Source organism: Notamacropus eugenii, chromosome 6, assembly GCF_028372415.1.
Source record: "Notamacropus eugenii isolate mMacEug1 chromosome 6, mMacEug1.pri_v2, whole genome shotgun sequence".
Classification (NCBI taxonomy): Eukaryota; Metazoa; Chordata; class Mammalia; order Diprotodontia; family Macropodidae; genus Notamacropus; species Notamacropus eugenii.
The window spans coordinates 304,082,431-304,226,609 of NC_092877.1; the positions used below are offsets into that span (position 1 = coordinate 304,082,431).

General features: G+C 38.9%; 1 protein-coding gene across 3 annotated transcripts; it reads right to left on the reverse strand.

Annotated features, from left to right (window-relative positions):
* Positions 1–12,667: 12,667 nt before the first annotated feature.
* On the reverse strand, positions 12,668–116,229 carry KLF7 (KLF transcription factor 7). 3 transcript variants are annotated; one of them, XM_072617394.1, is made up of 4 exons: positions 115,672–116,229; positions 71,862–72,290; positions 27,561–27,684; positions 12,668–19,267 (listed from the first exon to the last, which is right to left on the reverse strand). In XM_072617394.1, the coding sequence occupies exons 1-4, from the start codon at positions 115,771–115,773 to the stop codon at positions 19,230–19,232; spliced, it is 693 nt and encodes a 230-aa protein (XP_072473495.1). In that variant the 5' UTR covers positions 115,774–116,229; the 3' UTR covers positions 12,668–19,229. The 3 variants fall into 3 exon arrangements, with proteins under 3 accessions (XP_072473495.1, XP_072473494.1, XP_072473493.1); XM_072617393.1 differs by having other exon boundaries at positions 71,663–72,290; XM_072617392.1 differs by having other exon boundaries at positions 71,660–72,290.
* Positions 116,230–144,179: the final 27,950 nt, after the last annotated feature.

The following is a 144,179-nucleotide window of genomic DNA, read 5'->3' on the forward strand; positions in this document are numbered from 1 at the left end:
AATTCCAACAACATATTCAGTAAACATTTACCACAAAACAAAGCTTTGTTCTATTGATTGCTGGATATCTGCTTCATCCTCCCCTTTCCAAATTAGCTTAGATTTACAGCACTTCTCTGCATATACCCTGAGCTAACTATATCATCCTTCCAATGCTTCAGGGTCAAAGGAAGGAGAAAAGCAGAAATCTGTATCAGAGTATCTTGGAAGAAAGCTTTCACTATCATTTTGAAAATTTCTCTTTTATGCATTTTTTTTCCTTCTGGTCGGCTTTCCACAGCCCTATTTTTAGAGCTCCTGTCTCAGAATATAGATGTGTCCATATTCTCCTGCTGTCTGACCTTTGTTCTATCTCCTGCTTTGGTTAGAATAAAATCTAAGGCTGAAAGTAGGGTTGACTCAAGGCAAAACAGGCCAGTACCATCATGGTACCTTCCCGCTAACTTGCAGACCTAGGAAACCTTTGCTCACAAGCAGCACTCCAATAGCCAAGCTGTAATAAAGAAAGACAACAGGCAATTTGAAAGGACAAATTTAATTGATGCCCAATAAATGATGTTATCAAGTTCTCGGTATTAGGAAAAAGTACAGGAATGGAAATCAGGAGTCCTAGGTTCAAAACCTGCCTTCCATACTTGCTGGCTGTGTAACTATGGGCAAGTCACTTAACCTTTAGGACCCTCAGTTTCCTTATCTATTATAAAAAAGTGGGAATAATAACTCCCTAAAGTACCTAGGTCACAGTTATTGTGAGAATCACATGAGATAGGATAGGGACTGAACCTATGATTTCATTGTCATAAGAAGCTCCTAGTGAGAAACTTCCTCCACCAGTGTAGGTCAGCCTATACCTTTGCTTCAACACATAGTTTGGAAGAGTTGCCCCTCAAGTGCCGGAGAGGTCAAATCACTTAGCCAGGGTCACACAGCCTTTATGCATCACAGACAAGATGTAACCCGTAAAAAGCCAACTTTCTATCTACCATTCCCTTCCTACTACCTCTTAGATGAGGTAACATAAGCAAGATCTTTTGCAGACCTTATGAGTGTATGTGTAGGTATTGGCACACATGTATACATGCATGTATTTTTGTCACTGTGCTTGATTTGTGCTTTCCTTAGTGCAGTAAATGCTTTCCACCAATACAGATGAGCAACTTTCCTCGGTTTCCTAGGTGTGCAAGTTAGCGGGAAGGTTTCAGCCTTAGATTTTATTCTAACCAAAGCAGGAGATAGAACAAAGGTTGGACAGCAGGAGAATATGGACACATCTATATTCTGAGACAGGAGCTCTAACATATATATGTATATATATATACATATATATATACATTTGTGGGCATGTATGTATGTGAAAAATGTGGAAACAGACAGGAGGAAAAGGACATTGTATAAAAGTTGCATAATGCCCAGTGCTAAATATAATGAGACTGATAGTGATGATTGAAGAAAAACTCTTTAGCTAGCTATGTTGGAGGGATGGATGAGCTGATAAGAGATAGCTGAGTGAAAGCAAAACTACACAACTCTCATTTTCATTCCATTTTCTCTTCCAAAGGGAATGATCTTTGGACTGGGGAGAATATACTAGGTAGGAGAGCACCTAGCTGTTCTTGTTAACTTCAAGTCAACCTACCCATACAGACTCTCTGGTTACTGAAAATACTGGTAGATGTCATTTGTAAACCACTATTCAAGATCTTTAAAAAAAAAAAAAAAACATGGAGAATAGGAAAGGCTGCAAGATCAAAGCAGATGTTTCGATTTTCAAAAAAAGGAAGTAGATAGAATATCACACTATGGATCAGTGCATCGATTACATTCCTACAAAATTCTAGTATAGCAGAGGTTCTTTGTGTGCCCTTCCTCCCTACACTACCATGCTTAGTCATCATGGTGACTACTTGGGAGCTTGCTGGGAAGGCAGAGGGGAAGGCAGGTCCTGACTCATTACTAGGTCAAGCCCTCATGACTGAAATTATCTCTAGGTTGGGTTGTCATAATTTGCTACTGATACAAAACTCTTTGGATTTACTAAAGGGGCAATCCACCCTTTGGCCATTTTTCTTCTTTCTGTCTTAAAATCCCAAGGATGATTCTCTGAGATGTCTGGAGAGTAGAATTGTTAAATGTTCTTCTCCCTTTCCCCCAACCTCCAGCCATAAGCACATGTCCTCCTTAGATAAGCTTGTATCTGAATTGGGGACACCTCCTTTTGTGCCTTCTTTTTTGGGTACAGGGTCTTGTGAAAAATTAAAAAACTGAGATACCTTCAAATATAGTGGCAGCTTCTCTCCCTGGCAAGATGGCAGCAGTGGCATCCCCCTCACAGGTGGTGGTTGTTATTGCCCATCCTTCATTCTCAAAGAGGACCATGACATTAGGAAGATGATGCCATGACTTGCAAGTGGATTGAATTTGAGGAAGGGCTGTGTAAAGTCACCAGCCTCACTCTTTCCTCCAGAGCCATCTGGGTCCAGTGATAGCCCTCAACATCCCCCTGAAGGGGAAGTGACTGACAACCAAGGGGAGTGACTGCCTTTGGTAAGTTGACTACCTGCAGGAGAGAACAGCTAAGGATCAGCTGGAGTGGGTTGTCTCCAAGGGAGGAAGCAGTATTAGAAAGAGGTAAATCAAGTTTGCCTCTTCCATCAGACAATGCCAGTTGAAGAGGTAAAATGTGAAGTGGCTAATGAGTGGACCTGGATGAATTATTCTATGTCTCAAGGAAGCTTGAATGTTGGCCTCCCAGATGACTGTGCTAGTAATAATGAGTACGCTTCTGAATTCTGTTATGATCAGTCTACATGGCACACTATGAGTCTCTTGTGCTTAGCATAGCTTTACTGAAGTGGCAATAAATCACCTCCTCTACACAATTCATATTTGTATACTGAGTACCTGTTACTTTCCCCCTGTTTGGGGAAACCCTAGACTACAGCTAAAAATAGAATTATCCCCAGTGTAGCTAAGGTAAGGGTGACAAGTCAGTGAATATGAGAGTAGGGAGTCCAATCCCACGAGGAGAGGGCAACCTCTCTTAGAATTGAGCCTAGGCAAACCACAAAGGCAGATAAAGGACAGGGAATGGAACATATCACCAGCTCTGAAATCTCAGCTAAGATGTTCCCTCCAGTCACTCTTAGGCTAAAACCCAGTATTCAAAGGGATGGGTTGTGAGAATTATGAAAAGAAAATAGTGATCACTAAGAACCAGCATGGTTTTATCATGAATGGCTTCCTAATCTCATTTTACTTTCTGACAGGATTATTAGATTGGTAGATCAAGGGGATGCTATAAAAGGGATACATGTATTTTACTTAGTGTCTCAGTTATTTAGGAAACTCCAAAGGCTAGAGAAAAGGTGCTGACCTTCATTGGCAGAGGGTTCTCTATATCACCTGGGAGTGCTCTATACCAATGAAATCACATTTCCAATCCCTGTTTCAATACTTAAATTTTAGTGAGACATCTGACCCAATCTTTCCCTATTTGAACAAGTTGGATAAATTGGGTTAGATGACAGTACAGTTAGGTAAATTTAGAACTGAATGAATGGACTGACCCAAACAGTAGGCACTAATGGGTCAATGTCACCTTGGGAAGAAATCTCCAGTGGCATTTCCCAGAGATCTGTCCTTGGCTCTTTGCCCTTTGATATTTCATCAGTGAACTTAATGACATATTTGTCAAATCTACAGATAATACAAAATAGGGGGGTTAATTCTTATATGATGAAATCTGACAGAGATAATGTCAAGTTCTATACTTGGGTTCAAAAAATCAATCTCACAAGTACAAAGAAGAAACACGACTAGACAATATTTCATGAGGATAAAAAAATCTTATGTTTTTAGTCACTTACAAGTCATTTGCAAAAGTGTAAACATAGTAGCCAAAAATATCTCAATAATATTTGGTCAAACCTTATTAAAAGAGGCAATATGACAGAACAACACAGTTGATATTCTCCCTGTACCACATGTGCTCCTCCTCCATATCAACAATACTGTGTTTACTTTGGGGTGCCATACTTTTGGAAGCACATTAACAAATTGCAATATATTCAAATGTGGACTAGAATAGAGAATGGACTGAAGACCATTCTACCTGGGAATCTGTCAAAGGAGCTAAGGATGTTTATCTTGGACTAGAGAAGCTTAAGGGGTCATAATAGCTATATTTAAGTCATGTAGAATAAGGTTAGCTTTTTTTATTATCCCAGAAGGCAGAATTAGGAAAAAAAAATAGAAGTTGCAGAAAGGTGGACTTTGGCTCAGTGTTAAGTAAAAGTTTTCTAGTAGAGAGTTGTTCAAAAGAAGAATGTACTCTCTCAGAAGGCATCAAGAAGTCCCTCCTAATAGGTTTTCAATAACCAGGTGAATGGCCTGTTGTTTGGGATGTTGTAGAGGGAAGTCCTATTCAGATACAAGTCCCTTTTGACTCTACATTTTTGTAAACAACAACAACAAAAAAAGACTTCAGAAAATTTTTCTCTATAACTTTTAAAATATGATTTGCTTTGGGAGAAGGGAAAGAGACAGGACCTATGATCCCATTGTTATATGGAACTCCCGGTAGAATCAACTTATTCTACCAGTGAAGTTTGGTATTTCCCTGCAACTTGAAGTCTTACCGTTTTCCAGACCTTTGAGGTTAAGGGACTTGTCCGAGATCACACGCACATACGTCAAAGGGAGGACTCGAACCCAGCTTCTTCTTGACCTTGAGGTCAGCTCTCAATCCATTAGGCCAGGTTGCTTCTCATGATGTGTTTTAGACATAACATTACGGAAACAGATCTATTTTGCAAAGGAAGGTTAATCTCTAGGTATATAATGAATGAATTGTGTTGAATGAACTATTTAGGGAATTATCTAATTTTTTTCCCTCTCATAACCTTTCCTAGTTTCTAGTATGCAAATAGTTACTCTTTGCAAGAGTGCACAATAGTTGCTTGTTAAACAGCCAAATGTGTGTGTGTGTGTGTGTGAAGAGCTAAGGTGGTTTCATGACACACTGGAGTTTTCAATCCCGCCTCCAAATGATAAGCCTAAGAGTCCCAGGAAACCAACAGAAAGCAACTATTACTCAATATTCCCAATCTTAAATCGATTTGGAAGTAGATAGATCAAAACTGGAATCAAGAGACATACACAGTGACCTCCCAGCTCTGAGGAATGTGTGGAGAGAGGAAAAGTGGGACAGACACACAATAACAGAGACAGATGGTGACAGAGAGAGATGGAGACAGAAGTTGACACAGAAAGATACGGAAGCAGAGAGAGAAAAGGGGGAAATGGAAAGACAAAAAAAATAGGGAGAGATATAGAGACAGACACTCTAAGAGAAAGTGGGTAAATGGATACTAGATTGAGAGCAGGCCAAACTGCTCAAGTTGAATGATAGGAAAGGAAATATAGGGAAATGGTGAAACGAGAAAACATGGAGGAAGGAAAGGCGAAGGTAGTAAAATACATCAGTGACAGAGAAGGTTATGAAATACTTATGGAAAATTTCCAAGGTCAAAATACATAGTATCGATTTCCTCACTGGAGAATCTTGGATGATACTGGGAGTCATTAGCAACAACATGGCATATTGTAAATATAATGGCATAAATAGCAGTTTCTGACATGTAAAACAATTTTGCGACAAAGTTCACAAGCCCATTTGTTTGAGGGTACCTGCAACAAACCTCTTGGCATATTTACAAGAGTCCAACGTAGTTTAAAAGTAACATTAGTTTATCAATGTTAGTTATGATGCCCCCTAAACATAAGGAAGCTATTGTAGGACCCTAGGTGGGTAGGCAGGGTGGAGGGAATCTGTGAATACACACCTTCTAAGTTGAAAAAAAAACATGCCACACGAACATAGTAGCTCCAGAGGAGAATTTACGTGAGTGACCATGTACTGAGAAGGCCTTCAACATGCACTAAGCCTAAAATCAAATGCAGTCTGCCTCCTGGGCTGTCAGACTCCAGGAAAATGACAAACTTCAAAGATGTGGCTCCACTGGGGCATCTATCTTGACATGATTTAATACAATGGAAAAGATGTCACAAACATCCCCCGATGACTCAGACAAGTGAATGTATCTGCCGTCATAAAGAGACAATTTGATCCCTGCTTACTGGCAAGATCAGGGCCCAAGAAATTATTGCTTTACGTGCAGAATTAGACTGAGTCACCGTGGATCTGCCATTGATCCACTGATCTGCCATTGACCTGAGTGTCAGCATCTCACATAACTAGAGGGCATCCATTAAGGCTAGTGACTGTTTTCCCTATGGAAGCCTTGCAGAATCAGGTGATCATCCTTTTGATCATGCAGATGACTTTGCAGTCAACACAAAATGCTGTTTTAAATCATATTCTTCAGGAAATTCATTGAATTGTCTGGTAACTGAGCAGTGGAGCCTGAACCAGTGGAGATCAAAGTTCTTTTCTTATATTCTATGACTCACTGAGTCTAATTGCCCCCACAGGCAGAGTTACAATGTCAGAAAAGACACTAGAGATCTTGCTTTACCCTTGTTTCCATGCCCCAAGGCACAATCATGGAATGAAGAGGTTTGTTACCCCTTCCTCCTGTCTGTGCCATTCCTTCCAAGTATTTTCTTCTCTGAGTTCCTTCTACCTTCCCACTTATACTCAAAAAAGAAGTGATAATCTCATTCATGAGTGGTGGTTTTAGGAGTAGGCCAAAAAGCTGACTTTGGAGTCAGGAAGTAAGGAAAATTAGATCCAGTCTCCACCACACACTGTGTAAATCTTGAGCAAGTCATCTAACCTTCCACTGTAAAATTTTAAGTTGTAAAAGTGGTAAAAGGAAGTTCTTCACTGGGAGTTCCCAGTTCTGAAGAAATCCCTGGCCTATTTTTAAAAGGAAATTGAATTCATGCTAAAGGGTAAGGGACTGATAAGGCACGCCTTTTATAGGAGTATTTACCTTTTAATAGTAAAGGGAAGAGGTCAAAAGAAGTGATTCTTAGTGGTATAGTTCTAGGAAGAAGAAAGCCCTTGGGAGGAAAGGATTGTTGGGTTTGGGGTTTCAGTTTTTGTGTGTTTTTTCCTTTGTTTGTTAGTTTTGGTGACTAAAACCACACCTCAGAGGTAAACACCTACTCTTGAAAATAGTCCTATAAGCCCTTTATGTATGCGAGTGGTATTACTTAGCGATTTTGAGAGAGAGGTTATGAAATGACTGGAATGCCAGACATGGAGTCAGGAAGACGTCATCTTTTTGAGTTCAAATCTGGCCTCAGACGCTTAGTAGCTATGTGATTCTCAGCAAGTCACTTAACCTTGTCTGCCTCAGTTTGCTTATCTGGGAAGCAAGCCACTTCAGTATCTTTGCAAAGGAAACCTTAAAAGAAAAACGACTGAACAACAAGAATCAAAAAACCAATATTAATATCTTCAATACCTAACGTCAATAGTTTTTGCCCAATGCTCCATTTCCCATGGTGCTGGGTAGTCATGACTATCCATGGCTAGTTCACTCCCCTAGGGGTGAATGTGTCTGTTAGAAAGGGTAAAACAGAGATAAAAACTGTATACTTACTCCTATTACATGCAATATTATCTCTCCTTCTGCCAAGAGTATCTGATACCTTGTAACCTTCACAACAATCAAATAAGCATTTATTAAATCTTTACATGAATATGACAAAAAGTACCCAATCTGAAACACAAAATAACCTTTTTTTCTTTTTTCAATTTAAGTCCCAAGGAAAGTCATGTAAACTAAAAATGAACATGAAGATCGACACATAAATGTTACACGCATTGAAAGCCTGATGTCATATAGGTGTTGGAGGGCATACATAAAAGTCTTCTCATAGGATATTTGCTGTGACCAGGAGGGAAAGTGATCAGGAGAGACAAGTGGGGAAACATGATATAGTCCAGGAGATTGTTTATTAAGACATGTTTATATATATGAAAAGTATTTAGTCCAGGGCTTCTTAAACTTTTTTCACTCTCTACCCTTTTTCACTTTTTAGCAGTGCTCCTTGGCATTGTGCAGCCTGAGGGCATGTGCAGTGCAAAGGGCACATACTTTGTGCTCAGAACCAAGGCTGCAGTGAAGTTGTCAGATGCGACACGGGCAAGTGCTGCCAGAAACACCTCAGATTCATTACTCATTTGATTTGTAATTAATTTTGGTCGTTGCATGTTCAGAAACCTTTAATGGTTGCCAAATTTTTCTCGACCCCATATGGGGTCTTGAACCACAGTTCAAGAAGCACTGAGTCGACTCTCAATGATCTAATGTGATTTATCCAACATCTTTAATTTCTTCTGCCTTCTGGGTGCCTTCCTTATGGTTATTTTGTGAGTTATGAGTACCTCTAGCAGGAAAAGTAGTTTATGCTCAAATCATTCTATTTTTTTCTATTTGTTACTAACTCGGGCAAAAGATGGAGTTATAGTACATAACCTCAATCAATCCTTACTATACCTCAGCATCATTTGGACTCTATCCATTTTGACATTCTCCTTGATCATTTCCAAATGAGGACCAACTTTTCCTTTTTTCTTCTCTTCTCTTTTCCCCAATTCTACTCCCAACTCTCACAATTTCATATAAAATTGTAAATTTAAAAATTTCAATTCCTCCCCCATACTTAATGACAAGGCACTTTGCCTCCATCTACACTGAGAAGATAGAGGTCATCCAATCTTCTCTCTCTCAGTTGCCCTCCTCCATTCCTCAAAGCTTCTTAGCATGATCAGCCACTGTTTGTCATAAAAGATGTCCATTTCACTACACATAACTCCTCTACTACAACCCCAATTCATCTCATTTGTCCTGCTGGGAGGATCTTGTTGTAGCAATAAAGTTCCTTTATTTTAGGCACACTATCTCTTCCTGTCTACCAGTACCTTCTTATCTGCCTACTAAGAAATTCAGGCCTTTTTAAGTCTTAAAAAATTTTTTCCTCGACCAGTTCTAGTTACTGCTTCATGTTTCTCCATCTTGCTTTTCCTCATCACTGTTAAATTTGTTCAAAAAGATTATAGAAGCAGTGGATAGAACCCTGGGCCTGGAATCAGAAAGAACTGAGTTCAAATCTAGCTTTAGAAACTTATCGGTTCTGTGACCTTAGATAAATCACTTAACCTCTGCCTGCCTCCATTTTATCAACTTTACAATGGGGGTGATTTAACTTTCACATGTTGGTTGTAAGGATCATCTAAGTGCTTAGGACAATTCCTGACCCAGAGGAAACACTTAATAAATGTTTATTCCGTTCCCTCTTTAGGAAGATCTGAAGGCAACCCTGCCTTAGACATTTACTAGCAGGGTGAGCCCTAGTAAGGCAAATGCCTAACCTCTTTCAACTTCAGAGTCCTCATCTATAAAATGGGTACAATAATAATACCTACTTCAGATGGCTGTTGTAAAGATCAAATAAAATACTATATGTAAAACACACTGAAATCTTAGAATGCTGTATGCGTCTTAGCTATCATACATGATACCCAAACTTCCTATCCCCTCTTTCCACACATCCTTGCAATCTGGCATCCACCCCCCTCTACCTTATCATTCTACTCAAAACGTTTTCTCAAAGGTCACCAGATAATCCCTAATGACCACATTCAATGGCCCTTTTTATTTTTCTTATCCTCTTTGACCTTTCTCCACATTAGTATACTATTGACTCACCTCCTCTCCCCCTATACACACACACACACACACACACACACACACACACACACACACACACACAACCCTTTTATTAGATTTTCTCTCTTATTTTCAGAGACCCTAAACTCTTACCTCCTAATTCCTCTCCCTCTTTCTCCACTTCCGTTACTCCTTTATCTCTTTCTTGTCCTTCTCTTCTTGTGTTCTCCTCAAAACCTTGAAATGTCCCCAAGAGTCTGTCCTTGCCTGTCTTCTTTTCTTTATATAAATATTGTCTCTTTGCTAATCTTACTCACAGTGATGGATGCTAGGATTTAGAGCTAGAAAGAATCTTTGAGATCATCTTGCCCAACTCTTCCATTTAAACATGAGGAAATTGTGGCTGAGGGAGACATGACTTGTCCAAGGTCATACAATTTTTAGATCACACAGAGGTAGAACTGAGATTCAAACTGAAGTACTTTTACCTCCAAACTAATGTTTCTTTCCCCTATACCAGTAGTTTTCCATGTGAAATCTGGGGACCTCTAGAAGTCCCCATGAGGTCAAAACTTTTTTCATCATACTATTAAGATGTTTTAATTTCTAATATGATAAATATCAATAGATATAATTCACATGAACAAAAGGTCTTTGGGGGAGGTATCTTCAATCATTTTTGTATAAAAGGATCTGGAGACTAAAACCTTTGAGTTTTGCCTCCCTTGCTTCATTTCCTTCAGGGAAATGGGAGTCCCCTTCAGAGTGGGGTCAATTAGCTTAGAAGGTGGTGGAAAATTGAACTTACTGACTCAACAAACTTGGTCATCCTTTCACAAATGTGCTTTGTTAAATAGGAAGGGGTGAGAGCTGCTTAGAGTTGATGCACTAAGAAGTTATAGCTGACAGTGAGGAAAATAGTAGAGATCCAAAGCACCTTAGAGTCATTTAGTGCTAGCAAAAACAGCTCCACACCTTTCAATAAGCCCTAAGGTCCTCACTATAAAGCAGTATAGCTTAGCAAGTGATTTTTATACTGATGACCGTGAGTCACACAAAAATTAGTCAATTGTGTTCATATTCTCAGTTCATTAAAACAGTCAAACTTTAGGGAAAATATGCAAAAGTTTTGATCTTTAAAAACCAAAATTCAATTAACCTGAAGCTTTCATTTTCTGATGCCAGAGAAACAAAACATATACCAAGGGTGGGGAACCTGGAGGGCCTCAAGGCTGCAGGTTCCCCACCCTTGAACATAGTCTTTCACCTCCTTCTATCAGTTCAAGTATGGACAAGTATCCCCACGCATAGATCAGTTTATAAAATTAGCTTATACATTAATGCTATGGATTTTAAAAAGAAGCTTATAGTTTATAAGGAAATTCTCATAAAAATAACTCCGTTACTATGCCTTTTCAAAATTTATAGCAAACATCTAGCCTTCCATTTCTACCTCTTCAATATGACAACTTAGCTTTATGAGGTTCATAAAGTAACAGCTGAGGTGGAAGGGATCTCAGAGGTCATGTAGTCCAACCCTCTTATTTTGTAACTGAGATCCATTGAGGTGTCTTACCCAAGATCACATAGTTAGCTACTCAAACTCCAAATCTAGCTTCCTTCCATTCAACTGCACTGTCTCTGAAGGATTGCTTCCTTCTATCCAATTCTAGGCAAGTCTTTCCATTTATTGGAAAAGTTAAATGACTTACCCAACGTCCTACAACTAGTTAGGGGCAACAGAGCACAAAACCCATGCTTCTGCCTCCTAATTAGGGCGAGCTTTCCCATACATAGTTCAGTCATGTCTTTGCCTGTAATGCTTTCATCTCACATTTAGTTATCTTCAGAAGATATTTCAGGTGAAATTAATTTTTTCAGAAACATCTTTTTCCCAGGTTTGGCAAGGACACAGCTTTGGGATCAGAAGATTGTCACTCAAATTCTTCTTTAAAACTATTTCCCTACCAGGCTTCCTTACCTGAGAGGGGGTGTAGCTTCTGACACCACTCTTGTAATTATAGCTTTTCATACAATCCTACTCAACTTTCCTTCTTTCAGGATACTCCCTTGATTATGAATCAAAGTCCAAGGCTTCATTCCCTTTAGTTATCTCCCTCCGATTTAATTCTTCCTCATGTGCTGGGCAGGTGGTTATGTTGCCTCCCTCATGGCAAACAATACATTTCAGATTTAAGGGGAAGTAGGATACTACCTGCCTTGGTGAAGCAAGTATTGTGGGAAAGGTGCAGAGAATTAAACTGTACACTCCATACTTTTTCTTAATTTAACCCTCCCTCGAAACCACTGGACTGACAGGATATTTTAAACTTCGTTCTGTGTTCTAATCCTTGAATTTGTTTCAGGTCTACATCTTTCCCTATAGTTTTCTATTCTCCACACCTACTAGTTTTTTCTCCTCCCCTTATTTCTGAGGTTACTGCCTACCTTTGTATCCCTGTTTTATTGTGATGAGTCTTAAGGGGCTGCTACCTCTGATGGACCTTCTCCTTCCCACTTCGTAAGAAACCATTTTCTATAAACTCCTTTTCCCCACCTAATCAAGCTACCTTTTTTAACCCTCTCACCTCTTCCCTATTATAAAGAGTATTAGTTAATCCCTTCCAAATAGTCTGCCTCCTTTAACCACCTGCAGAGCAAATAGTCTCCTACCTCCCACACCTAAAAGAAACTGCTTCCAACAAGTCTCCCCTAGCCCCTCAAATAACTAACTTTTCATAATCTGATTCAGTCTAAAATATTTCCTTTCAAAAGCTCCACTCATCATTCTTCCTTCCCTCAAAGGCATGAACTTACTCCTACCCTTCTTATCTGAGCTTTGAATAATCTCATTGGAATGGATAAATTGTTTTTTACACTCAAACTCAAAAGACCTGATGTAATCTCTTCTGGTCCTTTTCTGTCCTGGAGAAAAAGTTATAGCACGAAGTATATAATGTCTGACTTGCGCTTCTGTGATTGTTTTTCTTCTAATAAAATGAGAAGGAGGATACACTGAGCCATTCCCAGGCCAAACACATTCTACTGTTTATTACACATTACATTCTTAAATAAAAATGCGTCACATAACATTTTTTGCATAGATATCTTACAATATACCAATTTAAAAAAGAATTATGAAACAGACCAGTAACAAAAATAAATTTTTTTCTTCATTAATAATTTTGTAACATTAACATACCACCATCATATAATACAAATAATATTTTTAAATCTTAAGACTTTTGTACAGCAAAAAAACTTGACAAAGTAATATATTTATATATATATATAAAAAGCTTAAAAAAAATAAAATGTCAAAAAAAGGCAGAACTGAGGGCTATAAGACTAGGTACTTCTGTGATATATCATAAATACCAGAGAAGGCCTGAGAGAATGTGACTGTGGGGTTGAGGGTGGGTCTCTCCAAACACACTTGTTAGACACATCTGGCAAAAGAAATGATATAGTGCAAAAACAAATTCCTTCAAGCAGTATCATTAAGAAAAAAAGGAGGATCAGATGTCATTTAAAAGCAAATAAGTTTGTGCGTGGAGGATTGTGGGAGTGAGAGAGGAACTTTGGGGGTAGTTTTACTGGTGAAGAGGGAAGAACTAGGAAAACCACTAAACATTTATTTTGCCTTAAATGTGGATAGGGGGAGATCTGGGTGATAATAAGTGGCTGCTGTTTTGTTTTGACCCCTTCTTGGTCATGAAATACAAATGCAGAGTTAAAGAGAAGAAAAAAACTCTAGGTTGAAACTATATTCCGATAGCAAATACATGCTAGAAAAAATAAATCCAAGTTGAGGACCAGCCCATAAACCAGAAAGCCTTCCTGGGTCTATGCCATTGCAATCATTCTACCTCGAGCCCAAAGGCATCACAGTTAAAATGTCCCCTCATTGTGTTCTCCTCCCATCGTTGACTAGTTTTGATAGACTGGCAACTGTAAGCATGCGTTCCCTCCAAAGATAATAATAGGCACTAGTGGCTACTCCACTTAGAATATTTGCAGCCCAACTGATTTCCTTCGGTGAAAGTACTACACACACGTGTGTGTGTGTGTGTGTGTGTGTGTGTGTGTATGAATACCACCCTCTGAATTTTGATGTGGGGCTCATTTTATGGCAGTATACAAAAGCTGGAGTGAAATAAATTGAAGATTTTCAAGCTTACAGTTGAAAAACTTGTAAAAACAATCCCAATAAAGAATGCATCCACCTTCTTTCGTAGTCACTGAGAAGCCCTGTTTGAGGAGGGGAATGGGGACCAAAAAAGTCCCAAAACAACAGAGTCTCTGTTTTGGGATTGTTGGGGCTTGAGGACTTTAAGCGATTCCTCTGTTTGTGGACACCTGCTTCATGTGGACTACATCTAGATCTAGCAGTATTAGGATTTGAAGGATGAATATAGTAAATGATAGTTTTTCTGTGATCTTCCAGGAGATCCAGCAAGGAAGATTTGACAGAGAGTGTGTTGAAAAGCAAGAGAAAACCCTGGAGCCTTAGGCTGTCAGCCAAGTGGTATTTACAAGCAGTTTTTTTAATGTTATTGTTGTTTACTCTGACATTTTTTTGCTGCTTCCTCAGCTCCAGGGGTCCTGAAGACCCTTGGAGATGGGCCCAAGAGGTCAGTCTAGTAGTCTCTATCCCCAAGTATTTTAAAGTTCAAAATAAGGTATCCCACTACATCTATCCGAATGAATCACAACTTCCCAGAACTGCTCCACTGTTTCTTATGCATAGCTATCATGCATTGGAAAAGGACCCAAGAGGTCAAACCAGCTTTCATTCACAACATTTTAAGGTTCAAAATAAGGTATCCCACCACATCTACCCAAGTGAATGACAACCTTTCAAAACTTGCTCTCCTACCCTTATACATGACAGCCAGTTACTTCTGGGAAATGCAAGCTGGAAAACTTCAATCGGTATATTTCAATCAGGTTCTTTTTCTGAAATTTTACTTTATTTTGGCAAAGATCTGGGGGCAGGACAGTCAGTCAGAAAAGCTGACTGTCACAAAACACAGATTTTTTTAAAAATTGCATCTGATTTTCCAGGTGGTATAATTAAATACTTTGCATCCCTATACCTTTTTCCTTCCTTCTTCTCCCTCCTCCCAAAGGGCAAATAGTGGGAAATGGAAATGGTGAATATTACCCATATGATGAACTTTAAGGAGTGACTTCCACTGAGGGGAAATTTTTTCAAAAATATATTTGGGGCATTAAAAGTAATTGTCATGTTTAAATGCCATTGAATTAATATCGTTCCTTTAAGCTTAGCTTCTGCAAGGGCATAGCAATATTGATGTCCTTAATAAAGTGAATACATACATCTGAAGGTCCAATTTATTTCCCCCCTTTGGTGCAAAAACTCCACATAGCTATCCTGGAAGTCGAGCCAAAGTGAAATCCTTCTTTTAAAATCTCCTTTGCTTTCTAGGCTTGCAGAGAATTTTAAAAAGAGGAATCAGTGCAATTAAACATGTATATGAGTTTCCTTTTATCTCCTCAGAATCAAGCCATCCAAAAAAAGGGAGGAGAAGATGGCAGAGAGGGAATGAAAGACAGGGGTGGAGGGGCAGTCTCTAGTAGAACCATGATAAAGTGATGAAATGGGGAAGACTTGTTATGATCTTTGTAGGGGAAAACACATGGTGGAGGGAAGAAAAGAATTGATTTATGAGATTCATTCTGAGTCTGGGAATATTTTATAAGATGCTGCTTTGTCATGGAATTCACACATCTATTTTTCTGGACATAATACCCTTCACTAGAGGGCCAATGGGCTGTGCCAACTAGTCGTTCAAGGGGCGAGAGGCTCTGTGGGGTTTGTACACAATGACTGACAGGCTGGTAGCCATAAGCAGCATTACAATCTAGGGTACCTTGTCTTTGACATATTCAAATGGCAGGGGGAAAAGACATAGGTAGAAGAGAAAAAGAATAGTCAGTATTTTCCTTTCTGCAAAGTTAAGTGTGGACCCCAGAGCAAAACATGTTCGAAAGGTCTGTTACATGAAATAACATGCCGGCACTCTCCTTGCGTGGTTGAGATTTCCCAGCATATGAAAAGATACCAATTTAAGAGAAGGGGAAAAAATTGTTGTTCTAATGGGAACAACTCAGAAAATACTGCTCTAAATACCCAGTCTTCTTTAATTTCTGTCCCTCTCTCATTTAAATGTATATATGTGTGTATACATATATGCACTCACATATATACGCATAGGTATGCATATATATATATATGTGAATGTGTACGTATATACATAGATGTATACACTAAGATTAGTTCCTTCAATAGGCCTTTACAAATAAATCATCCTAGTCCCTTCTCACCAGCTGGTAAGAAAGGCATTTTCAGTGGATACTCTGTCTCAATTGTTTCTACGAAACAATCACATCTAGTTCCTATGCCAGTTGGGGCTGGTTGTAATTCACAGATGAGACTTCAGCTTAAAGGAATATAACTTTAACATAACATACATAGCAACTGTCAAGTTCTTCAGCAATTCTAATGTTCCAACAAATGAATCAGGAGCGAGAGAGTGCCACCACCAAGTATCAACGAGCCCAGCTCTGGGAGAGGTCAAGGACAAAGGGTCTCACTGGTACAAGGAAAGAGAGAGGAATTACCAAAACATTCCAGACATTCTGATGAGTACCAAAGGGCCCTTGTTCTGCCACATTTAAATGAGAACCTGACAAGACCACAAATGACAATAGGAAGTAAATAATTAATGATTACTCTTTATAAAAAAAAAAAGGTTATGGATGTTATTTTTTTTAAGAGCCTTGCATTGAATTGTCAGTTTAAAATTTAAGTTGTCTTGTAGACCCTTAATAATAGTAGCATTTCAAGAGGCAAGAGCAGCTACTGCTCAGGAGAGGACTCTTATGGATGTTGGCAGCCCAAGGCCTATTACCGCGAGTGATGTGATGTGTCCATGCACTCATGCTGAAGGCCGCAAACAGAAATGAAATTCTAGGGTGTCTACATTTTCATCTAACGCACTGGCTGGATGCGCTGCAGAGGAACACAGCTGAGGTTCAAGTACGCTCCCACTCCCAGCTAACACCCGGAAAGGATGCTCCACACATTCAAATGCAATCCCATGGAACTCCAGATGGAATGGCCAAAAAAGTATTCAAATGTAGAAGTAGACAACTACAAGATTGTCAGCAAGCAGTGCTCCAGGAATTGTTTCTAACGTGTTAAGTTTTACATCTTTGGAATAAAATTAATTTTTTTTCTTAAAAAATACCCTCCAACTAATGTTTACATCATTGCCTCCAGCAGATGGGTAGAATTTCTGTGTGTGTGTTTTGATTTTTTTCTGTGGTTGAGTTTTTGTTTGTTTTGGTCCACGTCTCAAAAGAAATTCTATGGGCCAGACCTCAAAATCCCTCCCCCCCACCCCCCAAACGTCCAAGTGGCAAGCCCACAGCATTTGGCTAAAGAGGCTCATTTACTCACAGTGGAGGAATTTTAACATTTCACTGAAACCAAAAGTTACAGAAAGCTTAGGAAAATCAAGTGCCAAAGATCTTGATGACTACTCATGTTGTTTATGTTTAATTATCATTATCATTATTATTTTAAAGAGAGTTCAGTTTTGCATCCCAAATATGTCTGGGGTGACATTTTAACAGTCAATGAGTCAAAACAGTCAAAAGGAGGGCAGGAGGGTAGCCAGCTGGTATGAAGGAACCACGACCACTGGTGGACCAAGTGACATTTTTGTTTTCTAGATGTGTCTTGACGGGATGGTCCGAGAATATACAAAATATACAACCTGTCCTAGTGACCACCCCACCTGCTTGCATAGGCCATTTAATGGTCCTAAAGGCAGTCTTTGGAGTTGAGGCCAGTGCCAACTAGCTAGAGATACAGGTATGTAGATATCAATTTTTACGTGTGTGATGTAAAAGTGAGGAATCTAAATCTCCTTTGAGCTCCAAAGGTCAAATTTATCAATGGGCAGCATTTAGCTTGGAGAATAATTTAGGGGCCTCTGCTAATCCTGGATGCTCTAAGTTACAGGTCATGCTAGGCCCACTGCCTGAAATGAGCAATACTTCTCTCCCTTAGACAGAAAAACCTCAACACTTTGCATAAATGTCAGCCCTTCATTCCCACAATGGACTCTTAAAGTGTATTGTTTTCCCTTTTTAACAAGCAGGATAATGTGAGCTCAGTGGAAATGAGAAAGAAGGATTGACTGATGCTGTGTCAAGCCTCTGGACTTGGGAGGCATCCTCATTTTCCCTCCACTCCTGGCTGGAGGGGTATTTTTGGCTTTTTTTTTTGTCAGGTCATAACCCAAAGTTAGGTTAAAGACACAGATGCCCACTGAGGCTAGAGACATCTATGCTGTAACTGGTTAGTAGGGTCGCAATAATAACACACAACACAATTTGTTGATCACCATGGGCTGAGGCCAGCACGCCCCCAAGGAGGATGTAAGAAGTGTAAGAAGTGTGATGTCACATCTGATTGGCCACGCCGAGATTCGGGCATCCAGGTGACGAGATAGTCCTAGAGGTTTTAGTCCATGGAGAAAAGATAAAACATTTAAGCTTCCAAATAAGCTTTTCAAGTTTTCATTAGCAAAATCAGAGAGATTAAAAAGAAAAAATCTAGCTATGGCAATAAGGTGAGGCCAAAGGTATACACTGTGATTTTTTTTCAAGGGTTTTATTCTTTTGGCCACTTTGTAGTCATGCTAGAAGTTTCCAGAATCCCTAGTGCATATGGTGTGCAAAAAGTAAGAAAAGAAAATTCCTCCTTCACGAAGTCTACACGAACGCAGGCCAGAAAGTGTAAGGTGTCATTCCACAGTCTACTGCCGTTAAGGCCATTGGTACAGACTTGAAAAGATCTCAATAGCTCAGTCCTATGAAGAACCAAAACAGATCAAAAGGTCTGTGAGGAAGTCTGACGCTTTGAATATTGGGATTTTTTTCTGACACAAAGGACAAATGAACCAAGAGGTTAATTTTGGCTACCAAACTGGGATTTGGTTTTCTAGGTCATTTTTTCCCCCAACCATTTAAAAAGAAGACAAGTTAGTGCTACAAGTATGCAACTTTAAGATGATGTATTCTCCTATCAAGTTGCATTGAGAAGCAAGTTAAATAAGCCCCTCTTACTGCTGCCGTCCACCTGCAGAGAAGTCACATCCATTTTCTTTGAATTCCATTGCCAACAGCGGGATGCAATTCTGATAGCGCTGAAGTAGGCAGCCTTTCTGCCTTGCTGAGAGTTCACCCGGTTTCTTCATCATCTTCTACCATCTGGCTAGGGCAAGGCATAAAGAACAGATGTAGATATCTTGAGTACAGTTGAGTGCATGACTCTGTGTGTGTGTGTGCGAGTGTGTGTGTCTGTGTGTGTGTGTGCGTGTGTACACAGAGGTTTATATGTGAGAACGAACTTTCTTTCTCTCTCTCTCTTCTGCAAGGCAGCAAAGTTCTGACCAAATTCCAGCCGCCTGTCTAAAGATTCTTCCTTTAGACAACAGCTGGTGCCATGGAGCTACTCTGATCATTAGGTCATTTAGATATGTCTCTTCATATGGAGGGCAAGGTGGTCAGACCTGGAAAAACACCTAAAAAATAAGAAGTAACACAAAATTAGCACACTGTGTGAAAACGGAGGCCTCCTTCTATCCAAAAGACAAGGTTGTCCCTCATCTAATAGGACATAAACTGTGTGAAACCCCAACATTAAAGAACTGCAGTCATAGGATCTCTGGTTTGATCCCATTAAGAATCTTGGAGATCATCAAGAATCAACAGTAGAAATAATTCTGATAATAATAGCTGCCACTGTTCATCTTATTGGATCCTCACAACCTCCTGTGAGGTAGGCATTATTAATACCCTTCACTTGATCGAAGAGGGTGAGAAAGGTAAAATCACTTGCCCAGGGTCGTACAGATAATATAATTTGAGAAGATATTCCAGATTCCAAGGCCAGTACTTTATTTACACTCCAAATGCTTTTATGTTTTTATATCCCAAACGATGGGATCGAGGCCCAGTAAACTGAAATCACTTGCCCAAAGTGGTAAGTACAAGAGCAAGGATATAAACTTAGGTCCTCTTTCCACTATGCCAAGACTCCATTGTTTCATTTTACCTTGAAAATATATTTCAAATACATTAAATCTTTTGCTTTAATTTAATTCAATTTTTAATTTGTGGAATAAAGCCAGCATAGCATCTCAATAACGTAAGATGGAAATGCTGGCTTTATTCTATAAATTAAAAATTAAATAAACAAAAATTTAGGAAAAAAAACTCCAAAAATTCAATTTTTGAAAATACATTTCAAATATGTTAAGTATTTTTTTCAAATAATTTATCCCCCTAACATCACTAGGCTACCACAGGCACTATAAACCCAGAATGAACCATTGGTATCTTTAAAAGTCACAGAACACATTGCTGATTTTTACCACTCTGATCAGAATAAGCTCTTTTTGCCTCTTTTTCTCCAATTCATAATCAGGGGCTGAAGAAAGAGTTTCACTACAGTCAGGCTGTCAGAATGAAAAAACTGTGACAATGCCTGAGGGGAGTAGTTTCCTATTCTCCTATTTGCTCTCCTTTTTCTTAAGCATGATAGCTCTCCTGCCTTTGAGAACACTCCCTAAGTGTTTTTTAAGTTTTAAGCTTTTCTTATCCCAAAGAAGAAGCCAAGAATCCCAAAGTCAGAAGCACTTAAAAATATGCTAACAAGTTGTTTACAAATTTTCTCTTTGGGCTGGGTCTTCTCTCCACTTGTACATGCTTTCACATTCTTTTCATTTTCTCTCCTCTTTCACACAATCACAAAAATACAGAAATTAAGATATAATTATATCATATAGATAGCAGATATAGATTAATAGCTATATGAACTCCCAAACCTACTTGTTACCACAGGTAAGTTTTTAGACAGAGACTTCTTTAATTGAGAAACCATGGGGTTAGTGAGAAAAAAAAATATACCTCCCTCCACGGGACCACAATGAAATGAAAGTGTACATAATCATGGTAGACAACTTTTTAAAGCTAGTCACTGTCACCTGGCAGGGAACTCCATTATCCACTCTAGACCAACATATCTTGGTCCTAAATAGATACAAAGTTGGCAATAACCAGTAAAAATAATGATCATCAGATCTTAGATTTAGAGTTGAAAGGGACCTATTAAAGATCTTATTAAGCCTAATTCTCTCATTTTACAGATGAGGTATCTGAGATCCCAGATATTTATCTAAGGTCACATAGAGGATAAGTGGTAGAACTAGGACCTCTAACCCCAAATCAAGCACTTTTCCCAATGTATCATGCTGTCTCTCCAGATATAGACAAATAATAAAGATAATCATAAATTGACTATAAGAGATCATAAATTGAGTACAGATCAAAATCTGTGAAAAAAGGAGCCTACAAAGTCTCTGTAAAATTAAGATTCACATGTCCCAAGCCAGTATCTGTCACTGCTTGAAATAGCAATAGTTGAATACATTCTCTATTAAGGTCCTATTGTAATGCCTCATTATGTCATAAAAGAGTTACTGGATGACCAAATGACTAAGTCAGCACTAGTAGATTCTACTATGCTGGAAGGACTTGGAGTATAACCCTTGTCTATAGGCTGTGTCAATCAGTTAAAGACCAGTTCTGGTGATGTTTTTGACTTCGGTAAACTCTTGAAGAATGGAGGGGTGGAGATCTGCATTAATAGGTGGAATAACTATATTAATGGAATCATAGATTTAGGAACAGAAGTAACAACTAAACAAAAGAATTTGGATAACCCCCTTAGAGTTATCAATAAGGATACAAGTCAGCAAAATAGTATCTCTTTCCAAGTGAGTATAATGTTGGGCTGCATAAACAACAGTCTAGAATAGCAAGGGTATCAGATATGGGCAGCTAGGTGGCACAATGGATAGATCTCTGGGCCTGGAGTTCAGAAGATCTGAGTTCAAATCCAGTCTCAGACACTTACTAACTGCGATTCTGGGCAAGTCATTTAACCCCTATCTGCCTCAATTCCTTATTTGTAAAATGGGGACACACTGGAAAAGGAAAAGGCAAACCACTCTAGCAGCTTTGCCAAGAAAACCCAAAATGGTATCACCAAGAGTTGGACATGACTAAACAACAATCACCATATATGTGTGTATGCATATGTATATGTATGTATGTGTGTGTGTATATATGCATATGTGTGTGTGTGTGTGTGTGTATCTTAATGGTCCAGGTCATTGCATATATTGCTGCTGACTTGGTCACGAAAGGTCAGTGTTCACTAGATACTGCTTTGTAACCCATACACTTTCTCCTTTTGTTCTATTTTTTATTTCTTTCTCCTACCATCCTTGAAAAAGGGAGACCTATCCTAAAAGGTGTTAAAAATCACATATCACCTTTCAGGCTGAAAGAAGAAGAAAGACAATGGATTTCCAGGGGTGGAGAACCTGCAGCCTCAAGACCACATGTGTCCAAGTTTTACAAAACAAATGCTTTTATTAAGGAGTTTTGCTCTGCAAAGTTTGGATTCAGTCAAAGTATCACACTTGAGGACCTAGAGAGCCACACGTGGCCTCAAAGCTTCAAGGTTCCCTGCCCCTGGAATGGCTAGGTCCCAAGAACAACACTCTGAATAAGGAACATCCTGGAGACCAAAATGAGGAGCAAGGGGCAAGGTGAGAGGTCAAGAAGCACATAAGATGAACTAAAACAGTGTAGCAAAAGAGGATTTTAGTGGATTATTCCCATTAACATTAAAGTCAAAGCCTGTCAGGAAAAGACCATAAAAGGTAGGAAGATGTAGGAAATAAGAGTCCAGTAGTTCCAGCAGTGGGCAAAAAATTTTCTCTTAACTGTGGAATAGAAACCAATCATGAAATAAGATTCAATATACAGAAGTTTGCGATAATGTTCACTTTTCAGAAATGCATCTACTTTTCATCTTTAGCCATTCATTCAACAAGAATATATGGAATGTGCCTAGCACTGTGTATTGAGATACACCTGTACAAAAACTGTGGTTGTGCTAAGGACATGGAAAGCTCCAGTGAAAAAAGAAATCAATGAAAATCAAACTAAAAAAAGTCTAAAGCATTGGTAGTATCTTTAAGGATACTTATCTTATTTGTTGGTCAGAGCTATTTATCACTGCTACTTGTTCAGGGTTAGACTGAGTCCCTACCCACTGAATTTACTATTCAATAGAGCATCAATATGCTTAACCATTGTTAACTAGGATCTACTGAACTATCTCAGTGAAATGGATAATCCCGGGCCCTGACACTATCTCCTTCCTATTTATTGAACACAGATGAAATCACAGGTCCGGATCAAAAATGAACCTGAACACTAATTAGGAATAATATGTGATAGTGGATAAGTCTGGAATCCAGAAACACAAAATCCAATCATTCAAAGAGGGAGAGAAATGTATACAGCTGCCAGAAGATGGAGTCGGGAGACATGTGCTAAAGTCCTGCTTTCAACCTATAAAAGCTGTGTGTGTGAGGGAAAGTCACTGATTTTCTCTGAGTCTCACTTTTGCCATTTGTAAAATAAGTGAAAATTCTTGAATTGTTGCCTACCTCATAGGGACCTGAGAAGGAAAATGCTTTGTAAACTTGAAAAATGGTACATTAAGTGTGAGTTGTTTGTTAATAATGATAATATAGTATAATTATAACATATGTCATATATGTAGTATATAATTATATAATGTATAATTATATGACAGTTATATAATTATAATATAAAAATATAACTTTATACATACATATATGTGTGTGTATATACATATACATATGGATGTATTTTTATATATGCATATAGATATGTGTGTATTTTTATATGTATATATGTGTATATACATGTATATATAGTATACACACACACACACACACACACACACACACACACATATTGATCAAAACTACTTAGGAGCAGAAAGCCAGCCCAATTCTGAAATTGTCACTGATGGGAATCACATAGTTATGAAAGACATATGGCTGCCAAAACAAATAGTCATCTTAGTGAGAACCAAAGAACGCACACCAGCTGGCATTTCCACCTAGCACTAGGTTAGACTGAGAACTCCAAAGGTCCACTTGTTTCCTCCCAATGCCCTGACCACTTCTTGCATTCACTGTACCAGAAGCAGCCTTCCTGGACTCTCGCAAGCCTGCTGAGTCAGTGGTACAGTAACACTGGCTATTAGTGCTAATGGGAACAAAGCACTGTTTCCTATCAGCAGCGTCATGCTATGTGTGAGCATTTCTGTAAACAAAGAAGCCTGGTGCCTCCCTCTAGCTCTTCCCTCTTGCAGCTGGTGAGAGTGGGAAATATCCCCATCAAACAGGGAGGAGGATATCAGTCAGAGACCCAAGAAAACAACATGGCCTTCCTCCGCCAGGCCACGTCAAAGTCAGAGAATGTTAAGAAGTCAATGACACATCAGAGATGATCGAATCCATCCTCACACATGGTGGTTGAGATACCACCACTACATGCACACTTTTTGCCAAAGAAAACCTCAGTCCTGGCTAGTAACTCAATAGGATGGCACTGCTAAACTGAATACCAGATTAAAAGCAAGAGGAGGCTTAGATTCCCATTCATTCACACTCTGGTATGACTGCTGCACTGTGCTGATATGGGGTATTATGACTGTCTTAAAGGTGAGACTCACTGTGGGAGGTCAGGAATGGAAATCATGCAGTCACCCAGGGCTTTTCCCTCCCACATCTTTGTACCATGTCAGCTTTCTCTCTGGTTCCCCATGCCACATCCCAAATAAATGCTATTCTTAGCACATAAATGCTGATTGAAAAGGAAGGTGGCTTGCCAATTCAAACTAACCCTGGTGTTTGAGTGTCCTGAAGCCTCAGGATTCAAGGGTACCTATTGTTTTCCTGTGTCACAGCTACTTTTCCAGTTGGGAATTTGATCTATTTATACTTTTCCAAAACATCAAGAGAAAAATAGTTCATGTCACCCAACCGGTTACCTGCAAATATCCAGGTCCAGGAACTAAAATATGTTGAAATCAAAAACACAAAATACAAGAGACTACTGATACATCCATCTTCCTCCCCCCTTCCACAAACATTATTGAAATGATTTGATCCATCTTTCCTCGATGAAGACATTAGATTCTGACACATTTGTCATGAGAAAGTTGGAAATTCTCTAATATATCGGGTGATGAAAGTTAGAAATATTGCATATAGCAATAATCCAAAAATGTTTCCTTCTCCTCCAAGTACTACATCAACCGATATGGCCATGCCCACACTATCTCTAATTTAGAGTCTACACTTCTCTTCAGAAGTATTCAGTTTTCTAGAGGGACTCGACTACCTCCTAACTAAAAATATCTGAAAGCTCCCAAAGAATTTGTCCTCCCGGGGCACATAAGAAGTTTGTATGACATACATAGAGGGGCCTAAAGATTCCAGTCCCCCTACAAAGTACATGTCAGTTAACCAAGGGGAAAGATTTAGCCAGTCTAGACATGGGAATAAGAGACATTAGACAATAGGATGTGTGTTTGTCCTTCATTGCCAAAGAAGACCATGCCATCAGAGAAATGATGAAATGACTTGCACTTGACTGTTTTGAGTGAGGGCGGGCTGTGCAGATCACCAGCCTCACTTCTCCTCCAGAGCCATCTGAATCCAGTGACCTGATATTCATTAGGATGACTGGAGATGACCCAGGATGAGGCAACTGGGGTTAAGTGACTTGCCCAAGGTCACACAGCTAGTGAGTGTCAAGTGTCTGAGGTGAGGTTTGAACTCAGGTCCTCCTGACTCCTGCACTGGTGCTGTATCCACTGCACCACCTACTTGCTCCAAGACAATAGAATATAATGAGCCCAAAGGACCCTCAGTAGGAAGACAGAGCTTGGCTGATGTCAACTCAGTGAGTTTGGGGACAATGCAAATGGGGGAGAGTATCCACTCCTTGTGTAAGAAGGGCAGACTCTTAGCAACGAGCAACAACAGCTTTAGCTACTATACCTCTTGATGTCCTGTTGTGGGGCATTTAATTCTTTGGCTTTAGGTGGCAAGGTTCTTACTTCATTCTTAAAGAATGATGATAAGATGGGAAATAGCCCTTTTTTGAAGAGGAAGAAAGGTGGGGGAGAGAAGGAGCTGACAGAAACAAAGAAACATGAATTTTCTTTTATAAATAACTAGAGAATGAGGAAAAAGTCTCCCCTTGCAGACACAGAGCTGGCTTATCCTGTGTTTCATTTGAAACAAACAAAAACTGATACAGGGATAACAGGCAGAGAGGAAGCCCTGGTGAAAGGAGACCGGAGTGGGACATTAGGGCTTGGGAAGACAGGATGCGAAACTGATCGCATTTCCTTCCTTATGAAAACTGGGCTTTGGTTTATATCCTGTCCACCCCCTCCTGCCATTCTGCATGCTCTCAGCCAACTCAGAGAGCCCAAAGGCTTTCAGTGAGCCTTTATTGTATTATAAGCATTTTTCTTATCACAACCGAGACCCTTAGTATTGCATTAAAAAGACAGTTAATTTTCTTAAGCTTCTTTTTTAATACAGAAATAGAATTAGAAGGATAACACGCTCAGATGCAAGCACGTTATTTGATTATGTCTAAACCTAATCCTGGCTTCACCTTGGTCTGCACAGTCTCCAGTTTGGGGGTTTTATTGGTTGATAATGTCAGCGCTGTCAGATATTATTACTTGGGCAATGTCTGCTGTTACTCGTCCTTTCCTCCATTCCAAATTCTAAAGACTTGAAATTAAATTTTAGGATAATTCTTTGAAACCTCTCCATCTTGCAACTCTTGGACCTTTCTCTCTTATTTCATAAGATCAATAGATGGAGAGCCTCAGAGGCCAGCTAATACAACCCCTTCGTTCTAAAGATGAGGAAACTGAGACTCCAGACTTGTCTGGTCACTTAGGTATCCGAGGTGGGATTTGAGCCCCGATCTTTGGACTCTAAAGCCTCTGATTCTATGTTCAGAAATAATAGGAATATCCTCAGAAAACACAGACCTGGCTTCACTAGGGGCAGGAAGGCAGAGCAGGAATCTGAAATTCCACTTATTCAGGCTTCAAGGTCCAGGTGAAGTTTCACCTCTTTCAGTGATAGCAGATGTGACAATTTCCACTTTGAGTTTTCATAGTCCCAGGTGTCCCAAAAGTCTTAGAGCCATCCCAAGCCATTCAAGTTTAAAACATCACAAAGACTTTGGGACGTCCTTCACTTTGCATTTCTGTTTTGCGTTTTTGCACTGTACTTTGCATAAGCATTTTTGAATGCTTGGTTACTAAAACTTCTAAATTGCAACCTTGAGACCTGAGACCCTGTCCTAGTCATCAGTTTTAACCTCATAGTTCCTCATACGGCTTTGCAGATAACAGGCATTCAACAAGAACTTATTAAATCAAATTTTGGGTTTGTTTTTTCCGTCTCCCCAGTGCTTGGCATATAGTAGGTGCTTAATAAATACTTAGTGGAATTACTAAGGAGTTGCTTTTAGAGGGAATCATTTTGTATTCATAATTCTTTCTCTAAGAGAAACAATATAAGATTATAAGAACCTCATGACTAAGACAAAGCAGAAAGGGGAGGACTTATTTCCTTCCTTAGCAAAAGACAGAGTGACTAGGGAACTCATAGCTGGCAGAGTAAAATTAAAATCCCAAACCATGCTTTAGTTTTTCTATTTAAAACTTCCTTGGGAGAGCACCTCTGTGGTCCCAATTCTCTTAATGGAAAAGCCAAAGATAAACATGCTTTGGAAAAGACTTGAGTTCAGTCCTCCAGGCTGATCAATCCACACTCTTGTCCCCTCCATTAATTCCCCAAATCATCTCATAAGCCACTTTACCTGTCACAATGGTTGCATTTAAAGGGCTTTGCACCCGTGTGTTTCCTGTAGTGCCTTGTAAGCTCGTCACTTCGTGCAAAACGCCACTCACACCCTTCCCATGAACACTTATAAGGCTTCTCACCTGCAGGAAGAGATGAAATGAGGCCTGTTAGTAAATGGCAGCACACTTCACTACCTCGATGGCCAATATCTTGGAAAGAGCTACTTTTAATGGGTAAAAATCCCTGCCTGCACAGGTGGCAAAAATGGAGAGATTCAAATGGACCTCAATAGTGTTCTTACATGGTCCCTGCATCTGGAAATCCTATTTTGGTTCCCAGAGTTAGGGTATTTCCTTCAACTTATAAAGCAGTCATTTCTTATCCCAGGAGGATGCTCACCCCCACTGCCTGAGCAGGAAGGAAATGTGCTATTTTCATTAGAACCACAAATGCTTCTAATTCTATTTTCCACTAGAACCTACGGTAATTCGCCATTTCTGGCTTCTTGGTCTCCCCCTCCTCCTCTCTTTTTTCCCTATCACCACAAACTGTAGGCTTGTGGCTGATTTATAAGGACAGCAACTCACGACTCTAAGAGTGAATGTTCCTTCCAGTAAATGCAGGTGAATAAATAGGCTAGAGAAAGAACCACAATCTTAAGGAGGAGAAGGCAAACAAAATATGTGAGATGTCTCAGGCATCCGTGTTACCTTCAGCTTAGCAAAGCTGAGAGCTCGATTCTAAGCTGTGACGTAGCCTGCCACCAGAGCTTTCAAGGCAATTTGGGAGGCAGGTTTTAGCCAGAATGGAGCTCTTACATCAGTAAGTCTGAAGTTATAGCATTTAGGATTCCCTGAAGGATCCTTCCAAATAGCGACTAGAGACCAAGAAACACAGTACAGAGAAGAGGATCTTTCTTTAAAGCCTTCTTACCCATCATGTCTATCCCCAAATATGACACACATTTACACTTTTCACCCTATGGAAGGGTAATTTCAGGAAAAATCCCCATAAGATAACAGTTGTAGGCATTGATTTACTAATAATAATAGCTGATGTTTATATACAACACTCTAACGATTTCATAGAGTTTTATACTCCTTGTCACATTTCAACCTAACAATAACCAGATGAGGTGGTTACTATGAGTATTTTCACCATCTTTCTCACCCTTCCCAACTCCCACCATGGGGTAGTGGAGTGCAGTCCAGATCTATTATTTTACCAATATATCAAATTTGTGGTATGGAAAGTTTCTCTAACTGATGCAGAATATCAACTCATTTTACAATTCCCCCATTAGATTGTGAGCTTTTTGCCCCTTTTTGTATCACTAGTGCTTACCTTAGCACAGTAGCTGGCACATTAGATATTTAACAAATGTTTATTGATTGATAGTCTCAGAGAGTAACCTGGAGACACTTGAGTGGTTAAGTGATTTGTCCATGGTCACACAGTTAGTATGAATCAAAAACAACTTGAATCTAGGTCTTTCTGATTCCAAAACTGGTCCTTTATCCGCTATATCATCATACAGCTCAAGAAACTGAGTCAGAGTGCTTCAGTAACATGTCCAGAGTCAATCATGTAACTTGCAAGAATTAGAGGTAGGATTAAAACCTAGATTTTGGGTTTTCTTTTTCACTCCAAAGTCAGCACTCTTAAAATGTTAAATCTTGGGAATTCAGAAGGTATAAGAGGATAAATGCTTATCACTGTTGAGATTCAGTTGGTTGTCCCATTATTTGTACTTTGGCAAACTAAACTTGCCCTTCATTTTGAAACATTAGGAGAAATTCATTGTCCAGGCACATCATTTGATCCACTTTCTTCTCTCCACCTTCTCCCTTCTCTTTAAAATGTGATTATGAAAGAGATAGTCCTTTTTCAGTCTAGCTTACACTAACACGAAATCATAATGAATGTTTTTTTTTCCTTCACATGTCATTGGGAGCAAATATCTCAATATAAATATTTTCTTTTAAACATTCTAAGAACTTGTGAGCGAGGATGAGAGAGAGGTATAGGAGAAACCAGGAATCAGTACAAAAATCAGAAAAAAATATTTCACTGATTATTATCATGAGGCTAAATTTGGAGACTTAAGTCAAAAGTTCACAAAACATAAAATAATGTACAACAAACACTTAACCTATAACTAGACACTCTGCTAGTGGAAAAATAGTATGTAAATAGACCAGGTTATCTGGCCTCATGGAGCTTATAGTCTGGTAGGGAGACAGAACACTAACACAAATAGCTATCTCTTTTGTCCTTTCGTCAACTGCTAAATAAACAAACCCCAGGTAAAAGGGAAGCATCAAGCGTCTCCCTTCCTGCCTCTCTGGTTGTTGTTTAGTCATTACTTTTTTCAGTTGTGAGCCCTTTTGGGGTTTTCTTGGCAAGGAAAACCAGTTCATTTTACAGATGAGGAAACTGAGGCAAACAGGGTTAAGTGAATTGCCCAGCGTTGCACAGCAACTACAGTAATCCCAGGTCAAACGTAAGCATTATGCCTTGCTATCTTACTATCTTACCATCCACCACCTCTATCTGTTCAAATAATATTTACATCCAGGCCCTCAAAGAAAACCTTCACTGTTCTTTGTGATGAGACACCACCAAGTCTGGCTTTGTGCTCACTTAGCTCCCAGGAAATGCAAGGTTTCGGTAAAGTTTCTGCATTTGCTCCTAGTATATTAAACAGGAAGTGGGGGGGCTTGCATTTATGGAACTGAATGCCTGAGGGGAATAAGTAAGAGCTCTCTGTCCAAGAGAGGAGAGGGAAGGGACAAAAGGGCTCTATCTTGGCAGCTCCTGCCTTTTACCAATGTTATTGATCATCAGAGAGATTTCAAAATAGAAAATTGGCTCCAAACACAGAAAGGACACCACTGGAATTCAGAAATTCAAAATGCCCTGTCCTCCCAAAGACCTTTACAAGCCAATGAAAAACTCTCAGAGCTTCCAGAAACAAATCAAATTCAAAATCCAGCAATGCGGTGTAGAGGAAATCCCAAGAAAGACTGCAGGAGTGAAGACAGAAAGCCAGGTCCCAGAAATCAGTCCATCTATCTCGCGGACTGGCCTGTCACAGGCTAATAGTATTCTAAAGGACAAAAGAAGGGGAAGGGGAAACAGGAAAGCTGAGGAAGTTATTCTTTAATTCAAAGCAAACACTCCTACCCCCATGCCCCGTAGCTAGATTTGGTTATTCATTAAATAAGTGTTTTCCTTGATGTACAATGAAACTTGCCAGTGCTCTCATGACCGATAATATGTGCACTGAGTTACTCACTCAGCAGGGATCCCCACCCACTTTCCCAGGTCTCTCTGGGTTGTTCTAACATATACTGTCTCCCAGTACTACTATAGTAACTTCTAGCTACACGGCAACTTCAGGCAGCCTGGTTATTATCTATGAATGTTATCATTTTATAAGCCTTAACTGTTCTCAGTGTGGAAGGTGCTGTCTAGAATATTTAAGCATGGCCCCTTTAGGTCTTGATGGTATCTAGCCCAGTGACATCTTACAGTCTTATAAAGATGTCTTCCCCGTCCCTCTAATTGGTTTGCTCATACCATGTCATGTCTGATGGAAATATCAAAATGAAATTAAAATAGCAGAAAACCAGAAATTCTCATCCAAACAAGAGGGGATTGTACTGTAATCAACCTTGTCCCAAATCATGCTGGCATAGACATTGGGAAGAAATACAGGATTGTCTTTGGTTAAATTGGTAGAAAAGGCCCACAGAGAGTGCTGGGGGAGGGCAGGGAAAGTTTTTTTTTAGACTTCTCTATCCACTTTCCAGCCACCAATAACTACCCAAGAGTGTAAGAAAGGAAAATCTTCTGTCAATGTGTTTAAGGTCATACCTGTGGTTCACCAAATAATTGCATGGTTGACCTGAAAAGAAAAGCTCTCAATGTATTTGTTTTCATCCTGGACTCTTTATTTGTTTGTCATTTCAGTAAAATGCTTATTTTGCAAGAGGTTTTGTCCCCCTCTAGATAGATACACACACACACACACACACACACGCACAAGAAACCAGTCAGTTGGATCACAGCTACAGTGAACTCTATGCATAATTAGAGCAGCCTTGTGGTATTGTGGAATGACTCCTGGACCTAGAGGCACAAAATCTGGGTTCAAGACCTGACTGTGCCATGAGAGCTTTAAATCAGCGGATATTTAACCTAAGCATCTATTTCTTTATTTGTAAAATAAGAAATAATAATCCTTGTGCCACCAGTTCTTTAATTTTCTTCTCTCAGAATTTTTGTCAAGAAAACACTTCAAAAACTATAAATAGACAGGTGTGAGTTCAATCTATTATCAAGGTACGAAGGCAACAATGACCATTTGGAACAATTTCCTTCAGTGCCCTTAACTCCTATTTCCCACAGTTCTGTTTGCTCTCTGCTGAGAGGGCTATCCTTCAAGTCGGTTTCCTTATCTCTAAAATGGTGTCTTTAGACTCAAAGGATCTGGAAAGTCGTATGATTGATTACAGTTCCAAATTACTGTAATGACATAGTCTTCTCCCCACAAGAGACCCTGAAGCTAGAAAAGGTCCACAGAAAAGGGAAACTAAATTCACCAAGAGAGATCTACTTGTATGGGAAAAAAAAAAAAAAGGTGGTAAAGGAGATGAACCGTCAAGAAGCACATTTCCATGGGGAAAGAAAGACCAAAGTTTGTAAAAGTCACAAAAGGTATGAACAGAATGATAATATCACCATGTCTCAGAAGACTAACTCTGCATTACGCTCCCTTGTAACTTCCTGGTAGTAGTCTGAGATAAATTTTAAAAAGTGGATCACTAACCTAGAGAGGGAATCTTAGAAGTCATCTAGTCCCTTGTTGTTTTGTTTTGTTTTGTTTTTACAGATGAGGAAACTGAGGCCAGAAATATTAAGGGACTTGCATGAAGTCACAAACTCAGACTCTATGACTCTTTTGAGTTCATTCAGCATTTCAAATTCAGAAGTCATTTTTCTATCTTATTTGCAGCTTTTACATGGTTGTTGGAAAAGGCTGAACCCCCAGAAAATGGTATAGGTTGATAATACAAATAGATTTATGTTATATTGACCCATAAAAGATGATTAAAGGTAGCTTGTGGTATAAGCCTAATTGGGTGGGTGGGGGAAAGAGAACAGGAAAGTTGAATCATAGACAGAAATGTAACGGTAACTATGAGAGTTTAAAGATCTTCCCCCACCCATTAATGGGCCTGCTCATTAAGGAAAGTTTGATTAGGGGAGGCCCCCACCTTTTGTTAATTTTCTAATGAGGCACTGGTTTTCAACTGTTGTGACGCCCTCTGGCTCTGAAAAATGTGTAAATACTCTGAGGTGAGGTTTTACTTTGGGCTTACACATTGGAAGTGTTTGTTTGGTCAGAGGAGACTCGGAGTAGCCTCTAAGGAACCCCCGGGGCTTTAAAAACCCTGATGATGGACCTTCTCTCTCTGGTAACTATGTATGCATGGTCAGGCACTTGGAAGCCCTGTCTTTTGATTTTGATTTCTCTGCATTTTTTCTGAAGTTCAGGGTGCTGACTTTTCCCCCTGAGCTAAGTGAATGATACACGTGCTTAATTAAAGTTGCTTTCCTTTTAGAAAAACAGATCAAAGAACCTGCGATAGCAGGCCCCCCTGTGTATGGTGGGGAGCTTGCTTTTACAAGAAGTCATTCTTTGACACAAAAAATATTGTTGGTAGAATGACATAGAACACAGAACTAGGCAGACCCCAGATAGAAGCAGGATGAGCAATGATGTATCTCTTAGGCTTTTCTAGATCCAGGTGAATATAGACTATTTCACTAGTTGCTGGAAGAGTAGAAATTACTCTGATTAGCAATGCCACTCTAAACAATTGCTAGGATCTGCCCAGATGACATCTTCTCCTAGTGAAATACAGTTATGCCAAATAAGAAAGGAAAATGCATAGTTTTTACCTGACAGGCCACTTTGCCTTCCCCAAGTTCCTCATGAGATTCCCTTGACAATGGCCCTCCTACATCCTCACTCCCAGAAACTGCAGACTCCTCCATTGCCCCCCAGCCTAGACAATGAACACCCCTACGTTTCCCTTAAGACTCTGATCTTGTGCCTGATACCACAATCCTCTTGGGTGGCACTCCACAGGGACAGTAAGTGCGTCATTTTATGAAACTCATCGGTGCAGCTGCTTTCCACTGATTGGACTTGGAGAACATGTAAGTGCTATTTCAAATATATTGTGTTTTCAATTTTCCCCAACAGAAATTGTCTTCTTCAGTCTAATATGTCACAGATAGTAATATGTAGCAGGGATGTAACTATCATAGTATCTTCCACTCAAGGAACATTACTTTTGCTATTACTTAAATCATCACTAAAGGTACTGATCCCAAATTACAGACAAGAAAGTGTCTATAGCAAGGGCTCAAGTTTTTGGTCTTGTTGGATGAGGAAGTTACTTAGAAAAATATAGAACTTCCCTACCACAGTCTTGAAGAGGCTCTAGATATTGCTATCATGTATGCCCTAGAGTAAGAAAGATCTGAGTTCAAATCCAGACTCAGATGCTTACTAACTGAGTGACCCTGGGCAAATCATTTAACCTTGCTTGCCTCAATTTCCTCACCTGTAAAATAGGGATGATAACAATAGCACCAACAACTTAGGACTGTAAGGATCTAATGAGGAAATATTTGTAAAGTGCTTAATACCATGCCTGACTATAAATATTAGTTATAAATGTTAGTAATTATTATTATAAACATGCCACATTTCCGCTCACCAAAAAATAAAATTTTAAGCAACATTAAGCTTAAAAATAATCGAAAAGTAAAAAGGAACTCAAGGTAGATTAGTTTGTACGAGCTTATACTGAAAATGTATGCATAGATAATAATACTGAAAAAACATTCTCTTTCCTAGAGACATGAATTTGGTAAGTCACACTGGGGACAAGAAGGTGGTACTGGATAGTAGTAATAATGATAGCCTGCATTTGTATATATACAGTTTTACAGTTTGCAAATCACTGTATATCTGTTACCTTATTTTTATCTTCTGTCATAGAGACAGTGGTTTGTGACTCTTTTGCACATAATAAGCTAAAACAGAAAATGGTCAGCATCTTAGAATATCATGCCAAGGTTGTACCTGGTAAGAGTTTAACTTTATCACAAAAGATTATCTTTGTTGTGAGGCAGGAGAAAGAGCAGCATCTGAAGAAAGAGGATTGCTTAATCATTCACTAATTTGTTCAAACATTCATTAAATTTTAGAGGGTGCCCGACACTGAACACCCAAAATTTGCTCAGCGCTGTACAGTTCCTGCCCTTTGAGTTCAGAACATTTACTCAATAATACATATTTGGGGATATTAAAAACAAAACTGCCAAAAGGATAACTGGTTCAGAAAAACTGTTCCCAAACTAGAGCACAGCCCAACATGGATACAGATGTGAAATCATAGACAAATTTCTTACATGTGTGTGAATTATATAATAAGTCACTTCTTATAATTATTGATGTAATACACAATTATAGTCAACACCAAAAGTTCCTAGCCATGGGGAGATAATTGGGGGGAGGGCCACTGTTGAAGATTTACACAATTGTCAGAGCCAAGATTCTGGGGTCTTACCTACTCATATATACTGGCTGTGTGACTCCATATAAGTAATCCCTTCCCCACCCTGCCCCAGTACTGCAGGTAATTTTAAGACCAGAAGTGTTAGGGAAAGTACTGATCACTATAGTAGAGATAACATCCTCATCAAGGACTTACCTAGACCAGTAAAATCATAGCTCCAGTACATATCACTGTCTCCTATAAAACCTTACTTGCAGCTGCTCTGAAGGCTGCCCCAGATCCTAGCAGAAATTGAACCGTAGAAATTGAAAAGGTTTTGTCACACTCAACCAAGGAGTTCCAACCATAATTCTGAGATATAGCAGGGTTTTGCAATTATCTCCAGACATGCCACAAAAATTTTAAAATTCCATTTATTTTCATTTGCCTTCATTTAAAAAAATGAATAGCAGCCAAACATTGCTCAGGTGCCTACATGAGGTGTGGAAAAAACTAGGGTAATGCAATTCTGAAAAAGGGAATTAGTAGAAAATATACAACCCTCAACATTAGCAAACCTCCCTTCTCTTGGTTAGAGTCATTCATAACCAGTTAATACTGCTATGAAACTGGTGAGCATAGGAAAGGTTTTGGGAAAGAATGAGATGGGGAGACTGTTTTGCTGGCCCCGAGATTATTTGATTCTACTTTCTCTCTTATTCTACTTTACTTAAGTTAAATCTGGAGCATATTTAAGGCCCTTCAGTATTTCGATTAAAATAATCTTATTTTTCATTAGCCTTCAAAAATAAAAAAGTATTATGATGAGAGCATGCTATTACACAGGAGCAATCCTGGTTTTCAGGAGTGAGGAGAGATAGTATTTTTTAAAAAGAGTGTGCAATTAACATGTTTTCTTTTCTGTTTTAAGAAAGCAGTCTATGTTATTACAGTTCATTCAACAGTGATTTTCAGAAATTCATTTTAGCCAGTAAGAAGGTATGACCTCGGCCAGTTCTAAGTGCACCATAACAATGTGAGAGAACTTGAAATTTGAGAAATAGGACAACCCGATCTCAAGTCTAACCTTAATTCTCAACACTCAAAACCCACAAGAGTAACATACATCATATCAAGTTTCATGACTATATATTGCATAACAATGCATAGAACATATGTGAGGACATTAGCTATTCAAAATAGACAGTGAACAAAAGGTCATTTTCCTTTTTTAAGTATTTAACAAAAAGAAATAAACGTTGGCAGAATTTCTATTCTATTTCTAAATGATATGTAATCACAATGGTTAATTTGTATTATGACCAAGTAGCTCTGATACACAGCAATCTTATCTTTTACTTAGCCTGATGATTCCTACCCATGTCTGGTGATTCAGATGAGTCACAGTGATGCTGCCAGAAGCAATCTGGAAATTATTTTTAAAGATTATGACATCTTAAGCAAGAAACTGGAGACCTTAGGGACATAGGTGGTACCTTCATGACTGATGCTGAAGAAAAGTGCTTCAGAAAAAAAGGAGAGATTTGAGCTGGTTAGGAAGATGATGTATGAAAGCGGGATTTGTATTTGGAGCTCACAGCTTAAAAACTGAGATAACAGGCTTTTGGCCAGGGATGAAGTATACCTAACAAGTGCTAGGTGGGGAAATGTATCTTCCTGGAGTCCTACAAATCTAATCAAAAGATTACAAAACTGAAAATAAAGGCAGGAGAAAATCATACATGTACATAAACAAATTAGATACCAGAAAGAAAATCATATCTATATAATCAATACATATGTACATATATATGTATGTATATATATATATCTCCACCAAACTAGATACCAGAAAGAATAGCTATAGTGTAGGAAAAAGGAGTGGAGATATCCAGAAATGTGAATTTTTGTCTTCTGAGAAGACAAAATCTAAAAAATTTTTAAAAAACTAACAAGAAACACATACTACTTAGGATCTCCGATGCCTATGTAGAAATGCACAATGTATGAGTAACAAATAATTAAATTTAGACATCTTAACGTAAGGAAGAAAATTTGACCGCATCAATGTCACTGCAATTTGGTGGCATGAGATCCATGCTTAGAATATGACTCTTAGAGAGTAGTGCTATTTGAAGGGCAGGCAAAAAGAAATTTCACTAACACTGCCTACTAAGAAGATAAACTCATGTGATTAATTCCAGGAATCAGGAAGGGTGAGGTTAGTAGAATGAAAAACATTTGGGAGAAAATCGGATGAGCAGAAATGGAAGAAATATCACCAGGGTCTACTACAGACCACCTGGGTAAGGACGTGAAAGTAGATGAAAAATTCACACAAGCCTGGCATTATGACAGAGATAGAAGATTTCAATTTTCCAAACAAATACTGGAGCCTTTTCTTTCTCTGCCAAAAGCAAAGTTGCTAATAAATTTCTTAGCTTGGTTTACTGACAATGTTACCTTCTGGAAGAGGGAAATGTCTGTTCTGGACATGATTGCCACCAAGAAGGTGAAACTAGATGCTGGGGTAGAAATGATAGGAACGTTTTGAGAAATAACTAATCCATCCTAAGATTCATGTTCCTCACTGATGATATTCCATTTCCCATCTCCATGACTTTGTATGTGCCATCTCTCATGCATGGAATGGATGCCCTTCTTACTTCCAATTCATAGAGCTTCTCCTTTAAAATGAAGCTCGGCTCCCATCTTCTGCATAAAGACTTTCCTAATCTCTCCCAAATATTAGTGCCCTTTCTCCTATAGTACCTTAGAATTACCTACTTTGTGTGTATTTATATATTTGTGTATGTGTATTTATTAACAGTACATTTAAACTGTGCATATTTTTATATGTACTTGTCTTCAACATTAGAATATTAGCTCAATATGGGGATGGATAATTTCTTTCTTTCTTCTTATATCCACAGCACCTATATAGTGCAAGCACCAAGAAGGTGCTTAAATAATGCTGGTTGATTGACTGAATAATTAATGATAGAGAAGATAAAGAAAGCTGGACATAGTCTGATCTGTGCTCTACATCTTGAGAGAGTAGATTTCAAAAAGTTCAGAGAAAGGATAGGATTAAATACCACGTATTAAAATTCTACAGGGGGAAGCCTTCCCGATAGGAATAGGAAGCTCTCCAGAATGAAAATTTCAAGACATAATGAAAAACAATTTTGTCAAGGATAAAAGAGGAAGTTGCCTAGAGACACTGATATGGATGCACAGCACACTCACTAACCAGCTTAGATTTTCGAACGATGCATACAGAAGCTTCTCCTTGAATGAAAGGACCATCTTTGAAATAATAATGATGATGATAATAATATTCTAGTGATACTGCATGATTGCAACTCATAGAATAGCACAGTCCCTAAAGAATAAGAGTGAAAGGTCAATAAGAAGCAGTGGGGATGAGTGTGGTGGTGGTGGGTTGGCCATGATGTATTTTGGCCAACAATTTCACATAGGAAGATGGGTAAAGATTGCATGAGAGATATCTCTAAGTAGAGGAAAGGTGGGCTGTTCATGTAGCAAAATCAAAGAAAAACTTAGCGTACCCACATGTTCCACTGGTATCCATGCAATCTCAAGAGAACTAGAGGAAGCCTCCAGCATGATGAGTACGCTCCCTAAGGATTTGTGGGCAGATGGCATCATCATCATCATCATCATCACTAATATTTATACGATGCTATGGGCCAAGCACTACTTACAATACACTTTATATTTACACTTTACAATTATTTCATGTGATCCTCACAACAGTCTTTTAGGTGATATTATTAACTCAATTTTAGGAGTGGGGAATAGGATGAGAAAACTGAGGCAAATAAAAGGTTAAGTGACTTGCCCAGGGTCACACAGTTAGTGTCCTAGGAGAGATTTGAATTCAGGTCTTCCTGACTCCAGACTTGATTCTCTACCTACTGTGTCACCCAGCAGCCCCATGGACAAAATTAGGCAAGATGAAAGGACTTGGATAGGCTGTAATTTACACTGTTAAGGAGGGATCCTCATTGATGAGCTCATAAATTTAACCATGCATAATATATGCTAGAGGCAGATAGGTGGTACAGTGGCTAGAAGGCTGCACTTTGACTTAGGAAGACCTATGTTCCTATCTGGTTTGTTTTTTTTTTTTAAGGAAACATTTACTAGCCACATGACCCTGGGAAAGTCAGTCACTTAACATTTCTGACTTTCAATTTCTTCATCTGCAAAATGGGAATAATACCTTACAGGACTGTGGCTACCAAATCAAACAATTTATGTAAAGCCTTTTGCCGTCCTTAAATTGCTACTTGAATGTCAACGATGTTGATGATAATGTAATTACTGAGACCTGTCTGATGTTTGCAAAATCTTAGATGCAAAAAAACAAGTTTAGACCAGTATCTGATACTACATAGCAGGCTAAGTTCCAAATAGATATTTGATTTAAATATAAAAGGTCATGTCATTCAAGGACAACTGATGGAGGCATCTTTCAGAACTATGGCTAAGGGGAAAATTCTTAATCACACAAGGTACAGAGGAGATCAGAAAATATAGACAATTTTAGTTACCTAAAAAAAAGTTGTGGGTTTTTTTTTGTTTGGTTGGTTTTTGTTTGTTCGAACAAAATCATCGGTGATAGGCTAAGAAGGATTAAGGAAAAAATCTTTATGTCAAAAACCTCTAATCAAGATTTGATATCCACAATGTAGGGAACAGGTAAAAATACAGGACATGAGCTGTTCCCAAATAGACATGAACAAAGTTCTCCAAAGAAGAATTGCAAATATTAAAAAAAAACCCCACAATGATTCCAAATCACTAATGACAAGAGAAATGCAAATTAAAACATCCAGAAAATTGTCAAACATGACAAAAATGGACATAGTTCATGTTGGAGGGACAATAGGAGGTTTCTATTCCCTGACCATATTCCAATTGATGAGAGGGAAGAGAATGTGGTGGAGCAAGAGAAAATTTACCTTGGGTTAAAAATCAACTCCTGATAATTCACAAGAGTGTTAATCTTTGCAAGGCTAGTTGAAAGTTGACTGCACGAAAAAGGCCAAAAATAGCTCGGGATCAGACAACATATGAATTCAACAGACATGATATTCCTGCCCTCTGGAAGCTTTTCTCCAAGCCCCAAGTGATAACAGTCTTCCACCTTCACCCCGCCAAGGGACAATTATTGAACAAGACAAGCACCTCATCACAAACCTTAAAACACAGTAGAATGAAAGTTTACAAACAACCACAATTTGAATATTATCAAATTGCTGTTTAGTAAATAAAATTTCCCCTTAAGCTGAAGGCATATACTTAAGCCATCTGACCCACATTCAACATCTAATGCTTGAGAGACAATGTGATCCAGTGTGGGGATGGAGGGGGAATACTGGTTCAAGAGTAAAATCTTTAGGCAAATCATGCAATCCCCTCGAGGTTCAATTTCTTCTTCTGTAAAAGAGAGACACAGTAATATTTGTACTACCTGCCTCATAGGTCTGTTGTATGGAAAGTATTTTATAAATATAAAAGCACCATAAAAGTACGAAGTAGAGTTAGTGAGAATCTTGTCAGGAAATTTCAATCTCTCATGCCTTACATGGGTAGGTTCTAGGTAACAGAATCCTATGTTTCCTCTTCATCTCATTTTTTTTTTACTTACCTCTCCAATTAAATTGGTCTACTCTCTTGCTCCAACCATAAAATTGTGCTTCCCAGTCCTCTCTGCCAATCTGAAACCCAGCTCAAAACCCATACTTCTCATGAAGACTAGGCTCACATTCCAATCTAAAGTTGGCTGCTTTCTCTGTGCTGCTTGGGAGTAGACACTCTCCTGATTTTTTCTATTTGTCTTTCCCAAGCACAGTACTTGACACATAATGGTAAGCACCTAATTAATGCTTTTTTAAAAAATTCACTCATAGTACATATTGTCTATCTAGCATTTTTTCCATTTTTGTTTATGTTAACAATTTTTATTTAATTTAATAATTATTTTGTTAATATTGTTACTCATTTTGAATAACATGTTAGTTTTTGTTAACATTTTTGAATTAACATTTTGTTAATCATCTTTTTATATGGATAGATCATATTCTTTCTGCCTAGAATATACCGTTCTTGAGGATGGGGGACTGCTTCTTCAATTTCTTTGTATTCCCCTTAGCAGGGTGCCTTACACTAAGAAAGTCCTCAATAAGTATCTGACTGATCAATAGATAACAGGTTAACTAAAGCCCATAAGACTATTCAATCTCCATAATTTTCAGTCATCTGAACCCTAGTGCATTTCAGTTCACTGATAAACAGTAGAACATAACTATCTAGGTACCAAATTAAATTTTTTTAAATGCAACTTTTATTTTATGTACTTATTTCATTTTAAAAGCACTTATTTTCTCTCCCTTTTGCCTCCCCTTAACATAAGTCTTTTAATAAATATGGATAGCCAAACTAAAGGAAGTTCCTGCATTGGTCATGTTCCAAAATGTATGTCTCATTTAGCACCCAGAATCCATTGCCCCTCTTTCAGTAGGGGAGTAGTATGCTTCCCCACCAGTCCCTGGAATCATGGCTGGTCATTGCACTGATCAGTTTTTAAGTCTTTCAAAGGTGTCTTTCCCTACAATGTTACTGTACCTGACACTGTTTAAAAGTTGCTCGATCTGTTGTCTTCACTTAAAACAAAATGGAGCTACTCTACACTAGAAGATTTTGCATTTCCGCTTTCAAACACTTGAGCATGGTGTCAACTCATTCTCCACTCCTCACATCTCCCAGCAAGCTTGGCTGCCCCACGCCAAATTAGAGCAAGACCTTCAATAACACTCTGGTCAAATCATCTCATCTCCACATGCAAAAATGAGGGCATCCACCAGAAAACCAAGAGGTGGACTTTAATATATACATCCTTCTCTTTTCTCCAAATCTTTCTATCATTTTACACTCCCACCGTTTCCCCTATCATTTCCATGCTAGGAATACTAATAATGGGAAACAATACAATATAAGCCACCCGTGGAATAGACATCTAGATTCTATACACACACACACACACACACACACACACACACACACACACCCCAACTCACACAGAAACACACCCCCTTCTCCCTCCCAAGCTAAAGATCTGCCAACAATTTGGCTCAAATCTACTGGCACCCACATATGTAGCTACACCTCCACACAGCCTGTCAGTATATATACTCCTAATCTCAAATACTCAACATATCTGTACCAAGCCAAATAACCCCAAAATGATTTCTTTTAGTTGTTCTAATAAAAAAAATACACATACCTGAATCCCTCCCTCAACAAATACATGCACAATGCAACCATGAAATAAAACAAGTACTCTGCACAAGGAGATCCTAGGAGAAAAACATCAATGCAATATAAGTTTAGATTCTAAAAAGACAAGAGTGTCCTGACATGCACAGTTGTGGTTAACCTACATTAGACATTTGTTGATAAAATCATCAATTACCATTCAACTAATGCAATATTTTCATTAAACGCAAACTTCAAATTCTTTCATTCCACCATTAGTTAAACTTTACCTAATCTGTCCTCTCTCATATTGCGTGACTATCTTCTGGTTTTCTAACCTCAGTCTTCTACAACTGTGGTCTAGGTCCCACTATGCATGTTTTCTATTTTCCCTCAGCCTCTCATACCCTCATCCCTAGCATCCAACTCAACTCTTCCTCAGTCCATTCCATTCTTTTCTGTTCCTACCTCCAATCCTCTTAGACATGCATTCCATTTTCAACAAATACTCTACTTCCATGAATGCTACTTCTCCATCCTTTAATTAACTGTAATAAAGCCCCATAAAAACACTGCATCCTGAGCAACCTTTGCCCTTCCTTTTTCTCATTTAAGAAGTATTTATTAAATTCCTATTACATGCAAGATACTGTGCTTGGTTCAGCAGATGTAAAGAGAAAAATATTAAATGGTACCTAGCCTCATGGAGGTTACAATCTGTTGGGGACACAATATATATACACAGATAAGTTAATTCAAGATGATTTGAGGATGGGGAAGGCACTAGCAATTGAGAAAACAGAAAGGGCTTCATGGAAGAGGTGGAACCTGACTTGAGCCTTGAAAGAGGCTAAGGAATTAAGGAGGCAGAAGTGAGAAGAGAGTCCACTTTAAGCTTTGGGACGAGTGTATGAAAAGGCACCAAGGTGAGAAAACAAATGTCAACTTTGGGGAACAAATTTTATCGGGACATATAGTTTATAAAAGGCAATAATGTGAAAATAACTCTGTAAAAGTATGCTGGTGCCAGATTGTAAAAGGCTTTAAATTTCAAGGTAAGGAAAAGTTTGAGTTTTTGAGTTTGAGAAACAATGAAGGTATTTGAGCAGAAAAGTGGCATAGCCACTCATTTATCAGCCCCTTGCAAAATGTCTTCCACTCCCAATCAACTAAAACCGCTGTCTCAAAAATCAGTAATGAGCTCCTTGTTGCCATTTCCTAATCCTCATACTCCTTTATCAAAGTCTCCATAGTACAGGACATTGTTTACAACTGACTTCTTGAGCTATCTTGATTAGTGAGCTAGTACAAACTCGCCTAGCCCACTCTCTCTAGGCAGTCCCAGACCAGGTTTTGATTTCCATCTAGCCATCTTGCCATCTACCCTGTTGCCTGATCATATATTCCCCTACACCTTACCACCCGCACCTTTTCATCTCTGGCTTTTGGTACCATAATTAAATCAATATCATTTTGGCTAGGGCATGTCAACTGGCTCTTCTATGGATCAGGTCACTAATCCTATCATTTTCCCAAAGCACAGATCTAAACATGTCATCCCCATACTCAATAAATTTCAGTGGCTCCCTATTACCTCCAGGATCAAATACCAAAATCTCTGTATGGTATTCTAAAACCCTTTATAATCTCCACCACCACCCCAACCTTTCCAGTCTTCTTACACTTTACAACCTCCCCATCACAAACAAACTCATTAACACTGACCTTCTTGTGGTTTCAAAAGCAAGTCATTCCATCTCCAGTTATTTTTTCTGTTTGTTCCCTATACCTGGAATGCTCCCTCTCCTCATCTTTACTTTCTAACTGTCCTGGCTTCCTTCATACCCCAAATGAAATCTCACCTTCAACAGGAAGCCTTTTCCAACCACCCCCTTAATTCTAGTATCTTCCCTGTTAATTATTTTCAATTTATCCTGCATATAGCTTATTTGTGTGTATATGTATATATTTGTATGTATTATATACATAATACATGCATATATTTGTATATATATATATATATAATACACACATATGTAATATGTGCTAATAATAAAACACACACACATATCTGTCTCCCTCATTAGATTGTGCACTACTTGAAGGAAGGGTCTGCTTTTGCCTTTGGACTCCCGGATATTTAGCACAGTGTCTGGTGCATCATAGGCATTAACAAATGCTTGTTGACTAACAGACTGACTTGTATATAACTACTTGGATCAATTCTCTTTCCTGACCATCATTCCCCCATGGTACCTTTTCCTATTAGAACATAAGCTCCTTGAGGGTAGTCATATTTTTCCATTTGTAGTTCTTTTTTGATTTGTTCTCCATTATTTCTCCTTCCTCATTTTCTATATTAGTTTCCCTAATTCTCCTTCCTCTGTCTTTTCCTGGTACCTTATCATTAACCCTACTCTTTAAATGTAAGAATTTTTCCAAGGTTTCGATTTTAGTCATCCTCTCTCTATGCTTTCTCCCTTGGATATCTTATTTACTCTCTCAGCTTCAACCACCATGTCTCAATAAATGTATTTCAGATGTATATTTCTAAATCTAACTTTTCCCTCGAGCTGTAGAAACTGTCACTTAGATGACTAGCTGGTACCTTAAATTCAACCTGTCCAGAACTGACCTCATTATCTTTCCTAAAAACCTGTAGTCTTCCTTTTCACTTTGCTCTTATGATCAGCAACACCTTATTCTCCCAGTTGGAACTTTGGAATTATTTTTGAATCCTCCCTCATCCAGTTACCAAGTCCCATTAAGTCTAGTCTATCATTACAATCTTTCCTGTATGTCTTCTCCTTTTTATTCCCAAAGCCACAGTTGCAATCCAGTCTCTTATCACCTTTTACATGGACTACTCCAACACCTCTTAGTTGGTTCCCTAATTTTTAGTCTCTCCCATCTCCAACACATCCTGCAAAGTGATCATCCCAACATGCAGACCTAACCATGACATTCTACAGCTCAAAAATTTTCTGGGTCTCCACACTGTTGAATAAAAGGCAGATTCCTTACCCAGGCATGAAAGACCATTCCCAAACTGGTTCCACACTACTTTTTTCAATTTGTTCTGACATTATCCCCTTTCACATTCTCCATAGGGAATGACCCTAAAGTCTTAGTGCAGTGCTTAAAACTGCACTAATATTTTTTGGATTTTCTATACTCTAGCCAGGTCCTACACTGTCCCCAAAATATATGTCAAGTTTTCTTACTTCTGGTCCTTTGCACATGCCATTCCCTAGGGATTGCCTTTGCCTCCCTGGCATCCTTGGCTCCTTCAAGGAGGTATCCTTTAAAAGTCCAGCTCAAAGGCTATTTGACTAAAAAGGCTTCTGTAAGCAAATCCCCTCAACTCAAAGTGATCTCACTTTCCTCTGAACTGCAAGTTATACTTTATGCATTATAAGATGTATTATGCTTTGTATTATAGTTGTTGCTATAAATGCTTGTTTTTATCCCTTACTAGATTTTAAGTTTATTGAGGGTAAAAATCCATTTCTTATTTAGTTATCAGTTTTCCTCTGCTCTGCTTTCTCAGTGGTAACCAGAACATAGAGCAGGAGCTTAATAAATATTTCTTGAATAATCTAAATCAATTTAGAAATTTTAGGTAGCCCATAGAAATCCAGAGTTTATATATGTCTGTTTTGGTTTTATGAAATTCCTGCAGATCACATTAAAATATAACAAGGTTTGTGCTTACAGACATGACAATTTAGAAATTCGGAACTTTAAAGGTATCATAGTAAAATTTTGCAGCACAGGTTAATATAGAGCCATACTTCAGGCCAAAGGTTTGAAGGGACTTGGCACAAGGAAAAAGGAAAACTTACATGCCACTAATGCTGGGACAAAAACTTGTAATATAAAATCATCTTATACCTTATGGAAAAAAGAATTTTATAGCTATCCAAGATCTTATTACTTATTCAGATCAGCCATAGTAAAGTGACTACGTGTAATTAGTGGAGGAAAGGGTGTGATTAGTTGAAGGTCACACAGTGAATCAATGACAAAACCAGGATTGGAACACAGGTTTCCTGAGTCCCAGGGCAATCAATGCTCTTCCAACTACAGACACTTAAAAACTTTGCTTTATGAGTTGCTACTGTACCTTGAAAGGGTACCTAAAGAAACTATTCACAACAATAATATCATATACAACATTGTTCATACGAACAGGCAGTTAATGACAAATATCTTGTTTCCATCTTGTTTACATCTAGTGAACTTGATTAGTTAGACTATAGAGTTCATATAAGTCAAGATGGCAGGCTGGTTCCCTGTGTCAACTTTGATTTGATTAACACAGAGATTATTCACCTAACCCCAGCTTTCTGGATCACAGAATGTTCCACTAGTTATAAGAAAACAGGTGCAAAATATACTGGAAAGTGTATTGCCCACTGAGCCAGAAGATATCTATTCAAATATTTTACTTGTTTCTTTTGTGATCTTGAACAAATAATTTCACTTTGGGTGGTCTCAGTTTTCTCACCTGGAAAAATGAAAGGGTTGCATTAAATAAGCTCTAAAGTCCTTTCCAGATTTAAGTCCAGAGTCCTTGCCTTTTATGACTTTTAAGGTCTTCTTAAACTCTAAAATCTAGTAACAAAATATTTAGATCACCAGTATTAACTAGAAGAAAAAAAAAACAAGCTACAGATTATTTCTATTTTTAACAGCTAGCTGATGGATATAAAAACCCTGGTTAACTAAATGACGCCTCAGGTTATGTAAGCCTGATATATACTAACAAGTCAACCGTAGGGAAGATGACAAAATTTTTCAAATGAGAAAAGACTTATTGCAAGTTTATCTTTAAAAAGATAATGCTGCAAATTATCCTAAACGGTCAAGATTTATGGACCAATTCCACCTAACCACCCACTTCCACTATACAGAAGTGTTTGAAAGGCCTAAACAGACATTCATTTCAGCAATGAACAATTAAAATACAAGAAATGTTTCTACCCACTTTGGAAATATTTGCTGGTGAAACAAATGTTTCAACTGGAAAGAATGTCTGGGGCATTCAGATGCACCCAAGTATAGAGGTACTTATTGTTAATTTAAAACATACTTGCCTACCTAGACTGTAACTCAAAGCTTACAATTTCTAGTCCAGAGTCTGCTCAACTTTGCCTCAGTAGAATGCAGAGGAGACTCAGCCATACAATATTAGGCTTATTATATTAACGAACTCTATTCATTAAAAGAGATTAGATCTTTCCCACTCATCAATCCTAACAGGATGTCCCAAGTCATCAAGGTACATATTAACCATTGCTCGGCTTTTTCTCTTCCCTTCCCCAAATCAATTCTGTGTTCCTATGTACCATCTTGGGAGCCATCTAAAATAGAGAGACTCCCAAACCATGGACATGATCACTGTGAAGACAACCGGGGGAAAAAAACAAGGCACAAGTTCCTTTGATGCAGATAGCATGTTTTTATGAAAAGGTCATTGGAAAAATGCTGGAAAATTGGCAAAGATGACAAAAGACAAAAAGAGTGTGTGTTGGAGGGGCTATAGAAAGACACTAATACACTGTTGGTGGGAACTGGGAATTAGTTGAAGCATTCTGGAAAGTAATTTGAAACTATGTTCAAAAACTATGTGTGGATAAATAGTAATAATCATAAAAGTAACTGATATTGGAAAAAATATACTTTAAAATTACAAAACACTTCATGTGTATATTTTATTTGAGCCCCATAATAATCCTGTGAAGGACTACTTTGTGTATTATTATCCCCATTTGGCAGATAAGGAACCTGAGACTCTGAGAGATTGAATGACATACTAAATGGATGAATGCTGACCAGTATGGGAAGTAGACATTGAATTTAAATCATTCCTAACTCGGAGCCCAGAACTTTTTTGTATTCCTTTAATTCCTTTAATAATTTTTGGCCAGAGATACACCTACTGAGCTTCTATCTCCAGGAGGCTACACACAAAGAAACATCCCACATATAGCAAAATATTAACAGCAGCACTTTCCATGGTAGCAAAAGTCTAGAGGCAAAATGGATGTTCACTGATGGGACATCCAATATAAAAATGCAATGGCTTATCATTGTACCATAATAACAAATATGAAGGGTTCAGGAAAACCTTGGAAGATTTTTATGAACTGATGCCAAGAAAATTAAGCAGAGGACAGCTGAGTGGTATAGTAGATAAGAGTGACAGGCTCAAAGTCTGAAAGACTCTTCTTCCTGAGTTCACATTTGTCTTCAGACACTTAGTAGTGTATGACCCTGGGCAAGTCATTTAACCTTGTTTGTCTCATTTTCCTCATCTGTAAAATGAGCTGGAAAAGGAAATGGGAAACCACTCTAGTATCTTTGCCAAGAAAACCCAAAATGGGGTCACAAAGAGTTGGACATGACTGAAACAACTTATCAACAACAAAAATTTAGTAGAACTAAGAGAACAAAATCCAGCATCACTAGTATAATGTCATGGCAAACCAAAGTTGAAAGGACATCAGAACTTATATCAATGTAATTCGTGATTCCAGAGAACTGATAAAAAATATACTTCTTTTCTCTTTATAAATAGGTTGTGAACAATTAGTGTGAACTGAGGCATACATTGTGAGACATGGTCAATGTATACAGAGTTTTTGGAAGAGATTAGTGGGAAGTGACCATACAAAAAAGCAATAAAACTTTTTTTTTTTTTTTAGGGTTCTGGATTTAGAGTCACTATAAGTTATCCTTCAAGTATATGAGTGAGATGCTAACTACATTAATGTGGTTAATCAGGGCCACAGTCTTAGAGACAAGTATCATAATGCATAGGGAATTGGCCTTGACAACAGGAAGACCTATGTTCAGGCACCGTCTCTAACACCTATGAGCTATGTGATTCTAAGAAGGTCTGTTAATTCCTCAAGGCTCAAGACCACTTTCTGAGATTATAATTTGCAGAGAAGATGCAAACCTGTTTTGGTAGAGAGATTCTCCTCTTCTGGGAGTTCTCTATATAACTGAAATCACTGTCCCAGTTTCTGTCCCTCTCTGGGTCACCATGTGCAAATACTACGGCATAAAACCCACAAAGAGAACTTGGTCTGTTCTGTGCCCTGAACAAAACAATCACTGCTACTTGTTTGAGGCCATAACCATTAATTTCACAGAGCTCGAGTATTTTATATCATCTTCAAAAGCTAAGTGCTATATGCAACTGTCACTTCACCTCAGTCCATTTAATTTCATTGGAACAGGCTTTTATGGGATGCAGGAAATTAGAATAGAAAAAATGAAAAAGAAGCACATAAAAAAAGACCATTCTTTTTCTGAGGATGTTATAAGGCAGTAGTTGTCCAGAGGCCCAAGGAGAAATAAGCAGGACTAAGAGAAAGGTGCCACCTCACTGTACAGCCTACTTCTATCGCTTAGATCTCTAAATTCTCATTACTACTTAATTTTGACTGGTATGGATAATATATATGACATATTTATCACATTTTCCAATGACAAAATGGTAGAAGGGATGATTGACCTAATGGAGGGCAGAATCAATACCCAAAAAATATCTCAGCAGGGTTAACCTCCTGGGTTGAATCTCAAGACACAGACTGACATGGTAAAAAAGACTTCCAAGACTGAAATCAGAGAATCTGAGTTCAAAACCCAGCTCAGCCACTTTCCTACCCTGGGCAAATCACTGAGCCTCTCTGGGATTCTGCTTCTTCATCTATAAAATTAGGAGATCTAAACAACATGTTCTTTAAGGTCTCTTCCAGCTCTGAAGATATGAGATGAAATTGAATAGGGAATAAATAAATAATTGTAAAGTATTACCCTTGGGTACAAATCACCCTAAGTACAAGGCAGAGGTATAACTAGATGGCAGTTTGTTTGAAAAGGAGCCAGGAGCTTTAGTGAATTGAAAGCTTGATATGAGTTAATATATTGTGATAGGCAGCTTTAAAAAAAAAAGTTAATATGATTTTAGGAGAAGCAGGTAGGCTATGGGGTGGATAGAGGGCTGGGTTGGAATCAGAAAGACTCTTTTCAGGAGTTCAAATCTGGCCTCAGGCACTTATGAGCTCTGTGACCCTGGGCAAGTCACTTAACCCTGTATGCCTCAATTTGCTCATCTGCAAAATGAACTGGAGAAGGAAATGGCAAACCAGTATTTTTACAAAAAAAACACTAACGGGTTGTGAAGAGTCAAACATGACTGAAACAACTCAACAACAAGAGAAGCAACAGTTGTCTCACTGTTCTCTGCCCTGGTCACAAAATATCTGGAGAATTCTGTCCAGGTCAAAGCATACCCTTTTAGGAGGAAAACTGATAAGCTAGAGAATATCCAGAAAAAGAAGTGTAGGAGAGTGAAAGCCTTAAATTCCTGCTTTATGGAATCAATTGAAAGAACTGAGCATTCTTAGCCTACAGGAAAAGACTTAACAGGGAAACAGAATAGCTATATTCAAATATTTAAGGTTGTGAAAGAGATTAGGCTTGTTCTGCTTAGCCCCAAGGGGCAGAACTGGGAACAAGAGGGTAAGTTGTGAAAGTACCAGATTTAGACTCAATGTAAGGAAAAACCTTCCCACAGCTAAAGCTGTAAAGAAGTGAAATGGGTTGCTTTGAGAAGTAGTAAGTGCCTCCTCCTTAAAGATATTCTTTCTTTTGGGCAATCAGGGGTAAGTGACTTGCCCGGGGTCACACACCTAGTAAGAGTCTGAGTTTGGAACTGAACTCAGGTCCTCCTTACTCTACGGTCAATGCTCTACCCACTGTACCATCTGGCTGCTACATTCAAAATTTTTAGACGGGGTGGGGAATACTTGATTCATGTTATAGAGAAGATCCTTGATCAAGAACAGGTTGAACTAGATGGTCTCTGATTCCTTTTGACTTAGAGATTCATTGACTCTGTGACATTTCAAATTCTGAACTCTGCTATAAACTGTATGACCTTGGACAATCGATCAATTCATCAATACCTCCACAGGACAGGTGGCATGCTGCCTAACTTTTCTGGGCTTTATTTTCTCATTTGTAAAATGAGGAAGTTGGATCAGATGTACTTGAAAGTCTCCCCCATTTCTAAGACCCTATAAACTCTCATAACTGTACAAACATAAGGCAGCATTGTTATTAGACTTCATGGTTTTTATCGGTTTCCTTGGCTAAAATTTCATTTTCAAAATATCTCTAGTGTCCATAGAGAATTTCAAAGGGAGAAATATTTTGCAATGATTTTATATTATTCTATACAGTATGCCTAGAAGGACATTCAGCATCTCCATTTTATAGGAATCGACCCTTCCTCCACAGCTACGAAGAAGATAGATAACATCCTATATAGCTCTAGGGCTATATATATCACCCAAGGCCTCTGCCATGGAGCAACAGAAGCCCTGTGAAGGGTTCCTTTTCCTAACTTCATACTAAGAAAAGCTAGCAAGTCTAATAAAGTAGAAGTGACTAAGGAAAAGCTACCATGTATTTGGGGGCCTTTCTCTCAGTGGTAATATGGTGTCTTTACTCTGCTTCAATCACTCTTTCCCAAAGTCCTAATCAGGGATGGGAACATGGATGGTACTTTGTATACCTTTAGAGGACACAGTAATGAAATGCCATATGCAACAATAATTTCATATACAACATTGTCCATACCAACAGTCAGTTAATGACAAATACAGCATCTAGTTTACATCTGATGAACTTGATTAGTTAGAATATAGAGTTCATAGAAGCCAAGATGGCAGGCTGGTTCCCTGTGTCAGCTTTGATCTAATCAGCACAGAGATTATTCGCCTAACCCCAGCTTGCTGGATCACAAAATGTTCCACTAGTTATAAGAAAACAGGTGCAAAATATACTAGAAAGAATACTTCCCACTGAGCCAGAAGATCTGTATTCAGATCTTTTACTTGTTTCTTATGTAATCTTGAACAAATAATTTCACCTTGGGTGGTTTCAGTTTCCTCATTTGGAAAAATGAAAGGGTTGTGTTAGATCAAGGATCCTCATTGTCAAATTTCAAGAAACACTTCAGGATCAAAGCGCTGTGGACCATTCAGGGGAAGAAAAGCTCTCTAGAACATCTAAGCCAATAGCTTTTTGAGAACAGGATAGCAGAATAGGGCAGCGAGGTGGCACAGTGGATAGAGCATTGGGCTTGGGGTCAGGAAGACTTATCTTCAGGAATTCAAATTTGGTCTCAGACACTTAATGTGTGACCCTGGGCAAGTCACTTAATCCAGTTTGCCTCAGTTTCCTCATCTGTAAAATGACCTAGAGAAGGAAATGGCAAGTCACTCCAGTATCTTTGCCAAGAAAGTCATAATGACAGATACAACTGAAACAACTGAACATCAACAGCAATGTAAAATAGCTTGGGAATCAGAACTCAGATGGAAAGAATACCTCTGCCACTGTGACTCTGGACAAGTGGTCTAACCTTACTGACCTTCAGCCTCTTCATTTGTGAAATAAGGGTCACAGATTTTAGAAATGGAAGAGCCTTTGAAGATCTTCTAGTCCTCTCTCCTTATTTTACAAATAAGGAAACTGAGGCCCAGAGATTAAGTGACCTGCCCATGGCTACACAGCTAATAAGCAGGACAGTCAGGATTCCAATTCTTGTCCTCCAATTCCCCATCTAGCGCTCTATCTGCTACACTATAATACCATTCTTCCCATCGGCCTCATGGGGTTTTGTCATGCTGAAAGGAGATGATGGATGTGAAAGCACTATTACAAACAGCCAAAAGCAGCTAACATCTTACCCAGTGCTTTAAGGTATATGGTGCACTTTGCTACAAAATGCAGACTACTGTTGTCTTCCACTCTAGAAGGAATGAATCTGTATAAACATAATATCAAGGTTTGTTTTTTTTTTCAGCATCTTATTAACTTCTAAGTATGAAATATGCATACAAGAGCCATGAACTATGGGAACTTTGTATGTTTAAGGAGTAATCAACAACAGAATAAGTCTGTCCCAAAGCGTCTTTCCTCTGGAAAGCTTCCCCAATATGTTCCTTCCTCAAAACTTCCAGAATACTTAACTAAGCATGAAATTGAGGCAAAAGACACTTCATAAAGTTGTTAGTAACAATGGTGGCAAGTTGATCCAAGACAAGGACACAGGTCAGATGAAAAAGGTCTTTCTCTTTGTGGGTCTTTGCTTCTCTCCTCCCTAAGGAAACACTGGCATTCTTAAATGCCTTCCCCCAGCTCCATCTTAAAAGCACCTGCCCACACACACCTCAGTCAGTGGTGACAGGTGCTAAGGGAAATCAACATTTCTCACCTTTCTAATCTGAAAGCATCACAGATCTTATGAAAAAACTAACCAGTATGCAGCATCCTTAGCTCTTCTGCTTTACAACATGCACTCACACAGACCATTTGCCTAGTTAAATAGGAGGCGTTATCATGAATAATTAAAACTAAACTAAGCTTATCAAAATAAATGAACAAAGCATGTCTCTGATACGGCAGTCACCTTAAAAAAAATTTTTTAATCATTTTCCCCTAGTTACTGCTCTACACGATTGGATAATGTTCAGGGGGCCTCCCTATCAATTTGGGTAAATTAGCTAGATTCTATTTGATATCAAGCTAAGGCAGTAAATCAAATATATGAGTTGGTATAAAATTATATAGTATAGGCCCAGTGTAATAAAAAACACATTTATATTTTATAACGGCTGTTTTCTCAACATTCAAGCAATTTTGTTGCAAGTGCTCCAGAGATTTTTCTGAAGTACTCCCGATTTGCTGCTGTAACTGAGTCTGGCTTTGTGTGCAGATTCCTTCCTTCTCCATCATAAACCGTTATCTGCCAAATGTCAGACAGGGTCTCTTTGTGCTATTAGGAATCCTGCCTGCTTCCAGTACTCCGGGTAGCATTAACGCAGAAGCAAATGAGCAGGTGACCTTTCAAACTGTGTCAAAAGAGATCCTTGACCCAGAGACCTCAAAACTTAACTGGTTTGGCTTCCTAAATCACCCAACTGGAAAGCACCATGTTTGCAGACAGGGATTGTGTTTACATAAAGATTTAACGCCTCAATAGAGCAAAAGCTGCCCTAACTGTTCATTTTAATTATAGCTTTATTCACCCTACAATGGGTGAATAATATTTTAAAAAATGTCTTGGTAATTGAGCCCACAAGCTGCCCATGGTGCAGCTAACTCATTTAATGACAGTAGTGGAAATGACTTTATAAAAGGTTTTTCTCAACTGAAAGGATTATTTCCAGATCCTCCTATGCTCGTTTTTCAAGAAAATCATATAAGACTTCAAGATTGGGCTGGATATGGGGTGGGGGGCGGGGCGGGGGAGTGGGTGGGAAAACACAAGAAAACAACAACAACCTCACACAAGTCTTCTGAATGTTCATTCTCTGTTGTCAAGATTTCTACCAGTACAAAAAAGGCTAAGCTCAAGGTTGAGGAATATAGCCAGACCATTCTTTAATTAGGATTATTTCTTTATAGCTAGAACACACCAAGAATAAAGCTAGGCTTCAAGAGCAGTCATACACACTGAAACAAAGAAAATTCCAGAATCAGACCCTTAAGACTGCCAAGCTGTCATGGGTCGTGTGGTCTACTCCTCCTCATTTACCTGTTAGTAGAGAATGACTCCAGATGACATGTTTTCTAGCATTGCAACCTTCTAAATCTAGAGATCTGTCAAAAACAATGAGAGCTACCACCACTGGGAGACCCATGGAGAGAGTGCCATTTGGCAAGATGGACTCTTGGCTTGCAGAAATGCAGAGTAGACTTCACTGTCCTTATTTCCTTAGCTTTCAAAATAGTCACATGAACTGCACAAGTTTTGTGTTGTGGTCCATTAACAAGTTGATAATAATACCATCTATATTTATAAGGCATTTTTTTCATAAAGACATATAATTCATCCATTAAGATCCTCACAAGGTAGGGAAGGGATAAAGTAGTATAAACTTTGTCTCCATGTTTCATAATAACAGAATTGAAAGTAATAAAAAAAATTGCCATATTCACCTAGTAAAATTAGTGGCAGTTAGCATAGGAATTCACAACATACATCAGTGCCTTTTACCTATAAAAACAATGATTTTTCTAGGGGGAGGGGGATTCTTAAAATATCTTTTCCGAGGATATTTTCAGCTGTATTTTCAGATTTTCTTTTGTCACAGTAAAACCTCCAATAAGGTAATTATTTAAGTTATAACTTCCAACTAAATTTCTCAGAGGATTTCATGCTCCAAATTTCTATACAGATGAAGAAACTGAGTCCCAAAGAGGTTAAGTCACTTGACAAAGGTCACTCAAAATCAAGCCCAAATCCTAACCCTAACTCTGCAGTGCTCCTAATCCACAACACCCATTCCTGAAGAATACTACAAAACACTGGCACATTATTTCAAGAACTAACAACAAAGATCCCAATCCCTTTCAAGGATCATTTTTAAAAAGGAAAAAGTTCCTAGAGTGGAAAACAAGTAAATGGAATTAGCACAGAAAAACTCACATTACTTGACTGCTTTCCTAACAAATAAGTCAATAAGTGAATATAATGCATGTATGACATTGTAAATATTAAGTATTTTTCCCTGAAACCACTTCAAATTTCTGTTAATTTAGGCTCCATGGAGAGGGAGATGGCACTGAACATCAAGAACAGCGTCCTAATGCTTAACACTGTCCCGAGCATATTGAAGGTGCTTAATATTCAATTAAAATGAATACTTGAAGAACCTAAATTACCAAATCAGACTGTAAGAAGTACAAAAGCATGGATGTATTCAGCATGGATGTATTCATACTGAGGGTATACACTGGAATTACTCAGACAATCAGAATGGCTGTGTCATTTTAACTTCTCTTTAGTTCATCTTTTCTAAGAATTCTGTCTAATGGTATAATTCAGCCCTAGGGCAGTGGGATGAAAATGACTACTTACCACACTGTTCCAAAAATTAAGATAATAAAAACAATTGCCAATAGAAACATGCTATCAGCCCTGACCCCATATAGCTACTTCAGTACTATTAGTCCCTGCAAGTTGTAAAAGATAGATGAATCAGAGTGGGATCCATAGACTGTATACATCCTCCCCTGTGGCCATATCCATCCATTCATTTATTCAGCATCCAATCAGCAACTATTTATTAAGTGTCTACTTAAAGGAGAGCACTAGAGATACAAAGATGAAGTAAGAGATACTCTGCTTTCTAGGAGTTTACACTGCAGTGGGGGTGGAGAGGGAGGAACAGGAACACAAATAATTATGATACAATAATAAGTACAAAGAAAAGTGCTATGTGAAATTTAAGGAGGGAGAGGGATCACTTCACATAGGGAAAGAGTTAGGGATGGCTTCATAGAGGATAAAATATTACATCCAACAGATAGGAGCATGGGAGGATATATTAGATATTGGCTCAAAAGAGATGTGGGAAACTGATAACTTGCAGGTGGGGAAAATAGGAGGAAAATAACAAAGGGACAAAAGTCCAAGAAATAACCTGATCAGAATAGAATGAATATATACAAGAAATAACATCAGCAGTGTCATCTCTGAATACTAAAGGCAATGTGACATACACTTATTATTGACCTTGCAATGCATTATTGACCTTTGTGTCCAGAGATACAACTCTTGACTGTGTTGCTTCCTATTCATGTTAATGTAGGAGAAAAGGCCTATACCTAATTAGAAATGACTCTGGGTATGAGGAGAATGTCTGTTATCAAGTTCCTAGTGTGTACATAGGCACTAGAGGTAATACAAAGACAAGATGTTTACCCTTCTGGATTAAAGGTAGAAGTCCCATGACTTTTAGGTTTCTAGTTCTGGTTTTCCTCTTGGATGGCTTTATGGTCACAAGATTATTTATCTAGAGCCAGAAGGGGCCTGAGAGAACATGAAGGCACGGAAAAGCATTCAATCTCAATTTTGCCAGGATATAACTCGCTTTGTTGTATCTTTTATTTGGCTCACACAAATGCCATGAGAAAACTACTGCAGGATGTGTGCAGTACTTTGAGTTCTTAAGGAGGAAAATGCTGAATATAGGAAGGATTTTCAATAAGCTGCAGGGGCTCCCTATTTCTTCTAGAATCAAGCAGAAACTCTTGTCAGCTCACAACCTAGCCCGGACCTACGCTTCTGGCCTTATTGTGAACTCTCTAGCTTCATTTGGTCAATAATTCGGTCAGACTTGGTTTCTTGCAGCATTTCACTTTCCCTCTCTATCTCTTTGCACTGACTGTTCCTCATTCTCTCATCTGGACCTCTTAGAATTCCTCATCTCCTTAAAGACTCAGCTCACATACCATCTTCTGCTTAAGACCTTTCCTTATCTCCTCCTCCACAATTGCTAATTCCTCTCCCTGCAAAACTGCCTTGAATCTTTTTATTTTTACTTATACATATATGTACATGTTATCTCTCTTGAGGCCAGGTATTTTTCAGTTTTTGTCTCTGTACTGCTGGTGCCTATGACAGGGTCTGATGTTTTTTAGCTTCAAGCAAACAAACAACTTATTCCTTGCAGAAGGACACAAGGCCATGGATTTAGTTTCTCTACTTTGAAAGTGCTAGGTGAGACCAGAGGTCAGCATTAAGCAGATAATTAGCACTTCCAAGCTCATCTTTCCCTTCCATCTTCATTTACTCATCTATCTGAGGGTCTCTCTCATTTGAGGACAAATAATCCATTTTGTTTCACTGGTTTTCCAACTCAAAGATCACCAAGAGGGAAAAGATATGTGTTTCTGTTGGTATTGGATGGTATCCATTCAAAGTCCCAAAGAACTCATAAACACACACACACACACACACACACATACACACACACACACACACACTCTCCAGGACTTTATACATCAAAAGTATGAAAAAAAAATAACTACAAACCATCCTCCAATAATAAAAGCATGAATAAAGGAAAGAGGTGTGTACAAGGGTTTATTTATAGCAGAGATTCCCAACCAATGCTACTTCAAGCACCAGGATACCCATCTTCTGTGTCTGTCTAACATAATGCACTGAACATTACTGCTTTTAACTAACAATCTAGTATCTCTGAAAAGACCTTCAGGCATGATCACACAGGTCAGAGAATAGTTTCTACTAGCTGTGAAGACAGAACACTGGGTAACTTTTCTGTCCTATTTCATTAGCATATACACTCTCCCTAGGCCTTAGTTTTCTCATTTGCATAATGAAGAAGGTGAACTAACAAATCTCAAGGGACCCGTTCAGCTTTACCATTCTATGAATCCATGGGCCCTGATAGAGTATATGAAAATCATCGGTAACTCAAAAAAGAAGTTGCCATTTTGACAACTGGACGTGAATTTGGATGACCTGGATCCTATCCCACCTCTGACACTTACTAACTGGGTGACCTTGGCCAAGACATGCAACCTCCTCAGGTTCTTCATCTGTAAAATGATGATATTGAACTAGAGTCTCTCTAGATCCATGTTCCTAATTTGACTGAAGGGAGAAAGAAATGAAACTTGTTAAGATATCCAAGATAAAAAACAAAAGGACCACTGCTCCATTTAACCAATACAGAAACAAAGATATACTCCCTTCTTAGTGTGGTTTTTTTTTAGCTTTAATTTCATCCTCTAAATGACAGGAGCCATTAAATAATTTGCGTTCCTAAATCTTACAGCCAAATTGTTAGATTTGCACCTAAATTTGGTTCTCTGAGTGTTAACCACTAAACACAATCCACACTTCATAGAAAGAGGCGGGGGTAGCTTTCTAGTTTCTTCCTTTTAACAGCACTTGGGAAAAAATAGTTTACAATGATACTGAGCTTGATGGTTAAAAAGTACATTTTTGCTCCAGAGCCTTGTAACAGCCTTATGAATTAGGTTTTGCAAATATTATATTCCTATTTTACATCTGAGGAAAATGAGGTTCTAACGGTCAAGTGACTTGCTTAAGGTGAAACAGCTAGAAAGTAGCAGAGGTGATTCCAAGTCTAATATCCTTTCCATTAAACTATGCTGCTAGAGAGCTGGCCAGATTTTTTTCTTCAGAAAGGTCCCTGGGACAAAGTCCTTGCTGTGAAGGGGATTAGATATGGAAACAGTGCAAGAAAAATGGTTCTCTGCATTTGTGCTCAAGTAAGAAGTCACCTTTCCAGGGACTGACTGCCCTTTTGTACATTCAACACAATAACCTCTGACTACTCGAAAGCAAACAACTTCCCTCTATTCACTCTCTGCAGGAGGCAAGTTACACACAGTTTCTCAGCCTTTTAAAGTGAAACTATTCTAGACCTACTTCATACTTTCTCATGCATTTAGAGACCCTTCCATTGCACCATGCTCTACCCATTTCTTTAAATGACTGGTTACACCTATAGAGAAATGGAAAATCCTATTTGACAAAGATCCTAAGTCTTTTCTTTTCATGGTTTTCTTTCTGAAAGTAAAATCAGTTTCATATTCATTGCATTTCTATTTGGGGCATCTGACAAAATTTTTAAAACCCATACATTTTATTAAATTGTTAACACATGTTATTTGTTATGTTAATTCTTTTAATAACACATGTTACATGGATAGGCAAGTGGATACATTCATCATCATAAAAAGAACATAGAATATGTGTTCAGCCATCAGGGAAGATAATTTGGTCAATAACAAGCTAATTCATTATCAGTGGTTATATGAAACAAGAATTTTCCGTTTTATTCCTCATTTTTGAGTTAGCATCATGTGATACACATGAATAGAATTTACTTGTGGTCTCTTTTATTTGTTTTTTATGGTCCTGCACTGGCAAAAGGAATAGTTTTTGATTTTGATTTTTAAAAAACTAGCTGGGTCCTTTAAAAAAAAAATAAGTGAAGGTCTTAAAGCATTAGAGTAAAGATGTCTCCTTCTAAGGTCATTAGCAATTTTACGTAGATGTACATTCCATTAGCACCTGGGTCAAGGATGAACAAAAGGTACAATCATATATTAACTCCTTCTTAAATAGGTGAGAACTGTAATTTATATGGTAAGTCTTCAAAATTCTTCTTTCTTTTAGAGTACCTTCATAAAGGTAATCAAAGAAGAGACCAACTTCAGGATTCTAACACGCATTCTAAGCTGGAGGGTTTAACAGAGAGAATCGGCCTAGGGGACGCAGGTGCCAGACATCGTGTAGAATTTGCACTTATGCTCCATTAATCGCCTGCATATCTCCCCTTCTTCCCTCTCCTCCCCCCAACTAAATCCCTCAGGAGACAGGAGAACAGCAAAGCAGCAGGCCCAGACTGGTACCCAGCAGCAATACCAGTAGCAGAAGTAGCCAATTAGCCTCTAGAATACAAAGGGGGGAAAAAAAAATGATGCAGTTACCTAGCAACCAGAAAGAGCAGAAACAGCTGTGGTGTAGCAGGCCCAGGCTGGTACCCAGGCAGTAACAGGATAGCCAATTAGCACACTGTATTTAATGCTGATGTGGTTTCCTAGTAACAAGCTGTACAAGTCTGTCTGTTGCATTTTCTCCCTCTCTTCTTCACATTTTCCTCAATCATACACAGCATTACTATTTGCCCTAATTACTGTTTCTCTACTGCTTCAAGCTGCCATTATTTTGTCCCCAGAGAGATTGGAAGAACTAAAAAAAAAAGATAAGAAAGAAAAAGAAAAAGGTCTTCTATAATGACAGTATTTAGTATCAAATTCAGTTTAGTTGTAAGCCTTCAGATATTTTTAAAAAGCTTAACCCCCCCTTCCTCCCCAACCCACACATAGATAACAGTCAATCATGCTCTGTGTAAATGTCTAAATAGCCTGTGGCACCTTCCTTGAATGATTGTATTTATGTCTGGGTCAAGGAAAAAGGTATTTAATAACACATCCTGCCATTTTAAACACATACAATATTTAGATAGAAAGTCCTATTCCCTTGAATTTGTACACAATGATTTTTCTGAAACTTCCACCTGAACCCTAGAACTACAAAATATTCTATTATTTCTATTGCAGAAAGGAGATCTAGTTATCTTTTGGCTCTGTGTGTTTGTAAACATAAGTACAAGATTCAGCATTTCAAAAGGCTCGGATGAGTTGAGAACTCACCGTTTTCTTGGCACAGGTAAAACCTGGAGATGAGTAGACAATAAGTTCCACTGCAAGTTGTAAAGGGGCTGAGACCACCAGGTTAGATCTCCATCACTACAATAATTAATTCCACTGGGGTGACATTATGTTGGAGGATGCAAAGAGAAACTCATAAATGCATGACTTGGCAACAATCGTGACATAAGAGTAAAAAAATTACAGATATTCCAAAGTATTCAGCAATTCTGTGCAATAACTGTGATTTCAGATGTGCACAAGTCACCTTGTGTTGTCTAGGTCACGTTTTTGTAGTGTTTTACCATTTACAAAGTGCTGTCTTCACAACTACCCATTAGGTTAGGTCCCCTCCCTCTTCTTTCCCCCCCATTTTATAGGTTTAAAAAATGAGGCTAAGAGATATTAGGTGATTTGCTCATGGTTAAGGAACTAGGGAGTGTCATATGAGGGATTCAAAGCCAGTTCTTCTGGCTAAACTCAGCATTTCTTCCCCCTATTCCACATAAGGCATATATACAACAACCTGTGTAACTGTTTTCTGGACAAATGCAATTACACATTGTATTTGATAATCCATGCCTTAGCCTCCTGGGGCCTGGGGAACAGCTCTCACTTAACATTAGTTTCTATACAGGAACAATCCAATAAGTCTTTGAGTAAAATATCTTATGTCTGAAAAGCAACATAGGCAAGATGCTTCAGAGGCAAAAGTTAAACAGTAACACACTTAAATGGGCAAAATTCAGCCCTGAAGAAAAATGTCTCTCAGATAGCAATAGGTCATTTTTTTCCTTTTGGCAAACAGACTGGGATTTATTATTTTCTTTTTCTGGTTTAGTAAGTTATTGTGGCTTTTATCATTTAGTTATATTTAAACCCCTAAAACCTATGTTGCTTGTGAGAAAATGATACATAGCATATTCCCCAAATCTTAAATTAGTTTTAAGCTACTAAAACAAATTATTTGGATGAAGACTTTTGGGATACCCTGTACTACCATTATTTTAACACCTTCCATATTTTAAACATGGAATGCAAATTATAAGATTAATCAAGAAGATGCATCCCCATGGCATGTGTTTGTAGAGATTCCATTATCAGAAGTAGAAACGACACAAAAGGCAATGGATACATTTCAGGACATCAAAAAGGGGTGATTACTACATTAAAAGATTATTTAAATTTTGTTAAACTAATGTCACATGTATCAGAAAGAAAAAAGAAGGCTTGGAGTTTTGAGACTGAAGGAAATAAGGGGAAGGGCTGACCTCTGCTTAAAGAGGAAAATGGAAGTGGTTGTAGAGAAAAGGAGGGCCTAGAAAAGTCTGGGAAGGAAGGGATCTGCTAAGAGAATAATGGAGTGGGCATTTATTAAGTGCCTCCTATGTGCCAGCCACAGTGTTAAATGCTTTATGAATATTATCTCATTTGATCCTCGATTGGGTCTTACCAAGGAGAGAAAGACAGAGAGAGAGGCAGACAGAGACAAAGAGACAGAGAGAGAGAGACAAAGACAGAGAAAGCACCTCCACCTGAAACCAAACCTCTCCTGATCTGCTTACTAATTCCAGAAATTCTCCTAACCCTGAACAAATCCTTCTATAATCTAAGATTAAAATGCAAATATCTGGTTAAAATAACGCTGACACCAACATGTACATAATCAGAAAGTAAGTGGGGGAGTGAATTTAACACTTGAAGACCCAAGATAAAATCCTGGCTCTGCCTCAAACTACCTGTCTTACCTGTCAAAGGAGGGGTATACAATCTGACAACCTCTCGCATCTCCTCTAGCTCTAAATCTAAAATCCTATAAAAGAACAATACACTATCCTTTCAATTTTAATAGAGGAAAAAAGAGAGAAGTCAATGAAGAGAGGTTGCTACAGGGGATTAAAAAATGTGTACAGGAGGAAGCTAGAACTAGGAAGATAAATTTTTTAGATTCAACAACTTTGCCAAGCATTTGGCCTATTTAATTTCAGCTATGCACATACCTATAGAAACTGGGGAGGTAGAATCATGAACATTGACTTTTAAGAGTTGGGGGAAAAGTGGAGATCCCTTAGAAGTTATTTAGTCAAGTCTTATTTTACTGATGAAGAAATAAACTCAGTTACTTTGGTTGGTTTTGGTTTGGCACATGAGCATTTGAAATGGAATGCTTAATTTATAAAGATTGTTCAAAGGGGCCAGTTTTGTCCCCAAAGGCTTCATTAATTGAATTACCTAAGTATTTTTCTATAGACTATACTCTGGATTCTTCGAGGTATTTCTGAGTATTTTACAAATATCCTTTCATATCTCCTCTTGTATTTATCAACTTTTAAGATGATGAGTCACATCAAAATTTAAAAGCTATAAAGATTTTCTTTTATCACGCATGACATACTCATTGCATCTTCTCCATCCGAGTGAAATCATTCCTCTTTTTACCCCTATTTCAACTTCGGGAGCTACAGGTGTAATAATGATGTCTACCTGCAGTAATTTAGAACCCATTTCTCTACCCCTTCTCCTTCCAAACTACAACTCATTTTACTTTCTTCCTATCCTCAGAACCACCCACCTCTCGCCCCAAGCAAAATGTATGGGGTAAGCATTATTACCATCATCATTACCACACTGCAGTGGATACAGTTTTTGTATAATGTTTCATTGTTCTCTTGTTAAAGAGTGAGTAAGGCAAAGGGATTGTGCCCAGGCTGCCTTTAGATACCATTCTTTGACACGGGGCTCTTTCACAGCATCTCTCTGCTAATCTTTTGTGCATGAGGAAGCTTTCACCCCTGTCTCCTATCATTTTTCACTGCCCTACAGAAACTCCATGTCATTAAGGTAGATCCTCTTTTGAGATCAGATTTTAACTATAATAGTAGCATTATTAAATACCCTGCTCTTGCCTATTTAATCTGCTTTACATTAAAATGTAAGGTCCTTGAGGACAGGGACGATTCAGTACTAAGCATAATAGATCCTTGATAGATCTTAATTGGTGATTATTAAATACTCATTAACTATATATTTTTTCTTTCTTTTCCGTCTCTTTCATAACATATATTTATTTACTTTGTGACTACCAATTATGCATTATAAAGACATCTGGAGTGGATTTACCATAACACCAACATCTATTAGATGTTACAATGCTAAAATAAATGTTCCTCTTCTATATGTGCACCATTTACACTATTCTGACCAATAATATGTGGTTCAGTTATCCCAACATTCTTGCTAATGAAAAATGAGTCCTCACTTGAAAAATCATGTCATCTAATTTGGTAGGGGCACTTTATTCCATATCGCCTCTCCTCTTGTCTTTAAATAGCATATGGAGACCAAATCGTAGGATCTTGCTATTAAACTTTTATGTGGTTCTTTTTTTTTTTTTGGATTGACTAACTTTATTCAACTTTTTCTTCTGTAATCAGGTTTTAATGAGTTTCTCTTACCACATGGATAAACTTAATTAATGAACCTCATTAACGGCTCAGCCCTGTGTTAGCATATTAAATGTTCTTTAACATCTTAAATTTATCCATTGTATACACCCAATTGTTCCCTTTCTGTAGTCCAGCAGGGGAAGTGGCAGATATTCCCCTGACATATATTGAAGTATTTCATTTTTTTCCCCTGGTGATTGATGTTTCTGGTACTGAAATAAGGCCACAATAACTATAAATAAGGGTATGATCACCCATGGCATCATTTTGAAAGACAAGCATAACATCAGACACTACCCAGCTCTACAGGAGAAATGGAGCATTTCATTACATCTAAGAGTCCTTCTCCTGGCTGAGGTGCATCCTATTACCCTATCAAGTATTTCCTATCACCAGCTCAAACATTTCCATCCATACTATCTCTGACATCCAAGTGCAAAGATTTACAACCATTTACTCTCTCATTTTCACAGACTGCCTCTTCCCTGAATTCCTGCTCCTCTCTCCTTCTTTCATCCTTCCTACTTGGAAAAGACCACACCCCCTAAGTAAATAAGAAATGAGATGGTCTGTAGCTGGGGTGGGGAAGCTGCGGCCTCGAGGCCACGTGGTCCTCTAGGTCCTCAAGTGCAGCTCTTCGACCAAACCCAAATTTCACAGAACATATAGGTCCTCAAGTGCAGCTCTTTGACTGAATCCAAACTTCACAGAACAAATACCCTTAATAAAAGGATTTGTTCGTAAAACTTGAACTCAGCCAAAAGGCAGCACTCGAGGACCTAGAAGGACACATGTAGCTTTGAGGCGAGGTTCCCCACCTTGTCTATAGTCAGGAGACCTGAATTTGACTGACACAGACTTCCCCTACCCTGGATCAAATATTTAACTTCTCTGCACCTCAGTTTTCTCAGTTTTGACTGAAGACAACAGTAGTTACTTATTTGGGGGAACAGGATATAGAAAACTGATGTCATTTGATGAAAAATTGCTTGGGGATTTTACAGGAAATCCCCGATATAAATGCAAGATGATTCTTAGTAGAAACAGCAACAGCTCGAAAGGTAGAGATAGGAAAACAGATGACATTTTCTGTAATCTCCTTGGATCGGTCTATTTGGTAATTGGGGCTTTTTAAGACCTTTCCCAATAGTTCCTTTTGGAATGCAAATAAAGTGGCTACCATTTACTCCACTTGGTTGTAAACTACAAGCTCAATTCCTTTCAACACTTAGCTAAGAAGAAAACAATATCCGTCGTACTTCTCATTTCTCTCTTTCTGGACCAATAGCATCCCTTGAGGGCTCCACGCTGAAGTAGGTAGCAGACAGAAGTACCTTAAGAGTTTGGATTGGTTTCTACATGAGTTCCAGCAAGCCCTAATCTGCATTAGACACTGTGATCTGATTTAGAACAAGCTTCACTCCCCAAATGATCTTCTGGACTCCAAAATGAATTCCAGAATGTGAAATGTCCCATCCTAGATAGACTGTTAGCACTAGAATTGGGCTATTAAAAAACAAATAATTCTCAACTGTGGGGTTGGAATGCAGAACGAAACAGACTATTCTCTTTGTTGCTTTGTTTTGTTTTGTTTTACATCTCATGATTTCTCCCATTCATTAAAATTCTTCCATGCAACTTGACTAATGTGAAAATGTGTTTAATCGGAATTTATATGTACAGACTATATCAGATTGCATGCCGTCTTGTGGAGGGAGGGGGAGAAAACTTAAAACTTATGGAAGTGAATGTTGAAAATGAAAAAAATAAATCAATAAATTGGAAAAAATAATTAAAAATATACATATAAGAAAAATTCTCCAAAGAGGTGAATGGTCATTTCTAAGTCAACTTACTCAGGGCAGAGGTAAAGGGGTAGTGAAAGAATAAAAAAATTTCCCCCGATGTATGTATGTATGTATGTATGTATGTATATATTATACATATATATACTTTCATATATTAAATATATATTTCTTAGCAAAATCGTGTTGACTCAAAGGAAGTTTTGTCTTTAATTTTATAGAGAACTTATGGCCTATGGATTTGTCTTCAAGTGAGAAAAGTTAATTTAGTTTTTTGTTAAGGTATCTTATAAAAAAAGTTTAGTTTAGGAGAAGGTTGAAATGATTCACTGAGATTAGGCTTTGGCATAATAGGTAGATTTCCATTTTCCATGTTACCCTTGTAATCACTGTGGAATGTAGAGAGATGGCTATAAAACATGAAATCCTGGATTCAAAGCCCACCTCTGATGCCTACTACCCATGTAACCTTGGGCAAATCACAACTGCCACATACATTAAATTCCTCATCTTTAAAATGAATGGATTGGCAGTTTTAAATATACAATCCTATGATCTTTTTTGCTCTATGGCTAAAAAATAATGTTGTCCTGTTATTGTTTACAATCCAATTACTGTAGTTTTCATGTTCTAAAATATTTTCCTTCAACACATAAATTCAAACAAGACACACCCATCTGCTGATGACAGTTTAGGTCTTAGAAGTAGATGACAGAATTGAAGGACCTTCCCAGGATCTCTTCAATTCTAATTACTCTATGATATATTGTATATACATGCTCCTAGGTTGAAATGACTTGTCAAATGATATCTAAACTGATAATACATAAACTACCAATTTTAATAAGCTTTTTTTCTCTTTCTTGTTTAAAGGAATATTTGAGAATAAGCAAATTTGCATTTCATCTTCAGTGGAGGGAAAGTAAAATTTTACACATCATTTTGGTGTGGTGGGAAATGGGGAGATTTGGGCACTGAAAATAAAAAATAATTTCAGTGGAACTATAACTAGAAGTAATGCATGTTTCACCTTGAATCAGCCCAGTAGACTATGGTCACAATAGTTTAATTACTAAGAAAGAAAACTTCCCCCCCCATAACAAAAATGCAATGAAAGGGGGACCACAGAGAACAACATGAATGCCAAAAGGGGTGTATTAGGATGTGCAAGTGCTAGAGTTTTAAAGGTAGGAATGTGTGTCTGTGCTCGTGCATGCATGTGCACACTTGTGTGTGTTTTGTATTGAGGGCAAGAAGAAAGGATAAACCATATCTCCATTTGCATGAACTTTATTTTACAGAGATCTTATGATCTTCCCTCTTTTGTTCCATTTCTGACCTATTCCTTTCACCTCTCCCCTTTCCCACCTTCCATGGGCAACTAGTATTAATGCCCTAGTCATTAGCTTGGACATTTTCCTGCCTTTAAATTCATTTAACTTCATTGTCTGACTTTCTCCTTGGCAGAGAATTTGAAGGAATCAACCTAGAAGGAGCCTGCCATATAGAGAGAGACATCCCTGCCAGGGCACTGAACACTGTCTTTATGGAGATTAAAACAAATGGTTCTTAAATCTCCAAGGTAAGCAAATCAGCAATATTAGCGATTTATTGGAACTCTGTTTGTACAGGGGCCAGGGAAAGCCTCACATGTCCTTATTTATTCCAACCTTTTCCTGGATGCCAAGGTCCAAAGCATTGGCCATACTTCTATGTGCTTCTAGAAACCAATCACAGACTTCTTGACAACCCCCACCCCCTACTCTTCAGGGGTGGCCCTCTCTGCCTACACTTCCAAGAGAGGAAGAGGCTGGAATTGTCAATATTGAATTTATGGGAGCCCTGGGTTAGAGTGCCTGGATTAAATCTCCACCCAACCAGAACCCATCTATCCTGCTCAGCTTTTTTAACCTCCTCCAAACATTTGGTCAGCAGCTCTCCCTGCATTTTCTCACTTATATCAGCAATTTTTTTTCTTTCTAGAATCCCCTTTGCCATGTACTTTTGTCCCTCTCCCCCCAAGCTTTACTCTCCTCTTTCCCGGTCTGTGTTTGGATTTAATTTAATTCCATCCTTCACACTTCCTCCATTATTCTTGGTTCATCTACACCACATAAATTATCACCTTTTTTTCAGTTCCCCCTGTGCCCCATTCACACCAAATCCAAATAAATACTTTGCATTCCCATCCATTTAGCCTGAATTAATTCTCTCTCTTTGCTCTCAGACACCTATCCTTCCTTCTAAAGATTTTTCCCCTGAGGAACGTTTCACAGGCAAACTGTTTCTCCAGGACACAAGGTGATAAGTTTCTCTTTTCTTCAGAGGATAAAACCATCAGTATTGCTAAAGACCATTACAACTTCAATGGACCATTAATAGACACCAAAACACATTCTACTGACCAGTGATGACTCATCATTCTTTTCATTAGCCAGTCTAACTTGGGTCACCATCTCCCACTCAGTTTTTACTGCTCAGAGGAAGGGTAGGACACGACTGTGGGAGGTTTGGAGACAGGAAAGGATAAACAACTTCAGTCGAGCAATCAAGGTTTTACCTGGGTGTTGGCAAATTCCCCTAATGCTAACTTACCATCCCATTGTGTGTGTGCTCTAGGTTCCAAGAGGCATATCACCATTCAAGCCTCAGTAATCATTATCAATCCTTGATTTACTCTGAACTGAGTTGCCAATGTGGAAAAAGTTCTCTAGTCCAGCGTCCCACTACAGGATGTGGCTCCTGATCCAAGGGATCAAGATGAATAAGTAAATCCTGAACCTCCAGACTATGTGTTTGTTTAACAACACTGATAGGTAAGGAAAGGATCTTTGCTTTCCAAAGTTTTCTTTCTGACATGATGCCTTCAGGCCTGTCACTCATAGCAACTGGATTTTACTGGGGCTAGGTACATAATCACAAATTCTGCACATATATGGGAAATCACCTATGCCCTTTTCCAACTTAAAACTCCAACTTTTCCTCCTCTCTTCTTCAAGTCACTGACACGGAAGCAAGATGAGATAGCTTAGGAAGCCAAGTTGGCTAACAATTCAACATCTCAATATTTTAATCACTGACTCTAAAGACTTAAAAAAAACTGTAAACCCACTTTTGAGGATAAAGTTGCTATGAGAAAAAGAAACATCTCAGAACAGCAAGAGATAGAGAATCAACAGAGATAGGTTTGGCTTAGACAGATGAAAGTTCAGGCCCTGAGATCTAGTGACTAAAACAACCACTCAGTTGCAAGCATGAAGGTCACTATTCTGATGAGCTTACAGAATTATAAAAGAATGCCTCACCAGAAGACTTACACCAACCGTGAACCATATGGGAAATTAAGATTTTGATTTAGAGGGGCATATGTCCTCATCCTTTGCTGGCAAAGGAACAATATCAGATGTGGCTCATCCCAATTCCTGGCCTCGTATGATAAAGATTTAGAGGTCAAACATTATGGCTTCATCTTGCTATATATTATGCCCTACTTTATAAAATAAGTCATACTCTCCTGCCTAAAAGCTTTGAAAGAGACCAATTTGAAATAAAAGGTCAATGCCATTTGGTTGGGACAGGTTCTGTGAGTCCCAGAACCATTTCTCTGAGATTAGTTCCAAGAACTGCACCAAAAAGTGTTCCCAAGATAAGTGACCAACACTGACTTCTATCTCCTTTGAGTTGTCCATCCAGTTTTTCCACAGATTTCATCCTCTTCCTAACCCATATATGATTTTGTCTCATTTCTGACTATCCCAATCACAAAGATTATCACTGATTTAGGTGATACCTAGGGCATTCATCACTATACCACCACCACCACCACTAGTAGCTCTTACAAGATGCATAAAAATACACTTACTAGGGGATTTCAACATCTTCTTTACAGGAATACATGCACTCTGGTTTGGGGTAGACCACACTATATTAGCTTAACTATGATATTCTTTAGCTTAAAAGACCAATCTGGCTTCTAGTCTGCCTATACCAAGGAGCTCTCCTGAAATATACCGACCCCTCCAAGCCACACACATTGCAATACAGGCACATGTTAGCAATTTTGTAGTAACAAGCTCATTATAAAGTTATCTTACCATCTCCCAGTAAAACAAGAGCAAGAGAACAATGCAAAAGAGGAAATGCCAATTAATTACAGAATAATCACATCTAATGAACTCTGAAACTCCCCTGCTGTTGGTGAGTGATAAAAATCAGAATTGCTGGAGGAACTGGGGCTAGTAAAACCCTAGGTCTCTCTTTTAACAGTGAATTCATGGAAGGATGCCGCCAACCAAAAAATAAATAAATAAAAATAAAACCAAACCAAATACCATAGCCGAAGCTCTATAATCACAAACATATCGACTTGAATTAATAGCAAAAGCCTAAACACATGAAGAGACCACAGAATGACAGCAGCCAGATGGCTGCAGTGATTTATACATAGCTAGACTTTGAAAATGATAGATTCCCTAAATGCAATCATGAAGAGTCAACCCCCCCAATTTAGGAAGGTACTTCACCGCCATAGTGCACAATGACCCCCCAAAGAACCTCAGAGACAAGCTATGCCCAAAAGGAATCCCTTCTATAATCTTGATAAAAAGTCACTCAAAGACCTCTAGTGAAGGGGAATTCAGTATCTTTAGTGGCAGTACAATTGTCCTTTATGATAGCTCTAATTTTAAGAAATGCTTCCTCATATCAAGCCTAATGCCATCTCTAGAACATGGGACATCTTGACATCTGACACCAAAAAGCCAGCCATTCCATTCCGTCACCTCCCACCACAATATCCTCAGAAGCAGCCTATGGAATACAAGTGTCAGAATAAGAGTAGGTCCATTACATTGTGGGGCTAAAGGAGGAAATAAAGGAGAGAAATCACATGTGTCCTACTTGTACCACTACCTGTGTGAGTCCTCTGGTGGGCCTTTAAGTGGGAGCTTTTTGTATAAACCTTCCGGCACCCGTTAAACTGACAACGGTGAACCCTCTTCTTGTTTTCGGGGGATGCGTCAGCCCCTATCCCTCCTTGTTCACTGTCACTCTGTCCACTCTTTATGGTCCCAGCTGATGCCACTGCAGCTGCAGCTGCCACCCCTCCCACCTTTACTGAGCTAAGCGAGGTCTTCTTGGCCACCAGTTTCAATGTCACTGTGCCATCTACAGCTGAGAGAGTCTGTGAGGTTTTGACCAAATGGCGGCTGAGCTCAGGGGAGGAAGGAGGTGTTAATGAGGTCACTGCATTGAGCTGGGCCTGGTTGACTGCTGTGTAGCTATCTAAGGAGGAACTTGGAGGCTGCAGGCTGAGGCAAGTCTCAGATAGCAACTTGTCCCGGGAGAGCAGAATGTCCACTGCAGAGCTTTTCTCACACGTGGATGCTTCCATAGGGAGCAGGAGGGGATCCAGGCGCCGGAAGCTTTCCTCAATGCTCGGGTGAGGAGCAGCATGAAGGAAGCAGTCCAAGTCCTCACCAAAAGTCTCAGAGATCCTCCTGGGCTCTGTCTGCAAGTAGCGTTCCAATTCGAGGCATGTCTGCAAAAGGGAAGGAGGAGGGAAAGAAATAGCCATCAGAAGCAAAGAACACCATAAGCCTACATGCTGGCAGTAGGCACAGGAAGAAATTACAAGAAGATGTACCACAGCTGGGACAAGGGCAGTTTCTTTTTTTATTGACAAGGTCTAACATTCTCAGTCTCCTTGTGGGTTCTCGTGCTAATTTTCAGTGGTTTATAATAGATCCTGTTATATTATAATAGTTTATTATCATATTATTATCACTTATTTATTATAATAGATACAGATACTATTATCCCAACTACCTAGATGGGGAAATGGAGGCTCAGAAGGGGTACCTAACTGTCTCAAGATCACTCAGCATGACAGTATTGGAGATGGCCCTACAAGAGACAATCTCCCTTCTCCTAATCCAGTTCAGAGCCTTCAACCATCATTAAGAGTCACCATATGAGCGCTTTAGAGCTAGAAGAAAGATTACAGATTAGTTCATCTAAGGGCATCATTTCACAGCTAACAATTTTACATTTCTATGGTGCTTCGTAGAATGTTTGGAGCTGAAAGAGACGGGCCCATTTTACGGATGAAATAAGTTGCTCAATTCAAACTGCTTGTTAAAGGTAATTCCCACGTGAACAAAAAGCAGGGAAATCAAATTATAAACCCATCATAGTAAGAGTAAGCCTTTCTATTGTCCAACATTCTCCTTCAAAGTGTCTATTAAGTAGGTACAAAAATAAAAATCAAGTTTCTCTATTTTCTCCCAACTAATGTCATATTTCTACCAATATTCTCCAACTGAAACACTGTTTCTGCTAAAGAGGAACCAAATCATTTTTTTAAAAGTAGCTCTTGCAGATACTATGACAGAGATAGCACTGCTACTTCTGGAGGCATTGTTTCCAAATACAATTGCAAATGCTTCGCAACAGTATTTTATGTAAGTATGAGTCCTGTTAGAATTGTTTAGAGTAGGAGTGTGCAACCTGCAGCCTCGAGACCACATGTGGCCCTCTATGTCCTCAAGCGTGACCAAACCAAATACATTCCAAAGGCCACACTTAAGGACCTAGAGGACCACATGTGATCTCAAGGCCGAAGGTTCCCCACCCGGAGTTTTGAGTCTGACCACATCTGAAATAGCTTCATATACCAGTTAACGATTGATAGAAAAGAAAAATCCCAAACGCTTCATGGTATCTGCAAATCCTAAATCACGATTAAGCGCAAATCTTTAGAAGAGCATGAAGTTGACTTTTAAGGCATGTTGGAATGGCCAAATCTGTGTTGTAAAACCCCTCCTTGGTTGTTGTTGTTTTACAGGGGTGAGGGGAAATCAACAAGAGACTTTGTGCATGCTTCTAAAACACTGAGAGGCCTTGGTGTAGTGAACAGAAACAAGGCTAAGAACTCCTGGTCAGGAAGATCTGGGTCCATATCCTATAACTATGTGACCCACAGGCAAGTATTCTAAGCAACCATCTAAGACTGAAGGTATCAGTTTTCAAATGTGAAAGGAGCTTCTACCCTAGGAACAAAATGTTGCAAATAACAAAAGCCCTGGATTTGGAATCAAGTGGTCCTAAGTTCAAATGTCAGTTTTATAACTGACTACCTGTAAGACTTTGGACAAACTGAAACCTCTCTGGGTCTCATGAGGTTGAGTTACACAATTTCTAAGGTCCCTTCTAGCTCTTTAATGGTGATTAGCAATTTATAGCCTTCATGTCAGTCTACTCACACTTGATCAAATGCAGAACTACCACAATCAGATATTAATAAGGAAAAATGAGGGGCAGGGGGAACAGTAGACTACCACTATATTTCCATATTACTGCTCTCAAACCTACTTTTTAAAGTCAGATGTTTTATCTTCAGGCTTTTATTCTAAATCATTTATCTAATCTGTAATATACCTGGCTACAAGTTAAATATGTCTCTATTTTTGGTGACATTTACAAAGACAAAGCAAAGGGAGAGGGGAAAAAACCAAAAAATTCTGGTAGAATTCTGCATTAGATAGGGAAACCAGATTTGAGCTGTGAGTTGCCTTTGGGCATCATTGTTCCTTTAAAAAAAGATTATACATAAATAAATGATTCCAACATTCATTCAACACAACAGTATGCACAGCATTCTTCTAACACAACTATTAACATTGATATTAATAACATCACCTCCAGGCACTTGGTAGGGAAAAGTTTAGGGAGAAGGGAAAAAAAAAGATCACTCATCCTTGTCCTTGAAGGTCTAGAGATCCAAACTTTACAAATGCATAGCGGACTAGGATAATTAGTGAGAATTAAGCTGAGAGATTTTCCTGGAGACAAAACAGATTTTGATCTGGTTCTAAGTTTGTTTGGAGTTTTTTTGTCTGTTTCTTTGTTGTTATTGTTTTTATCTGATCCTAGAATGTATCTATCTAGCTCAGTGAGTCACCATCAGTGAAAGCTAAACACCCTGTTGGTTGCTCAGAACTGTCATCTTTAACTCATTCTGTCTGGAATCTCACACCAGAAAATTCCAGCTATGCCACACTGCCAAAATGGCCCTCTTTTTTCCAATGGTCACATTCCTAATACAGGTGCCAATCACTCTACTGCTCCATTACAGAAACCTTCTCTTCATTGAGTTGATCAGTTCAATCTAAAACATAAGGGGTAAATCCTCTTGCTTGCTTGCCACCCCATATGCTAGTTGAATCAAATCCCAGCACTCCCTTAATGACCTCAAATGTACAAGCATTTCTAATATCAAACCCACTATTTCTGTAAGTGCAAGGACTCCAATGGGAATTATACAGCTCATCCCTCCCACGTTCCCTCTCCAGCCTCAGTTTAAATCAAAAAGCAAATTTGCTCAGCTTTCCTATTCCAGGAAAGAGGTAACTTCTCTCTTGAACAGGGGAATAAAATGAAATAAAACAAATAAACCAAAAAAACAAAAAAACCTGCCACCCTCTCCCACCATCCAGGTTTGCATAAATAAGGGATTTCAACATTCATGCAACACCAACAGTGCGCATAGCATTCTTCTAATATGATTATTAACACTGGTATTTATAACCTCACCTCCAGGCACTAGGTAGGGAGAAGTTTAGGGAGGAGGAAATAAAAAGATACTCATCATTGTCCTAGCAGGTCTTGGGATCCAGACTTTACATAGGGAACAAGGATAAGTTATGAGAATTAAGGAGAGAGATTTTTCTGGAAACAAAACAGATTTTGATCTGGTCCTAGGTTTGTTTGGGGTTTTTTGTTGTTATTTCATCTGATCCTAGAATGTATCCATTTCACTGTAAATTCCCCATATACCTCTACTGTTATCCCTGAAACTTCCTTTCACTTTCTATGTTCTCCTTTACTCCTTCATTTCTCTTTCCTTTTTCTCATACCAATTTGCCTAAAAATCAGTCCTTTAGTTATCAGTTAATCCTCCTTTCATCTATAATACAAGTTAAAACCATCTTCTTTCAGAAAGTCTTTGAAAGGTCATGGATGCCACAATACAATGCAATGGTATTCCCAAAACACCTTTTTGAAATCAACATTAAACACTTGTGCTGTCCATTCAGTACCCCAAGACTGTAATCTCTTCAAGGGTTGTCAATAGGTTTTGTATTGTTCTATATCATGGGTTGATTCAACAAACATTTATCAAGCACTTGCTATGTACCCAGTACTAAGCTTGATATTGAGGGAGATATCACAATAAAAAAAAATATGGTCCCTGTCTTTGATACATAAGGGAATATGGTAATTGATTAAGGGGCACAAACAAGATGCTGTAGAAGTTCTAAAGAAGGAAAGATCATTTCTGAATTGGGGAAGGGGGTGGAGATTCACAAGATTTCACAGAGGAGGTGGCTCGTGAGCTGGATCTTAAAGGATGAGTACCATTTGAAGATGTAGGGATGGGTGGGAGATGGAGGGGGAGAATGTTCCAAGCATAGGGAATGACAAGTAAAAGGCAGGAAGAGTATAGACCAGCCTAGTTCAAGCAATAACTACCTAAAGGAGAGGTGAAGATACAAAGACAGGTTGAAGGGTCTTGAATGCCTGGCTAAAGAATTTCAAATTTAACTATTAGGAAATAAGGAATTATTGATGGTTTGGCAATCAACAGAATGACATTATTTGATCTATGATTAATCTAGAGGAAGTATGAAGGGGAAAAAGAAACTGATGGGGGGGGCGAGAATCATTTAGGAATGAGAACCTGAAATAAGGTGATGGCAATGGAAATGGAAAGGAGGAAATGCACTTGACACATTTTGATAGTAAACTTGATAGTAATTGACAACTGACTGTATACTGGGGGTGAGTGATATGAAGTTAAAAAAAAGATAGCAACAGGTTTCAAATGAAATAGATTTTGGAATGATTGTGCTAGAATTGAGATGTTAAATTACCAAAAATTATTTTTTTTAATAATCAAAAAGATTATTAAAAAAATCTTTTGCAACTCTAGTCAAACAAAGAACAGATAGATACCTTAGATGAGAATGAGGTGATATTCTAAAAAAGTACTGGAAGCAAGATAAGAATTGATTTAGTAATTGCCTGAGCTGCAAAAAGTGGAGGAGGGGGGAAATGAGAGGATTTAAGACCAGTGTGAGTCCAATAGGATTGTAAAAGGAAAGAAGACCCCTATGCCAAGTAATACCAAAATTTGATATTGCCTAGAAATATGTATTGACATCACAAAGCCAAGACACTTTTTGTAATGAAAGATAATCATATCCCCCTGTTACCTCTAAGTGTGGGAACCAACTTGGAGAGCTGATTGTTAAAATTTTCAATGTGAGCATTTATACTTCACAAATTGGAAAATGCCATGAACTGAGGCTTGATTTAATGTTTTATTGGTTGTTTAGACTTAAGAAAGTGATAGATAAAATGTTAATAATGAAGATTAAATTTAAAAGTATGTCCTGAATACATTTTTTTTCTGGAGAACTGGTTGTTAAAAATTTATAATATATCCCTGCTTCTAACCTTCCTGCACTGACTCTCCACATTTGGTTAGTATGATACTTGAAACAGAAATTTTCGCACTACTCAAGACCCTATGTAGTGTAAAAATAGCCTGCAACCCCACTGTGTCTACACTAAGGGGTATGGTATGTTTACCCTTGTACTTTTCAAAAGAGATACACACAAGTGAATTCAAAGCTATCGTTCCAGTGTTGTACCAGCTTCATTAGACCTACCCATTAAGTCAACAGTCATTCAATCAATAGTTGAACAATTTCTATTCTGTTGAACTAAGGAAGTGCCTCACCTGAAATATACCCAAGTGAGATGCTCATAAATAAAAATCAAAAGAATTGAATCTTACTATTGAATTTCACTGAAGTAATCCAGAGTTAATATAGCAATTGTCCCATCTCACCAGTGCCTACAATTTGTAATCAATCAGCAGTTATCTGGCAGCCCTTTGGTAGGCTTCCCCCACATGATCTTGCTTCCATGTACTCCTAGGAAAAGAAGTGTGGGCTTAAACCCTAGGAGTGGAGAGATAGCATGTAAGACAGTTCTAAGGAAACGGAGGGATATGGGATATAGGATGGCTTATAATATGGCCTCTGATTGTCTCTTGGGTCACTTAGATATTCTAGCCCTCTCCTCAGACAAGGAGCATGACTGACTTAGAGTCACATCCTGCAAAGATGATTAAGGTATGAGCTGTGGTTCCTAGGCTGCATGTTAGCCCAGATAATTGCACTTTGCCTGAGTAAACAGCACCTGAAGGTTTGATCTCCCAAGGGATTTCTTTTTCAGTCCTTTATTACCAACAGTTCTGCCCTGAGTGGTTAACCATGGTGCCACAACCCCAAGTGAGTCTGAAGCTTTCCCATACCCTTCTCTTGGGGTGTGTTATGATGATTAATTTACTTTTTGTGCTTTGAGATCCTCAAGAGCCTTCTAAAATGGAAGGTTGAAATTAACATAGAGAACCAAATGTCAGTTCTCCTGAACTTTGGGGCTGCCACTTACTAAAATCTCAGGCACATTTTTCTTTTGTCTTCTCTAACTCCTATTAGCAAATTTACTTGTCTATTTACTTTAAACCATGAGTTAACATTTTTTGTCATGAATCTTTCCTCAGAATAGTGTTTTTAAATAACTGAAGGAAATGTGAGGTTTTGATTAGAGGTTAATGAAAATAAACATGTAATTATTTTCCCATCCAAGTTTATGGACCCCTTACTTTATATACCCATATACCTCTTACTTTACACAGTTCTATCCATCTGGTTTTTGCCTTTTAGGTCCTCCTTGGATTCCTCATTAGATTCCATCTAATCTGGTGTGGTTGTAGAAACTTACACCCCCTACCCACCTCCCTCCCTTTGTACTCTGGTATTTATAGTTATCAGAATTGGAGTTGAAGTGGGAAGTTGAAGTCTGCTACCATTTTCCCCCAGGGAGGTAAAATCATTAATATATCTAAATGACTCTTACCCAAAGATGTCGCAGTCTTCTATCTTCTGTCACAGGACTATAGAGTAATTTAGATCCTAGACCCTGAATCCCAGATATGTTTGGAACTAGATATTTAGGTGGGGGAAACTGTCATCTAACCTTCTTGTGTCTCAGGTCAAGGATTTTAAAACAGGGTTGGGGACAAGTGGTACTAATACTGGCCTACCCCATCTTGCATGCATGCATGCATTCACATACACACATACACATACATATATAAAGAGAGATTCATATATACATCATATATCCACATGCTATGGATATAAATTAGTTATAATAAGCTGTGCAAAAGTTAGGAATCATTTTCTGGGATGTTTTAAAAACCAACAGCTAAGCAACTTTTCTTTTGACTTTCATTACCAGAAGGTATTTGAGTGGAAGGTCAGACAAAAATGAAATTCCTTTAGGAACCATGGATAAGCAAGTAATATTCTAGTGAGGTGTTCTTCTTACTGCATTTTTTAAGCTATCAGGTGGGAGGAAACACACAAAACCATCTACAGGACACCCCAGAGGTACAATAGCACCACACATTACTGTCAGAATTGCTGAACTCCACAGAATAACCACAGTACTGTAATCAACGTTAAGACTGAATTTCTTCAGATAGCTTCTCACGTCAACCAGTTGCTTGAACTGAAACTGAATTTACATTTTCCCTTTGGTAATTTGCAAAATCTGAGAAACAATGTTGTGAACATTAATTTAGTCCAACGTAAACATGAAAGTGCTGAAATCTTTGTCAAAGTTGCTCCAGCACGTTCTTTTCCCAGAACTGTTTTCAAAATTGTTCCTGTGGGTTTTGTTCCCTTTCTTTGGGGCAGGAGAAGGGGGCAGCAGGGTAAAATGGGAAACACTTCATTGAAAGTGTATGTCTTTTCTGGTACAAAGCAGCTTTCAATAATTGTCCCATTTCTTTCTCCAAGATTTCACAGCATCCCAAAGTCTGGAGTCCAGCTAATTTAATTCTTTTACTTTTAGACATGTGGAACTTGAGTCCTAAGAAGAGGCTACTGACCAAGGTCATATGTCAAACATCCAGCTAGGACTACAACCTGACAATATGTCTTTAGCTGCCACTCCGAAGAGAGACCTGAAGCAAAGAGCCTGCATTAGGTATTAGAGCAAGTTGTAATGGCATAGACTCATCATTTCTCTGATGTCATGGTCTTCTTAGAAAACGAAGGATAAACACAACAACAACAAAAAACAACAACAGCATAGAGTCCTGCCCAAAACAGGAAGCAGCAGTTCCAAAGGTTTGGGTCTACCTCTAGCCCATACTGGGATTTTAGTTTGGCTTATATTTTAACATATGTATTCAGGTAGTTTGAAGGGTTGGTCCATTTCCTCCCCAGCCCCCTCTTTTATAGGATCATAGATTTGGAGCTGGAAGGAACCTTAGAAAGCCATAGGTCAAACCTCCATCCCACCCTCAACTTTACAGATAAGGCAATTGAGGTACAGAGCATTTAATATATGCCCAGCATCACATAGTCAATGAGACTCTGAAATAGTCTTTGTGACTCAAAGCCCTCCCCTTTAACCAGTCACTATTCCATTTTTGCCTCTTGCAATTCACAACATCTCTTTACTGATGTCATGGCCCTCTTCAAGAATGGACAAGAAACAAAAACCTGCTTCCCTGCATTACAGAAATATACATTCAAAGAACTGGCTCATTGGCCAAATGTTCTCTGTGGGATTTAGGGAAAGAAATGAACAAGACTTTCCCTAGGAAGAAAAGTGCATATGTTTTAACTTCACTGGTAAAGTGAATCCTCATGTCAGTAAGACCAAAGATCCACAGAGAGATCAGAGAATCTTAGTACATAGAAATATGAGGAGGGGTGGACCCACACCAATAAATCCACAGAATCTTCACTGTATCAAATAGAAAAAAAATCCACTGGGGAGAAAAGGAGATGACCCACTGTCCTACACAACTGTTTCCTCAGCTGGTTCATTGTTCTTTCAGCTGTGGCTTTTTAGGGATGACCAAGAAAGGGCTCTCAAATTCTTAACCCATGATACACAATTCCTACACATCTATAAATCAGAAAGAACAGCAGTTACTCACTGTTATTTAGGACCAGAAAAAAAAAAAAAAGAAAAAGAAAGAAAGATTCCAGGTGCCAGGTAACTTAACTAATTCTAGAATTCAAACCAAGAAAAACATTCACTGGTGGATGCTTATAGATTATGCTATTTCTGAATTATATAAACAGATAAAGATTGGATAATATCTTAACCCAGAACCAGACCCATTCTGTACTTAGCATGAAATTGAGGACCACTGGAGCAGAGGCCCATCTGTCTCCAGCCAAACAAAGAAGGAGTCTTTGACAATTCTTTCCATCTCGCCTTTTAACTTTCTCCTTTATATTTGATGAGGCAAATACAGTGTAAAGATTTTATTTTAATGTAAGAACCCATCCTACAAAGAAGGGGGAAAAGGTACCAGTGAGAAAATAAACTTAATCTTAGACCTGGGCTAGAGGGAGAGAGAAAAAAGGAAGGGAGAGAAACTCCCAGAGGATGGGTCCATTCAGCCTAGTGACAGAGCCAATTGGTTCCGGCTCCAGAAGGAGAGGACTCTATCTTTCCTCTTGATTCTGGCCTAAAGACTTCTGAAGAGCGGATCCCTTTAAGGAAGGATGACTTCCCAAGAACAACAATGGCCCTGACCAGTTTTTTGTTTTGTTTTTTTTCCCAGCTTCACCATTAATTTTCCATAAAGAGCAGTTTTCTCGATGAGCCCTTGTCAGGCGAGGCCTGATGCTTCAGAAACCTGTAATTATTCTTGGTTCCCCACCCCCCACAGCCTCTGCACCTGTGTCAGTTCAAGGCACCAGCTGGCCACATCTTGCCTCCTGCCTCTTGGAGGTGGGGGTGGGGAAGGCAGCCCTGGTTGAGATTCCAAACCAGCAGGGCCCGCCACCCTCTCCCAAAATGGAAAACTGAATGGGACAACAAAAATAAAGCACATAGGCACACTCCTCACCAACCTCCTCCCTTCCCCCAACATGCATTGCCAAGGGAAATAAACAAACATTAATGGCCTATAAAGTCTTCATTCAAATCAACTCATGTTTAAAAAGAAAAACCGTTAACAACAGGGCAAGCTGACAAGGCGTTATTAATACTCTACTTACTACCCTTACCCCTGCCCCTTTCCCCATTCCTGCCTGCTGCTAACTTTTCAAGGACCTGAGACACTCTCTCCCTCACACAAATACACAGAGAGCTCCCCTCAACCCAACTCCCCACATCCCTTTGCACTCAGCTACTTAGACAAGGGGTAGCATGCCGAACACATGACATCACCTCTCCCTTCCTCTTCCAAATCGCTAGCACGGGCTGACTCAGGCTGTTGGTATTTTTTAAATAAGCCAGTTTCATTCACTCCCTCCCAAGATATTGTTATTCTCTTTTTGGTTGGGTTAATTAAGTACACATTCTCCACCTCCTTCTAACTTTCCTCCCTCCCCCATTCCCACTCCTCCCAAAATTACACATACAATTTCATCCTCACTAAAAACACACTTGGACATACACACAAATATTGGATTTCCCAGGAATAACAGGTTCCAATCCCAAGAGAACTTTCAATATAGAGTCAATTTAATGGGTAGTGATCTTCTCAGTGAGGCTTTCAAAAATATGATCCCTACCAATCTTCTCGGTGGCATGTTCAAGACAGAGGGATAGAATGGGGTATGAAGTAAGGAGATGTGTATAGCATCAACTGAACTCTAGACACCCAAAAGCTGCCAGTTCTCACCATTGAGTGTGGTCCTCTATGGAACAGGCTTGATTTATTTAGCCTAGAATCATTGTCATCACCATCATCATCGTCACAGACAGACAGACAGACACACACACACACACACACACATTTATTGAAGTGTTCACTTACACATATATTCAGCACTGGGCTGCTACCCTCAGCTAAAGTATTAGCTATCTTGCCCCTTTCCTGTCTACAATAGGCAAGACCACCGCAGACTCACATAGCAACAATAAATCTATAAATATTTATTGTGCCTACTACGTACTAGGTGCTGTGCTGAGCACCTGAAATATTTCCAGTAGACCAGGATAGATTTAAATTGTTGACAGAGTCTATTACTAGAAGAAAAAGCACTAGCTTGGGACTTCTGAGTACTAGCTTTGCAACTTTTGGCAAATCTAGCTTCATTTGTCTCTCAGTTTCCACCTTTTTTAAATGAGAGAACTAGACCAGAAGATCTCCATGGTCCCTTCCAGCCCCAGGAGTCTGTAAAGCCTTTTACTTAACAGGAAAGTTCTTCCTGTGAGCTCACAACTTCAGAATTTCACATGGCAATAAGTAACAAAGGATCACTTTTTTTCTCTGTGATTTCATCATCTTAGGGAGCTCCCAGTAATTCCCTTTACCAATTTCCTGGCCAGCTCCTTCTCTGCAATTTAAAGTCTTGAAGAGCTGCTGGGGCATGGAGAAGTTACGTGACTTCTCTGGGGTCACCCAGTCAATATGTGTCAGAGATGGGAAATGAACCTAGAATCTAGGTCCTAGGTCTTCCTGACATCAAGGCCAGTGTTCTATCTGCTGTGTGTGTGCTGCCTATGCAAAGGAACATAGGTGAGATTTCCTTGTCTTTTTAATGAGAAATATTTTTAAATATTTCAGACATCTTTCCATTATTCAAAGATGTGGTAAGTATGACAGAGAGAGGGAAAAAAAAGAAAGGGTGGGGGGAGAGGGAGAGAGAGAAAAAGGAGAGAGGGAGGAGAAAGAGAAGGGGAGAAAGAGAAGGGGAGATGAAAGGAAAGAAAAGGGGAGAGGAAAAAGGGAGAAGGGAGAGGAAAGGAAAGAGGAAAGGGGAGAGCAAAGAGTGAAGGGGAGAGAAAGGAGACGAGAAAGAGTAGAAAAAAAAGAGAGAGAGAAAGGGGGTAGAGAATGAGAAAGCAAGAAAACAAGACCCCCTAGTGTCTAGCACAGTGCCTGATATATTATATGTGATTAATAAATGTATAAAACAGTCAAAGATTGTATAGATGCAGTTAGTTAGGTGGTACAGTGGATAGAGTTCTGGACCTGAAGTCAGGAAGACTCATCTTCCTGAGCTCAAATCTGACTTCAGACACTTCTTATTTGTATGACCCTAGGTAAGTCATTTAACCCTGCTTATCTCAGTTTCCTCATCTGTAAAATGAGCTGGAGAAGGGGAACCATTCCAATATATTTGCCAAGAACTCTACTTCCCCTCAAAAAAAAGTCACTGGGGGTCACAAAAAGTCAGACATGAGTGAAATGACTGAACAACAAATAAAGATAGATAGATAGATAGATAGATAGATAGATAGATAGATAGATAGATAGATAGACAGATAGATAGATAGATAGATGGATGCTGCATTATGGAATCAAGAAAGTTTGCTTTGTAGGCAGTAATGAACAATAAGTCAATCCTATCAATAATCTAACTTGTAGCAATAAGACTGCAGATCAAATGGTTCCCAACATTTGGGGACTTGTTTAATTTGGGTTATATCACCCTTTCTATCCCCAAAGACCTACTGAAAGTAAGGCAAAATCATTTTTTAAGAACCTCATTGTATGCTGGAAAATAACAGTTACACCCGGAGATGCCAATATGTCTTCCCTTCACCAGAATACTGAATGCTCAAGAGCAATGGATCAGAACTGCCCAGAGATAAATGTAGACTAGCTGTCATGGTTTTTCTCACCTAAAACTTCTTACCCAAGAAAAACCGCTTAACTTCATTCACATAGAGCAAATAGAAAACATTTGCTCATCTGTGTTCGTTAGGTGTAACTAAAAATGGAATCTTTTCTCAAAATAAAGTTCAGTGTTCGAAACTGAACTCAAAGGTCTCTTCCAATTGTTTCACTTCAAGTAAGTGCATAGGTCATTTCTTCATAAAAGTCAATATTGCATCATGCGCTCAAGGTGTTCGTGCAGTGATGGAGAAAAACAGGCATCCATGCACAGACACACATACACAGAAGCCCCAAGCCCCTTCTCATCTCCCCTAGACCCCAGGTGCTTATTACCCTATATCCTGAGGGACTCTTGGTTAAAAGCTCAACCTAACTTGTTGCTTTCAGATCTCTACAATGTTAGCCTTAGTTAGCTAGTATTCTGTAGATTAAAAGTGAAATTTCATCCTGTTTTTACATTTTTTATTTATCATGGAGCCAGGGTTAATGAGTCGAATACTCTCCCCATAGACAACAATTCTTTTAGCATGAAAGACTATTCCAAAACAGACATCAGGAAAACTCCAATATCTTCGATATTTTACCAACTCCAACCCTATAAGTTAATTCAGATATGATCCTTTTGGAATACCTGTCTTAGCCCATTCTGATGATTTTTAGACAAAAGAGAATCTCATTCCATGTTTTTGAATTTGACCTAAAGGAGCTTTTCTGCTAAGAGGGGGCTAGTTATTTCAAACCACAATCACTCAGATATAATGTGACCTCAAGCACTGAATCTGGAACGGATCCAAAATCTAATTAAGAGGGTATGGCACTTGAAATAGGTTAGGATAAAAGGTGAAAATACTAAATGTGTGCTTAGGTGAAGCCATATCAATAGGCTGTTTAATTTATTTTTGTCCATCTACTGGCAGTGAAATTTAGAAGCTATTCATTGGTTTTGAGAAGGTTCCCTCTAAATCCATCATCGGATCCTTGAGTCCCCAAGCTATCTCTTTTTTTTGCTCGTTGTAAGGGGCCACAAAAACACAAAAAAAAACCCCAAAACCTTTTTACATGTTGCCTTGGAAGAGGTGTGAGAGAAAGAAAAAAGCTGAGTATTCTATCATGTTAAGGAGAGTAAATCGTGTCTGCCCCATTTCTGAGCTACATTACAATGCTGTGGATTTCAAATTAACAATTCAACTCAACTTGACAAGGGAGTTATCATTCATTGGAGTAAGCAAAAGGAGATTTGGAAGTTCTGATCCCAATAGCTCAGTAACCTTACTTAACCCAGAACAAGTCTGATGATATCGGCTGACACTCACACCAGAAAAAGTGCTACACTCTCAAAGAAAGTGACACTAATTTGAATCATCCCTGCAATTTCTCTTTCCTTTGTTCCTGCCTGAACCAATTTCCATACACTTTCAAAGACCATCACCCCACACTACGGGGAAATCCCAGAAGCATAAGGACAGCATTAGCAGCATGAGGGAGAAAATCAAATTTCCAATATAGATGGGGAATGTCATTTTGACCTCCAAGGAGGATTAATACATATGCATGATAGAATTTAGGTTAAAGTGCATCACCCTGATTTGAAATGGACTGTGAAGACCCATGAAACAGTGACCTTAAGCACAGGAGGACAGTTATGGATGCTCTAAATTTGATCTAGCCTCAATTATTACATCCGCCAGCATATGTTAGGGAACATTTCCATTCAAACATGATACATTTTTCTCTTTGAAGTTTATAGCAAGGGTCGGGACCCTAGGTGAATTCTAAGTTTGAAGTTGCATCTGAATTAGGAATTAATTCAGAAACATCTTTTTTGATAGCTCTACTATAGAGGAATTTATTTCAGTTTTCTACATCAGGGATTTCTTATTGAATGGGACTTGCTATACCAATTCTGACTTTTCCCCAATGTTCTGCTTACTGGAATAGAAACCGTGGCAAAATACCAACCTAACTATATCAGTAATTAACCTGAATCAGATACCGGAACACCTTGGCTAATAGAGATTCCTTGTAAAGAAAATGTGTTTTCTCTCTTGAGAATTTCCCAGCATGGGAGCCCCAGCAGAGACACTGCCTAGAGGAGACTTTCACTCTCCATGCCAGCATCTGCCATCTTCATGAGTTTCTTGGTCATGCCAGGCTCAAACCTCCTCCACAAACAGAGCCTCTGGCATAATGTTAGTAGGACAGAGAAGCCAGCAGTGTTGATTGCATCGCCCAGGCTTTAACTCAGGACCCACTGTGTGGATGAAAGAACACTATAAGTCAAAAGACAAGGAATAACCTCTTATTACGCCCTTTGAAAGATATACTACAATCTCAAACCAAGATTCACCAGGCAAGAGACTTGTTAAAAAAAAAAAAAAAAGGCCTTATCCAGAAAGCATCCAGAAAAAGGAAAGACAAAAACCAAGGAATACATATACTCCATGACTATCAAGTCTTGTTGGTTATCCAGATGTTGAAATCTACATGGAAAGTAACATGGGGGTCATACTTCCTCCAAATGTCCTTTTCCCCAAATCTGAAAATGATCTGTCATACCAGTAACTCATCAGGTAATCACTAGCATTTATGTAGCTGGTGAAACACTTTACATATATTTTATCATTTTGTGCCCAAAACAACTATATGAGGTAGTTATGATTGCTATCCCTATTTTACAGATAATGAAACAGACTGAGAAGGGTGAAATGATTTGCTCAGGGTCACCTAGTTAGTAAGTGACTGATGAAGGATTTAAACTCAGATTTTCTTGTCTCCAATTCTAGCATACTATCCATTGTACCATCTATGCCTCTGAGGTAAGCATTATGATCGCTTCTGTTATACTCAAGCAAAATGTAACCCCTACCACCATACTTCATGGAGCTAAATCATCAGTATAACCTAGAATAGCATCCAAATATTTTAGCTGCCAATAACCCACCTTCACTATATCCAACAATCTCAAACTATTCAATAAATCCAACAAACCATTGACGCTCCAACTCTCCCTACCACCAGGGTCAATTAATCCTCTACTGCTCTTACACAAGCAGATATTCTAAGTCAGGATCAGAGCTGAAAATACAGTGCTGGCCCCCACGCTCCAGCCTATTTCAAAAGACCACATTTCCTTTATGGAAAATCTACCCTACCCCTGGATCTGCCAGCTAGCACTCAGTATATGCCTTTATTTGTTGGGGGAAAAGGGAGAAAAGTACAAGAGGTAAGGTCTCACTTTAAATACTCATTGCTTTGCTTTCCTCTGTTTAGTTCTCAAATTTTCATTGGCCACTTCCTCTTTCTTTCAGAGGGGAAGTGGGTGGGCAAAATAGCAGTCCCCTTCCGCCATCCCCAACCACCTTTCCCTCTTCCTTATAACTGCAGAGAAGGAAGGGAACTAGGCTAGTCCACAGAAAGCTGCTCCAGGAACTTGTATGAAGGGCTGGAATTTCAACACACACACACATACATACACACATACACACACACACACACACACACACACACTTCAAATTTATAGCCTATTAGAGACCCTTTTTGTTTGTGTTTAGCTAAAGCAAAATACACAGAGATAGGGATTTTGATGTATATGTGTGTGCGTTTTCCATAAGGAACATTTTTTAAAAGGCATTTCCTAATTTAAGAAAATACATAAATAAAATTGAACTAAACCAGCTTCCACTAGGTCTATTTCATGTACCCTTGGGACTAGTAGTTCTTGGTTGATTTTGATCATCTCAGTATTTTCTATCTCCCATTCCTCTTCATGGCTCAAAGAAAAGGAATCCAGTCATGCAAGATGTAGCAGCAGAAGAAAAAGAAGTTCAGGAGGAAAAACAGCAGTAGTAGAAAACAGACCAGCAGCAATCTGAACTGGAGTTGTTACATACAAACTTCTCGTTCCTGTGTGCAAATTCTGGCTTCTAGTTGCCTCAGATAGATGACATATACAGAAGGGGACCCACCTCTAAGGGCAGCATATGGACACTTGGCCTAGTTCTATTCCTATATATTGGAGAATCTGAAGGTTAGACTGAAAATGTCTTTGTGTTTGATGACCTGGCAATCATTGGGCCAAAAGGCATGTAGTGGATAGGCCCTTCTTATCACAGGATCATAGGAGGACTCAGAGGCCTAATCTAGCTTCCTCATTTTATAGGTGAGAAAATGAGACCCAGAGATGTGAAGGAAATGACTTTCTCAAGGTAACGCAGACAGCAGGTGACAGACCCAGGATTCAAATCTAGATCTTTTGACTCCAAACCCAGAATTCTTTCCGTGGCTCCATACTGCCTCAGATCGTCTTGGTCGTTATCATAGTCTTGACTCTATGCCTGGTAGAATAACCATTAATTTAATGAAAAGAATGGAAGCTAACAATGTCTTAAACATTAAATGATATTCCATGAATGCTTGTTAACAGTCAAGAAGATAGACCATAATAGTGGCCCCTCTTTGTGAGCTGGCTCTGTGAATGCCAGCAGCTACTGACTAGGGAATCCTCAATGGTATTACCAACAAGCCCTCTCTCTAAGTATAGAAAAGTGAAGCCTGGCTGTTATTCTAGCCCTACAAAACTGAATCCCTAATGCCATACTGCTTTCTTCAACCTTTCATTAGATTTAGGATCTCACTAGTGAATAGTCTCCCTCCAATAATGTAGATAGCAACCCATCAGCACCCACTTGTCCTGTGGGACTCAAATATCCTGACATCATGTGAGTTCCAATTCAACGTGGACTATTATTACTCACTCTGGTGGCTACACAACCAGGTCATCTTTCCTAGTCATATATATCTTTAATGACATCTTTTATGCCATATAACACATGCAGCTCACATAAGATTTGTGAGATTTCGTAAGATCCTGCAGCCCACTCATGTCCATCACACAATTCTCCATTACCCTCTGGATGATCTGAGATTCTGATTCCTTGAAGACTCTGGTATTCCAAGATTTGCAACCACATAGCCTCACCAGAATACATTGTTAAAAAAAAAAAAAGACACATTTTCACTGATAAAGAGTATGTGTGTGCATGTATAAATATGCACACACACATACATACACACAATATATAGGGAATCGATGCGGACTATCTGACTATGAACCAAGGATGAAAGGATATAAACAATTTTCCAAAGAAGAATGGCAAACCAGCTAGCAAAGTATGAAATTATACCCTACATCACTCATAAGAGAAATGCAAATTAAAAACAAAACACTGATGCTTTCTTTCACACCCAGCACCTTGGCAAAGATTAACAAAAAATGAAAATGGTTAATGGACATATCCTGACAGTATGTATGTGCATGTATATGTGTGTATATGCCTATATGTACATATATGTATATATGTATGTATACACACATGTATGTACACATATATAATAAGTATGTGTCTACACACATACATAGATGTGTGTATATACATATAGAATACATAACTGTGTGAATATATACGCATACTGATAGACCAGTTCAATGGCTTGTCCAAATGACTTTATATCAAAGTATAAACACCAGATATTCCTTATCCACTTGGCTTTTCCTTTGTATATAGTTGGGTTGAAGTCTTTAGGGATGACTTCTGACAGCATTCAGTGGATTCTCCAGTTCTAGAGCTTAATTCAACCAGTATAATGTTACCGGCAAATTCGAGAATCTACAGGACCTCCCCATTTATAAGGAACCTCTCTTTCACTAAAACTCTGAGCTAAACATCCTCTGTGGCAGTAACAAGCACTTCTGACAACTCTGTGTCTCCCTTTTTATAGGTTAGATGATATTTACAATCAGAGAGTTACTGACAAAAGATATCCTTTCTGATGCATCTACCAGGGAATCCTATCATTTTAACATATGCATGACACACATTTTGCTAGAAGGGAGCTGCTAAGACTGCATTTTGTTCTCCTGAATCTATTTTTTAATAGTCAAACAAAGAGTAAAAATCACAGAATCCTTTATTCTCTGCACATTTTAGTCAACTGTGCAACTATGGTCTGCTCTAGAACATAATTTGTGAAAAGCTGGTGTTTCTATTCTCCTACCTTCCAGGATGCCCTTGCTGAGTATATCAATGATTCTCAGGGATACTTTGTAGATAGAGAAGTATATGAGGCAGTAGGCACTGATATCGTGGCAGTAATAATGTCCATGATTACATACTAACAAATTACTCTGCCCGTATGGAAGAAACCAATTCAGTTGTTAACAACAGGTGTGTGGTAAAGGAGAAAGAAAATATTAAAAAGGGGCAAGTGCAGGAAGAAGAAACAAGATGATGAACAGGCATTCCACCAGGCCATGCTGCTGAGGGCAATGACCTGATTTTGTTTATATGCCTCCTAACTCTGTGCACACAGTAGGTGCCTAATAAATGTTTGTTGACTTGACCTTCTAAAAGACCCAAGTCTCTCACTAAACTCTATGAATTTGGTTGGTGAGAGGTCTTAAAGCTTGGGTATATTTTTCTCACTCATAACCTCTCTGTTGATGTTTTGCTGGCTTTCTAAGCAAAGAGGAAACCTCACCCATTCCTGTAGGCACGAGTTTATAACCACATTCCACTGGCCAACAACACCCACTAACTAGCTCCTTGAGGCTCTTCTCAAGGGCACTGAGTCAAGCAACTGGATCTGGCTGCTGCCCTGGTAGAAAGTTGGCCAACTCTGTGGGAGCTGGAAGGGCAGATCTAACTCAGGAGGAACAAAATGTGCAGGTACACTTGACCTTCGGAAATCTAGCACTCCTCTAAAAATCCTCTACAAACCAAAATATAAAATAAACCCCACCCAGAGCTCTTTACTAAAAGGAAGCCTGAAAAAGGCACTGAAGAAAGCATACAGCTTGGATGGAGCCCAGCCCCCTCACCCCAGGTCCCCAGTGGTGGAGAGGCTCACAAAAATCAATAGGGATCATTATTAGCTCTGCAATATCATAAAAGAGGGTAGCACTCTCCTGCCTTTGTGGATAGGAGAGTTGGGGGAGGGGAGAAAGATTTGCACTGCAAATGGCTCTGAGGGAAAGTATGCATCATTAAATTGTTAGCTCTGGTGAGACAATTGCTTGGTTAGCTAGAGAGCACTAGCCTTTGATAACCTCCAGTTTGGAAAAACAAAAACAAAAAATTATCTGCCTCTGGTTGCCACAACAGTGATCCCGAGACCAGGCCAGTCAAACCAGTTAAGTTTTGACCAGGGAAAGTTTTTTTGGCCTTTTCCCCACTCAGCCAAAATCCCAGAAACCTCGGAGTAAATAGACCCATCAGGGGAACTAACCTTAGGAGAAGGAAAGGAAAAATTTCCAAAAAAAAATTTTTTTTAAAAAAATCTTAAAACTAACTCTCTAAGGCAATGTGGCCTACAGGCACTATTTTTTTTTCTGGAGAAGAAAGAAGTTTAAAGTTTCTTCCTTTTTTCTTCTTCCATGTGAACAAAATGAAATACCAAGAGATTCTAAAGGCAAGAAAGCAAGCAAGGGACCTTGGACCCTTCCAAGGGTAGAAGGACAAGGACAAGCTACGGAGCAGATAGATAGATCCTCATTGTTCCTTCCCATCTCACCCTGACAGTTGGCATGATAATCTGGGCTTCTAGTGCATTCCAGGCCCATTAGTGCCTAACCATATGTTTTCTAACGAAACAAACAGTATCAGGTCCTGTGACCCTACTAGCCTTTACCACTGGGAGGAGGAACCATAAACCGTAAACCAAATACCACCCATGGGTAGGGCCAATTAGCAGGCTGTGTCAGTTTTCCCAACAAAATATAAAAAGGGCTACTTCCTTTGTTTTTCCTTCTCAATTACCTTTTCACTCACTGGCTCTTGGCAATGACAAGGACTATTCTCAACGTTAGGGCAGCTAGGTGGTACAATGGATAGAGTGCCAGGCTGAAGTCAGAAAGACCAGAGTTCAAATCCAGCCTCAGATGCATCCTAGCTGTGTGACCCTGGTCAAGGCACTTAACCCTGTTAGCCTCAGTTTCCTCTTCTGTAAAATCAGCTGGAGAAGGAAATGTCAAAGTACTCCACTATCTTTGCCAAGAAAATCTCATAAAGAGTCAGACACAACTGAAAAAATGATGAACAACATTCTTAACGTTAGGCATTAGCTAGCATTAAGGATCAATATTAGACACAGGAAAAAGAATAAACCTTAGAGTCACAGGAGCTGACTTTGGATCTAAGATGTAACATACTATCGGTGATTCTGAGCAAATCATCTGAGCCTCAGTTTTCTCATCTGCAAAATGTATCACATGACCGCTAAGGTCTCTTAAGCTCTAGAGTTATGATTCCATGAGTAAGTTTGCAGGCTGCTCTGTATACCATTTCATTCAGTCTTTGCTTATATCAGAATTGTGATTTCATTCATTCATTAACTCTGAAGTCCCTTACAATCTTTAGTTGACGACTTTTATAAAAAGTTCAGGAAGATACTTTGCTATTTACAAGCAACTATTAATTTATTGAGATCATTCAATTAGAATGTATGAATTTAATTTGGGAAACCTTTAATGAGTGGCTGGGGGGAAGGGCTAGGTGGTACAGTAGATAGAGTGTTGAACCTGGAGCGAGGAAGTTCAAATCTGGCTTTGGCTACTTCCTAGCTGTGTGACCCTGGTAAAATCACTTAACCCTGTTTGCTGAGTTTCCTCATCTGTAAAATGAGCTGGAAAAGGAAATGGCAAACCACTCTAGTATCCAGTAACCTCAAAATTGGATCAAGAAGAGTCAAGAAGAGTCAGACACAACTAAACAACAATGACAATAAATGTAGGATTATCCTGAAGCCAGCTCTAACTAGCTTAAGAGAGCTGATTGTTAAATTTTCAATATGAGCATTTACACCTTGGAAATCAGTTAATGCTACAAATCACAGCTGGGTTTATCATTTTATTGATTTTATTGATTGAGAAAATATTAAAAATGCAGATTAAACTTAAAAATATGTCATGTACACTTTGATTTTCCCCCCTGCAGAGCTGGTTGTTAAATATTTACCAGTACACTCCTACTACTATATGCAAGATGAAGTGGAGGGGTCACAATGACAAGACCTAAAAGAGCCCCTCCCCTCATGGAACATGCATTCTATTAGAAGACATGTATAAATACAGCCATTTTAGGAGGGATAGAGCACTCAGAGCTGGGAGAAATCAGGATGGGCCACCTAGCCCAATTTCAACTTGTATTTACTGGTCTTGTTCAAACTTGCCAGTTAGAGACAACTGCTATAATCGGTCCAATAGGCAGACTTTGCATGGATAAGAAATAGGACTTCTAAACATCCTGTGACTAAAAAAAAAGCAACAACTGCAAAATACAACACATGGAAAAGATTGATCACCTCTGACTGGCCATAGCTTTCATGTGCCACTAGCTTTGTGAGGTTATATTGTTTTCTGTTAGAAAGGAAATGCTGCCTTAAGGATGGAACTCAGTCAAAATCAGCATGCTATTGGTTTGCTGGGTGACCTTGGAAAAATCAAGCAGGGGATCTACATCCTCTCCTTAGTATGCCCACTTCACAAATCGGGGTGGATGTTTTTATGATTCTATTAGTAATGCTGTGGTTTTGGTTGTTTTTTTAAAGTATTAACATAAATGATATCTACTGAATACCAACAATGGGCAGATTGTAACCTGGATTACAGCATTTGGCTTTTGCTTTTTTTTTTTTTTTTTTTTTTTTGCACAGCAGGCTTAAGACTCCAGTTGGAGGGATAGAAAGGTAAAGATATAAAGCGAAAGAACCCTGGGTCAGTAATCAAAAGAAAAAGACAGGTGGCCAAAAGCTGAAAATATCCTCAGCATCTAGAAATGTCAAGTCCATTTCAGGCTGCTAAGATGACAAAGAAAAGACTTCGAGGAAGGTTTTCAGGAAGACCTGGGGAGAGCTGTGAAGCAGCTTGTCAGGACTAGGAGGAGACCATTCATATTTTAAGAATGGTTTGGGGAAATGCTGAAAAAGTAGGTACAGGAAATCCAAAGGTCTAACAAGAGAGATGGAGAGAGGTCATATAGGTAAGGCTCCTTACAAGAGCCATTCTCAATATCTTGGTCAAATCAGAATTCATTCAGTACTCATCCTAGTGATCTTATCCTGGGTTTTCGATACTTGCCAGATTGTAGATAGAGAATTCATCGGGGTTGCATACAGCAAGTCAGACTCCCAAGCCTTGAAAACAAGTGAGTAGTCTAATGCAGTGCGAGCAAGCAGAAAGAAGTGAACAGATGCTGCTGCTCTAGCTACACTGAGAAATTAAAGCATTGCCCCTCCCCAGCCAGAAGGTACTAGGAAGGAAGCGATCCTGCCTAATACCTGTACCATTTGGCTAAACTTACTAGTCCGGGTCCTTCACCTCTGCTTACTTTTGCTTGCCTGTAAAGCAGGTTTCACTGAGCACACCTGGGGCCCAGAACTTTAGAAACTCAGTTCTTTTCTTTGCTACTCTCTAGTATACAAAGGGTTCTTAACCTGCTACCCACAGACCCCTAAAGAATATGTAACATAGATTCTACAGTCTATGAACTTGGAACTTTTAATATTTTGGTAACTGTATTTCAATATATTAATTTTTCTTCATTTCAATGCATAAGCTTCACTAGACTGCCAAATGAATCAACACCGAAAAAAAGGTGAAGAAGCCCTTTCCTGTTGTTTCTTGGCTACAAAAGGTGCCTTCATAGTCCTTGTGGAAAACCCTACAGAATTCATGATCTCCCAACTCTTCTTTTCCCTTTACTAAATGAAGTTCTACTTTCACTCAGGTAGTCAGGACAATTCCCTCTCTCCATTTATTATAAAATGATCCATATATCCTTAATCCATACTGAGGTAATATGTGTGTATACAGGGGTAGGGAATCTGTGGCCTCATGACCACATATGGCCTTCTTTCTAGGTCCTCAAGTTTGGCCCTTTGACTGAATCTAAACTTCACAGAACATAGTTTGGATTTGGTTCAAAGGCCACACTTGAGGACCTAGGGAGCCACATGTGACCTGGGGACCACAGGTTCCCCATCCCTGACCTACTATAAAAAGGTTGATAATATCTTAACGTGTCCCCCTTCACAGGGCCTCAACATTTTAACAGAAATTAAAGTTAATATACAGAAAGGAATGGCAAATGGGACATCAGTTGTCTTTGAGGGAAAATTGGGAAGGAGCCGGAGTTGGGCGCTCCACCCCATCCCCCCCACCCCCTGCTGAGGACAAACTACATGAAGGGCCTTTGGGTCTTTGCCCCAATACAACAGGAAGCTCTATGGATAATTACCCCTGAGGTCACTTCACTTTGGGCCTCTCTGTTTCCCTCTTAAATTCCACATCACTCTCTCCACTGTACCTGTCTCTTCCCGTAAGGCAAGAAAAGGAAAGAAGAGGACCTTAAATGGAATAGGTAGAAGATTAGATGGGAAAAACCACAGCAGAGGAATTTAAAAAATAAAAAATAAAAAAAAAAAAAAACCAAGAAAGGGAGAGCAGCTAATTAATGTTGACAAAGCACTTTGAAAAGATGTGTTCTACAATAACATCAGCCGCCCTTGCCCTTACTGCTTCCAAAGGCAGCCGTCTGCAATGGTTTAACTTCAGGCCTGTCTTCAAGTGCTTTTATGGTATGCTTTTTTGTTAGCAATAAAACAGAGTTTTCAAATAAAGCTATTGGCTGCGATAAAGCGCATCACTCAGCCAAAGGCACTTGGAACCCAAGAGCTTGATCAAAGCTATTGCTTCTTTTAAAGTCAGTTCTTAAACAGTTATTTTTTAAATGGTTTGTGTCCTCTTAAAATAAAAATTTGTTTACTTTTTAGAACCAGTTGTGAATCTTTTAGGGCAAGGCCTGGTTAGCTATGTATTTAATGAGGATCTAACTCATGGCAGCAAGAGTCCTATGGTTGGAATCACTCTGTGTGACTGGTTGAGAAAACTAAAACTAAGGCTAGGCAAAGTGTGCAACTGCCTAGGGATGCACAAGGGGGTGTGTTTTATGGTGCCTTTTTATAAACATCATGTACCAGAAAATTCCATTCCTCATGGCATATAAAAAGTTTCAAAGCTCCCCATGGATAGGAACACCAAGATGGCATCATTTTCCAATAATAATGCAATTCCTTGCACAAATATATGCCCCTGGTCCTAACAATTGGGAACCAAGACTTGCCTATATGTCCATGACTTGGCCATATTCTCTGCCCCAGATCCAAATTTCCCATCTGAAGGATAAAATCAGAGGTATAACCTAACAAATCCCAAAGGAACTCTGGCAGAGATGCTGGTGCTAAATTCATTCAATTCTATTCAAGGGTAATTACCATATGGAAGCCAGTAAGCAGAGAGGTAGAGAGACAGAGAAGTGACCCAGGCACTCATCAACTTACAACTTAATAGTATTTCCTCCCAAAAGCTTTGAGAAAGAGGTCAAGGAGGGAGGCAGTAGCAACAATGAACTAACTTTGTAATGGGGCCAGATCATATTCGTGGCTTTCCCTGTATATTACTGCAAACACTGTATTTACCAGGTCACCACAGGACTAAACTAGCGTATTAGCTGGATGTTCAGAAATAGGGGGGCCAACTTAAGAAGGGAGAGGGAGTACTAACCTTTAGCAAACCTGGCTTTAAACATTTCCTATCTTTAGCCTTTTAGGATTTCTGTCTGAAGTCTTAGTTCCTGAGCAGGACCAGGAGAACATTGTACACACTAACAGCAACATTGTACAATGACCACCCTCTTCTGAGTAATATGCTGCAAAAGATTCATGATGGAAAATTCTATCCATCTCCAGAGAAAGAACTATGGAGTCTGAATGCAGATCAAAGTATACTATTTTCTCTTTTTTGTTGTTGGGTTTTTTGTGTGTTTTTTTCTTTCTCGTGGTTTTCCCCTTTTGTTCTGATTCTTTTTTCACAACATGACTAATGTGGAAATAAGTTTAATGTGATTGTACATGTACAACTTCTATCAGACTGCATGCCATCTTCAGGGGTGGGGTGGGATTTAAAACTCTAAATCTTGTAAAAGTAAATGTTGAAACCTAAAACTAAATAAATAAATATTTTAAGTCAGTTCCTAAAGTATGATTTTTAAAAAAATGCTGAGTAAACATCATGGTAGAGTGAAATCAAGTCAGAGCACCCAGGTTCTAATCCTAGTTCTGCCAATACCTATATGATCTTAAGAAAGTCTCCTAAATTCTCTGGACCTCAGTTTCCTCATATGTAAAATAAAATAGTGGGATTAAATGACCTCTAAGTTCACTTTCAACTCTCAGTCTACAATCCTATGATTTGAAGCACTGAAGGTCTGAAATCTGTTCTCTTTAGTTGAAGACAAAGCAGAGACTTCTCCTTATATTCTCCATGTTACCATGTAATTCAGGCACATGCTTCGCTTAACTCCAAATGTTTGTATCTTTTCCTGGATGGAACCTCAGCTGCTAACAGATCTCAAGTAAAGGCCTGAATCTGGGTCCTTGTTACACTGCTCAGTAGCCTCGTGATCATGAGGCAAATCACTTAAACCTCTTTCGGCCTCAGTTTGCCCAAATCTCTCCCAATCTCTCACCCTTTAAATTATTTTCATTAGATTTTGCATTTAAACGTTTTGTGCACACATTGTACTTTCCTAGTAGTAAAGGGCAAGAATTTTTTGTGTTTGTATCCCTAGTGAGTGCCTGGCACATAGTAGGTGCTAAAAAATAATGGTTGAATTGAATTGAAATCAGCAAAATGTGAAGAGTAATTGCACCACCTACTTCACAAAGCTTTGCAATGCGGCGTAAATGAATGAGTCAAAAATTATTATTACTGCTACCTCCTCTGGCATATTGATTTGCTAAAATAATAATAATAATAGTATGCCAAGATTGGGGTACATGTTCTCTTCTATGATGCAGGGTTCCTGTGTGTCTATGTGTATGTGTACGGGCATGTGTGTGTATGGAGGTACGTACTTAGGATCTTCCAAAGAGAAAGGTAATTTAAAACAGAAAATCTGCCATTATGCCTGACCCGACTGTTCTGCTGTGTCTCAGGTTGGCTGACCACTTCTTTAGCACTTATCACTGCCCTGGTTCAACAGAGGTGGTAGACCAACATAAGAGAAGTTAGTCTTCTGGGGCCCCCACTCCAGGTCTGCCCAAATTTGCTCAGCCAGAAACAGCCTATTCCACTTTGCTGGCTTGTAAATATCTAATATTTAGGTTGACAGGACACTATGACCTCTGATATACCAGCCATGGTCCAGAAGAGCTCCTACAATCCAAAAACAAAGAGAGAACCAGGGGAACGAATAGACATGGGAACCAAAATTTCACCTACCTATGTCGGAAATGAGGCTTTTTGTCTAAGTAGTAGGGCTATAAATGTGATTTTTTTATACATAGCCTATGCTTTCTAATAAAACCTTCAGCATCCAGAAATGAATAGCCCAATTCAACAAATACTGTCACCCCTCCAAAAGCTACTAATGGCTGCCTTGAGGCAGAAGCATATGGGAATGAAATGAGCTCTTGCTCACAGATGAACAAGAGATGTCCCAGACCTTGTGGTACGGCCCTGGCCTGAGAAGAAGCAATGGTACAAATTCCATCGGAGAGATGTCAGCAACAAAGAGGGGAATCGCATAATCAGGACCATGAAGGATTCTGAGGCCCAGTCTCACATAGAGGAAAGCAGATTTCCTGGGAAGCACAAAAACATCCCACATTCCAGAGAGAGAAAGGGTGTTTCTAGAAGCAGTAGCATCAGAGGAGTCACTCCAAGAATCCCTGGTTCATGGGACTGGGCTCTGGGACTCCTTATTCCAGGAGAAGAAAGGTTCCCAAACAACACTATATTAAGAAAAGGAGGGCTGTGCACATGGCCCCTGTGGGTGAAGGAGCACTAGGGGACTAAAGTAACTGTACACAGCGGCAAAAGACTAGGTCCTTTGCTATTCGTGTGAATTTTCAGTCGTAGTAAGATCAAAAGTATCAAACTCACAATACAGGGAGCCTGGAAAACTCCAGAGGGAAGCCTGAACCAGATTAAAATGTAACTGGAAGATATTTAATAAAATAAATAAAAATGCAATATAACATAGAAAATGTTAATTTGTGGTTTTCTAAGTCAATATACACCCTGTAAGGGAGCTATTTCAATTTACGTTTGACACCACTGATGGCAGGGAAATTTCCTAATCAATCCCTTATAAATAGGCATTACAAAGATTATTTTTTTTTTTTACCAAAATCCAGTTCCTTTACTGCAGTTTTTTAAATTACAAAAAATAAAACATAATCTAAAGACAGTATAATTAAAGTCCTCCATTTTAAAAAATGGTCTGAAATTTTTTCATTGTTAAACTGAAAGGACAATTTCACTGAAGTGAACCAGAGAGAACTAAATTCACAAATTCTGGGCTAGCTTCCTTAACTGTAAAATTAAGGTAATGGACTACATGATGCCCAAGGTCCTTTTCAATTATACATCTAGGATTCTGTGAATCTAAGGACAAAAATTTGTAAGGAGAAAGAATTCCAAGAGATTAAAAAATTTATGGAAACTAGAATCCATGGAAGTCCTAAAATGGTTTTAAAAGATTTAAATCGGATAAAATTTCCCAACACCTTGGCCTTGGTGTTTCCAAGGTGTCTTCTATCTCCATAAGGGGAGCTAGGTGGTGCAGTGGATAGAGCACCAGTGCAGACGTCAGGAGGACATAAGTTCAAATCTCACCTCAGACACTTGACACTCACTAGCTGTGTGACCTTGGGCAAGTCACTTGAGCCCAATTGCCTCATCCTGGGTCATCTCCAGTCATCCTGATGAATATCTGGTCACTGGATTCAGATGGCTCTGGAGGAGAAGTGAGGCTGGTGACCTGCACAGACCTCCCTCACTCAAAACAAAGTCAAGTGCAGGTCATGTCATCATTTTTCTGATGGCATGGTCTTCTTCAGCAACGAAGGACGAACACACATATCTCCATATCGAAGATGAAACTTAACCTTAATGGGCCTCAGTTTCCTCAACTTCAAAATGACAGGAATGGGCAAGATTATCCCTAAGGTTCTTTCTAGCACTAAATACTGCAATCCTGTATCTTTAGCTTTTGTGAGTAAGGGGAGAGAAACAAAGAAACCAAGGATATAATAGCTGAATAATGGGACAAAGAGACATATTTGTGCATGAAAATAAATGACTGGTGATGTTTTTCCCTTCCTCCTACAAAGATAACTGCTTATTTTACCTTGTGATTTAATATATTATAAAATGATCACTAAAAAAATTCTTATTCTACAATATTTTCACAAGTCAGAGGGCAGAATTATCTAGGACAGCTATTGGTATGAGAAGAGAATGAAAATGTGTTCAGAATTTCCAATATGCTGAGAAGGATCAAATGATGTTACCATTCCAGGAATGGTCCTGGGGGTCTCAAGAGGTACATCAAAAGAAAATAACTATTTTAAGTAATTAATTTCCAAAAAAGGAAAACAAAATGAAAGTAAACCTAAAATGACTGCCTGGTAAGTCTAAATAGTGTCCCACTACCTATTTCTCCCTGTTGAATTCCTACTCATTTTTGAAAGCCCAGCTCCAAGACCTCCTTCTTCATGAAAGATTTCCTTGATCTACTTGATAAGCATCTTCTTTCTCAAACGTCACGTAGCACTTTGTTTTCTAATTCATTGCTTTACTAATGTACTAGTATGTCTAATAAATATTATGGTCATCCTCCATCTCTCCTACTGTAAACACCCGGAGGGCAGAGACTTTATATTATCTAAACATTATCTATTCACCAGTGCCAAGCACTGTATTATATACACAGTATAGGAAGATGCTTAATAAATGTTTGGTGTGCTGTATAAAGGATAATCAATATAGACAAAATACCAAAACACCTAATGAATGGAGAACAGAAATCTTAAAGTATTGAGAACTGAATGCAAATGTATCAGTGATGAAGTTTGAGAAACCATCATGAAAAAGGTCTGAAAACAGGTGTGTTGAATCTTAAAAAAAAAATTATGGGTTCCTAAAGTTTTCCCACATTAAGAAGCTATCCTGTGGACTAAGCCATGTAAAACAACTCCTCAAAAAATGAAACATTTGTCCAGATGGAAAAGAGCTTAGTAAAAATCTGCACAAAGTTCTCTTCTACCCAATGAAGGAATCCCAGAAGAGGTTCTATCCTTTATCTGGGCAAACACTTGACTACGAAGGAAGTTGCTTTTACCCACCCACCTCTACCACATATCCTCAAATAGTGACACAGTCACAGGGTCTAAAATCTGGCAGAAGGAACAGTGACAACTGGCCCTCTCTTTAGTTGCAGAGACATCTAATAGACTAAAGAGAATACTGTTAGGTCTTGTCCCATTTAACACCCACTTATGACCAAGAAGAGGCTGCCTGCTAAGGAAACTCAGGGTCTGATTCCAAATTGGAAAATGTTGCAAATACCAATAAGGAATGAACATTATTAGAGCAACTGCTCAGCCCAGGCAGGGGATGAACCAGATGGTCTTTTCCATCCCAGATTTCTATGATCTACAACAGAGCCTGGATGACTAGGAAAATGTGAGATCCAATTTGGAAATTATTTCATCAAAATGAATCCCAAAGACGTTCAATGAGAAGGAGAAATCGGGAAAGTAAATCATGGATGTTTAGGGGTAACTGGAGAAATCAAACCAGCTTCAAGAGCTTCTGATGGGATAAAAAAAATCAAAAAATAAATAAAATTGTCCTAACTTAGATAAAGAACTTCCAGTTCAGTTAGTCCAATACGCTCATTTTACAGATAGGAAACTGAGGCCTGACAGAAATTAAATAATTTGCCCAAAAATCACAACCCAGACATCATTGATAATTTCCTGTGCTTTCATACCTCCCCACCTTTGGGAATCTCAAATGTCCTTCTCAGTTTCAGAGAGGGAAATATAATAACAAATCTAAAGATGGAAGGAAACTGAAAAGCCAAGTAGTCCAACTCATTTATTTTACAGGTGAGGAAACTGAGAGCTACAGAGGTTAAGTGGCTTTCCTATGGTCATACGCAGAATAAGTATGAGAAGCAGAACTGAACCCAAATCCCCTGACCCCAAAGATAGGTTTTCCATTGCACCACAGTCTAAATTCTATCATTCAGATGGTACCATTTCTTTGAAGACACACCTGACTTCCCACATTCACCCCTACAAGAAATCACCTTTAATCTTTCCCTCCTCTGTGCTCATGTACCATCTTCATACAATACGGCATTCTGCTTAGCATTATGATTGTTTGCATCTATGTCACATACGTATTTCATAAAAATGAATCCCAGACAAAGACATTCTAGAAACTACATTCTCTCATTTTTGCCTTCTTCAATTAGCTAGCAAGCAAAGAGTGTTTTATATAGAAAAGGGGAGTGGTTACCATGTTTTTACGAAATTCAATTAGTGACAGAATCAGAACTAGAACCCAGATCATCTTGACAATCAGAAGTATATGGCCATACTTTCAATTATGTCACACAGAGCGCCAATTAAAAAAAACCAAAACATCAAAATGAAACAACAACACTTTATTCCTGGAGCTATTATACCACCCCCTCATTTAAGGACTGTGATTTCATTCATATGGGGAACTTCCAAGTGAGGAAACACACTCTACCAATGCAGGTTAACATCTTTTCTGAAACATATAGTCTTAAGGATCTGCCTTAAGGGAGAGGCATGTGACTTGCTCAAGATCACACAACCAGTATGTGTCAGAGGCAGAACAGAACCACAGTCTTTCTGGCTTGCAGATCAGCTCTCTATCCCTCTCTACCAAGTTGCTTATTGCCTATCTAATTAAACAGTTTTTTAAAAAGCAAAGTCTCCATTAGTGGAAGAAAGTGAAAGTTGAGCATTCAGTAGAATGGAAGCTGATGGAGGGCAGGGACAATTGTCATTTTGGTCTTTGTGTGGGCTTGCTAAAGGCTTGCAAAATTGAACTGAAACCAAAAGGAGCCAATATGGTGTCAAAGTCTAGACAAATTTATGAGGAAATTGTTAGGCTTCAATTTGACAATAGAAAGTAAAGTCAGAATCTCAAAATTAACAAAATACTGTCAAGTTTTTGAGTTACAGAGAACCTTTCTTGTAGAAACCTAGGCTAACAGAATGAACCCCATTCATTCTCATACCACTGTTGTAAGGCAGGCACCATGTATGACATACTACTGCTATTTTATAGACATCGCTGATGAAGTTCTAAAAATAACACACAGTTTTTGAGGAAAAGGCAGGGGGAAATGTGTGTATGTATATACATGCATGCATGTGTATATATGTATGTATGTGTTAAGAGTCCAGGGTTCCAAACTATAAGGCCTCTTAAGTAACAAGGTAAGAACAAAAGCCTCCTAATATTGTAAGCAGCGGGTAGGAGAAGTGAGATAAACTTGAATTTTTTTTTTAAGGCTAAATTCCAGGGTGGGAGGGTGGGGGGGGAGGGGGGGTGGAATGTTAACCATGAGATGCATTAGCATAAGAAATCTTCCCAGGGAAGGAGTCAGTTAATCCAAGGGAAGCATGAGAGCATGCTCTCTTGGGACGTGTGAAACTAGAGCAGACAAAGAAAGGGAAAGGATATTTCATGGAACCCTCCTGGAGCAACAGGGATTTTCCTTCTCTTATTTTCTCTAAAGCTATGAAAATACAAAACAGAGTGAGCTAAAGTATGAGTACAACTTCAGAGCCGGCATCTCTGAACATAAAATAAAGCTCTCAGTAGGTGGTGTGATCAGCCTTAAATACCTGGAAATCATCTTTTAGTTTTATGGCAGTGTATGTATTTCTTTTCCCCCCCACCTCCATATACTCCCAACATGAAAAACCACATCAAATTATTGCTTTTCAGAGGCCAATTCTAGAACTCCACATTTTATCATGGAAAGAATATTCCTTGTGTATGTGAGTGCTTCCATTATGTCTTATTTGAAGGGGGAAAAATGAAATAAAATTCCTATCCAAGATATTTATAGATCTCATAAAACCTTATTCACTCTCATAAGCCAATATAAGCTCAGTCATCAGGTATGGCAGAAATAGCAGGTGTAGTAACCAGCACTACATTATAGTATCTATGCTTAATTCTGACCCTAAAGGAGAAAAAAAAAAAAGGAAAAAATCATTTTCGTGCTGGAAAAATAGAGTAAGTAATCGCTAACACTCAAAAGAAACATAAGGAGACCTTCTGTAGACCAAGCCTGATGTTAAACCCAGGCTGAGATTCTGGGGACCACAGGCCATTGCAGCTCTCCTCCCAGTCCCAAGAAAAGTATGTTACTTAATCCTATTATGATAAAGAAAAGAATAGTAAAGTCATGCTCTCACCCCAACAACCTGCCTCCTACCCTCCTGGAGGGGTCGCAGAGACCCCTCCAGTCTCATGAAGGCTGATGAGATTTTTCATTGACGGTGCCATCTGCTTGAACAGATATAATTTCATCAATGTGCGTACTCCTTACACACCTTAGCCAACGCTATCATGAACTGCTACGGCCAAAAAGTTCATTGTCAGGCAGTCAACCTTTTGGGGGAGATTTGAAACTTTTCTAGGCTGGCCTCCCATGAAAGGTCATCATGAAGCCTGTGTTTGAAAGTTTTCCGACTTGGGAAGACCTGACCAAAGCTTAGACTCTACTGACATACTGGCATACCAACAAGAGCCCACAATTTTCACCTGGGGATGAAGCATCAGAGTTGGGTGGTGGTAATAATAATAATAATACATGAATATCCAAAATATATAATGTTTTAAAGTTAGCAAAATGTATATATATGATCACATTTGTGATTCAGAACAACCCTGTGAAGTAGGGACTTCAGTCACTCTTCTCATTTTACAAATAAAGAAACCGAGGCCCAGAGAAGCTAAATGGTTAGACCAGATGACACCTGGTGGTTGAACTAGATGTCTAGTCCCTTTCAGCACTAGATATATGATTTTCTGTTCTGGCCATAGAGCTACACAGCTAGTAAGTATCAGAGACAAGATCTGAATTCAGGTCTTTTGATTCCAAGTCTAGTACTGCAGACACTATGTTGCCTTAACTCTCTACCTCTTTATCAGACACAGACACAGACACACACAGACACACACACATACACACACATACACACACACAAGCTGTGCACCTGAACAACAGAACATATACCCTAGATGGAAAGAGAATCAGGCTGAGAGGCTGAATTCTGATATTGGACTCACTCTGCCTGTAATTTGCTATATAACCTTATAAAAACCATTTAATCTCCCTCTATCTCAATCTCTTTACCTGTGAAAGGTTAACACTGGAATTCCTGCCTCCTCCCTAATTACAGGGAAGACGTGTTAATGAACAGGAACTGAGTAAAGCTTTCTGAGCCCTTCAGGAGAAGGGCATGCTAAGAATGTTTAATATTCCCTCATAGCAACAAACAAAAACAAAGCTTTGAGCTACTGGGCTGATCTTGCCCTGCATTCTTAAAGAATTAGATATGTAGAGACAGTCTGATACAGTAGACAGAACACAAGATTTGGAATACGGAGGACCAGAGTTCAATTTCTGGCTTTGACACTTGTTACTGGGCAAGTAACAATCTCCAGATCCCTCAGTTTTTGTATCTTTAAAATGGGAGAAAATTAAAATTGGGTTGTTGTGAGGGAAATGTTTTCTAAGCAGTAGAGTGCTACATAAATAAAAGTCCTTATTATCTTACCAACCTAAGAATGCAAATTCCATAATCATATACTATGATTGTAATTACTCAGATAAACTCCAATTAGGGGCCTATAATACCATGGCCTGTAACTAGGACCAAAGATGATGAACAAAAGGGCAGAGCTTCAAAAGATTAGTGAAAGTCTCTGCTTCTACTCCCTTCATTGCCAGCAGAATTCCCCACCCCTCATACTAGGTGCCAACACCAAGACCACTCTCTATTTAATCCCTGCTAACCAGGGTCAGAAAAGTGAGTGGAAGTTCCCTGCAGTTGGGATAGAGGTCACTGGTGCAGACATATACCCAGTAGGATAATTTAGCCATAGATAATTGCAAACTTTATTGATCTCATGACCTTTCCAGAAAGCATTATTTAATTTCAGCACTTCACTTCCTTCATGATGTTCTCCTTTGCCAACCCCACCGAAAAAAAAATTCTCTAAAAAAAAAAAAAAAAAGGGAAAGAAAAAAAGAGAATGAGAGAAATGGAGAGAAAAAGAGGGAGAGAGGGGAAAAGTGACAGAGAGATAGAGGCAGACACAGCTACATAGAGAGAGGGAGACAAAGAATATACAAGCTGATACTCCAGTGGAAAGAATGTTAGACTTAGAGCTCAGACCTGACTTGGCCACTTATCACCTTTGTGGCTTTGGATAAGTCAGTTAACTTCTCTGGGCCTCAGTTTCCTCAACTGTAAAGTGAAGGAGTTGCATTAGATGATTTCCAATGTCCCTTCCATCTATAAATCTATGATCCTACACATTTGGATAACGAACATCAGTTAAGAAAACAGTTAAGAAAAAAGGAGAGAAGGCAGAAGGACCATTCCAAATTCCAAATACTTTCTTTATTACAACACCTGAACCTACTATATTTGGAAATAGCCCCATTTTACATCCCTCTCAATGGCTTCATATTCTTTATATTAGGACAACTTCTGTAAGCTCAGCCAGTTTCGAATGAGTACAGCTTATAGAAATATAGAGAAGCAGATTAGCCATGATCTGACAAATATCTGTATAGAAGTCCATCACTTTAAAACCTCAAAGTAGTCCTGGGAAAGTGACTGTCTAATGCTGAATGCCCAAAGAATGAATTATTTGAACCAAGTCAGGAGAGAAATGCAATGCTGAACAACACAAGTGTACCAGAAATGGAATGTGATCAGGTTAAGCAAACCCCTGGGCACCCTTATTATGGAATGGGAGACAAAGAGGTCTGCCTTTAACTCTTCCAGGTGAGAACAAAATAAAAATATTTGAATACTATTTGGTAGTCCCCTCTAACCAGTGGGCTAAGCTCTTCATGCTCTGACCCTTCAGAAGGCCCCTTACTCCTAAAGTGCAAGTTATTCACAAGATATGAGGTGGATATCTACAAAAATGTTCATCAAACCCTTCTTTCACTCCTTAACACATCTAGACTAAACCTCACAGTTAGGATTTCTTTGCATCTTCATATTGATCTGAGAGAGTCTGGGGAAAAGGGGGGAGGGATAGGGACCAGAGAATACTCCTTCACCTATACCCAGGAAACCAGCTGCTCTTCTCCCAAGGGCTGAATGACTAGGTGAACCAATACTGCATCATTTCCAGCCCCTAAAGCCATCTTATTAACAAAGAGAACTGAAGCTTTCTCTTTGTTGGTTGTTGCAAAATGGAGTGGAGTGGTGTGTGTGTGTGGGGGGGGGGGGTAGGTTCCCTTCCCCCCCAAGTTAAACATTTAAACAGCAGAGCCTTGCTGTTTCTCCATCCTACTCAAGAGTTTAGAAACACTTCACAAAAGGTTTTCATGAAATGGCACGTGGATTTCCATTAGAGCTGCAAGCTTTGCTGGAAGCAGGTCAAAGACAAAGCATTTTCTGGTTTGAAGCTTTCTATATGAAACGCCAGCTCTATCTTCTATCCAGAACCACCCCCAACCCAAATTCTCCCACACCTACCTCTTCAAGTATTTCTCCCCCATACACAATTCCACACTACTCACATGGTGATGGTTACTTATTGAACTAGACCTTTCAGGTAACAACAATTTTTTTAAATTATATAACTAATCTCCAAGAATTTTGTATATTAAACAGCAAGGAAATCATCTCCTTTTAATGAAAAATAAAAGGAACAAGAAGAATTAAGCGCAATTCTCAATCACACTCCATGTAAGAGTGGACTCCTGATCTGGGAACTGGGAGCACCTGGGTTCTAGAACTCATTCTTCCACTAAGTAGCTACATGACCTTGACCAAGGTACTGCCTCTTCTCGAGGGTCTCAGTTTCTTCCTCTGGCAAATGAGGTGGTTAGATGATATGATCATTAAAGTCCCTTCCAGATTCAAAATTCTATTGAATCTCCTACCTTTGGCTTCCAAACCAGACCTGTATGCACAAAGACTTGACTCTCAATATGTTACACAGGGATCTTTGACAAACCCTGTATATTTAGTGACAGATGGCAGGCAAATAGCCAGCTCTAACCACTTGTGAGAGAGCACTATGTCCTGGTCTAGGGCGGCCAGGAAATAAATACAAATTCATGCTGGATATTCCTAACACCCTTACCAGCTTTAACTATTCTAGGGGACCTTAAAAAGTTGCCTATCAGATGAAAGTGCACCTACAATGCCTCACGGCTAACCTAGTGCAGACTTCATAAACTTTGTAACCATACCCAGACACCAATTATACTGCAGGTAGAAGAGTTTGTATAACCGTTTGTTGTTACACACCAGCCTTAAGGATTCCCTGATTTCAATATAAAGCAAGAATATTTTTAAACAAGTATTAAAGATACCTTTATCACATTAAATAGGCAAGGTTATCACCATGAAAACCACACCTGCATTCGAGTTTGACAAGATGTTGATATTGGATCCAGACGCCAATGTTTATCATTGACTAGTAGCTATAGCATCCGTACAATGTGGTCTGCCATTCAGAGAGCTAAATAAATGAAAATCCTTGACAGGGTAAAGTTCTTAGGATCACACTCACTCACACACACACACACACACACACACAGAGGAAAAAGCAAGAAGGATCTATGATCTATGAAGGCAATCCTGTGAATAAGCAGGCTCTCAAACAGGAAGCAAGGACACTGGATCACACATCCCTTGATGAAAAAGCTTCCATTAGCAGTGAATTTCTCCCCTAAGCGTGACTCTTCAGAAGAGCAATGTTGTAAAGTTCATAAGGAATTCTTCTCAAGTGAGTGTGTGTGTTTGAAGGATGAACATCCACTCTAATGACAATAAGTGTGAAGACAGCAAGACGAAAGAAGATTAGATATAGCAACTGTATTCCCTCCCCAAATCTAACATATTTTTAATAGTTATATCATGTAAGAGGTTCATAGTCTCTTCATCCCTGTATCTTAACTTGGAAGCACTCCTCCTGTTTAAAACAACTCTACCTGCTTAATCCAAGCAAAGGCTCTGGTGAATTCTGAAAGAAATACAGTGTATACAGATGAAATAAATCTCCACCCCCATCCATAGTTACTTAAGATGGGGAGCTGTCCTAACTTTTCAGCAAACCCCAGCCCTACCTATCTACACACACACACACACACACACACACACACACACACACACACACACACACTCTCTCTCTCTCTCTCTCTCTCTCTCTCTCTCTCTCTCTCTCTCTCTCTCTCTCCCTCCCTCTCTCTCTCACTCACTAACTGAAGTCTGGAATAATGAACAAAATTATAACAAAACCACAGAAACAGCATTTGCATCAGAGTAACAGATCCTAAAACAAAAACTTACAGAGAAAGAGAGAGAGAAGATTGTCCTTAATGAGCAAAATTAGAGAGGCAGGGGTCATTTAGCAGCCACTCTTTGCTACAGGGGCAGTTAAAGATGTCAGTATGTACCAATTTGGACTGAACAGAACAGAATGAACTCTTCTCTCTGCAGCAGTAGATATAAGTTGACAGTGGAGGGGGATTGAAGGAGGACTCAGTAATGACCACTTCCCAGGTATACAGAGAGCTTAAAATATAGAGTGACAATTCAATTCTCTGGATAGGAAAGGATCTGGAGATACAGGAGACAGAGATACTACTAAAAGCCCTATCATCACCCTCTCTTAGACGGTTCCAAATCCAAAGGAGAGGTAAAAGTTCCCTTTGGTTCAGAGATATGGTCCAAGCAGGGAATGGATAATGATAACATTAACAATAATAATATTCTCACACTTGAATGCCTACGGCCCCTGACATACACATATAAATCATTTCAGAGAAAGGCTGTCACACTACATCTTCTGCTCTGTCTTTTCAATGGATGGAACCCCAATGTCACCCTCTCCTCTAGGAAGAAAAACAAACCAACAAAATATCAAAAGGATGGGATCTTCTTTCTCTTGACAATAAAGATGGGAACAATGTCTCCATATTACTGAAAATGAGAATTTTCTTCCATATACACTTTTCTTAATAACCTAATAATCCTTCTTAATTCTCCCCCCAAAAGTTTGGCTACCGTAACATTTTTAAAGCAAACAGTTCACCTCATTATAAAACACCAACAGGGAAATCTAGGCTGAACAATAGTAGAGACCCTCTGATACTGCAGATTCCCTCTAATAGAAGAAAATGTTGATACATCCGCTCATTTATAAAAAGACCAGAGATTGAATTCAATCCTATGGCTAAGGGCTTTCACTCCTAACACATACTTATATTTTTAAAAAGAGAAATCTTGATAAGAGAGATATTTCTAATTTTTAAAAAGATATAGCCACCCTGCTTCAAATGAAGAAATACATTTACTGTAGCTAAAGACCACACGAATCACGCACAAAACAAGCACCAGATATTTTATGCTTTCAGTGTGGTTTGAGAGGCTCCTTTGTGTCTACAAATTCACCCAGCCAATGCTGTTGCCAAGAAATTATAATTCATAAAGGTTTTTTTTTTTTTGCAAATTGGGGACCAAGACAAAACTGAGGATGGGGAGATTTGAGTTTGCTTTGTCCTCCTTTTTGTGATAGCGCTTGGCTTTTAGGGCCCAGAGAAGGCAGCTTTCCTTGCTGTGTAGGGCAAGAAGGAGCATGGCTCAAAGGCCAAATCCCATCTCTTTCTCACAGACTGTTCTTGGAAGGCAACCATTTCTGCAGGTTGTCCCCTAGAGACACCTTGTACCAGAGGCCCTTCTAAAAAGTGTTTCAGGGTGGCTGGAACTAAGATGAAACTGCAATATTATTAGGATGCTTTAGTTCTTACAGTGGCCAAGTATGCCATTAGTCTAAAACAATGAGGCATGGGGGAAGGGGAAAGGAATGCTCTGATTTATTTATTTGTTTCCAGTAGCAGTGGAAAATTTTCTCCAAGCAGAAAAGAGGCCTGAAACTGACCCCATCTGCCAATTATGAATCAGCATTAACAACTAACAGAATTTCAAAACGGTTTTCAAATAAACATGCCATGCTTCTGATGGCATGAAGAAAAACTGGTTCCGAATAAGACTTACAGAACGTCACATTATGCCTTCTCCTCTGCTTTTCCTTCCACAATGAAACAACACAGACAGACCAAGGATAAATCATAGTGTTCAGATTTTCAGCATTGAAAAAAATAACAAAAAAAACCTCTGAAAAAAGTGTACCCATTAGCTAAAGCTACAAGTCAGTTTACCAGTCAAGTGGATGCTAGATCCAGAAAAGTCATCATCCCTATTGAGAGGGAAGGGCTAGGATGTTGCTATCTGTCTCCTTTCCAAAAAATGGAACAGTACCCTCAAAACCACACCAGCATTCTTCCTACCTTTGCCTTTCCCCTGATTTTTCAGAGAGTTATCAGAAATTTTCTTGCAAGTTTTCAGAAGTCTACTTGGGGACCTTAAGAGTTGTGTGTCAGTTACATTCCACAAAATAACAGACCACATGAGCACAGTGTAATTTACTGTTACATGATGGGGAGAGATGCTATTACATGAGCCATGGTGTGCAGAGCCTAGGAATGGATAATAGCTAAAGTGGGGGACTTATTTCTATTTTAAATTACAGGAAAAACAATAGATTGGGGTCCCTGAATGAAAGGTAACAGATTCCATTGCCTAAAAAACCAGTATCAAAATTCTCATCCTGGATGCTGTGTCTGTCCACCATTGATGTTAACACCAGACTCACTAAAGATTAAGCAGAAAATTACCCCATCAGCATGAAACAAAGTATGGAGGTAACAAGAATCCAGCTTTAGTCCTCAAATGTATACAAGTCCTGGGCACGAATATCTAACTCACAGTTTCTCTTAAAACTATATCAGATTTTTTTCTATTTTCTTCTTTAGTTCAGGTTCTCTTTAAGGATAGTTATTTTTCTTAGTATCTGAGTGAGAACACCATCTAATAATTACTTCCATTTCTCCTCTAAAGAACAGCCTGCCCCATGTCCCAAGGAAGCTTCCTCTTGCCCAGGGTTTCTTGCAAAAGGTAGCAAACGAGTTTTTCTTATTTTTTTTTTCAGAGAGGAGTGGATGATGCGGGTGGAGAGTAGCGGTGGTGTTGTCAGTGTTTAGCAATACCTTTGAGCTGTCCTGAGCAATCAGTGTTCAAAATTTCAAAACCTGAAGAGTTATCTGGGCCCAGCAGTTACATGCAACTGCCCTTGGTATATTCCATTAAAAAGCAATAAGGCAGAAGACCAGGCGGTACCAAAAGCAAACCAGGTTTGAGGTTGTCTTCCGTGAAAGGCAATATTGCCTGGTGAATAGTGCTGGACCTGGAGTCAAGAGACCTGGACTCAAATCCTGTATCAGTCACCGAAATGACACTTAGTCTCTTACAACTGCAGTTATTTCATTTGTAATAGACATAATAATAGAGGAAATATAAACTCTGTAATCCTTCAAATGCAACATACAAGTAAAATCTATAAAACGGGCACAATAATATAGAGAACAAAAACTTTGCAAACCTTAAAATGGAATTTATATGTAAATTAATACTACAAATACCCCTTAATGGTTATAGTCACAGTTACATGATTTAGCTGAGCCTACAGGACATAAAGCTGAAATCTTACTAGAGGTGATGTTTTGTTTATTATAAGCACTCTCCCACAAGTCAAATCTAACTCTGGCTTCCAACCATGTGATTACAGTGCTTTGACAAAGAGGTAAAAAGTTAGGGGTGCAGGGCTTATACCAAACCTAGAGGAGAGTCTGGTTCCTGTTATCAGAAAACCAATTAAAAGACTTTGGTGGGGAGGGCAAGGAGGAGGAGGAGGAGGAGGGAAGGAGTGTCTATGAGGAACAATGGATCTGATACTTTTCATCACACAGTCAAGTCAAGTATGTTTGGTTTGTTTGTTTTCACACACTCCAAAGCTGCTAGCTACTAAAGGGTGAAGGGAACAGGCTTTACTCAGAAACTGCCTTGGGCTCTAACCTTATTACTTACTTATTACTACGAAAACTTCAAACACAACAAAGTTACATGATTAATCATCATACAATGCTGTAACAAATAAAACTCATTTTCCTTCCATAGGACTATACCAACAAATCATATATAGTGTCAGCCTTTAGACATGCTAGGTAGATCAAGATTGCCTTCCTTTGAACTTGTCTAGACTGTGGTTAATATACAACTGATTCAACACCACTAGCCTGGTGGCAAAAAAAAAAAAAAAAAAAAAAGGTTTCCTTTTTTTTATTGTGAAAATATATTATGTTTTTCAATTTAATTAGCCCACTGGAAAATTAAAGAAAATGGGGAGAGGGATGAACATTTTTAACCCAGGTATTTATTGACAGAGGGAGAAAGTGCATTTAATAAATGTCATATGACAGCCAGTTATAAATGAAACCTTAATAATGTGTGAAAACGTATTCATTACTGTCACAGAGAGGTAAAGTCAAATATATCCGACAGAACAGTCACACTGGCATGCATATGTGCGTGTACACTTATATACACAGAGAGAAGGAGGGCCAGAACCTTGAGGAAAGCTCCCAGTATCTAATCACTGCTCAGCTAGGTAACAATGGTACAATAAAAGAGAACTGGTGTTGCCATCATCCCTCTACACGATCCTTGTGCAAAAAGCTCACTTAGCAGAGAAGTAACTTACACATCAGCTTAATGCTGGCAAATACTGCTCTGTATCCCTGCAAAGAGGAAATCCAGCAGTTCATTAGTCTTAACAAGTGCTGTCATAGGGCATCGAAGTTACCCTGGCAGCCACATGCTGTTCCTCTCACGTCTATTACCAATGGCAAAGTGGGTTCTTAAGAAGGGACTAGAAGTTAATATTGTCAACAGGAAAAAATGTGGATCCTCTCCTTGGATTTACTGACCTCTGCTCACCCACATCTTGGGGAAAATCGCGCAAATTTAGCCAGGGTCACAGCCTTCCCTGAAGGATGCCCCCCTCCCCCACCTCTGAAGGGCTGGAGCCCGGCAGAACCATGATTTTTAGCTACCCACATGTTCTACTGCCAGTTTCTTTATCCACTCTCACAGAAGTAGATTGTGCTGCAACACTGTATGGTCTAAGAATAGAAATCAAACCCACTTCTCCCTCCTCCAGACCACCTGAAGACCTGGATGCGGGGTCTCCTCAAGCATCATATTAGTTTCTCAAGGCTCCTATTTTAAATAAGGTAAAATAAAACACAAAAACACACCACACCCCTTTCTAAGCGGTGTGTGGCTGCCAGCACGAACCAAAAGGGTTCTCAGGAATGAGAACAAACAGTAGCTGAAGGGGACTGGGTTGTTTTTTTTCTTTTCTTTTTTTTCCTCTTCTCTTCTAGAGGCGTTTGACTCCATGGGGGCGGAAGCTGAAAATATAACTCTAAAACAAATGCACTTTCATGCCCCACTCCTAGGTATTGCTTAGTGTCTTTGGTTTCTGGTTCTCGGCTATCTCTTTGCCCACCCTTTCAATTCCCCCGAATGAAGCTTTTTATTGTTTGTTTTATGGACACACTAATTAGCTGAAAATACCCTCTCCGATCCCTTTTCCACCACCTGCCAATTGTCAAAATCAGCTGAAAGCGATCAACCTGACTTGTTACTAAGCAGGGATAAGTAATATCCATAATCCAATACATGCACATATCTCTATAGACATATCGCTATCCAATCAACCATCCCAACCCTAAACCGAGAAGTTAAGCGGATCTCTACAACGGAATGGTCTGCAAGACTGCGAGTGTATGGACGTGTGTTTATGATTGAATACAGACAGCTCTGACCGGACTGCTCAGTTTGGCAAATGGGGGTGGGGGGAAGGGGGAGGGGGAAAGGGGGTAAGGTTAGAGTATGTATGTTTCAGGAAACATTTTAAACAACAAATACAAATACACACATATACATACACACACACACCAAAAAAACCCCAAAAACCACCTTAAAAACCCCAAAGCCCGCACCAACGCAGCCCCAGCGTCTCGCCGCTACAAGATTTACACAAGTAATTTAAATCATTCACCTGCTGCCAGTTCTCCTCCAGGGATGGCAAAGCTGAGAAGTAGCCGGTGTCGTGGACAAGTTGCAGCTCCTGGAATATACTATAACTAGCCAACACGTCCATGCTGCTGCTGCTGCTGGGCAAAGCAGGAGGAGAAACCCTCCCCCTTCCACAGTTTTGTTTGTTTGTTTGTCTATTTGTTTGTTTGTCTCACCCCCCAAAAAAGGCATAAATCCAGGGTCCCTTTTGGTTTGTTTTGTTTCGTTTCAGTCACACTTTAAAAAAAAATCAATGCGGAGGAGAAAGGGAGAGAGGAGATGAGAGAAGAGAGAGTGAAAGAGGATGGAGAGAGGCATCCAACATGTACAGTGGAAACGGCTGCCAGGAAAGGGGTACTTCTCCACTGTAGTAAATGCAATAATTCCCTTCCAGGGCTCTAATCACTCCAGCTCGTGGACCAGGAAGGGGGATGCAAACTCACTGACACGAAGCAGCCATCTATTTCTGCATTGCTGTTCGCTCCTAATGCAATCTTTGCTCTTTATTTTGGGAGGTTGCATTTTTTTTTTCTCGCGATCGCTTCCCCCCCCTTCCCTCCCCACCCCCCACCCCATCCCTGCTAGTTTGTAGTCCTCCCCCCCTCCCTTTCTTTCCCCTCCTCCTTCTCCTGCTGCTGCTCCACTTCCCCCTCCCCAATCTCCCTCCCTCCTCACTCCTCTCCGCGCAGTCGTGGGATCTTGGAAGAAAGCGTCCATTAAGGCAACGTGTGACCATGTAAGGTAAACGGAGGGGGGGGCTCATGAAGTCACTCAGGACCAATCGGGGGCAGAGAGACGGGCCCCGGGGCGGAGCTTGGCAGCCGAGGGGTCTGGGGATTGGAGCGAGCCCGATCTCCCTTCTGCCTTACAAGGCGGTGTAAGGCGAGCTATTTTTAGAGAGCTATATAAGGGGCCAGAGCCGGCCGGCCGAGCGGAGGCCTGGGAGAGGGAGAGAGAGGGATGGGGCGGGAGTGGGACACACGGTGGATCTGGGAAGCAGGGCAGTGCACATATGCACACACACACACATACGCACACATACACAGGCAGGCTGGAGTTCGGGGGGTCTGGAGTGGAATGCAAAACCGGGCCGGCCGTGGGAGCTGGGGGCCCCCAAAATGCCTGCTGGAGAGGCGGCCGCCGCTCTGCCCAAGTATCGCTTTTGCAATCCACCTTCCTCTTCCCGGGGGGAGGGGTGAGAGCGACTAGAGGTCCAAAGAGGAGCCCAGCCCCCAGGGAGCCCCATCCTTCCGCATCCCTGGAATGGGTTGGGAGAGACGGGGATAGGTCTCGTTTCTATTGACCATTTTAAGCATAAAAATGCTGGCGAGTGCCCCAAGAAGCCCGGGTAGTGCAGGTCTAGGCTAGGCTACCTAGCGAGCGAACCCCTCATCGCGACCAGTCCCATGCCCGCCCCCAGGTCTCCCGGGGAAGGAGCTAGGGGGAAGGGGTGTCGGGAAAACAGGCTCTATCCGGTAGGGGAACGAGATGGAACCTAAAAGGAAAAGAATCCCGACTCAGTTTAAAAGAAAAAAGCAAACCAGCAAAATTCCCACAGGCGACCGGTACTGGAGAATAGAAAAGGAGATGCAGCATCACAGGGAGAAAGAACAAAGGAGGCGATGCTTAGACCTGTCCTCTAAGGAAGGCTGTCTTTGGCTGTGTTCCCAGCCTCCCCCAGGATGGAAGCGCTTCCACCTACGCCACCGATCCCCCCCCCCCCCCGCCCTCTTTTTCCTTTTCTGATCCTGAATGGTATAGGCGGAGGGTCTATAGGTTTTATATTTTTAAAAATCCGATGTCCAGACTGATTGAAAGGGAGGGATTTCGCCTGGATGGATTTGTTACAAGCAATAGATGGAAGTTAGGACTGAGCGTGTGAGCCATGTTGCAGTAGGCAGCTTGCCTGAGAGTTTTAAAATGATGTAGAAAGACCATGTGGTTTCCTCGTGGATCCGGAGAGTGCTTTGTGCAGAGCAATGCTTGGTGAAAAGCAAGGTTTGGGAAATATTGGGCATCATACAAGCCGATGCAGATGTACGTCTATATACACTACATAAGTATATGGATGTATTGTATGTGAGTGCTATTTCCATACAAATAATATGATAATGCATAATATTGTGTGTGTATTACCTTACTCTGTGTATGTGTGTGTACACATACATAACAGTCATATAACATGGCAAAGCAGAAATGCGTTTAGGGTCATTAAAATGAATCAAAATATGTGTGATATGTATATACAGGTCTACGTACATGTGCAGCATATTGTATACACATAGATACAAGCATACATTTATATTATATATTTATTTCATTCTGACATATCTATATGCTGGGGGAAGGGGGGAAGGTTAGCATGAAATAAATGTTCTTAGAGTTGGCCAATAAGTTATTAGTTCTTAAATGGTTGAAGTTCCCCAAATTGCATTTTCGCCAGAACAGAAATGCTACTTCCACTTTCGGAATGATTACAGAATTGTGTGCAAATTCAGAGAGAAGACTCTTTCCCCTTTTTACCATTAATAAGAGGAACCTTCCCTTCTTAGCTTTCTCTTCTTTTATTTGCTATGGCTATTTCTGGCTTGATTTCCAACTATTAAAAAGTTAAATTAGTGATTTTCTGGGTGAAGTTAAACGGTAGACAGTGGGATTGGAATTGTGTATGTGCATAAATCTATCTTATCTATGTTGGGGGGAGGCCAGACCTGTAATTGTCTCATGCAGGGAAACTCCCACTGTGAAAACTCTCCATTACCATAAAGTTAGACAACATATAGTCTAAGAGATACAAACAGTGGTACTTGAAAAGGATATTTCCCTGTGTATGTTATAGGGATGGTACACCATTTAAATGAAATTCATGTATTAGGAAGCAATTTTGTTCCATTGAACTCTGTAGAAAAAAAAAACTTTTACCTATAAATAAGACAGTGTCGTAAAAGGATCCATCTGTCATTTGTAATAATAAACCCCTCTGGGTAGTATTCAAGATAGATCTGTCTTATAAGTGAACTGAATTTTGTGCTCATGTCACATAGAGAATCCAGGGTATTATGGATTTATCTCTGGATAATTTGAATCACATTATGGATAGGTGAAAGGTTATAAAGTAAATTTGAACCCTGGGATTCTGAGATTTAAATAAATGAATCATTAGGTTGTGAGCAAAATGGTGAGTATAGGCATAACCTACTAAATAGTATCAAGCACTCAGATGCTAACAACTCATGTTGGAAGACCCCAAGAGAAATCTCTACTGCTAAGTAAAGATTAAAATTTTCATAAGATCATATGACTTGGAGCTAGAAGGGACTTTAAACATCTATCCTAGTAGATGTATAAAATTTTTGGTCTTTATATTCTTCAAAATTGAGGTCAAAGAGCTTCAATTTATGTGAATTATATCTATTGATATTCACTATATCTGAAATTAAAATATTGCAGCATTATTATGAGAATAGCTTTGACCTCACAAACCCATTGAAATGATCTTGGGGATTCCCAGGGATCCTTGACCACACTGAGAAGCATTGTACAGGTAGTAAACTGAGTTGGGACTCAAAATCATATCCTTTGAGTCTAGATCCAATGTTTTGTATTATGTTCATTATGATACAAATATACTTCCTTTTATTTAGTTTAACAATCCATTTAACTATTACTGCACAGAGATATTTGAACAGAGGTAGGTAAGTATCAAGCTAATTACAACACCTCCCCCAAAAAAAGTTTCATATAGGTAAATAATCACTGAGGGGCAACTAGGTGGTGCTGTGGATAGAGCAGCCACCCTGGAATCATGAGGACCTGAGTTCAAATCCAGCTTCAGACCCTTACTAGCTCTGGGACTCTGGACAAGTCATTTAACCCTGATTGCCTCCCCAAAAAAAAAAATCACCCCTGATATAAAATTAGAAGCATTTGGTTAGAGCTAGAGAAAAAAACTTAAGTCATAGAAGTTTATTTAATTAAATTTATGTTTCTCTATCAAGTTCTACTCCAATGCCTCATTGTAGCATAGAGGTAACCTTGACTATGCAAGAGTCTTGCCCTTTGGGGGGAGGTAGAGGAGTGGAGGTCTTACCTTTTAGAAAACCATGCAAAAGGAATGAAAGCTCTGACAATTCCACTGTGTAGGAGATGCTTTAAGTATTGTTCCAGAAACAGATTTCTGAAAATCAATTTAGCTAAACATGTCATCAACGCGTGGTCACTTAGTGATGAATTTTTTTGGCATTGGCTTGAAGCAGAGAAAAACATAAAATGATCCTCATTGCTGTTGGGTCTGACTATTACATCAATGGTTGCAGAAGGGCAGAAAATGGAGTGGAAGATTCTGGGAATCACAAATTTTAGAGTGACATAAACATTATCTTATCTGTTTGTACTGAAATGTGAGATCCTTGTCCAATGACATACTACTGGATAAACCAAACTTTATCAATCTTGACATTCCCTACAAATGAAACAAGTATAAAGGCAGTTGTAGCTCAACTGAAGCATGGCTTGCAGGTTCTCCTTGGAGAGTGAGATAAAGGAGTTGGTGGAGCTGGCTTTATCCTGCATCCAAAGACAAGTTAAGTCATAGAATTTTAGTTTTATTGTTATCAGTCTACCAAGTCTCAGGAAACATTATTTCATGGGACATGGAGTCATCCCATATTGTGAAATTCAGGATTTGTTGTTCAGTCTTTTCAGTCATGTCCAACTCTTTGTAACCTCATTTGGGGTTTTCTGTCAAAGATATTGGAGTGGTTTTGCATTTCTCATTTTACAGATGAGGAACTGAGGCAAAGTTAAGTGACTTACCTAGGGTCACACAGCTAGTAAGTGTCTGAGGCAATATTTGAACTCAGGTCCTTTTGACTCTCAGGCTAGTATTCTACCCACTGTGCCACCTTGCTGCTATATTCAAGATAAGTATTTGCAAAAGGATCCATGAAAATTTTTGCATCCTATGTGTCAGTAACTAGGAAATGTATAACACTTCTAATTTAAAAAAAAGAAAAGAAAAACTTGCTAAGTTTATCCTAATTTTAAAAACCCCTCTATTCTTATATTCAATGACTTCAAAGGAAATGTAGATGGCTCTGAGGGAAAAATGCAAAATATATTTTGGAAAATGTGGTCCAAGAGTAAGGAATGAAGGAGGTCAAGAATTTATAGATTGTAGTGAAGCCTTGCACCTATATATCATGAATGCTTACTCCAAGAAAAGATTTGGAAAGTTTTGGACATGGTGAATACCAAATAACATCATAAAAGATGAAATTGATTATATTTTAATGGACAGGAAATGACTCATTATTCATGTGAAAACCACTCCTGAATAAACTGTTTCTAGAGGGCCAGACCATAGATTTTTTAGAGCAAAACCCCACATTAACATAAAATTCAAAGAATGCAATGAGATAACTATATAGTGTGCAATTTAGAGGAAACAGAATGGACAAAAACAAAGATAGGAAAGGGAGATGAACTAGAACAGGATTCTAGGAAGGAATTATGTCCTGAAGGTGATGTAGTTTGGAGGGCTTTGAGACATCAGTGCTTAAAGTACCTAAAGGTGTGGAAAAATCTTGAATCTTAACATTGTCCCCCAAAAGATGACCAAAAGGACATCAATACCTAGCACAGTGGCTTGGCATGTAGTAATTTTAGCTATTCTCATTCATTTATTTGTTATTTAATGGCATGGAAATACAAAAATTTCATACATGTTGAACATCTTTGATGAAAGAAGAGGGATCTGTTCTAAGAACTTTCCAAGGTTATAATTTCTAGTAAAATAGGAAAGATATCTATAGGACTCTGAAAAGATAGTTGAGGCTGTGAGCTGATGATAATGGAAGAAGTAGGGTTTTGCAAGCAACATTCCACAGCAGACTACTTGTAGAAAATATAAAATCCCCCAGTACATTTTGTTGTATTTGTTGACTAAAAGAAAAGGGCATTCTAAAAAGTCAAAATACTACTTTTGAACTTTTCCGCTAACAAGGCATCACCTTTGCATATGGAAAAATTTTACAAGAATTCTTGAAAAAGAGAAGAGAAAGGGCCTTATTCAATGATACACAGATTATTAAGATAAAGCAATGAATAAAACAGGGAAATACTTGCCAAAACTGATTGACACTGTCATGGAGAACCCCAATGTGGCTGCTAAGTTGAAGAGGGATTCATTATAAATCATGGTCTTCCAAATGTTTCCATTTGTTAGCAGACACAGTGCAGATTTCATTAAACATTAGCCCATCATAAGGCTTCCTAAATGAAATTAATAATGACTTAAAAGAATTTGGCCTTTCTCTCCAAATAGGGGAAATGAAACGGATGAAGAACACCAGTTGTACAGACTATGATATGCAATTGGATGGACAACTTATGGAGATTATATATTGCAAATGGATAATGAGCCAGGCTCAGAATTGAACACAAGAAGGATAATGAGCTAAATTGCCTTTAAGAAAATGCCAACTTCTTTTAAGGACTCCAAACATGTTCCAGAAGCAAAGACCCAGCTTTTTAACATCAGTGTTCTTCTGGCTATGTTACATGGCTAGTAGTAGTCAGGGAATATTTAAGTCTCTGAAGGCTCAAAGTTGTTGACCAGTCAAAGGACAATGAAGAATCAGATGACAAAAACACATGCAAATCAAGAATTATGAAGGAGGAATCATGCAAAGGAGAAGGACATAGACTAGACCTGTGATTTCATTGGGAACTCCTGGAGAAGGAAACTCCTTCTGTCAATGGAGGTCACATCTTCTCAATAATTTATAGTTTCTAGATTTGTCTGGGGCATTTAGAAGTTAAATGAATTCCTTACGGTCACACAGACAATATGTATAAGAGGCAGGACTTAAACCCAAATTCTCTTGACTCCAAGGCCAATTCTCTGTCACTTATCCCATGTTATCATTTTAAAAAATTATCTGGAAGATGAGCTGGCCACATCATGCAAACAAGGGATAATAGTCTCTACACACCATTGGTACTCTTTTGGTATCAATAGAACACAAAGAAGATGCCCAGAACATTGGATAGAACTTACCATGCAAACTTTGGGGAGGACATAGACAAAAATTACACAGGACAGAAAGGCAGAGAACAGTTATGACCTGCATCACAGAGAGCTATATTGATGACATCACACATCCATAGAAGTACCAGAGAAACTGCGTTTTCTTTAGGTATTTCTAACCCAGGCATGGGAAACCTACAGCCTAGAGGCCACATGTGGCAATCTAGGTCCTTGAGCGCAGTCCTTTAACTGAATTCAAACTTCCCAAAACAAATCCCCTTAACAAAAGGATTTATTCTGTAAAACCTGGACTCAGCCAAAGGGCTGCACCCAAGGACCTAGAAGGCCATATGTGGCCTTATGGTCATGGGTTCCCCATCCCTGTCTAACTTTTAGTGGCAACTGAAGAGAAGGGAAAGTAATACAGGACCCAGAAAAGAAGAGAATGAACCAATGATGATGGAATAGAGTGTCTACTGAGCTGTATTCTAGAGGAGAATTAGATATAATAGCTTCTAGAAGATCTAACACAGGCTGTCAAGGTCTATGAGCCGGTACTTTCAAAACTGTTCTGTGACTCAGGATCATTCTAGTGCCTTCTGTCCCTGAAATTGTTTCTATCTATGCTTCAATAGCTTGGTTGTTCCTCCAATCAACTAAGTAGGTTATAATCAATTCCTTTCCTCTAACTGGCCATCTTTTGTTTCTTACCCAAACGTGATCATGCTGAAGTACTTAAACACACTGGGCCATTCTTTGATGCTTTGAACAGATTAGTATAGGACTTATCATTTTTTTGTTTGCTAACGCATATCACTCATTATGTAAAAAGCCTGCAGCTTGGGCCACCTCAGCTAATCCTTGATCCTAAGTGATCCCTGGCATTCCCTTGGTTGATGAATACCCTAATAATATCAGTGTTGCACATAGCTCAGACTTCAGGATTTCCAGGACCTGAAGTGAACTTGTGGCAGATGTTGTACATATATGTTCTTGCTTTGTACCTTTTGCCCATTAAATAGCTTGATTAATCTATTAGTACTGAGTGTGGTAGTAGCTTTATTGGCTCACCCTCGAAACCCAAGGTATTTCATTGTGAGTTCTGTAGAACAAACCAATCCGGCCTTTGAAGGAAACCCATAAGCTCAAGACCTCAAAAGATAAGAACTTTTGTGAAGTTCTATAGTGAAAAAAGACAGTAATAAGTAACAGTCAACCTTAAATGAGTCTCCAGATTCTTTTTCCTTCTCTTCCTTTTTCTGGAATGTGTCCTGGGGACCCAGAAAACAAAACATTCCTCTTACTTCCAGAACTCCTGAAAAATTCAGCCACCTGAATCCTCTAACTTAGAGGGATTCTGCCTCCATTCAAACAAATGAATCCTATGTTTCGTGTAGGGCAGCTAGGTGGTGCAGTGGATAGAGTACCAGTGCAGGAGTCAGGAGGACCTGAGTTCAAATCTCATCTCAGACACTTGACACTCACTAGCTGTGTGACCTTGGGCAAGTCACTTAACTCCAATTGGTTCATCCTAAGTCATCTCCAGTCATCCTGATGAATATCTGGTCACTGGATTCAGATGGCTCTGGAGGAGGAATGAGGCTGGTGACCTGCACAGCCCTCCCTCACTCAAAGTCAAGTGCAAGTCATGTCATTATTTCTCTGATGGCATGGTCTTCTTCAGCAATGAAGGATGAACACACAAGTAATGTTTAGTGTGCACTGGTAAGTAGGGTTTTATAGGAGTACTGAAGCAAATTGATACAAATGAATGAGCTAAGTTATCTAAGTAACTCACACTACACTTTGATTTGGAAATATTTACCAGAATGAGGCGGTTCCCTCCACGTCAGGAAATAATACCACCATAAAATGTAACTAATGTGAAATGAGTTGTAATCTTGGAAATTGTAACACATCATGACATTATGTTGTAATGGCAAGTTTCCAGTAACCAGGAGAGAACTATAAAATTCAGTTGCCCAACAGCCTGGTGAAGTGGTCACTGGCCCTAATATCCAACTGATCAGTTCCAGAATCCATCTCCAGATATAGGCACACTAAAGTCTAGTGTGGGGATGGAGGGAGAGATATGAGAGAGAGAGAGAGAGAGAGAGAGAAAGAGAGAGAGAGAGAGAGAGAGAGATCATTTGGCCTAGATGCTAAAACACCCAATTTACTATAAGAAGTAATATTAACTTTTTCAGTATAACAAATGTAATAAATCTGCATAATTGTTTTACCCTGGCCCCTTTGGTAGTTCTGATAACTTCCTAACATTACATGGGAAGTATACTGGATTTTTTTTAACCCAGAACCTATGTATACATGTATGTACATCCATGTACATGAATGCGTAAGACAGATTCTGGGAATTTTTTGGCAATGTCCCTTTTCCTGTTATTCTCAGATTCAAGATACTCTCCTTGGCTCTGCCCTCACTCACGGGAAGCCTTCATTTCCTCTTAGATCTTATTAACTAATCACTTAGAATTCATATCATAGTAAGGGATAAGAACGATTTACTTTAAATAGCAAGCATTTCAATAATAAGAAAATACTTTATCAACCAGCACTCAACTCTTGTGCCCTTCATCTAAACCATCTTCTCTCTTTCCAACCCTGAAGACCCAAGCCTAGTTCTAGGGTTCAGACCTGAAAGTCAAACTGGAGAAACTGAAAATATTGGAATAATAACTTGCCTGTCATTACAAGAAAACCAAAAGATCAGCATAAGAAAATTACTATTTTTTTGTTAATTACATTTTAAAAAACATTTTCAAGGACGTTTTTTTTCTCCCTCCTAACTCCCCCTTTCCCTTAGGAAAAAAATTCACAATCCTTGTAATATCTAAATATAGTCAAATGAAACCAAGTCCCACACTAACCATGTCTAAAAATGTGTCTCCTTCTATATATTCATTCATTACCTCTCTGTGATGAGGCAGTGATTCTTCATCATCAGTCTTCAGAAATCATGGTTGATCTTTGTGTTGATCTGAGTTCTTAAGTCTTTCAGAATTGTTCATTTTTACAATATTATAGGATAACTTGTTTTGTATGAACTCTGCTTCAGTTTACATACCTATTCATATACCATGATTTTTCAGCCAAATCCCAGTTGATTGCCCCCTTAGTTTCCAATTCTTTTCCCCTACAAAAAGAGCTGCTATGAATATTTTCATATGTAAACCAAAGGATTACTTTATAGAACTAGGAAAAAATTAATAATAAAATTCATCTGAAGAAACTAGAGGTCAAATGTCAAGGGAAATAATGGGGGAGGGGGGAAGTGTGAAGGAAGAGGGCCTAGCTTTATCAGATCTCAAATTATACTGTGAAGCAGTTATTATCAAAAACAATTTGGTATTATTTAAAAAACAGAGAGATGAATCAGTGGAACCAATTAGGTATACAACATGCCAATGAACCTGATAGGCTAATATTTGTGACCCCAGAGATCCTATCTATTGTAGTAAGGGCTCACTACTTGATAAAAATTCTTGGGCAAACTGGACAGAAGTCTGACAGAAGCTAGGTTTAAATCAACACCACACACCAGGTACTAAGATAAGCTCAAAATTGACATGTGACCTAGATATAAAAGATCATATAAACAAATTAGAGGAATGAGGAAGAACTTACCTTTCAGATCTGTGGATATAGGGGAAGTTCATGACCAAACAAGCAATAAAAAGAATCCCAGAATACAAAATAGAAAATTCTGACTGGATAAAATTGAAAAGTTTTTGCACAGACAGATCCAATATAGCTAACCAGGAGGAGAAATCTTTGAAGTTAATGTATCCTGACATAGGAACTTGCTTTCCTCTCTTATGATGTTGGAAGTATGACTCATCCATGGTCTAGAAGAATTTAGGTTAGAACAAAAACCATTAGCCAGGAATCAATGGGACTAATGAGACCTCCCAGCACTGCAGCAGAGCTATTACATCCATATCCAATGTTCAACCTCAGCAGAAGGGAAAGACAAACTGAAGTCTCCAAAAGTTCTGTTCAGTCATAAGGTGCTACTCCCTTTTTATCTCAATTATTTTCTTCCTTCTACTCCTCTTCTAAGATTCATATCAAAACTGCCTCCGAGAAATACCATCAGTTAAGCTGCAATACTTTTCGGGATATGTAATTCTGAGATAATCCTTGCCTACTCAGATGCAAATCTAAGCCAAAATCTTCTGGGGTATTAGGCCTTTACAACATTTATAATCTTTCAGTGTCTTTAATAAGTGTTTTGAATTTTGAAGACAAGCCTGCTCATCATACCTCATTTCATAAGCCTAAATAAAAATCCACAACAAAAATTTGGAACTTAAAATTTGCAACAAAGACAGAAACTATAGCTGGATTACAGAGTGCACTGTTGGAAAGAGTATCCATGTCAATGATATCGCAGAACCCAAGCATTAAAGAAGTGCCCCCAAATAGTAAGAGATTGTCATTGTAACAGATTGATCTACTGGAGAAGGAAAGGGCAGACAACTCCAGGAACTTTGAAGAAAACGGCTCGGACGGTATGGTCCAGGGGGTCATGATAAATGACTAAACAATAGATTGAAGCAAATGTGCTTTTTGTCCATAACCACTTTCTCTTTTCTAATATTTGCCCACCAGTAAAATCACTGAGCTATAATTAGTTTTCCTGAATGTACTTGTCCACCAGTAAAAGAACATTCTGTTCAAATTGCAGTGAATGGGCTCGACCACAAACAACAGATACTAGATGTTACGTATATCTTTCAATATATAAATTAATGAATTCAGGTTTCTAAATCAGTTTCTTATAAAATTTGTTCCATATATATCAATCTTCTAGAGTAGCAGTTCTCAAACTTTTTGATCTCAGGATTCTCTTTACATTTTTAAAAGTTATTATTAAAATAATAATAATATTATAAAATTATAATAATGTAATAATAAAAATTATCTCCCCCAAAGAGCTTTTGTTTATGTGGGTTCTATCTACCAATTTTTACCATATTTGAAATTAGTCTTAGAATTATTATAAATACAGTTTGGATCTTATGGCTTCCCTAAAAGGGCAGAAGGTACCAGACAACAATTTCAAAATTGCTTCCCTAAACATGATTAATGCAGCATCTAAACATAGTTGTAATGGGTTATGATTTTCTTGGACACCTAGGTGGCACAGTGGATAGAGCACTGGGCTTGGAATCAGGAAGATTCATCCTCATGAATTCAAATCTGGCCTCAGAAGTTTGCTAACTATGTGACCCTGGACAAGTCATTTGATCCTGTTTGCCTCAGTTTTGTAAAGGAACTGGAGAAGGAAATGGCAAATCACTCCAGTATCTTTGCCAAGGAAACCTAAAATAGAGTCCCAAAGAGTGAGACATTTAAACAATAAAAATACTTTTATCTTCTTAGTAAGTAGGAAAAGAGAAGGGAGAAATCAGAAAGAATTTGGAAATAAAAATAAAAATAAAAATAGAATAGAATTGTCATCCTAGAGCTTAACCACCCCTGAGTAAGTTGTCAAAATCAAGCTCCCCACCTTGAAAAGCCAAAAATCAGCGTCTAAGCCTTGATAACCTTAACCAAGACCTTCCTACAAGGATCCATCTGAAATAACTTGACAGATGTGTCCATCTGTATTACTATGTCCATTTACAAAACAATAGACACAATGTAAAAATGAATAAATGATTAGGTAAAAAAATACCATGAATGTTCTTTGCCACTGACTCATTTTATTTGGAATTTTTGCCCTTGAACAAAAAGCATATGATTCTTTGAGTTGTTATGATTGGATTGACACCATATAAAGGCATCACTTTGACCTCTAGAGATAGCAAGAGATATCAATAAAATCTAGCTCAATCAATGATCCTTGACTAGAGCTCATTGTTCCTATTCCAATAGTCTGGAAATGGAATCTTAGAGTGGAATCTCCTTCTTGGAATCTTTCACCCCTCCTTTGGGTTATAGGATTATAGCTTTAGAGCTGAAAGACACTTTACAAGTAATCTAGACCCTCTTAATTATAAAGATGATAAAATGGAGGTACAAGAAAGTTATGATTTGCCCAAGGTTTCAAAATGACTAAGTGGCAGATTAGTATTCAGGGCTAGGTCCTAGGACTCAAAGGTAGAGCTTTTTCCATTTCACCATCCAGCCTCCTCCTATTCTAATCAGTTGTATAGTTATTTACATACATGCTTGTTGACCCCAATTAGATTAATCTCCTTGAGGGCAGGGCCTGTATTGTTTTTCTCCAGATTCTTCTCAGAACCTGCCACAGTGACTTTCATAGAGTAGGAAATCAATACCCTTTTGGTTGAATTAGTTGTTATGAGAAAGCAGTTACCTAGGTCACAAAATGTGTGGTTGGGAATAATGAGGAGAGAAGTTAAAAATCCCTTTTAATTGTTATCAATGACTACAGTAATTAAGGCAAAAAATAAAATAAAATTGCATTGTGATCACTTTAAAATCTGCAATTGTGCCTTTATATGTCATTTTGATTCTTATACAGAGCTATCAAAATGCCTCCAAATGAAAATATTTGTTCCTTTATAAGGTAAAAATATATTCATATTTTCATTTGAAGTTATGGGTGGGTTGGCTATTCAAATGTCCTGGCTCTTGTCAAAAGAAACTTTAAAACCCTAAGCTCTGTGGCAAGCCATGTCCAAATCTTGTGAGATTGAAACCAATTAAGTTCTTCTTAATAGCAGATACTTGGGAGAAGAGGGCATCTTATAGAAAAGACAGAGGGAAGGAATCTTATTAGAGCTCAATGATCTCTTAAAAGAGTTCTTCCCAGACAAAATTTTATAGATAATAAGTTGAATATGGATGGATTAATAGATCAGAGTTGGCCAGAAGCCCTGTAGCTCAGGTCTAAGATTTTAACAAAGTGAGACACTCATGGTCCCTCCAAGTGTTAACCATAAACTATGCCCAAAGGGCTATAAAAATGTGCACACTCTTTGACCCTGCAATAAAAGTTCTAGGGCTATATCCCAGGAAAATCCTACAAATGGGAAAAGAACTCATATCTACAAAAATATTTATAGTAGCTCTTTTTGTGGTGGCAAAAAACTGGAAATTGAGAGGATGCCCATCAACTGGGGAATGACTGAACAAATTGTGGTATACGAATGCAATGAAATACCATCATGCTATAAGAAATGATGAGCAGGTAGACTTCAGAAAAACTTGGAAAAACTTACATGAACTGATGCTGAATGAGGAGAGCAGAATTTGGAGAACATTGTACACAGTTACACAAACATTGTGCAATGACTAACTTTGATATATTTGGCTCTTCTTAGCAATACAAGGTTCTGAGACAACTCCAAAAGGCTCTTGATAGAAAATGCTATCCACATCCGCAGAAAGAGTTAGGGAGTCTGAATGCAGATCAAAGCATGCTATTTGCTCTCTCTCTCTCTCTTTTGTTTTGTTTTGTTTCTTTTCTCATGGTTCATTCCATTGGTAAATTCTTCTTTGAAACATTACTAATGTGAAAATATGTTTAATGTGAATGTATATGTAAAGCCTGTATCAGATTGTATACCATCTTGGGGAGGGGGCAGGGGAGGGAGAGGGAGAAAATTTGGAACTTAAAAGCTTATGGAACTGAATGTTGTAAACTAAAAATAAATAAATTTAAATTAAAAAAAGAAAAGAAAATTGGAAAATGCTACCAAAAAAAGAGTTAACCATAGCAAGAGAAAACCACAGCAAGAGAAAGATATTCACAGGCAAGAAAATGATATTTATCAAGGATACAAGCCTAAATCCAGATGAATGTAGGTCTCCTGGGTGGGTGATACTCATGCTACTGATCTGTAGTTAGAAGCCTAAGAAAGGCGCTCCAACTCCTTGTATCCCAACTGTTTTTGGATTCATTTGATCAGGAACTAAATCAACTACCTGTCCATTTATCCTCTGAGTCAATGTAGTTCACTGCATAATCATCACACTGTGGTTTTTTTTTATTTTTTTAGTCCAAAAATTGGTTCATAACTTTTTATCACATAGCCATCACATAGTATAATTCTGTTTGTCATGCTGCTTAAAAAAAACAGAGCAGCCATGTATTCACCGGTGCATCATTGATAGAAATGTTTAACAGCATAGGCCAATGATGGAACCCTGAGACATTCAACTAGTGACCTCCTTCTCAGTTGACATTATTATTAATGACTACCCTTTTCCATTCAACAATCTCTTGTGCATTGAGAACTGCAAGCCTAGAATTCTCGGTGCACATGCGTTGTCAGTATATTTCCAAAAGTTAACTTGTGTGGTTTGTTTAGAGCACTGCTGTACTAAAGATATTGTCACTCAACCCAATGAAGAGCCCTAAGCACAATGGGAGGGGACAGGCAGGTAAAGCTGCCCTGAATAAGTCCTGGGATATGGTAAAACTTGCATCTTCCCAATTTTAACATATTCACAAGTATTCTATGCATCCTAACCTTGCACCAAAGACAATTTATTAACAAATTATTTTTTAAGTAATACTGGCACAATTTTTTTAAAAAAAACCAATTCACATAATGGTCACATGTTACATTTTTGCAAAAAAAAAAAATATTTGGCATAAAATCTATGATGATTATGTGGTGAAATACAGTATATATCCAGGTCAGTTTCAATAACCTTTAAGGAAAAACTAGACTAATTTTCAAGGAGTATGGCCTTAGTATATTGACCCCACCACAATGGGATACATAGACCTAAGAAGATAAAGCCCTCTACCTTCTTATCTGTGTGAGCTTAGGAAAATCACTGATCCTCAATTTCCTCATCCATTAAGGGTTGAACAAGAATGACATCTAAGACTTCTTCTAGCCCTAAATCTGATAATCCTAAGGATCCTGTGAATCTTACTTTTATATAAATGTGAGATATATGGGGAGATATTTATTAAATGAAGTTACCAACTGAAGTACACTCTCTGAAGCAGGTCACGTTTGCTGTTCATGAACCACTCTAAGTAGAGAAAAGTCCTTGAAAGGATTTTCACTAATCAACTGATGAATTCTTTGGAAATGGCAATTCCCTGAAGCAAATAAAAATACAAAAATGTGCCCCAAAGTCCTGTGTAGTCCTCTTCTGCTATTGCAGTGACAGTGACTACAAATGTCTATTCAATACCTACTACATGCAAAGTATTGAGGACATAAAAATTGTCCTCATGCCCTTGAGGAGTTTCAATTTTGCAAGTCACCTATTCCTTTATCTGCATCATTGATAGAAATGTTTAATAGCATAGGCCAATGATGGAACCCCGAGACATTCAACTAGTGACCTCCTTCCCAGTTGACATTATTATTAATGACTACCCTTTTCCATTCAACTAGTTTCAATCCATTGAATTATACTAAAGTCCAGCTCACATTTTCATTTTCCCAGTGGAATAGAATAAGAGACTTTGTCAAATGCTTTGTTAAAGTCCAGGTAAGCTATAGCATATTCTTCATCTGCTATCCTGGTAACTCCCATTGAAAAAGGAAATGAAGCAAGTCTAGCAAAGTCTACTGTTGATAAAGCCACACTAGCTCTTTGTCCTGCCTTCTCTAGATAGTCACTAACTATCACTCTAACAGTACATTCTAGAAATTTACATTTACTCTGTATGTATCATATATGTACATACATAGCTGGTTATATATTGTCTGTCCCATTGGGATGTGAGCTTCTTGAGGGCAGGGAGCATATTCTTTACCTTTCTTTGTATCATCAGTTCTTAACACAGTGTTTGGCATATGGTAAATACTTAATAAATGCTTGTTGCCTAACAGACAATGGAAAAGATCTGTCAGCATCTCTATAACTGTTCTCTCCAACTATCAAGAAGCTGCCATATTTGGATTCTAACTTTTCAATTCCCCATGTGCTGCATAAGAGAAAAAGGAACAGCTCTAAAGAAAACAGAGATAGGAAGAGAATCTAGATCAGACCAAATAAGAGGACAGGACATCAAATGATTGGGGGGAGAGAGGGAGATGGAATTAAGTACAACATTATAATTGGAGAGGTGGTAATTGAGAAGATTTCAATAACTTTGTTGCTGTCCAGTTGTTTTTAGTTGTGTCTCACTCTTTGTGATCCCATCTGGCGTTTTCTTGGCAGAGGTACTAGAATGGTTTGCCATTTCCTTCTCCTGCTGATTTTATAGATGAAGAAACTGGGTTAAGTGACTTGTTCAGGGTCACACAGCTAATAAGTGTTTAAGGCTGAATTTGAACTCATGAGGATGAGTCTTCCTGACTCCAGGGCCAGTGGTCTATCTGCTGTGCCACCAAGCTGCTGGTTTCAGTAACTATAGTCTACCTATGTCTATAAAATCTTTATGAGGATGAGCTACTCTACACATGCGCATGCACACACACACACACACACACACACACACACACACATGTTGGGATCTAATGATCAGTTTCACAAGTACAAGATGAGGAGGTCCTGGATAGACAACATCTCAACCAGCCAGTCAATCAACAAGCACTTATTAGGTGCTTGTTATGTACCAGACAGTATGTAGAGATGCAAAGAAAGGTAAGATTTTGGGAAAGCAGTGGGCTAGAAGTTAAATATGAGATCAGAGTAGGCTATAAAAGCAACCTGAAGAGCTAATACAATCATTGAGCTACTTCAAGAGGAAAAATATCCAGCATTTGGAAGTGATAATTCCATTGTGCTCCACTCTAATCACATTACACCTAGGTTGTTGTGTTTATCTTGAAAGAACATTAATAAGCTGGAGATTAATCTGAGGACCATGATAAAGGGTCGTGAGTTCCTGCTCTGTGAGCCTCTGTTATAAGAGTGTTTAGCTTAGAGAAGGAATGCAAGGAAATGTGATTGTCTTTAAGGAGTTGAAGAGTTATCACTTAGAAGAGAATGGCTTAGTGCTGCTTAATCCTGAGAAAGATCTAAGAGTAAAGGGTGGAAGTAACAAGAAGACAAATTTAGGCTTAATATAAGTCAACTAGAGCTAGTCAACAGGGGAAAGAGCTCTGAAGGAGATCAATCAGTCTATCTCTCACTAGATGGCTTTATTAGAGGTCTCTCTCTAGAGGTCTTCCAACAAAGACTGACTGACCATTCTTGTGGAGATAATTTTTGTTCAAGTACAGTTTAAATGAGAAATATTCTGGGCTTCCTTCAGATCTATGAGATTCTATACAAGGGTTCATTGGATGAAAACAGAAGGGACCAGGCAGGCTTTTGCAAATTATACAATAAACCATATATTTCCAGCAACACAATTGAATGAAAGGTGCTTTAAATGTATGATCTTTCTCTGATCATGTTTGTTGACCATAGAAAAGCATTTGACTCAGTCTAGCAAAGGGCCACTTTATAAACTTTTTTCCAACAAGATGTCTCCCATGTGTGTATTAAAATCATACAAGATTCCATACTAACTATAATAGAGATAACTCTGTTCTGTGATCATTTGCTTACCAAATGTGTTTGCTGCCATAATGGAGGATATGCAATAAAGAGTCCAAATGGAAGAGGAATTTCCTATAATTGATGAGGTCCTCCAGATGCTTCTGTTTGTAAATGAAATTTTGAAGATTGTATCAAGTCCCGGAACCTGACAGAGCCTCCTAAATATGATTCAGAATCATTAAAGAGTTCAGACTAACAAACTATGCAGGAAAGTCAAGTGAATATAAAATGCCTATTGTCTTAAAAATAAAATATAGTTGGATACACAGGATATGTGTCCTGATAGACTGTTAAACTGGCTTAACAGTGCATTTATCTTGGAGAGGCCTTGTATATAGCCATAAATTTGACTCAAAGGAAAAAAAAATGAACTAGATTACATTTGGGAAATTGTGTGATTCAGTAACCTAAATTTTCTTTCTGAAACAAACAGGAATACCCCCTTTTTGTACTAATATTCATCTAATCAATTGACAAACATTTATTAAGTACCTACTAAATTTTGGGAGGCACCGTGGGACACAAATACAAAGAATGAAACAATTTCTACTCCTACAGAGTGTATGTTCTAATGGAAGAGACAACACAGATACATAGACATTGCTGTTCATCCACCAGTGATATCATCACTGTGATATCTTGACTTGCAAGTGAGTTAGATTTAAATGAGGGAGAGCTGCACAAAGTCATCAACCTCACTCTCTTTTCAGTCATTCAACTACAGTAACAGGACAAAAGTACAGATGATTGGTGATGACCCAAGATACAATGGATGACCTTGGCACCTTCAATTCCTGACCAAGCTCTAAGCCAAGGGTGGGGAATTTGCAACCTTGAGGCCACATGTGGCCCTTTGACATTCAGTCACTTGAAGACCTACAGGGCCTTGAGGCAGCAGGTTCCCCACCCCTGCTCTAAACACTCCACATTAGCTGCCTTCATGGATATTAGAATAAATTCTTCTCATTTGCCTATTCCAAAGGGGAAAGTCTTCACATGCTTGGGGTGGACACTCCCCTAATTCACCAAAGGGTTTGAAGCCCATAGATGACTGGGGTGTGACTTCTTGGAGCCACAGGTGAGAATTGGGTGGCAGGTGGACACTGAAGGTGGATGAAGAGCCCTGAAAAAGGCTTCCCAAGCCTTTGCACCAGAGGTGCTAGTTCTCTTGAACATACAGAATAAATATAAGGAGAATAAATACAAAATAGCTAAGCAACAACATTTAGGAAGGTATGAACTAACAGTTAGGGGCATCAGAAAAGACTTCATATGAAGGAAGCGCTCATTTAGCTGCATCTTGAAGGAAAAGAAAGACTCTGTGAGATAGAGGCAAGGAGAGAGTATATTCTAGACATGTGGAGTGGCCAGTGAAAAGACACGGAGACAGAACAGAGAGAAGAACAGAGAGAAGACCAATTTTATTAGATTGTAGAGTATAGAAAGGGAAGTAGTGAATAACGAATCTGGGACCAGATTGTAAAGGACTTTTAAAGCTAGAAGTAAAGTTATTGAGTATGGGAGAAATATACTCAGATCTGTGTTCATCAGATCATTTTGGTGGTAATACGTAGGATGAACTAAAGTAGGGAGAGACTTGACCATGAGCTCATTCGGTTGTAAGCTCTTTGAAAGCAGGTACCATCTTTTACTTTTCTTTGTATCCCCAGTACTTAGCACAATGCCTAGCATATATTAGGTGTTTAATAAATGTTTATCAACTCACTTGAGGTAAAGTAGCCAATTAAGTAGCTTTTTCAATCATCTAACCAAGAAGGAATGAGCTCATAAGTTAAACTGATAGGTATTTGAGTCAAGAGAAAGGGTTAATTAGAAGAGATGCTATGAAAGGAGACATGACAGGTTTTGAGAACTGATTGAATGATTATGTGGGTAAAGGAGAGTAAGGAGTCCAGAATAATGCCAAAGTTAGGAAACTGGGAGAACATAAGTCTAGTTGGTGCCTTTGAAAGAAACTGGGAAGTTTGGAAGAAGGTGGATTGGCAGGGGAGTAGAGCAGTAGGGTAGAAGATGAGTTCCGTTTTAGACATGTTTTGATTGAAATGCCTCTGAGACATCCAGTTTGAAATGTACAATAGGGAATTGATGATGTAGGCCTGCAGCAAAGCAAGACACGAGTTGGATGTAATAGATCTTGGAGTCATCTGCATAATGATGATAATTAAATCCATGGGAGCTGATGAGGTTACTAAGAGAGAAAGAATAGAGAGAGAGAAAAGAAGAGAGCCTAAGGCAGAGCCTTACAGAATGACTACAGTTAAGGGATATGGCTGAGACTGAGAAGGAGGAGTCAGCCTAGTAGAAAAATCAGGAGAGAGTAGTGTCATGAAAACCCAGAGAGGAGAGGATATCCAAGAGGAGAGCATAGTCATGAGCGTCCAATGCAGCCCATAAGTTGAGAAGGATGAAGACTGAAAAAAGACTATCAGATCTGGCAATCGTTGTTTGTCCACTTTCAAAGAGAACTGGTGATGTCACTGCTGATGTCTTGACGTGCCTGTGAATTGAACTGAAGTGAGACAGAGTTGCACAAAGTCATCAGCCTCATTTTCTCTTCCTGAATCATCAAAATCCAGTGGCAGAACAAACAATAAGATGGCTGGTCATGGTCTAGGATGCAGTGGATGACCTTAGGCATATTCAATGCCAAAGTGCTAAGCACTTCACAGTACCTGCTTCAGGGGCCTTCATGGCCATTGCAATGAACTGTTCTCATCTGCCCATTCCACCAGAGAAATTCTTCACATGCTTAAGGTAGACATCCCCCTAATTCACCTACAGGTTTGAAACCTGTTGGTTTTTCTCAACCTATTTTAGCCCATCTGCCAAGAAGGTTTACTAGAGTGTGGCCCTTGTACATGCTAAAGCTTCTTGGGGCCACAGGTGAGAGTTGTGTGGCAGGCAGTCATCAAAGATGGATGAGCATCCCTGAGAAGGGCTCAGCACACCCTCATACCATTGGTGCTAGCCCTCCCTGAATAGGTTCAGTTGAGAAAAGAGCTTAGGAGTCAGATGGCAAAGGATTAAGGAGTGAGCAAGAGGAAAAGGAGAAGTGTAGGTGGAAGGGTAGGTGTAGACAACTTTTTTTTCTTAGGGATTTTGCTAAGACATGATGATAGGTTGAAGGGATGACAGGGTCTAGTGAATAATTTTAAAGTAATTGGGAGACTTATGCATGTTTGAAGGTACAAAGGAAGGAACTAGTAGAAAGAGAACAGTTAACATTTCAAAAGAGAAGAGGGATAGTTGAGACTGCAATTTGCTAGAAAAGACAGGAAGGAACTGGATCAAAGGCAAATGTAAAGGGGCTGGTCTTGGCAAGAAGGACCACTTCATTATCAGAGACAGGAGGAAGGGAGGATAAAATGAGAGATATTGTTCAATAATGTTATTGAATGAGAGATACTGTTCAATAATGTTATAATGACTAAAAATCATGATTTTCCACTCCTTGAAAATTTAAGATTGTGAGAGAAACAAAAGGGCAATGGAGAGATGTATAGCGAGTTTAAAGTGACTGCATCATATTACCAGCAATGATGGATGTGCACAAAATGACATAAAAGGTATCATCCAAAAGATGTAAGACCAGAAAAGGAGGTTGAGTCACTCATGTGTTGAGAGCAGGAAACAGGAACAACTCATATGCTTTATTTGATATGCACATAATTTTCAAAGACCTAGAATAAGGACCCCACAAAGCTGAGTGTATACTCTGTGAATGAATGAAAACATTTATCAGGTGTTTCCTGTGTGCAATGACACAGAGAAGGATTTATGTGAAGACACAAATAAGGGTAACCCAAGATTAGGAACTATGATTGGGTTACATTCAACATCACAGGAAAGAATCCCCTATTGACATATGATCATGAATCCATTGAAGAAACCAATCTAAAATAGAAAAGTTGAGGATTTCAGTCCATTTTATGGTGTTTAAGTGTGTGTATGTGTGTATGTATATATATACACAAACACACACATATAAACACATAATATATATGTATATATGTGTATATATACATTATAAAAAGTATATATTATTATAATGGTATAGCATATATAATATATAGTATATGTATTATATAAGTATATACATATACACCCATATATACATAATGTGTATGTATATATGTGTGTATATACATATATGCATTATGTAAAGTGTATATTATTATAATAGTACACTATACATATAATATACATATATAGCACACATGTATATTATATGTATATATACATATATACATGATGTGTACGTGTATGTATATATACATTATATAAAAGGCACAGTAGAAAGATTATGAACCAATTTGCATGGAAACAACACTTTCCTCTTCTACATTAGTGTTCTTACTAGTTAAGAGTTAAGAAAAAGTAGAATGCTAGAATATTCCATGTGGATTCCTCTTGGATTAATGAAATCAAAGGGGGAATTTAGAGGGAAAGATAACGGAGACTGGATGGCATCAAGTTCCCTTCGTGGAGCTCCCTTCACCAATGAAATAACCAGAAAGATAGTGAGCTCAGTTGGGGATATATATAATGATGACTGGCAGATAGAAAATCCATCCAAGTGATGTATCCTTATAGGCAGCTAGAGAAGCAGGCCTGGAGAATATAAAAAAGGTCAGTGATATAGTTACAGATTTGGAAGCCATCTGCGTAAGCTGGAAACAGGGGTATGAATGAGACTGCCAAGGGAAAGTCATGTAGGGAGGTGGAGTGAATGAAGCATTTGTATAAGCACCTACCATGTGCCCAGCACTGTGCTCAGGACATTACAAATACCATGTCATTCGAGCCTCCCCAAAACGCTTTGAGGTAGGTGCTGTTATTATCTCCATTGTACAGTTGAGGAAACTGAGGCAAACAGAGGGATGAACTGCATGAGGTCACACGGATAGTGAGTACGGGAAGCAATATTTGAGCTCAGGTCTCACTGAGTGGATCCAGTAGGCATGATTTCATGTTTTTTCTCTACCTTTATTCAGTAGCACGTGAGTACCAGTGTAGATGGTGGGACCAATCTAAGTCTGAGGTCAGGGCAAAATTAACAATAGAATAAATGGGCAAGGGATTCAGAAAAAGACAACATAGAGTTTAACTGGTTCACTAGGATGTCAAGATGGGGAACAGAAAAGAGTATAACCATTGTGGGGGAAGGGAGGGGATGGGGATCTTGGTCTAGAAAAGAGTGAGAGGCTCACAGTGAAGATGAAATAGATTTGGTTTTGTATGACAGAGGAAGAGGTGTCATGACATAGATTTTGGTCAGATAAGGACATTTCAGAATTCATCTACATGGAAGTGGTACTTTTTTGAAGGATGGCAAGATCAAGGAAATGACCAGATCTGTTTTTAGTTGAAGTGGGGTGGAGAATAGGCCAGAGCCAATGAGTAAATTGAGAAACTAGGAGGTCGGAGTGCATCAAGGAGGATATGTTGAAGTCCCCTAGTATGAGGACAGGAGGTGGGGGAGAGCAAAAGACTGTAAGGCAGGCACTGAACTCTTGATAAAAGAAGGAGAGTGTCTAGGGGTTCAGTAGATAATAGCAACCAGAATGTTGATTGGGTGGGATTGAATGAACCCCAAAGAAAGAGAGGTTACTTTGTAATGATGGAAGAAGGTGATCCTGGAAGTATCAAGGAGACCATGAAGTATTCTAACTCCCCCAGCATAACCAGTGAATTGAGGAAAGAATGAAAGTAAAACCAGTGCTTTCTAGTGTTATAGACCACTGATTATCCTGGAGATTGTGTCATCAGGAGCTAGCTAGGTCTCAGTGAGAGCCAAAGAGTGAAAAAAGAAAGGAAAAGATTTAAGTGAAAACAAGTTTATTAGCTATGGATAAAACATTCTAGAGAGCACAGTGGATAGGGTTGGTTAACTTTAGAGTGGGATTCTGAGGGAGCTGGGTTGAGAGGAATGAAGATAAGGAAATGGGCACTGGAAGACAGAATAGGGTTTGAATAATGACAGCTGGGGATTGAAAATTGTTGGGATGGCCAGAATATGACCAGGTGGGTTTTTGTTAAAAGGAATGAGTTTAGATAGGTTATCAGTATCGGTGTGGGTTCAGCTGCAGGGTGGAGTCCTCTTAGAGTGATAGTAAGAAATGACAAAATGACACTTCTCTCTCGTCTTTACTATTTAGGCCAGAAGATCAGTGGAGGGAGTGGGATGGAATGGCATTTCTCTCAGTAAAGGCATGTAGCAATAGGCCAGGCCAGAAGAAAGGTAGATGGAGAACAAAAGAAGGCGTGTGTGTGTGTGTGTGTGTGTATGTGTGTTTCTTTCATGTCTTGCAATCAAGAAAGGGCCAGATCAGGAGAATGGCAGGTCAAGGAATCTCATCTCTCTCCCCTCAAGAAAAAAGAATATTAAGTCCTTGCTATATACTAGGCACTATGCCAGATAATGAGGACACAGAGACAAAAACAAGTTAGTCCCTGTCCTCAAGGGGCTTGCATCCACTGGTAAGATACTCTCCACCCCCTCTCTCTCCCCCTCTCCCTCCCTTCCCTTCTCTTCCCCTTCTTTCTACACACACACACACACACACACACACACACACACACACACACACAGAATACATGTACAATACAATGTGATCTGAGGACTCAGAGAATACTAACATTTGAATGGGTATATCAAAAAAGATTTCTTAAAGGAAGTTACATTTGAGCTGAGCCCTGATGGCAGATAAGATAGAGATGGGGAGAGAGGTCATTTGGAGCTTGGATCTCAGCTTGTGAAAATACATGACAAAGGTAAAGAGTATGTCTAGTGCAGGAAGTAGCTGGTAGACTTATTTGGGTGAAATGTAATGTTTCATCTCCCCTCCCCCCCACCAAGAAACTAAGTTCTTAAGATTTCCCAAGTTTCTTGAACAAGGGAGAAAGAATAAGGAGAGGGAGGTGAATACAGCAACCCCACCACCTCCTCCCTGGAGAATTTGCTGGGTTTTGCCTTCAACTTTCCTCCTGCTCAACAAATCCACTCTCACAAAGCATTTGTTCTATTAGCTGGGATGCACTGATGCAAAGCCTTAATGGTAGGAAGTTCAGAAAACAGATTTCCTGCTTTTACAGATTTCATCAACTACTTATGATATTGGAAGCAGTAAGTGGATTAAGGACATTTGAGTTATTTAGCTCCTCTCCCCAGGAGAGAACTTTTGAGGCATTACACAGATGCAGACGCACATGCACATGCACGAACATATGCATGCGTCTATGAACACATACCTGCCCCCATTACCACCAAAATAATCCATTTACCTTTGGAGCATGCTTCATGCTTCCAAAGTGCTTTTATATCCATCCTCTCACTTGATCCTTTCTAAAGTCCCATAAGGTAGGTAGGTGGGCATGTTCCATTAAAGATTTAAAATATAATAATGACATGAATTTTCATCTCCATGATGTGACTTGCTGAATATCCTATAGCAAGTGAGTGATGACCCCAGAATGTGGACCTGGGTCTCCTGGCTTCTTGCCCCATGGACTTTCTATGCTGCCTTAGAATGGCTATGTAGTGTTGGTAGGTGAGGCTTATTAAACCTCAGCAGTGCTAAGGTGGGTATTCTGCCTCTTTAGGGAAAGAGGGCCATAAGAAAGAAAAAGAAGGAGGAGAGGAAATTCATGCCTTTAGGGAAATCATGAGAGCTCTTTAGGCAGCTTCTCTATTTGCTTGAGCATAGCTTCTGAAATCTTTCTCTTGAAGGGGTAAAATTCAGTTGACTTTTAGAACTACTATTCAATGCTTCTCCTTCTTGCCTCATCCCTTGTTTAAAAAAGAAGAATACATGTGTAATAGATGGACCATTGGACAAAGGGTTTCAATCATATATTTCACATCCCCATTACTCAGTTTCTCTATCTATAGAATGAGGGGACTGAGTTAGATGGCCTCTAGGCTTCTAAGTCAGGTGTTCTGTGATCTATGAGGTTTCTCCCTGGGGGCAACCAGATGGTGCAGCGGATAGAGCAATGGACCTGGAGTCTGGTAAATCTGAGTTCAAATTTGATCTCAGATACTTACTAGCAGTGTGACCCTGGACAAGTCATTTCACCCTGATTGCATCAGTTTCCTTATATGTAAAATGAGCTGGAGAAGAGAATGGCAAACCACTCCAGTATCTTGCTAAGAAAACCAAAAACCCTAAATGCAGTCACAAAAATTTGGACGTGGTTGAAATCACCAAACAACAAAAAAACTCCCAGCTTTCCAAAGTCTATTATTCTAAAACCAGGTAAAGAGCCTTTGAACATGTGATTGGTAAAATATCTCTCAAAAAATTCTTCTTTCCAAATAGGGTATCCCAGAGCCAGCCTCTCTGCTCTTCTCAACACAAGTTTTGCTTTCTGGTAGCCATCAACTAATACCAAATCATGGTGCTGATAGATAAAGGTTCACCCACCCAAGGGTATTTTCACTTTATAATTTGCATGTTATTATTTTATTTGCATCCATATTTATATTTAATATTGCATTTTATATATTTTTTAATATTTACATTTTAAAAGAGGACCTTTAAAGACTAAAAAAATCCTGTAAGAGCAATTTGTTGTTCATGGAACCTCAGGCACCTTACATGTCAGGGAAGATGTAGGGGGATGGGCAGATCCTCTCAAATCTTTGTGGAGGTTGCCTAGCAGTCCACCTTTGGATACAACCGGCCCTGCTGATAATTTTATAAATTTGGAAACATTGCGAGAGCTATCACTATCATCGAATGTTAGAGGTGGAAGGAACCTTAAAAATCATTAGCTCAATCTCCTCATTTTAAATGGGAGGAAAGGGAAGCCTAAAAAGTTAAGTCCAAGTATTTATTAAATAGCTAATAGGCAACACTTAGCATGAGGAGAGACCTGGCTTTGAAATTGGACAGACTCAGTCTTGTCTTGGACACTTACTGTCTTGTGTGACCTTGGATAGATCACCTAATTTGTACCTGGGCTATTCCCTAATACAATAAGCTTCTTTTGCTCTGATAGAGTTTTCTATTTTGCCTCTGAAGGAATGCAGCACACATAAACAGGTAAACATCATTTATTTATTCAGAAAAACTCTAAATGCATCAAGTTAGGAGACCTAGGGAGAGAAGAAGGGAAGACCAGGAGATTCCTTAAGCTTTGGTCCTTTACAAATGTTCTCAAGATTATATCTGAAATAAAAAGTATGTGCTAATTGATGCCATCTCAGAGTTTGCTTATTGTTAATAACATAGCAATAATTTGCATTCATATGTCACTCTAAGTTTCCTGAATTGCTTTCTGTTTTTTCCCACCCTGTGAGGTATTACAAGAACGTCCAACCGCCTTTGACAGAGGATGAAACTGAGCTTCTGAGAGGTTGTGACACCATATTGGCTCTTCTGTTGCCTTGTTTCCAGTTTCCTTTTAGTGGTATTCCTTGGGATTTTTAAATATGTGTGCATGTGTTCACACATGTGTGTGTTCACACGTGTGTGTGAGGCCTGAAGTCAGGAAGATTCATCTCCATGAGTTCACATCTGGCCATAGACACTTAACCCTGAACAAGTCACTTAACTCTGCTTACCTCAGTTCCTCATCTGTAAAATGAGCTGGAGATGGAAAGAGGAAACAACTCTGTTATTTTGGCCAAGAAAATCCCATACTGAGTCATGGAGAGTAGGACAACAATACGTGTTTGTACAATAATAAGTGTGTGTATACATACATACATACATACATGTATACACACCCATCTGTATATACAGAAACACACACACACATATATACACATATACATTTTTCTCACCAACCATACAATTTTCTTTGGGGAGATCAAAGGGGAAATGGCCTATATTTTGGTTTTGGCATAAAACAAAATGAGCTACCTCTTCTGTGATCAGTGGTGTGAAGGTGCAGTTACTTCATGAGTCCCATCTGTATGTGGATTTCAAGGACGAGCATTATAACCTCTTTTTTAGTTGCCATTTGCTTCTGGAAAC

Coding starts and splice junctions, on each gene's coding strand:
- KLF7 (XM_072617392.1), bottom strand. CDS start 115,773: ATGGACGTGTTGGCTAGTTATAGTATATTCCAGGAGCTGCAACTTGTC. Junction 72,291..115,671: donor TGGAGGAGAACTGGCAGCAG/GTGAATGATTTA, acceptor TCCCTTTTGCAG/ACATGCCTCGAATTGGAACG. Junction 19,268..27,560: donor AAATGCAACCATTGTGACAG/GTAAAGTGGCTT, acceptor CTTATTTTTTAG/GTGTTTTTCCAGGTCTGACC.